At 43.1% G+C, this 114,346-nt stretch overlaps 9 protein-coding genes and 1 pseudogene across 9 annotated transcripts; 5 read left to right on the top strand and 5 right to left on the bottom strand.

Moving 5' to 3' along the window:
- Positions 1 to 3,946: 3,946 nt before the first annotated feature.
- On the top strand, positions 3,947 to 6,038 carry morn4 (MORN repeat containing 4). The gene is made up of 4 exons (XM_068758776.1): positions 3,947 to 4,013; positions 5,488 to 5,602; positions 5,690 to 5,799; positions 5,890 to 6,038. Exons 1-4 carry the CDS (start codon positions 3,947 to 3,949, stop codon positions 6,036 to 6,038), a joined length of 441 nt encoding a protein of 146 aa, XP_068614877.1.
- A 2,685-nt stretch (positions 6,039 to 8,723) lies between these two features.
- On the bottom strand, positions 8,724 to 10,835 carry LOC137915575 (ankyrin repeat domain-containing protein 2-like). The gene is made up of 8 exons (XM_068758775.1): positions 10,751 to 10,835; positions 10,295 to 10,431; positions 10,078 to 10,179; positions 9,897 to 9,995; positions 9,665 to 9,763; positions 9,391 to 9,489; positions 9,208 to 9,306; positions 8,724 to 8,828 (listed from the first exon to the last, which is right to left on the bottom strand). The coding sequence occupies exons 1-8, from the start codon at positions 10,833 to 10,835 to the stop codon at positions 8,724 to 8,726; spliced, it is 825 nt and encodes a 274-aa protein (XP_068614876.1).
- Positions 10,836 to 11,970: 1,135 nt separating this feature from the next.
- On the top strand, positions 11,971 to 13,909 carry LOC137915574 (lactosylceramide alpha-2,3-sialyltransferase-like). The gene is made up of 7 exons (XM_068758774.1): positions 11,971 to 12,119; positions 12,195 to 12,321; positions 12,407 to 12,744; positions 12,835 to 13,021; positions 13,132 to 13,272; positions 13,572 to 13,721; positions 13,817 to 13,909. Exons 1-7 carry the CDS (start codon positions 11,971 to 11,973, stop codon positions 13,907 to 13,909), a joined length of 1,185 nt encoding a protein of 394 aa, XP_068614875.1.
- A 658-nt stretch (positions 13,910 to 14,567) lies between these two features.
- Positions 14,568 to 19,619, bottom strand: LOC137915570 (BLOC-3 complex member HPS1-like). Its single transcript, XM_068758770.1, is given in 17 exon segments — positions 14,568 to 14,730; positions 14,807 to 14,889; positions 14,993 to 15,106; positions 15,320 to 15,464; positions 15,544 to 15,609; positions 15,727 to 15,864; positions 15,960 to 16,036; positions 16,277 to 16,468; positions 16,603 to 16,770; positions 16,829 to 16,868; positions 16,960 to 17,051; positions 17,163 to 17,265; positions 17,374 to 17,534; positions 18,096 to 18,204; positions 18,281 to 18,423; positions 19,276 to 19,410; positions 19,503 to 19,619. Coding segments are annotated over 17 exon segments (2,046 nt in total).
- A 6,037-nt stretch (positions 19,620 to 25,656) lies between these two features.
- Positions 25,657 to 67,200, bottom strand: LOC137915572 (inactive heparanase-2-like). Its single transcript, XM_068758772.1, has 12 exons — positions 66,920 to 67,200; positions 64,383 to 64,537; positions 63,440 to 63,601; positions 41,997 to 42,170; positions 40,365 to 40,536; positions 37,603 to 37,650; positions 34,288 to 34,381; positions 33,128 to 33,234; positions 32,886 to 33,000; positions 29,731 to 29,876; positions 27,715 to 27,861; positions 25,657 to 25,819 (listed from the first exon to the last, which is right to left on the bottom strand). The coding sequence occupies exons 1-12, from the start codon at positions 67,198 to 67,200 to the stop codon at positions 25,657 to 25,659; spliced, it is 1,764 nt and encodes a 587-aa protein (XP_068614873.1).
- Positions 67,201 to 70,924: 3,724 nt separating this feature from the next.
- Positions 70,925 to 79,725, top strand: LOC137915566 (metal transporter CNNM1-like). The gene is made up of 10 exons (XM_068758767.1): positions 70,925 to 72,371; positions 74,521 to 74,664; positions 75,517 to 75,657; positions 75,826 to 75,995; positions 76,119 to 76,218; positions 77,005 to 77,153; positions 77,627 to 77,870; positions 78,829 to 78,933; positions 79,226 to 79,327; positions 79,646 to 79,725. Exons 1-10 carry the CDS (start codon positions 70,931 to 70,933, stop codon positions 79,723 to 79,725), a joined length of 2,676 nt encoding a protein of 891 aa, XP_068614868.1. The 5' UTR covers positions 70,925 to 70,930.
- A 2,916-nt stretch (positions 79,726 to 82,641) lies between these two features.
- On the bottom strand, positions 82,642 to 84,832 carry LOC137915573 (aspartate aminotransferase, cytoplasmic-like). Its single transcript, XM_068758773.1, has 7 exons — positions 84,724 to 84,832; positions 84,339 to 84,520; positions 83,926 to 84,049; positions 83,624 to 83,736; positions 83,427 to 83,531; positions 83,053 to 83,191; positions 82,642 to 82,781 (listed from the first exon to the last, which is right to left on the bottom strand). Exons 1-7 carry the CDS (start codon positions 84,830 to 84,832, stop codon positions 82,642 to 82,644), a joined length of 912 nt encoding a protein of 303 aa, XP_068614874.1.
- Positions 84,833 to 91,230: 6,398 nt separating this feature from the next.
- Positions 91,231 to 93,353, top strand: LOC137915576 (homeobox protein Nkx-2.5-like; annotated as a pseudogene).
- Positions 93,354 to 96,406: 3,053 nt separating this feature from the next.
- Positions 96,407 to 97,666, top strand: LOC137915568 (homeobox protein zampogna-like). The gene is made up of 2 exons (XM_068758768.1): positions 96,407 to 96,668; positions 97,179 to 97,666. The coding sequence occupies exons 1-2, from the start codon at positions 96,407 to 96,409 to the stop codon at positions 97,664 to 97,666; spliced, it is 750 nt and encodes a 249-aa protein (XP_068614869.1).
- Positions 97,667 to 107,114: 9,448 nt separating this feature from the next.
- slc25a28 (solute carrier family 25 member 28) lies at positions 107,115 to 112,046 on the bottom strand. Its single transcript, XM_068758769.1, has 4 exons — positions 111,559 to 112,046; positions 109,904 to 110,132; positions 109,108 to 109,164; positions 107,115 to 108,726 (listed from the first exon to the last, which is right to left on the bottom strand). Exons 1-4 carry the CDS (start codon positions 111,883 to 111,885, stop codon positions 108,176 to 108,178), a joined length of 1,164 nt encoding a protein of 387 aa, XP_068614870.1. The 5' UTR covers positions 111,886 to 112,046; the 3' UTR covers positions 107,115 to 108,175.
- Positions 112,047 to 114,346: the final 2,300 nt, after the last annotated feature.

The following is a 114,346-nucleotide window of genomic DNA, read 5'->3' as shown; positions in this document are numbered from 1 at the left end:
AGATATCATTACTAATGACAGTGTGGACCGAGCCCAAATAACAGCTCATGTTGACTTACCATTCATGAGTGGGGCTTTTGCATACAAGCGCATTACCTTGACTTGACCAGGTGAAACTTGAAACGCCTGCTCACTTCAGCGTGAAGTTTCATTTTACATTACAGCAGGACGACCGGCTTGAAAGCATATCCTACACGGACGGCACTCGGTAGTTTCCCCATTAAGTTACTGTACAAATAAAAATGTCCCATCATAATATGGCAATAAAAAGCTACCCCTACAATTTGGAATCATGTTGGGATGGTAAACAGCTCAATCATGATCAAGAAAGTCTCCTCAGAATCTAACAATAACTGTTACATGTAGCACCTCCTAAATGAATCCACAGAGATTCTGGTGCAAGTCTGTAGTATATTATTTATTATCTCACATTAGTGAATCTTCCATGAGCCCTGTAAATCTAATCATTGTAGATTAACAGATTTGGAATATTAAATGAGAAATTTAACTTTTAACCACAGAGATTCAATAGCAATAAAGCATTGAGACACCGAGTGACTAAAGTCAGCCAGCAGATCAAAGGGTCACAACTCACCTTCTGAGAAAGAGGAATGCGTTTGCCGGTTTCACTGCCATCATTCCAATAATCTCATGTTTTCCTAACCAATAATATAAAAAGGTCAACGTCACACCCAGAACGCAAACCGGAGACAAAGAGCGACTGTACAAAATGTCACAGCAATTCAACAAAGGTGTGTTAAAATGCATTTCACTGAATTACTGAACGCTGCAATAACTTAAAATTAATTAAACTGTATAGCACCACAAAGCATAAACATGAAACTCAGAAGGCAAGAACCAAAATCTCATAAAGCCAAACATATATATATTTATACACAAAGTCAGATTTGATCATCCTTGATTAAAAACGAGACAGAGATGGATTTGATCACAAAAAGTCAGCAAATGATGAATGAAACAAGGCAAGCCAACTAAAACACATATCGTACAGTACACAATTAAAATATATACAGATTACAATATGTATTTGGTGGAACAATATGTAGCTAATATAAAACTAATCCAATATAAATCAGACACTGGAGGAGGTCAGGGAATCAATAATTTAAGTAGGATACATTGGGAAACCATGAAGAGTGAAGACAGGCAGCTACCAGGCTGCTAACAGGCTGCTAACAGGCTGCTAATGGTCCTGGTCAAGCCTTTACTGTAATGCATTTCCTCTGCTAGCTCATACACCGACGTAGCTTTAGGCTACTATCCCAAACACAACAGTTCAGCTTCACCTCCACAGGTAAACAACCGAGCAAGCAACGTGACCCCAAAGTCAGCAGGTTTAATGAAGTTCTTCAAAGGGTCCGGCAACGCAGGGGGGGAGCAAGGGGGGGAGCAAGGGGGGGGGTCTCGGTCACTTCCTCAATGCAGCAAATGCGCTCCCGCAGGATCAGAGAGCAGCGAGTCAGCTAAACGCGGACTGAAAGCATCCACCACGGGCGGCCGTCGCCCTCCCCCCACCCCCAAATACAGTATCATCACACGGTCACGCGCATTTTAGCTACTGGAGCCTTTTTTTTTGTTTGTTTTAGCCGACGCAACGCCGAGACACTCCCTTTAAAAACAACCACGGTGCCCTTTAAACACACCGAACAGTTAGAATTCGGATTGAAGGACACGTTTAGTTTGTTTTTAAACGAAGGAAGTGGCACAAACTCGCGACACTTGATTAAATGCTCAGGCCGAGATGTGTGAGGACAGAAAGTGTCTCGGAGGTGCCCTGTGTCTCCGGTAATCGCTGCTTATTTACGTCAATGTCGGCCACAGAGATACGATTCAGCCCGCTAAGGCGGACCGCGGTGCCCCGGCATCAAACCTACCTACACAGTGAAGCAGCTTGTGTCGCCACGAGTCAAGTTCCTGACGAAAGCCGCGCCTGTCGATTGTGCATTGCTGCCTCTTACACGGACTCGCCATTTTCTATGGCTCTCTCGTCTGGCGGGCACGAGCACGGGAAGAGGAAGCGCTCTGCCTCGTGAACGCGCGCGTCGCTGCGTACAAGCATTACATGAAAACACGGCAGAGTAGCCGAGTGGTCATTTAACCAGTGTTTTGATACCCCAAAAACAAAACTATATATACATATATATAAAGGGCGTATGTGTTGATGTCCGTAGCTGTTTATTTGAAATGAAATGTAGCCGAGGTATTTTACAAATAAAAGGTTAACATAATGTTTAGCTCGGACTGGAATCTCAGGCAGGCATACTGTGTGGTAACTTGTTGAATTAAAAATGTTAAATTGAATTAAAATATTTCTATATTGCATATATATATATTACATATAGTGTCATATGTTGGAGGGAACCACGTGTTATTCTATTCAAAACTGAAATAAGGTTTTAATGAGGGTTATTTGGGTCCATGTTTTGCTCCAGGGATATAAAAGCTTCTAAAATGTAACTGTGTTCAAGGGAGAAACTGTAATCCTTTTTGTTATTATTATTACGTCTCTTGTGTTCATAGTATTATTATTATTTATAATACGAATTATTACTATTATTATGATTTGTTCGCAGTCTATAATTTACCTATAAAACATTATGTGTACTAAACGAGGACCATATAGCCTGCAGGCTATCTCAGAAGCCTGAGCGCCTTCTATAATTAATAGCCCAGCCACATTCTCCACAGCACATCAACTAGAGAACGTTTGAATTGGTGTCAACAGTCATGCCTCCAGCCGGGACCAAATCTCATTTCTAATTTATGTGTGTCACTTTCTTGACGCGTTTGCAATGACGCAATCATGTGCTGGCGGGAAAACAATTATTTACACGTATTGTATAGCATGGAATATGTTGTAATTCCCATGATTCTCTTGTACACAACCACTCTACTTGTTTTGCTTGTTTTTTTTAAATATAAAATAAGGGTTCTTTTTCACCATTTCTTCAATATATTATCTATAATTTATGAACTAAGCATATCCGATTCCTGTGTCGACAGGTAAGGTGCATTATTCGGGGTGTGGGAGATTACGAGGAGCACGTGAACGCGGCACACGCGTCTCTCCCGGCCGGTTGCTCGGTCCTCGGTGCCCTCCGGTGCAGAACACAGCGGTCTCCATCCATGCGGCTTCCGACACGACGAGCGCACCGCACAGGTAAATGCAGCGCTGATATGTGCAGCTGCTTTTCACGCGTCGCGCTGCATCGCTATCGATAACAGGCTTTTACACGCGCATGGAGCATGAGATGAAACGCGCAGCTGATACATCAGCGTCTTCGCAAAGGCCGCCCTGATCGAAACGGCAGCTTTACGGGTAAATATTTACGCTACAATAACGGGCGTGCCGGTTTTCACTGTTTGCCCAACGGCTGCGTGGGTAAGTCCACGTCCCTGCCATTCTGCTGTACTACGCTGTTATTTGTTCTGAAGCCGGAGAGCTGCGAAGCAATGCTCGATTGCGTCTGCAGTCGTGCTGAAATAAAGCTTCAGCTGTTAAACTGCTGAAGCTGCAGCTGCTTTGAACCCCCCCCCCCCCCCCCAACTACTGTTTTCATGCTGTAACTACCGTACTCAAAGTAGTGCAGCTCATGTTTGGAGGTTTGACTCTGCGTCTGATGTTTTATTTTAAGAGTTTGTGTCACAAGGTTCGAATATCGGGTTTCCATCACTAGAGCACGTACACCCTGTAGAGCGTGAGCGTTAGATCGTTACAGAACTCTGTCAAGTGTATAAAGATCAACACCGATAAACAATATGTCATTATTGCCACGGGGTGAAGTCACTAATAATCCTACCCTCCACGGTGACGTCAGAGGTCACGGTCAGTGAAAGGAGTGGACCACTTCTCCTTAGATGTCTGGTTACCATGACGATGTGCTCTTGAGCGCCATTCTTTGTGTGTGTTGATCACAGGGGTGGCATGACTCTGACCAGAGGATCTTTCACCTATGCCCGTGGTGAAGAGTACCACGGCGAGTGGAAAGAAGGCAAGGGGCAGTCACGTTTATGGAGCTTAAATGAAGTTTGTGTTCAACATGTCTCACTCTTAACTCCTTCTCCTGTCTGAGCTGCACATCCAGTCCGTTTTTTCTGTAATGTTTTCCAACATAATTTGTCTGAATGCTGTCCTTTTGGTGATTTATGCATATTTGGTAGTGGAAATAGTGTCTAATCATGTGATGCATGGATCTTTTATAAAATTATTTACTAATGCAATCATCATTTCCGCCCTAGCAAAAGTCACACAAAGTGTATTTCGAGGGTTAAATATGATGTTGTCCAAATATGCCTCTAAACTGTGACCGATAATTCTGTTACTGAGGCCAAAGACGCATCATTTGCATGAAACTGCGCTGCTGAATTAGTCATGTGACATCAGCAAACGTCTAGGAGTGGGTACACATTTAATCCTCAGACCTTCATGAAATATCTTTAGAAAGTCCCGATCACACGTAACAAGCTTACATCATATTATAGTTCCCTCTCTAGGGTTGTTTACGTTCATGACCTCAATCGGCTCGTGTTACAGCCGCTTTAATCTGCCTGAGGGGAAATATTCTGTCAAAATGTTCACCCGTGCAAAGATTTTAAGGATTCTTGCTCTGCTTCAACTCTACCCCCCGCCCCCGCCCCCTCCCCCTTCCCACACACACACACACACACCTGTCAGAGCCGTGCAAGCTCAAGCTATTTAATCAAATCCCAATTAGCTAGCGTTGGCAGTGCATGACGAACAGAGCCAGATTTACGAGCTCTGACTTTGTCTAAATCTGGATTAGACTTTGGACTGCTTGAGAACTCTCAGAGAGTCCTCTGTCATCTGCTGCTGATAAATCAGAACACTTGAGAATGTGAGCGGCCACCCTGCAGCGCTGGGTCTGTGCTGATATTTTAACTGGCGCCTTTCTTCACCTTTCAAATGCAAGTTTACGTACTGTCCAAGTGTGGCAATAGTGGGCAGAAAGCCCCCATTTAGAAGCTGTAGGCAAAAAAAAAACAAGGAAATGTAAGTACGGTACATTCCTTCACTGTTTTCACAGTCGGGAGCCTAAAGTAGAAATTCCTGGTAAAACAAATCTAATGGATTAGAGTGCTTTAATTCCAACCACACAGGAGGCAGATGGGACGCCTGATTCAGCAGCAAAGCTTTAGCCAACAGAAAGGTGGGGGTTGCTTACATCCGAGAGGGCACAAACTCACGTGTGTGTAAATCCAGAGCTGCATCGCGAGTTCAAATGTCACGCTCAGTTGCTCATCTCTTAGATGACTGATGTTCCACAGTCTCCCAAAAAACAGTAATCCATAATAGGCTGATTCGGATGAGGCGTCACAAAGTGTGCATCAGCAGGCGTCACCGAGATCTCCCATCGAGGTCTTCAGCCTTCACAGGATTTCTTGTGTTTCTATTGGCTGCTTGACGTTTGGGCCGTCACTCATTCTGCTGCACGTCTGACTTTCCAGGTCGGAGGCACGGTGTGGGTCAGCTCAAGTTCCGGGATGGAACCTGCTACACCGGCCAGTTTGAGAACGGGCTCTTCCACGGCTCGGGCGTGCTCTTCTTTAAAGACGGATCCAGGTGCGTGCGCCAAACAAAGAAAGCACATTTTGCCCGCCGTCAGTCGCAAGTTGCAAACGTCCCACTGCTCTCTTCTCGCTCAATCAGGTACGAAGGGGAATTTTCTCACGGAAAGTTTCAAGGCACGGGAATGTTCTGCAGATTTGATGGCATGAAGTTTGAAGGAGAATTCAAGGAAGGACGTGTTGAGGGATATGGTGAGTCCTTCCCCAGTGGATCCCGGTCCACCAGTATGCCAGCTTTGTCTCTATTGCTGGTTACAGGGTGTTGTGTCTTTGTGCTGGAAGGGCTGGTGACTTTCCCAGATGGAGCTCATGGCGTCCCGCGAAATGAGGGCCTTTTTCAAAACCATAAGCTGCAGAAGAGAGAGAAGTGTCCAGGAGTGGTGCAGCACGCCCAGGCGTCAGCCTCCAACGCTCGCAGTCTGGCGCTTTGATCATCGCTGAACCCGGAGTCATCGCCAGGGCGACCCAACTTCGCCGAGGAAGGTGTCGGGAATGTCCTGTCCCCCCCCCCAGTCCTCCTGTCCTCATAAACAGTGTCTTAGAGTTCTCGCTAAAATCGTTAGCCTTCACGCAAATGTGGAAGAACTCTTCCCACAATGTTATCGCACATGTTGCTTTATTCCAGCTTTAGGAAGAGAGAAGTCAGGCTTTACCTACTAATGAGCTCAATTCGACTTTGAAAGTGCAGCGATCCAATACAATAGATCGGAATTAAATGTTCCATGTGGAGATTGGGGCTGCCGGCAGCAATATGGAGGAGGGTTTTTATTTTGTGGGTGTCAAGAGACACGCTGCTGGAAAAGAACATCCGTGTGTTCACAAAGACAATGTTCACGAGCTGACAAAAGTCAGCCGCTTCATGAGGAAGGAAACGCTGTCAGCCCCGTTTTTTCAGGCCTTTGAAGAGACACATAGCGAATGTAAATGGACGTTTTCCTTTTTCCAACATCTGTATTCATGTTGGGCCTTAAAGACATTTTGAGAGCAGTTCAAGGGTGCAAATGAAGTGATGCACAGTTCCCTTTTCCTATGCATCACTCATCCTAGGGGGGGAGGGGGGGGACTGGACTCAGAGAGACACGTTCTAACAGACCCCGTCTCCCCAATAAAGGTCAGCGCGGAGCTTCAGCTCAGCTGGATCGTTCTCTCGCGCTCTCTCTTGTGCGACCTGAGACACTCAGATGATTGGACAACCTCAACGCTGATTGGAAATCAGAATGAAATGCAGTGAAATCCCATGTAATTCTAACGTGTGTGTTTTTCTGTGAGGTGTATTGATCAGAGTCATTGATTGCGCTTGGCCTTTCAAATGAATTGGGAGTTCGTTGTTCGATTTGTCAGTTAGAAATGGTGTCTTTGAATTGTCTACGGCAGTGTGGTTAGCAAGTCAGCCAAAGACCATAAGACCGGTATTAAAGGCAAGGGAGCCTGTTCCTTCCAGCCACGCGTTAAAGACAAGTCGATAAGGAAGAATCCACTGGTGAGAGGAAAAGGACCAAAGATGAAAGCGTGAGCTGATGTTGGACTCTTGGACTGATGGCTCTAACTTTGATTACGGCAGTTACTGATTTTCATTGTCGTCATATTCTATAAGGAAGAAGAAAATCGACACTTGATATGGTGAGCCTGTCGCTTGAGTTTTAAAGGGACAGCAGCGTATCTCAGATCACGTAACAGGACTTTTCCCTTTCTGCTACGACGGAGACAATATCTGCTCGAGCCTACGAGCCTATTCCACTTTGCATACGCGAGTGGAATAAATAATCCTACATCTTTTTCCCAGCTGGGAACAAATGGTGCTCGAAACGTCGTGCCTGTCCAGACTGTCACCTTCTCATGGTTACTCTTATGAACTATAATGTGGCTCTTAAAGAAATGATCTGCTCTGTATCTAGATCATTCCTCTGGAATAACTGTCACAGAATGGTTAGTGTGTTTTTTATTAAAGCCTTGAAAATAAAGATGCTTTTCATTTGGCAGCAGGACATATGAGAAGTTCAGTCTTAGATTATGAAGACACATACTCTGATAGAAAAGTGTAACAATGGCAGCTCAAGGAATAACTTGAAACTTTTCATTGATAAACAGGTTAGTCTGGTTTCTTTTAGCCGCCACGCAACAGGAAGCCCCAACCCGCAGTTAACCCCCCCCAGCAACAACCTGCTGCTGCCCGATCGCTCGTTCACATGCAATAGAGGATAATCGAGCCAAACCTGTAACGCATGCACGAGTCCAGATATAAGTGGGGAGTCTGCTTTGTTTCAGATGCATGAACTATATTCCAGTAATACATACTGCATAATGAATGTGTGTAATGTGGCCTTGTACACGCTGTGTGTCTGCGTTTAAGACACATACAGTTACAGGAACTGGCGTGTGTGTGTGTGATAGTGTATCAGAGGAAAACACACCACACCAACACAATCTGCATTTTGCATTCATGTTAATACAGAAATATAACAGCAGTACACATTTATTCAACCAATGTGCTCAAAAAAAATGAGAGTGTTTGTCTATTTAATGAATGCAACTACAATGTCGGTATCCCCATTGTGAATGGCCAACTGCCGTCAGGAACATTTGAGCCACTGATGGCAGAGGGAAAGTATGTCCACTGATCTCCCCTGAATCTCTGACTGTAACTAGGGCATGCCAGCCATCGCTGCCGTGCCCAGCTGACCCGCCGCACGCAACGCTACTGTTTGCTCCTGTCCGTCACCCTGATAACAAGGACATCTGGACGCACGCTCAAATGCAGCTTCTCTACGACAATGTCCGGCAATATTATTCAACTTCCAAGGTCACTGCAAACCTGATATGAAGCATCTGTGAGAGATTATCGAGCTCTTAGCAAAAATACACTAAAGTTTGGTAGAAGAGTCGACAAATTGCACAGAACTTTCCTTATTGGTATATTATTATTTTCTCTTAGAGATAAACAGAACATTTTGAAGCTGACGTTTTGAACTTCTGTAAAGAGCAGCCTCTGTCAAACATGTGACGTTCACTGCCCGACAGTGCATTCAGAACCTGAGACCGATAGTCGCGTGACTTTATGAAGCGTAAACTGTGCGAGGAGATAAGAGCACAGTTTCAACTCTATTTGTTCCTCTCCCTCAAGGCGTGTCCACAGCCACCTCCTTCAGCTTCTCCAGCCTCTTTAGGGTCTCCATGATACCCACCTGCCATTGTTTTACCTGCTGCACTGCTGTCACTCCTTCCTGCAACACAGTTCATTAGTTATCGCGGGGCTGTAAGCATCCAGTCATGCGCCACAATTTGCTAGCTTCTAACATGCAATCTTATTTCCTGTCTTGGTGGCAGATGGAAACATTTGTGACACTTGTCTCATGCCTGTGCAGGGCACCAGAGGCTAGCCGGTGTTAGCATAAAGACTTCAAACAAAAGGCTCTGTCCAGACATAACCAAATCTGATTAACAGCGCTTCAGAAGTTCAATAATTTTCTTGTTAAGTTATGTTGATTTATCTATAATCCATAAAAACAATAAATAATCTAAATTAGAATGTGTTAATTGCTGTCAGCTTCCACTCCATAGAGCATAAATAAAACAACCCGCCTAACAAATCAAAGAACTCACGTGATTTTCTATTTCAGTGTCAGCCCCCGCAACTATGAGAAGCTTCAATATCCTGTATCGGTTAAGGCGCACGGCATCGTGCAAGGCAGTGTCTCCTTCCTGCAAATGGGGAAGCATGTCAACCACAAAACCCGACAATAAATGAAGTGCAGAGGAGGAAACTAGCGCTGCGCTGCTGCCCACCCTGTCTCTGGAGTTGATTTTAGCGCCATAGGAAAGCAGGTACTCCACGATGGCAGCGTGTCCCGTTCTTGTGGCCACATGCAGAGGGGTGCTGTGCAACTGCAATGTGCATAGGCATAGTAGTTATAGTACAGTGTGCAGTGTTTTGCATGTAAATCCGCACCCATATGCATGGCCAGTGCAAGGAGGGACGACTGCAGATCTATCTGAAGTGTATTCCAAAATACACGGTTGCCCTGCAACAAATCTAGACACGAGTCAAAGGTACGTTCACCTTATCTCTGACATTCAGGTCAGCCCCCAGGCTCTTCAGGGCTTTGACGACTCCCAGGCGTCCCCCTCTGCAGGCCCAGTGTATGGCCCTGGAGCCCAGCTGAAACGCAATGGCAGGGACGGGGTCCTATTAATAGTGTTGGCTTCAGGCCAGCACAGCGTTCGTGTGTAAAGACAATCTCACTCAATCTCAGCCTCATCTTTCCAAGCAAAGAAAAGAGCCCACGTCTTACTTGATCTTCAAAGTTGATATCGGCTCCTTTATCCAAAAGCATCCTGACAACCGCGGCGTGTCCTTCCAGAGCGGCGAGGTGAAGCGGCGTCCTCTTCAGCTGAAAGGTTCACAGGAATCTCAAGCAGGAGCTGTGAATTTAGATGTTCTTTTTCTTTTAATGCCACGCAGGGGCTGCAGACCTCATCATAGACATTTGGGTTCCCACCATCAGCCAGATATTTGTCGATTACATTCAGTTTGCCTTGACTGGCGGCTTTGATGAACTCTGCAGCGTTCTCAGGCTGAATCCATCCTCATTGAAAGGCATACATAAAAAACACAGAGCACAGGAGGGGGGGGGGGGGGGTTAGCTTCTTGTGCACATGAAGATGTGATTTGTGGAAAAATGTTGCTCACCACATTTTCCACGGACGCCTTGGGCGAGAGCGCGTTGTTGATCTTTTCTTCTTTGCGCATCTCGTCGATATTCTCTCCTCCACCGACATCCCGAATGTCATAGAGCGGATCAGAGGACGTCCTCCTCACTCTCTCCTCTTCCTGAGAGGTGGAAGAAGCACCAATGCAGACGAGAGGAGGATCACAAAACGCTCATATCATATCACATCATCACGAAAAGTGTTATCCTGACCCGACTTCAGCACGTTTCATTTGAATTGTTTCATGAAGTGCAACCACACGCGGCCCATTCTCATGTCGCGTTGGATTCCCCTGTTACAAAGATTACAGTCCACTGTGGAGGGGAAACAACTCCCCGGTGGAGACTTTCTAGTGATTCACATTCCAGGAGATGTACTCGATTCAAGATACAGCGATGATGTAAATAGAAAACCACTCTGCACACATTTCATTCACCCACCTGAGCTTCCTTTGGTATTCCTGTCTTATGGTCCATCAAACAGGCTGTCCACGGCACCAACTCTCCCATCTCAGGTAGCATCAAGGGCACAGAGGAAACAGCCTATGGAATAACATTGAGCTGCTAAAGCGATTGAGCAATAACTAAATGATCCATCTCATGAAGATGGTTGGCAGATATCTATCTAAGCCACTCTTTGCTGCAGTGCTGTTAGCGCAGCGGCTTCCTGGCTGGACTGCTGCCTTCATGTTGGGACAAACATGTGTGTGTGTTCAATTTAGTGTACTTGCCAACCCTGCATACCGGTACTCTCTGCCCTGCACATGCAGAAACACACACACACACCCACACACGCACACACACACACACACACACACACACACACACACACACACACACACACACACACACACACACAGATTGAGGATGCATTCATTCAAAAAGCGGCTGGCTTAGCTCACCGCTGCTGCAGCGCAGCATGCCTCTCTTTCACCAGAGTGCAACCCCTCGTAAACACGTGGTTTTCAGAGGGCTTATATTATTTATAAAGGTTTTATTACTGTCAGGCGATACCTTGTGAAAACGTGTCTCATAGCTCACGAACAATCAGTCGCTATCCACTACTTTCCTGCTGACATAAACCATTTTATAGAAATCAGGCAGTGGCAGTGGACACAGAAATGCAAACCAATAAGAGTCATCTGTGTTTCCTTCAGCTCCCTGAGTGGGTTCTGTGGAAACTTTCCCTTTGGGGCAGAAATATCCATGCAAATTCTTCCTGGTAAACAGCTTATAGAGCGCGCACACACACACACACACACACACATCTACTTTCAGAGAATGGTGAAGTACTAACTAGATTAATAATTAACCCATGTTATTGAGGGAAGTGACAGAGTTCAGTGGAGGAGGAAGAAGCAGCAGCCATTTTCGTGGCACAACTTTGTGTTCATGGATCGGAGGTGAACAAACGGAAACTACCACGCTCCTACCAGGCCGGCTGTGAGTTCTGTTCTGTTCTGTTACTGATTTGGGCTCCTCTTGATGCTTTAATGAGTACGAGGCCGTTTTAAGGAGAGTCTTTATTGACTTATTTGTTGGTTAGTTCTGTAAATACGTTTATTTTGACGGTAGAGAGAAGCAGTATTTACATTCAAGCCACAGATTAGTGACAGTTGTGAGCTGTGTGTGTGTTTCAGGTGACAGAACAGTTACCATGGTGACGATGAGTCCCTTGAGCGTGCAGGATCCAGACAATGGCTCGCCACTGCTGCCTGAGGCCGTGGAGGCAGCGACGCCCATGCCCGTGTTTCACAGATACTCGCCCGTCACTAAGGCTGACCGCAGGGACTTCTTCCTCAGCAGGTACACCTCTGTGGACGCGTGTCATTTCTCCTCTTAGTTCCAGCTCCACACCGGGTTGTTGTCTCTGCTGTGCAGGAGCGAGAACCTCACCTTGAGCCTGGTGCTGCTCATCGGATGCTACTCGGCTATTCTGATTCCTGCATATTTACCTGCGGACGGGGCGGCAGCCTTCAGTGATGACCACCACCAGCCCAAAGATCTGGTACGGATACTTATCTCAGCAATCATTTTTTGAAGAATGATTTTGTTTACCAAGCTTGTTGTCCGTGTTTGCACCGTCTTTTCAGGCCTTATTAAATCGGTCCGCTTCATTACTGTCAGGCCCCTGTCGGCCTCGCTGGTGTCTGAACCACCTCAAGCCTCTGGCCTGTTCTGCAGGCCTCCTAGACATCCCGGTGTTTGTGCAGCGGGACAGGGTTGTGGCCTGGGACTTGTCCCCTCCTCTGGGGCTCCAGGGCAGTGAAGCGCATCTGGCCCAAGCTCTCGCCAATCTACCTCAGCGCGGCCTGCCTCCATCGTTCAAAGGAGAAGGTAGCTGCAGGCGATGCGTGGTGGTCGGCAACGGTGGCGTCCTTCACGGGAGCCATCTCGGCTCTCACATAGATCGGCACGACATCATCATCAGGTACGTTTGTCAAGGACAGACGGAGAAACGTGACTGCATCAACAAATCAAGATCCGTTTTAATCGAAAGCGTTTCCACCTCTATTCCCAGGATGAATAACGCACCGGTGCCGGGCTTTGAGAGAGATGCCGGTTCCCACACCACAATCCGCTTGATGTATCCAGAGGGAGCGCCTCATTCTGCAGGAGAGTATAAAAGAACAGCCATGGTTGCATTAGTGGTATTTAAGAGCCTGGACCTGGACTGGCTCACTTCTATTGTCACCAAACAGCGTCTGGTAAGACGACATCGCGGGAACCTCCGTAAACAGAAAGTGTCTCAGCAGCACAAGCGGTATCTCTGCTATCACACCATCACGCTCACGCTCACCCAACGTGCTCTTATTAGAGCTTCTGGTCCAAACTGTGGTTCTGGAGGGAGGTGGTGGATGAAATCCCTCTGAGCCCAGAGACCTTCCGGATCCTGCACCCAGAGATTATCCACAAGACGGGACAAGTCCTTCAGAAATACACTCAAAAGCCGGGAAGCGTGAGTTCCCGTCTGTGTAAAAACCTTTGTGTTGTTGTTTCTTTGTATCCTTTGATCCCATTATGCATTCATACAGAAAAGCAGAAATCCTCTAACAATGGCATGCCTGGGCGGACTAACCTGTCCTGAACAACGTATCCTAATAATCCCTGGCTAAGGCATGTTCTGACTCAGCAGTAGGGCGAGGAATGAAGAGCGCCATCATGCTCAAATGAATCTTTCTCTGCTACTTAAAAGGGATTTTTGGGGCAGGAGAGTTACTCTCATGCTGGTTAAAAGCGTTCTCTCTTTTCAAACAGATGGTGCCAACCCTCGGCGCCAGTGCAGTGGTGATGGCCTTGCAGCTGTGCGACCAGGTGAGCCTGGCAGGGTTCGGGTACGACCTGCAGCACCCAGAGGCCAGGCTCCACTACTATGAGACCATTCCTATGGGTGCTATGAACGCTCAAGTAAATTCAGATTGACTTATCAGACAATGGCACAGATTCCTAACAGATTTCCAGCCAGCGTGCCCGTGTTTATCTTTTGTTGCCACCTGACCCAGGTGGTGCATGACGTCAGCGCCGAGAAACGCTTCCTGAGGGACCTGGTGGCTGCAGGAGCTGTGACGGACCTCACGGGAGCTCTGAGTCAGTAGGACGGATGCTGAAACACTCCAGAAATAACCGCGTCCTGCCGGAGGAATCATCACCTCCAAAACGCTCGGACTCCAGGGACGACCGACCAGAGATCAAACTTTGAAAGGCAGATATTCTCACCCACTGACTCGTCTGAATTCAGGGAATTTGTTAGCTCACCAGCTGTAACTTGAGACTGCTGTTCGGCGATTGGACGGGTGATCCAAGCCGTATTTGAGTTTGTTTACAAAAGAGAATAAATGTCATCTCCAAAATGTTTAATTCATACGGTGATTGCTGTTGCGTGGTTTATTCACACAGGTTACAACACCAGTCTTAGTAAAAAGCCTCCATGAAAATCTATTAGTTTCCAAAAGCTAAAAATAATAATTACGCAGTATTAGTACAAGGAAACAGACGACAAATGAGTATTCAAAACAATATCAAAAGTTATAATAGTGCATAAGTACACAGGGGTGCTGCTTTGTGCTAATCAGAAACATAAATACGTGCTTGTAATAAATATGTTGAGCCGCTCTACGGTAGGAAAACTTTATATACTGCAAGGAAACATGAAGCTCAGGCCACAGTTCCGTTCTTGACAAATTTATATTGCTATATAAATAAAGTTTATATTATTGTCACGTTGGCGACTTCAGCTTCGGTTTGTGGGTCCGGCTACAGCAGTGGGTTGCGTGACGGCTCCCACAGCTTGCTGGCCAGCTGCCTGCAGTGCTGCAGGATGAGCTCAGTGGGGACGACCCCCAGGTGGACGGTCAGCAGCTCGTAGCAGTTCACCGCCTCACCCTGGTGGGTCTTGCTGTAGTACCGCAGCAGCTTCCTGGTGGGCGGGTTCATAGCTTAGCACTGGTTGTGCTCTCTCTGTCTAGCAGTTTAGTCAGGCGCACTTTGTTTACCTGTAGTAGTCCCAGGCAAGCATCCCGATGGGCGCGGAGTCATCAGGTAGGACGGGGATGTCTCCTGCCTCCAGCTTGAAGCCCTTATTGTTATAAGATGGACACATTATAGGCTGTAAGAGACAGATTTCTCATCCTCACTTTATTTATTTTTATCAATAGCTACTGAAAAAGGAAGTGATTTACCGTTTCATTCTCAAACCACAGGAAGTAGCAGAAGTAGAAGTCCCCGTCCCGTAATGTGACTGTGGAATAGCCCTTCCGGAGGTAACGCCGTGTTGTGCCCACCAGCTTCCACACCTTAAGAATAGATTAGCAAAGTGGAATTCATTTCAGACAAACAGAAGCAGGAGGATTCTAAAGGAACAGAGAAAGCATTTTCTCATCGCTACTTTTATCTTTTTTAATCTGGACTTTCTTTATCTGTGCGTTTCCGCCACGCTCTTCATCAGCAATCTACGGTAACACTACTGTTATCAGCTTCAAGTAAAGAATAAAGACTTCATGTCTGACCTTGCGTTTAATGAACTGAGCCACTGGCCCGTTTCCCAGCTCAGGCGTGGCGCGCTCCTTGATGCTAAGCGAAGGTGCGATCACTTGACCGGTGGATCGGTCCACGCAGATGAAATGGATGAGACCAGGGAAATCCTCCAGGTAGGTGAGAGTCAGTGGGTTAAGGCCACACATCAATGCAGAGTACCTACGAACCTTTATACAGTTACAGCATGACAGGATATGACACCATGGTGATGTTCCTCTTGCTTTTCACCAACAGGAAATCCTTCCAGTCCATCAGTTTCTCTCTGACGGTGACAGGAAAGCGTCGAAACAAAAGGCCACAAGACAGAGAGAGAGAAAGAAAACACAAACTATAAGCGGTCAAATATACACAAATCAATGTTCAGCCGGCTGATACGTACCGCAGCATCGACTGGGCTCGCTCCTGCAGACCCGGCGAGAGACGCTGAGCAAAATCAGCTGATCCAGGGTCGATCAGAAAACACCGTTTGTATATTCTACACAGCTGGGTCTTCATATTCTTGCACCATGGGATGAGGCTGGAAAAAAAAAACAGGAGTATCAGACTCACAGGATCAGCCAACAGACACGCGATGATGCTGCTTGTGCCAGTAGGGGGCGCCAGAAGACTTACTCTCTGTTGAACCCAGTTCTACCTTTGGCGAAAGCTCGGTTCTTGAACTCTGTCCAGACATTTTGTAACTGCAACGACTGGATAGAAAATGATCAATAAAAGCCCCCCCCCCAACTAGCACATATTTTGTTTTAAACAACCTAATTTTTGCTGGTCCTGAATTGTTTATGCGCTAAACTATAAACCATTTCATTGTTTGCGACCGACACTGTAAGAACAAAGAAGGCTTGAAGGAAGGGTGAAAGTTCGGTTTTAGTGTGGGCTGTGATTGGATAAAGATTTATAACCGCCATGTTTTTACAAGGGGTTTCTACAACAGTTTAAGAGCAAAGCTGCACCTCGCTGGGCCCCAGGGCTTTAACGAACTTGTCCAGTCTGTGGCGGATGTTGTGTATCGGCTGGCCTCTGGTCGGAGCGGAACCTTCCTGGCCTTCATTTAAACGCTTCTCCAGCTTGGCAAATGCCTCCAAAAACGTATACACCGATGTGGCCACAGCACTGGTGGGAATCTAATCAGCGTGGACACGACAAAAAGAAGACGTCTGAGATCCATGAAGCTGTAGTTAAATAATAAATGTTTCAGGCGTGTCCTTCCCTGCTGGTTATTACTGAAGGAGAGAAACGTTTTCACAAATTCACAAACCTTAGTCAGCAGAACGAGCGTGATGCCGGGCCACAGTGGCAGACAGTACATGGAGTGAGGCATCATGGGATACAGCCCCTCTTTCAGCGACACCTCCAAGAACACCCTTTTAGGGGTTGAAGGATCCGGCGGAAGAACCTCAAGAGTCTGCAGGCTGTCCTCTGCCATCTGAGGGAATGATTCGTTTTGATCCGGTTGATCACCGAGAGAGAGAATTCAGACTCACCTGGACGTCCGGCTCCACAAACCCAAACTCAGGAGAGCGTCTTCCCACCGGCTCGTCTGGGGACGCACACAGAACCGGCTCATTTCCCACTCCTGCCTTGTGATGAACAACACAGGGCTTCACCAATGAACTTCCTGCGCAACCCACCCGAGCTTCCCGAGTCTCTGCCCGTTGGGGAGGGCTCTGGGGTGTAGAAACTTTCAGGAGCAGAACCCGATGTGCTCTCGATATCCTTCAGAGCCGATCACACGCGGACGCACGGAAAACAAGTCAGTAATCTCCAGAAACGAGGCCACCAGAGGTTTCCGGCTGGCGCAGCGTCAGTGCCATCTACCTCAGGGTCTGGGCCGTCTTGGTCCATGTCGCTGGGATACATACTCTGCGCCATGATGATGAGGGCCAGGAGGTCTGAGGTGGTGAGCATGCTTGCATTGCGGCTACGAGGGGGGGGGGCAACGAGGGTAAACCTTCATTTAATACAACCGGCTCGGAAGTCCCGCAAGAGACACAATTCGTGGGACGAATGAGACGGAGTTCGGCTGTACCTCGAGTAGAAGGCAAGCAGTTTGGTGTGAACGAGGACGAAGGCGTGCAGCACCTCCTCTCCCGCTCTCTCGGCGCTGTTGTTGAGGTACTGGACTAAACGGCGCTCCAGAAACTCGATGCACTGCTCACACAGCGTGGGGTGGATCAGCCTCTCCACGGCCTGAAAGAGCGGAGAGTCCTTTCTACGCCCACCGCCGGTTCAAACCTAGCGCGCACACTCGCTTTTCACGAAAGATCGTAACTTGAAAAAGAGGAATAACAATGTCTATCTGAAAGGGGATGATTCCTACAGCGGGAATTTAGGAATGCAAACCAAGTTGCAGACAGTTTCCCCACCAAGATCAATGCCTGAGAAATGAATGAAAATACTTCCTTTTGGACAAATTCACTTCCACAATATTTCCCCTTTCAAAAAGAAAACAGTCGGCAGCACAACTAGGGAGGAAATGAAGGATATTAACATGTGCGAAATGATTTTTATGTAGATCACGCAAAAACATTTTGGTTCCCTCAAATCATCACAATCAGGCGGATCAAACGATTCGTGACAGGAAAGCAGACGGAAGAAAACATCTCCTGATTCTCGCTGCCGTCTTCTAGGAAATGTTCTCACAGTCGACTGACAAAGACACGAAAAAGAAGCCACTGACGAAACAATGACGACTTGTGTCGTCATAACAACGGTAGGCCAATAAGAGGAGGACGTAGCAGCGCTCTGCACCTCCACCAAGAAGCTCTGGTCGTTCTCCTGGAGGTGGCCGTAGGTCTCCAGCAGGGCCTGCAGCTGTTTCCACAGCCTGGTTCTCTGCAGCCGGTTCTGAGGACGCAGCCTGGAGACAAGCAGCAAAGGGTCAACAGGCCGCCGCCGCCACCGCCTCACCACCGGCCGGCGCCGCGGTGATTTACTCTTTTCTGAGGAGGTGACTGCTGAGAGTGACCATGCCAAACAGGACTTCAAGCATCTTCTTCATCACATAGATCTTCCTCCTCAGCTCATCCTCTTCCTCGTCACCGTCTCCGTTCACGGCGATGTAGAGACATTCATCGAACTGCGGAGGACGTAAAGTTACCTCGGTTACCATTCGAACCGGACCGTCTGAGAATACTAGAAAAGCACTCGGAGAGAGCGCAGACCTCGTTCCCCTCCTAACTGGATTTACACCGTCCACATGGTGATCTGGATCAGCACCAAACGGTTCTAGATTGTTCTTTGTATCTTTACACAACAACCGTGGAAAGTAAAAGTGAATCTGAGTTGATTTTAACTGATTTTTGAATCCGTAATTGAAGCTTTTCAATGTTAACATTTAATATTTGACACCGACTCCATTCTGGATCTGATCTGGATGAACTTCGGTGGTAAGATAGACACCCCCCCCCCACCACCACCACCACCCTACATGACTGTGCTGAACTCCATAAACATCGGTCAATAATCACCCGAGATATCGAGGAACAAATCTTGAAGCTCCATTGACTGCAATGTTACTGAAGATATTAAACTCATCCAGAATCCAGGATCTCTTCTAGATCACCACCAAGATTTAATCATTCCCTGATCATTTCGTCCAGATCTGTACAGAACAGAACGTCTTAAGGTGCCGAATGCTGCTCTGAATGGGCCCGTCGTCAGTGATCAGCACTGCGTCATGTGCCGCAGCGGGACAAAGGACGGCTTGATTCGCTCCACGAGACAAACACGACGCCTCCGCCTAAGAGCGCTCAGCATGGCGCTCACGGCGCTGCTGCCGTTGCTAAACCCAAGAATGCAGAAACCTGGATGGAATTTCCGAACATGATCCAAGAGGATTCAGAGCAAATGGAAATCCTCCTCATATTTCAGATCAGACCTTTGGTGCTCATTGATTTGCGCGGTGGCGAGGACCGATGTCAGGCTCTACCTGCTGCAGCACGTAGATGTGCTTGTTTTCCGTGGTGAACGACGTGTAGCTGTCCTCCAGCCTGTCCACCATGGTGCTGCAGGAGATGATGATGGGGGCGAACAGGGTGCTGATGCTGTCCTCAAAGGACGGAGGCTGAAAATGAGAAGGAGCTACCGGTAATGAAGAGTCGTCCTGGCGGATGCCAGTTTAAAAAAAAGGCCCGTTTTCTCTTCCTCCTTCCTTACCCCCAGGCCCTCCTCGTGCGACGCCCCGTACTTCTCCTGGAGAGCGTGCTGGAACTCGTGGTCGGTCCAGTGGAAGAGCAGCTCGGCGCTCTCGCTGGCTATCAGCAGACACTTCATCTGGACCGTGGGCTCACCGGCACGATCTCGCCGCACGCATCCTGCCGGGAAAGGTTTCAATGCAGAACCCATCAAGGGTACGTTCACGAGGTCGGGACGACACAGGCCCAGATTACCAGATCGATCGCACACAATTCAAAAGGTGTGAGCGTCCATCTATAAATTATATAGATGTTATAATATTAAGGGATGGAATGGAAAAGGAATTCACAAAGTATTAAAAACTTGGTTTGATGCAAATAAATAAATTCTTAATTTAAATAAACCCAAATGCATGATTTTTTTTTACAAGCCGTGCCGTCGATGTGGAAATGAATTATTATTGCTCGGAGTAATTATTCATAAAAAGTCAAGTTGGAAGACACAAGTAAATCACATTAAAAGATAAAATGTCCAAATCCTTGTGTATTATTTCTCAAGCGAACGACTTCTTAAATCAATCTGCTTTATAATTCACTAGTTCTGCCCTTATTGTGTCGAGGTATGGGGCAATACTTATAAAACTAATACTAATGTAATTTACAGCATTCAGAAAAGAGCAATGTGAACGATGAATAAAGTGTCCTATCAGGAACAGCATCAGCTTTATTAAGTTAAAAGCTCTAAAGTTTAAAGACTTGGTCCATTTTTAAACAGCACAATTTACGTTCAAAATTAAAAATAACCAGTTTCCTGTTAATATTCAGAGTTCGTTTAAGATGCGGGAAGCTGCTTATCATTTTAGAGGAAGTGATGAGTTTAAAAAGCCTCATGCCGGAATAGATTTGAAGCTACTGTCATCCACAGGGTGTAAAAGTCCACGAGGAGGAGGATTACTGCTGCAGCTGAAAATGGCAGGACGTACACGCACACGCACACGCACACGCACACATACTATAAAAATACCGATCATTTAAATTAACGAACGCTGCAGCTTTACCCGTAAGCGTGCAGGTAAACACTGCGGTGCGCGTGCACAACCCCTCTGGCCCCACTCCCACCATCACGCGCGCGCACAACCCCTCTGGTCCCACTCCCACCATCACGCGCGTGCACGACCCCTCTGGCCTCACTCCCACCATCACGCGCGTGCACAAGCCGTCTAGTCCCACTCTCCCACCATCACGCGCGTGCACAACCCCTCTGGCCTCACTCCCACCGTCACAGACAGGCGGAAAACGCGATCGCAACGCTTCCTCAATAGCGCCATTCAGCTGCTAACCGGAGTGCGGTTCTCTTTGAAGTTCCCGCGGACGATGTTTTGATATCGATTACTTTTACAGGATAAATGCGCGGTCAGACATGACACTTTACCCGCTAACCGCACCGTCACGTAAAACACGTCACGAGCCTCTGCGTGTATTTTTACGCTGATTCGCCACGGACGAAAACTTTTGGCCGTAGAAGCTGTTCTGATACAACACGCGCACCCGCGCGCGCGCGCGCTTCAGATAAACAACGTAAACAAGTGCATCCAAACAGCAAACACGCACTCACGGTGTTCCCCCGCCCGCGGACGGAGACCACAGCATCCTGTTGTCGGCTTTCGTCTTCATCTCACAGACTCAAGTCGGCCAGCTTCCGTCCGCGCGACGGGTCACGTGACAAGCAGCGGCGCGTCAAGAGCGGCGACTTGAAGCTGATCTGGAAACAGACGCAGCCATCGGGATGCAGCGGGGCGCGTCTTGCAAGGCTGGTCCTGGATCAGTGCCCGCGGTAAAGGGGCTGGTGCCGCCGAGGTTCGGTGGTCCTGGAGCCACATGACGGGGAGGCTGTGCTGCGGTCAATAGTTCGGTACGGAATACGGCCTGCTCCGCCTTGTAGAGCAAATCTTTAAGAAAATAGGCCCGATACTGGAATCTGTGAGAAAACGCTATCGACAAAAGGAAATGAAAAATGAATCATCTCAATTTGTTTGGTTTATTTACAAGATGCATTTATCAGGTGTTTGCAATAAACAGATCATATAAAAACAGTTAAATAGCTCAATATTATATATTTTTTCATCCAACTTTAATTATTTCACAATTTTAATTAGTCCATTTCTCCTGGACAAAAGCCTGCAGTTCTGTAAATAGACCTCAGTTTACAGCTGGAACCTTCCTCAAAGCCGATCACAGATATTCTCTGGGTGACTGTGAACGCCTCTCCAGAATGCAAAATGACTTCTGAGACCAGGCCTGGGTGGACTTTGAGGTCTGTTTGGGATCATTGTCCTTTTCGGGAATGTCTAATGATACCCAGGGAGCTTCTGCTTGGGAAGTTTTCTTCAAGGTTTTCCTAATACTTATTGCTTCGTTTCATCTCTCCACAGAACACCGTTCCAAAACCTCTGTGGCTTATCAAGATAATTCTCAGCGTACTGAAGTCAGCCTGTTCTGTACTTTTTTAGTCGAGACTGTTGTATGTCTTGGAGTTCAGGCATTGAACCCTGATGAGTGTTGAGGCCTGGACAGAAAAAAATTGTGCAGCTTTTGTGAGGGTTGCCATTTGGTGCATTGAAAAATGCTGACACAGCAGTAGAAATTCTGTGTTGAAAGTGAGAGAAAGGGTGACTTTTTTGCATTGAGCTGTTCTTATTTGACGTGGTTAAATAGTTAAGTCGTATATTTTTATAATAGCAATTTAGCTTCCACAAAGTGTAAATATCACAGATTCATAATTAACTCTTAGCCTGCATTATGCGATGTATATCCACAAACTTGATAAACAGCAGGCTGCTGGACCAGGAATGCTTCGATGGTTACAACAAACGTGTGCTGCACCGTAACATTCTACACAGACTGTATACTTGGCTTCTGAGCAGGGCAAAGAACCACATAGTAACATAAATATTTATGTTTTATTAACCTTGCTTGGGTTAAAAATGCAAAGAGATCTACTTTGTGGGTTGCAAGGTTTAATCGAGTCCATCAGTTTCTGGGGATCCAGCATTCATGGAAGTTTTATTCAAGTTGACTAATGTATATACAGAGTAAACATCATGAAGTCCTCAGTGTATAGTAACAGGGTCAAAGGGGGCCTTGCATGTCTCAAAATGGATCACGGAGTGTAAACAGTATTCGGCAGGCCTGGGTAACAGTAACCTCCGCTAAGGAGGCACTGTCACGCAGAAGTGGTCAGACACGGCACAACACGTTCGATTTTGTAAGAGAAAGTGACACTCACCATTTGCTATGAAAAGTAAAAGGGTTAGATGAAGGAATATTTGCCCGAAAAAACAAATGTATCTAGATGCCAGGCTGAGCGGCAGGAAGCTCATTAAGCTCTCAGTGATCCATTTCACTTTGTTATATGGTTAATTAAACTCTTAAGGGTCAGAATTAATTACTGAACTAACATACTTTTGATTTCAATAAAATCTGGATTCTGTTTTACCCTGGCAGACAGGTACTTGTTGTTTATCAACCGTACAGGTGATCAGTTTCAACTATCATTGATGTCTGTTCTCGCACGCTACTCTCCCAGGTTTGCACCATGCTTTAAAAACAAAAAAAACAAAGCCCGTCTGCACAAGAAGCTAAATGTGAATATAACTGCAGCCTTCGTAGCATATTGCTAATGTTTTCCTCCTCACAACAAGCTAAGCCAGTCTGGTTCGAACTCTTTGAATTGAGCCGCATGTGCAACAAGACTCAAGCATTTCTGCCACTTAGATAAAAATCAAAGGCCATTTTCCACAAATGGAACTTAAAACAAAAATATAATTAAAGGTATATGCTTTGGATCATGTCTCTGAAAGGCCGCCAGTATTCATGAGTCACTATCATCAAACTTTAATGCAGTTCAAGCTTGCCTTGCTTTTTATAGAAATCAGCCCAGGGCAGGTTCTGGAAGGAAGTGAATGTCAAGTTATTTTATTTTTTTAAGGGCAGGCCCTTCATCTCCCTTTGACATGATCCTACCAAGCAGATCTCAGTTGTCTGTGCATCAGCAGAAAACAAGCCTGGCCTGCCCGGGTTTAGCCCATCTGGGCCAAAGCTGGGGTCTAGAGGTCTCGCCCACCCCGGCGTCATGTTTCCCATCAGCAGCTGCTTTGTGCTCTGAGAAGACAGCAATCTTCCACAACAAAACTTTGTCCAGCTGCTTCCACATCTGGGGCCAGTGAGCGTAAAAGTGCTGTCAAGGTGCCCTTGAGCAAGGCACCGAACCCCAGACTTTGCTCCCTGGGTACTGTTATGCGGCTTGTCTCTCTCTCCCTTAACTTAGGTGTGAATTGTATGTTGAGTGAAAAAAGCATTTTCCCGCCTGCGACTAATAATAAAGGGATTGGCTCCAGCGACACCCGTGACCTGCAAGGTGGGAAAGCAGCTGCAGATGAGACGATTATCTCATCTACAAGAAAACGGATGCAACTGCAATAGTTTGGCATCTTTTATTGATGGTTTTGGAGTATCCGTGCTCGTCGTTGTTCTCCTGTATAAATCATATCCTCATCCCCTTGTTCCGTTTTTCTTCTCATCGTGTAGATCCTCTTTTATATTTCGAGAACTGATGTGGAGTCAGTTAATTCACATGATGAGGTGCAAAAAGAGCACAGTCCAAAATGCTCTCATTTCTAGTTTATTTTAAATCAGTTTAATACTGATGAAAACCTAAAACCTTTGCATCAGTGCAGATTGTGGCCTGAAGGATTCTTCAACCGCTTAGATATTTCATGGTGTTTATTATAAATGTAAACATTTCTTAACACAAAAAAATATATCAGCACACTTTACATATTACAATAATGCTCTCCAAAGGAAATATGAACATCTCTACATGAATTATAAACATTCAGAGGACAAATATTCGTTAATTTAATTTGCTCAGACACTGAACCTACTTTGCGCTGACTGGATTAAGTCTTGATTATGAGATACAACTAAATTAAGGATGCAAAAATGTCTGTGCCCCATTCTTAAAATAATTGTTGAGTTTTTGAGTTAGTAAAGGTAAATTCATTTTTAATAATACAAGTAAAAAAAAAGCAAAGTATTTAATCGTATAAATTAGGTGTATATTTTGGTAAACACTCACTCTTTTTTATGTACAATACAATGCATATATGACAGTAAATCTGTACATAATTATGTAAAATATATAATATATATTTAGTATAAAATCCCAGCAGCATAACAGGATTATAAAATGTGAGATCACACTGAAGATAATGAGATACTTTAAGTTTAAACACAGTTTCACAGAGTTAGTGATTTTAAATCAAAGAGCTTGTTTTTCACTGTGAAACAGAAACACGGTGGAAACTTTACGCCGCGTTTAAACTGAACGAGGCCGTTGAAAAGACAACGATTATGTGACGATACACAAAATATACAGAAACAGAATTTCATAGATACCGAGTTTCCCTTTAAGTCGCTTGATACCGCAAGGGAGGAAACTGAAACAGACTGGACATCAGTAGCTTTGTAAAAAAAAACAAAAAAACACACATGCATACACAGTCCAGATATTACCTTGTACACACCGTATTGTTTGCTTGGTGAAAAAAAATGAAATTGGCGTTGACTTGTATGTGATTCAGAAACCATGAGCCCCCAAAATTTTCAATTTTACCTTTGTTGTGTGTTGGTAAAAGAGCAGAAAAAATACTTTAAGGAAAAGATAATTATCTTGACGACCACAGAGATTACAATCTCTCAGTCTGACAATCACAGACAAAAAAAATAACAATAAAAAATAGCTTTGTATCTTGATGTTACACAACATAACAGGAAAACAATCACTGTCCGAACAAGTCTTGTAGCATATACAGAATTCCTGATAAAAACATATGAAAAGGGTCCAGTGCAGCCATTTCTAAGCGTCTTAGGCGATTGTGTCTTTGTTAGACCGGAGGACAGAACACAGAAAGGGTTGGCTTTGTTTGAAATTTTGTACAGCGATTTAAATACTACCATTGAAAGAGGCGTTTTTTAAACCAGAGGCCTTAACGCCCAGTGTCCGCCCTGCAGGAGAGAAAGTAAATCCTGATCTAGCTTTCCAATGTCCCTGTATTTTACAAAGAAGGGGTGTAAAAAGATGAGCCTTCCTCTGTCCCAGAGACACAGGGCCAGCGTTATCTTCGGCAGGCGTAGGCGTTAATGTTTTTGATGACGTAGAAGCCTATAGTCATGGGAGGCATTGCTATCGTCCGCCCAGCCCTCAACGTCTTAGGCTTCAATTCAGGAAGTGTCTCGTTGTCCAACATGAGCAGCTTCTCCCCGTTGAGCTGGACGTGCCTGCAAAGAGAAGAACCACAGGAAGGAAGCTCAGACCGCAGCACCAAACCGGTGGCTATGGAAAACCATGCAACAGGAAGCTGCAAAGCTGGACGGCTTCATGCACCTCGTGCTTTTAAGTCTACTTCTGTCAGTTGTACACTTGGGGGCGCTGTTCTTACAAAATTGTGGCTTCATCTAGTTTTCTCTGGAGCTAAAGGCACAGTATACTACTGTATAATCGCATTACAATTAAATGTCAAATGTACAGAAAGTGAAATTGAGAAAGTCTGTCGATCTAAAGATGAAGGATAAATGATGCCTTTACTTGTAAAACATGCAACATGTTTTGCATTTGTGCTTAACTTGCACAGAAACAGAAAAAGATTACCTCATGTGTGTCTGCCATTTTTAGTTTTATTCTGTGACTCTTATTCTTTGTCCATTTTCTTTTAACATTTAGCACTACTAGTTTTACCATAACAAACCACTCAAGTTTTGTTCGAGTAAACATGATGTAACGCTAATGAGCACCTTATTGGTCAAACATGAAGATTATTATCCCCAAAAGAATGCAAAAATAATACATATCCTTTAAAATAAATCCGGACTGTATCATGAAATTCCTACATTAGAGTCAGCTGTAGCATGACTTTCACATTTCTCCCATTCAAAAGCGCATTGTTTCTATGCAGCACATTATCTAAGCTTACGAACTTAAAGTAGTCGTCATAGCGACATAATAAATCATGCTCTAAGGAGAAGCTGCCCCTCATGCATCTTTAACACACAACATTTCTTCTTTGAAGTGCTGCTCTTATTAGTTGTTTTATTGCTAAATTGTAAGTTTACAATAATATAGAGACTAAGGCAGTGGTCTGGATATTTTTACATGAAGCTTCAATAAAACCTATAATTAAATTATGCTCAATAAGGACAAGTTATAAATCAGACAAACTGCCTAAACTTTTCCTTCAGCATGCAAAGACTTCAATTTGAAAGCCATGCCAACCCTAAATAGCCCACTACTCACACAATTTTATAGACATCTGGTGTTGCTACATTCTTCATAAAAAGTCCCTCTGCGCTGCCGGTGGTAAAGAAAAGCACTTAAGGCCTGAAAAAGGCCCATCGTTAGCTCACTTTGCTATTAAACTCCTTGCAATCCTGTTCTAACACCTAAAACATCCTCCATCATTATGCCGTTATTGAAGGATCAATGGCCGAGCTTCAATTAAGGCTGAACGTTTCTATCGTTTAACACACACACACACGCACACACACACACACACAGTCCTGGGTCAATAGGTTGATATTCCAGGATTTCAGGCTTAAGTCTGAAATTCAGACATAACAGAGAGGGAAGGAAGAAGAGCGGGACTGCCACCCTCCAGCGCTCATTTCTAGAGCCACTTTAAGGCAGTAGGAAGTAATCAATTTGATGGGATATGAATACAAAAGAAAAATGAACAGACAAAAGCTTCATCTTCAGTAAAGCAGTCAAACAAACACAGGAAGTCATCATTACGGCATGAGCTCGCCATAATGCTGCCTCAGATTTCAGATATTTATTAGCTTTTACTTGTCAGAATCTTCTTTCTGTGTGTTGCAGTAAGCAACAATTTAGAAACCAATAAACGTGCTTGTGTGTTTTTATTCACACATCATAATGACGCAGCAGGAATTAAATAGCTCGAGTAAAAAATAAAAACCCTTAAAAGGACAGCGTCGTACATTGTACACAAAATTCTCGTTATCCATTTGCATGACCTCAGCACCTTTGAGACTTTTGCAAAATTGACTCGTGTTGAAAACGACTTCAACTTTTGATTACCATAGAAAACAATTGTGCAGTGCCACTGTGTGTGTGTGTGTGTGTGTGTGTGAGCGAAAGCCAGTGACAGACGGGTACTAACTTGGCTCCGAGGCCGTCGGCGCCGTAGGGCTGCAGCAGGTACTGGTGGACAGTGTTGTTGCGCAGCGTCCCCGCCAGCTTGATCTTCTTTCGCGACCGATGCAGGTTTATGATGTAGATGGTTATGGATCCTCTCACATAATTATGACTGTCACCAAAGATAAAATGATGAAGAGCATGACCAAACGTTCCTTTGCATGAACAAGAGACAATTATGGAAGGCTCCTCTCCACATCTGTTCATAGAGATTTATTATATTTTACGTTGCGGAGCTGAATAATATTGGGTATAATTAAAGATGACTACAAAGAGAAGAGCATCTTTAATATGTTTTTTTTTTTTTATCACATACAATAAACAGAATCAAACCACAACTCATTGATCAAAAGTGGATGAAAGGACTGACATAAAAACAATGAAGTAAGGTAAAACCTTCTCAGGAAGGGAATTCCAGAACAAAGAAAGTTGTTTGCCGTCATAGACTATCGTCTATATTTGGAATCAATCATTGTAAAGCCTATAAGGCTATCTAATGGTGTGATTGGATGGAAACACTTCTTTAGTTGCTTTCAAAACAGTGTCTGAATCCTTCTCCTGAGAGCAAAGTGCTGGGGACTCCATTTGTTAGGGGATACTGGCTGGAGGTGACTAACCGGATGAGGCAGATGAGATAAACATGATAAAATCTAAGGGCCCAGAGGTGAAGACAAAGACAACAGCGCTGTAGTGAATACCACGCGTCTGCCTCAGTGCTCAGGCTCAGGCTCACCTCAGACAACTTGTGTCTTTGAGGCTCTTTTGGTTTGAGCTTTAATTTGATCTTTGATCGCATCTATACAGGGTGAACCGTTTATTTCAGCAACCTGTCGTAACTTTAATATTCACTAAGTGAAATAAAACAGAGTCCTGTTGAACGGAACCTTCTGGCTCTGCGTTTTAACTCTTGGGAAGCCGGGTGATGGATCTGATGCGAGACTGAAGGAGAGATAATAGCCTTTCAGGCCCTTTTCAAATGGTAAGGGTTTGAGATTTAAGATTCAAACCAGCGGCATAAACATGTGTTGATGCTTTTTGAGCATGGCTGGAAAAGAAATGTGATGGAAACCATTACAAGGAGTAAAAAGGGCAGTGAAAGTCAAATATGTAATTGCCATATACTTTTCAAATCACTGGCTGCCTGAGTGCACTCACAACCTCTGCTGTTTTACACAGAGCAGTCACATTACTTCGGCTGCATGTCTATGTAAGGCTCACTGTGTAAAACTAGCTGCAAGACGGATCAAATTCAAGATGGACTGCTTCACTGTCTGATCGTCTGCTGAATGGAGCTGAGCAGCGTCTCTTTACAATACAGGTGGCGGGAGCAAAGTGAAGCTTATATATTTGTGCGGCTCTATGGAAATCCCAGCTTGCAGCTCCGCGATCTTTCTAAGCGATGCTCCACTTGTAAACGGGCCCCTCTAAGGCCCGTAAGTCTAGCCTGCTGCTGACAGCCACGGGCTTGGGTTAAATGATAACCTTGAAACGGCCATCACATCTCCTCCTGTCACAGACTGCCTTATTGTCCCTCCCCGTCCAGCCCCCCCCCCCCCCCTCCAGCCAGTCCTAGATGGGAAAAGGGCCTTGCACACCTTTCAACGGCTCTTTGGCAGCAGGGGGGGACAGAGCCCACACACCTGATAAGTGATACCCGTTAGATTTTATAGGCTCTGCGCTGTGAATGAGCCGGAGTCTGGCGTCTCCTTATTTATGGGATGTTAAATGGGAAGGTAAGGGATTTTGCTCTTCTCTAAGAAACGCTGAGCCACAGGTGATTGCGAGAGGACAGAGGGAGGAGAAGAAGCTAAAAACCACAGCGATCTGTTTCAATCTATCTGCAATCCCATTCCAAAGCAAGTTCGGGCACCACTAGGGGGCTAATAGGATGGTGTCATCTGTCAGTTTCAATTGAAAAGAATCACCACATAAATATACAAAGTGTACAGGCTAATCCAAGGCCTTCCAGATGTATACATACTTGTAGTTGCTGGTGCAGTGGGCGTAGATCCGTAGCTTGTCTCGTATGACTCGTCCAGGTTGCGGCTTTCTTTGTAGTCCAGCCACTCTCACAGCTAAAACCCTCGGACCAACCAAGCGTTTGAAGACCAGGGAGAACCAGTATTCCTGTGGGGGGGGGGGGGGGGGGGCAACACCAGATTTGCACTTTTATGACATTACGGATCATTTTATCACAAAAAATTTTAAGATGGAATTCACTTGGTTGTTGTTGTAAGATAAAGAAAAAAGAAAAAAAGAAAGAAGAGAAAGTACATTTCAAAAGGAGCATCTGAGAAAGAAGCACCAGCAGGGAAGTAGCTTAGAAGTATTGCCAACTCCACCGTTTCAAACGTAAGGATACATCCATCATTACAAGAGGTCATATAGAAATGCTAAATATTGATTTTGCATAGTCAGCAATGAAATTGGAAGTTGATTTCAGTAAGATATTAAAAATATGAGCATGAGGAAGGTGTCAGCTCATCTAGTTCAAGTCCAAATATGTCAGCACTGCATTGAACAAACGCTGATCCTTTTGCACCTGGCAGGTATAAATATGATGTTTCTGAACATTTGAAATCCCCCATCTTGAATAGTTGTTTTCTGTTATCACCACACCGTGTCTCACTGGATAGTTACGCAGACGCAACACCTCTCTGAGAGACCCAGAGAAACATGTGTTCCTCAGGAAGTTCCCATGCAATCCTGCATATGGCAACATTTAAGGGCTTCTTTTTTCCATTCAGCCTTTAACTTAATTTGCCGCCAAGGCATCGAAGAAGCAAAGCACACTACGGAACTGTTGTAGCGTTGGCCACGGGCAGAGGGATGGGTGGATGAACGTATGGCCACAACTCTGATCTATGATCGTTAATACATTCAACACAGAACAGCAATCGGGTCTGGAGTTTTATTAGTGCAAGATGGCTGGAGCAGTGCTACACTCACGCTTCAGGACACATGACTAATATTCTTCGGATGGTACCAGCTCACATTACGTCTTTGGCAACGCTGATATCTAATTGCTCGGTCTGGCGCCCTGCCCTCCTCACACGCTCCCTCTTTAGATGGACAAACAGAAATACACACGGCTGGCGTCTCTACCATGAACACTTTGTAAACCACCAATTCACAGTGGTGAACAAGAGCAAAGCTACTCTATTCATGAGGACGTGAAAGAAATATCAGACACGTGCATCTCAGTCCAGGTTGGTGTACTACTATCAAGTAGCCGGGTAATGTATAGCTCCCAGAAGCTTTCCTGGATACGAGCTAATAAATAGCAGCAATAAGTACTTAAGGACAATCAATAACTGAGTTATTAATGCATAGCCTGAGAATGCCTGCCCACGGTGAAAGTTAAAGGGGGTTCTATTACCGTTAAAAATGATCAAATAAATGTGAAGAATTTTTTAAAAAGTACGTTAAAAATCGCTGCTTATACGAAGGTGAATGTAGCTCAGCTAATACCAAGATATTGGAGAATGTCATGCAACTCTTCACTTAACTTAGATGCACAGTTCACCACTACACAACAACGGAATCGCAATTATCATTAAGAAGAACAATTATCCAAATCTAAACCAAGAAATGCAAAGGAAGACATGCAGGCACAAGGAAACCAGTTGCACATAAAAGACTGGCGGTCGTACACCAGGGTCCAATCAAAGCTGAGCTGCACAGTTGCGGGAATAAGAGCACAATAACAGGGAGTGTAACAATTAACCTTCAGTATTTACCTAATAGAACAAATGAGAGCCAGACTGCCTGGATGAGACCCAGTTAACCCCCGAAGAAAGATCAAAGTATGAGTTTATACTATTTCTCTGCATCTAGCAGCAGGAAGTTCATCATTTCAACGTCTTTAATTTAACTTGATTTATGATGTAAAAATCTTCAGCAAGCTCTAATTGGGCATCCCATAAAATGATAAAATGATAACAGCTGTAAAAAAAGAAAAGAAAAGAAAAAGAAAATAGAAGTAAACTCAGGAAAGATTCATCGCCCCGCTTTCTATATGATTAGAAAAATGCTTCAGCTGGAAGGAGACAATATGAGTGGAGGGTAACCAATAAGAGATGATAACTGGAAAAGAACAAGGAAAGCAGAGGTGCATAGAAATGTGAAGCAAAAGAGAGAAGCCAGGTCATAAATTTCCCATCCAGATGAGTTGGCCCTGCAGGAAATCCACTCAGTAGTCAGGCCGGTGCAGCATTTGAATAGAGCCAATGTTAAAAGCATGGATTGTAACAGGAAACCGCATTTCTAGAAGAGTGATGGAGAAGGGGAGAAAAACGGAGCCACTTTGATTGTTTCATATCATAGCTGAAAGGAAAGCAGAGGAAAGAACAGGGACAAAACTTACAAACGAGTCAGTGGAAAACCTTTCACATTTCGATGAAATAAGTAATCCCTTTAGCCCAATAACGCCGGGTGTCAAAGGAGCATTCAGAAGTTTTAGATTCTAGCATTTCTTATGATCAAAGCAAGAATAAAATAATATTGAAAAATACCAAAAAACTGATTAATGGCTGATTTCATCACTTTTCACCATCACTATTTAAAAAATGTAGTGTGTGTGTATAAGACCATTTCATAAATAACAAAATGGAACATCACAAGTGCAACGTGAAGCGCGATACAGAAACAACCTCTATAATAATAATGAGGGTTAGGAAGACTGCTATAATCCCGGACCTTCCATTAATATGATCAAACCCTAGAGGATCATGGGATTGGACAGTTCCATCTCAAGTGTTGTAGGCTGTTTTACTAACATCTCTGTGCATCAGCATCTCGGATTGCAAATCTCTCAGTGGCTGCCTGTCCCATACAGAGAAGCACACAGTTACGATGGGGGGGTTGAGGGAAGCAGGGACACAGTCCTGCGCTACTGACAAAAGGATAAGGTTACATGGCATTTCGCCCCAGCGTCTAACCACTCATCACCGCTAAACGCCTTTCATCTCACCTAATAGCTCCCACGGGAAAAGAGCGAGAGGTGCCATCGAAGCATCGAGTCCACAGCAGACTGCTTCAGTCAAATCTTGTTATTAAGATGAAGACAGGAGGGCTGCGTGTGAACCAATAGGGTTAGGGTTATAATGCTTGCTCAACTGAAATGGAGAGACTTACAGGTAAAGGGTTAAAGTTCTGGTCCACCAGGCGCGAGTAGCCGTAGTCAAAGAATGAGTGACGCAGGACCACGTCGATCCCCTGCACAGCAGCCGTACCCAGCGTGTTCATCCACCTGGATCAGCAAGAGAGAGCCAATGGGAATAAATACAGACATCGTTTGTCTTGCAGATTGGTTCTGGTTCATTATCATTAAACGTAGCTACAGTAAACATAGACCCGGTAATGTTGAAAGCACTCACAGAAAGCCAGCAGCGTACGTATTAGAGAGATCACTGATGCCTCCGGACCACGCCGGTACCAGCCCACTCAGCCACACCTTCTTACCAGGTGTATGTGTGTTCACAATCTGCAATGAACGATGGGAATGCACGAATATCAAAGAAAATCCACAATAAAATCAGCCTCGTCAAAGCTCGATTTGGAAATCACTTTGAGGTTTCATTAAGTATGTGTGGCCTCATTTACCATGTCTTATGGGAATGCAGACATTTTTTTTTTTAAAGCAATACAAGATCTAACAACTGAAGTATTTAAACTTAAGTTGATTTACACCCACATGAAACCTCATTGCGACAAGGCAAGGTTACTGGATGTCCCATGTCCGACAAAAGGATTGTCATAATATTATATTTCCACATTTGAATGGAACTTTGTGACAAGGTCTATCTTTTGACAAATAAGGGATCTTCCTCTAATCACTCATCCAACTTGGACTACATAGACAAAAGAGATTTGTGCGTAACTAGGAAAGATTATTTATTTATTTAGAAAACAAAAACAAAAAAAAAGATTATTGATTTATTTATTTGTATTCCTTGATTGTATTTGTTTATACACTGATGTGTTTTTCCCTCAGATATCTCTTCTTTGTTTGCTCTGATTGTGATTTTAACTGAAAGTAAAACAGCTAAATGAACTCACGTTAACGCTGCTGAATACAGATGGCAACAGAACATGCCTACATATGCAAATAAGTAAAAGCAGAACAACTGATGTCACTGATTTTCGCCAGTAGATTTAATTAAATGTTTTATGTTTTGCTTCATGGACTTGCTTTGGCACCGTTCGTCCTTCAGTCAGAATTTCTCACACATCAGTCAATGTGTGATCAGATTACCTCACGGTCGATGCAACCATTTCAACCAGAGGATTCACTCATGTGTTTTTCAGATGTGGGTTATTTGGGTTACAAAATGTAATTACATAAAGAAATGAGTCCAGATATGACCTCTGAAAAATACACCAGATTTACCGGTACATTTTGCAGATGTAACAACTTCCTGCAGATATAAAGTTAAGTTAAGCACCAAGTTCATGCATGTGCAAAGTATACCGTGCATAAAGCAAATATAAAATGCCGTTTCAATGTCATGATTCCGAAGGAAACATATTTACTTACCGTGGTAACTTTGGTGATTTGTTCTGTCAGTGTGTCCAGCAGACGACTTTTTAGAAAGTCCTCCACTTTTTTCACTCTGCCATCCATGTAGTAACTGAAATGTAAAGAATATTAAGACAGAAGAATACGGAAATGCTGGGAGAAGAACACCCTGCACACATTTTACATTGTGAGAAACAATATGATTCCTATTACAGCACAGATTGGGAAAAAAAGCAACTGAAATATGAAACTTTATTGTTAATCTGCTGTTTGATCACATTCAAACTGGGAACAGAAGAAAAATCAGATTTACAGATATAGCATGTAGTTACCTCCTCCATGGAGGTAATGTTTATGACGGCGTTTTTCTCTCAGCAGGATTACGGAAAAAACTTAAGCAGTGTGCTACTGATGACAACTATTGGCCAACTTCATGCGTAAGATAATAATTAATTTATGTTATTATCTAACTGAAAAGGCCTGATAGTAATAAAACCCGGGAGTGTTTAGTCCATCTGCAACTAATTCCTAAAGGGGGGGTAAGTTCAAAAAAAGCTAATGCTTCATCCTACTCCTTTTCGGACATGTTTTGTTCGTATTATTATTGTTGTTTTGACTTTGTTATTGTTGGATTGACTATTATCGTTGTTTTCGGTTTGTTTGTTTTCTATTTGTCTTTTAATTTGCATGTTCGAAATAAAGCATTCAAATCAAAAATCAAATAAAGCAGTTTTATAGATTTCTCGATTTAGTTTTGGGGTCAATACTTTTTTGCATATGGTATTAACTGTAGGTAGCATGTTGTCTTATCAAATAAAATGATCATTTAAAACTTGGATTTTTTTGTTTGCAAGGTACCATTTTCATGATAAATGTTATGTGATGATCCAACCAAATTCCCCCGACTCAAAAAAAGAAAGAAAAAAAAGCTAAAACATATTTTGTGCCAAATTCCAATTTTTATTTCCTTTCTAGAACTGATGAACAGTTCAATAAAGGACATGCAAAGTCATTCCAGGCATTAAAGTTCATTTGAGTAGCCAGTCAGCAGTACATTTCTTCAGCAATGGATCAATACATTTAACTGGCGACAGTGCCGAGGAATAAAACTCCACTGTTAGACATTGACAAGAAGATATAATCATCAACAACTGCAGCAGTAAAATAAAAAAATTAAAAGCTGACCTCAATTGAACTTGTTTTGGAAAAGTCAGTGGGAAATGACTGATGACAATAAAACTGCTGAGAACTGAGAGCTGAACTTAGTTGCTGAAGATGTGATGCAATCTGTTAGAAAAGTCCAAAGCTCCTTGCCTCAAACTGTAAACAATGTAATGATTGAGTCATAGCTTTACAGATATTATTTGGTTATCCGGTCATTTTCTCAAGGAGCTTTATAATATTTCTTGAGTCTATGGAAAATTGCTGTTCATATATGGAAACATAAATAAAAAAGACAGCTATTGTATTTATAGCTGAAACTGCAGATGAGTGCTACCACGTTTGAAAACATTAGGTAATAAAGCATGATTAACCTTCACTCAAATTCCACAAAGAAAATAATATATAGATATAATCAATATGAAGAAAACTGCTCAAGAATTTTGTTCCACACTGAGGGTTTATATAAGACTTGGCAACCAAAACAGAACCCAGACGCTTTCCTTTATCCATCCATGGTACTGCTACTCTGACCAGATATACAACTATGTGAATATTTTCAGCGCCCCTCCATATAAAATGGAAAATGTTCCAGAACTCTAACACTCACAAATCTATGGAACATATCAGGACACTATTTGAGGCCAAATGAGACAGCCACAGTTTGAAGGAGAGACGAGAGAGTGTCAGAAAGAGAAAACATACTCGAATGAAAGTAGGATTTTGACATTATCTGGGTATAATTACAGCTGCACTGATTATCAGAGTATATCACAAAGCGTAAAACGAAGAACCAACTGGACTTGTTCAAGTTTGATTGAAGACGTTTCACCTCTCATCCAAGAAGTGTTATAGCGTAGCATTAGATAAAAGACAAAAAGCATCATTTCCAATCTAATCATATTCAATTTACCGGCCAAATGTTAGTGAAGGGAATTAGTGGTTGGTGGATTTGCTTCACACAAGCACCCCCCCCTAGCAACAACAGTAGTCTATTGAATGGTAAATGGGCCATCAAACCTCTGTTGTCTTTGTGTGTGTGTGTGTGTGAGCTATCATCGTAACTTCATCTTGGACAAATCCAATGTGATATTTGGCAACGATTAATCGATGGACAGCCGATCTTTGGCTTTTATTTACAGATGAATAACATATGGAGCATGTATGTATGGAGCTCCGGTGATGTACAGATCAGGTTAAATTTGCTCTGGTGTTTTGAGAGACTGTGGCTGGTCTCCAGCTGCTCACTGGGACATGTCTGTTTTCAGCAGTTTTCCATGTAAAATTTAAGTGGGAAAGCATCACAACACAGTCAGATCAAGGCATCCTCTGAGTGAGTCACCCTCTGGAAAAGATGTCAGCCAAATGACTTGTATGCTTGTGCTTAACTACACTTTAGCTTTTAAAACCATTTTATTTTCAGATCATGTAATACAAATACGTGACTATTTAGAAATGAATGACCTGCAGTGAATTATCAATCCACTGTCCCACGGTTGAGCCAGCTGGAGAAGTAAAATCTGTGTCATAGACGTGTTAATGAGTGGTCTCCACCTTAATGAGTTTGGCTTGTTTTGTAGAGGTCAGAGTTTCTGTCACGCAGCCTGGTTAGACTGGAATTTGGATCTCTAGTGTAGAATAAGCTAATTGACAAAGGGAATGAGGCAGACCATATGGTTTGGTTTTAACAGTGTGGGTGGTGTTTTTCTAAACCTTACCAGCAGACCTGCCTCCTTCCGTTTCTTCTAATTTCTCCTAATTAGACCTGACCCTCACCTTTATGACCACTCACTCACTCACAGGGTTTGTCTGCGCTTACAGTGGCTGTGCCGTCTTGTACACACTTGACATACGTGCATAAAGCTCAAACCACTGATGTGTCTGTATGCGTTCCTACAGGATGAGTAATAGACAAGCGGCAGGTGTTACTAGTTTAACAGACAAACAATCTCTGCCTTGTTTCCCTGCTCTTCGGTTCCACAACAAACATATTTCTCTTCATAATGCAGGAGTCTTTGTGATCTCTCAGAATAATGATAGCTGCCTGCTACATATACAAATTGTAGTGATAATGGTATAAAAGCAGCACAGGCTGTGCTGCTGGGTTTAGAAGACTGGTTGAATGTTTTTCTAAGGACAAAATAAAATAGAAAAAAAGGTTAAAATACCTACTGTTGCCACGTAACTGCATCTAAGACAGAGCCAGCATTCTTCATGAACCTGAAAGTGAGGAAAAAGTGAGTTAGTTTCACAGTTCGGGCCGATCATTTTTATGATTACATTTTTGTTTTTGTTTACTTTATTCACCAACTTAACTTTGAATTTGGAAATGTTGCTGTAACCTATAAGGCAGACTGGAAGACAGGATGCAATACAAGGTCGCGGGAGTTGCTGGAGCCTATCCCAGCTTGCTATGGGCCGGATTGCGGGGGGAACACCTCAGACATGTCGCCAGTGCATCATGGGACCACACTGACAGACAACCATTCACGCACACACTATGGACAATTTGGAGTAACCAATTTACCTAAATTGCGTGGGTGGGAGGATACCGGAGAACGCCCACGCGGACAGAGGGAGAACATACAAACCCATAAATAGGATTTGAACCACTGTGCCGCTACAAAATGCTCATTTTATTTGATAAGACAACATTCTACCTATAGTTAATCCCTTATGCGAAAAGGTATTGCTCCCAAAACTAAATCGATAAATCTATCAAACTGCTTTATGAATGAGTTCAGGGGTTTGGTTACTATAACCCTTTTCAGTTAAATCATGACATAAATAAGTCATTTTCTGAAGCATGAAGTTTGCCAATAGGTGTAATCAGGAGCACATCATGCGAAAATCAAAAGACATTTGATTGGTTTTGCTTTCTAGTTTCTCTAATGGCAGATATGGCTTTAATTTCTCGCAGAAAAATGCATAGAACATTACATTTTTTTAAAGAAAAAGCTTTGGTTGGTGTGTGCAATTTCACATACAGTATACAGATCCAAATAAAAATCCAGAACAATCAAATTGAATTATGTTACCATGGGGATATTCTGCCTACTGAGCCGATGATGCGTTGATGAGTTTGATTTGAGAGTAGTCCAGACTGAATTTAGAGGTCTGCTGTGGACTCAGTGCCATTCTAGTACTGTATGTAGTTTGTTTGCTCCAAATCTTGATACACTTCTTCCAGCTACTTAAATTTACGCTTAAAAAATAATAAAAAACAAAGCCAAGACAAAAACATAGAAAAATCTGTGCACTGTGTCCAATTCTTTTTTTTTTCTTCTTTTTTTTTTCAGTACTCCCGTTCTGGCTTCTATCAACTTGCAATGCTTTGGTTGTGCGTGTGAGGCACAATAATAAATATACTCTGTTCAAAACAGTTTTAACAGTTTTAGAATTTTAGCAGCTTTAAGTGTGACTCCACAATGTCTTTTAGGTAACGTGGTAAATCTGTAAACTAAAAAGGGCGAAAAACAAAAAGGTTTAAAAGTGTAACGCCCTGCAGTACTTATCCTGCATGCAGAGTTTAGATTGTTTACAAAAAATACTAACTCCAAATATCTCACACAGATATGAGAAATGATGTTTACTGAATGAACCTTTTAACGGACTCACTCTGTACATAAACTCAACATAGCTCCTCCTGCCTGTCTTCCTCCTCCTCCCGTTTGCATCTCTGTGTGTGTTTTCCGACTCTACCTGATCCAAATCGCTCCATATTTGGGTGTAGCGGCTTGTCAGACATGCCCAGATGTGTGTCTCTAAACTTTCACCGCTCTGGCTTGTTTAGTCTGTCCAGCTCAGATATTTGGACAGTTGAGTAGCCCAGTGGTCCAGTTCATCTTGTTTCCTGAGAGCAGCAGAGTAGTTGGGCTGTCAAACACTAGAGCCCCCCCCGTAACACTGTCAAACACACAAGAATCACCCTGTCGTTAAATGTGTCACCCGTGACCCATGGATACTCCAGTCTCTCTCCTCTTTATCTTCTCACTCGTCCTCCTCTTTCTCAACTCATCTTCCACATCCTCCCTTTCGTCTGAGCCCACAGCTCATCAATCAGTTTGAAGGGCACACACACACGCACACACACAATTTACTGATGAGTAACTTAGAGATTTGAGATAAACAGCAGTTCCTAATGGTTTCACTGATCTAAGTAGCTCAAGAAGAAGACCCGTAACAAATTACTCATTCTCCTCGTCTTCCAGCTCCTTGTCTATAACGTGTGCTGGACATTCGGACATTAAACTGTTCCTGTGCCCATATCTGTACTTACGCTGAAAGTTTAGCACACAGAAGTGTTTTTGTTTGTGTCATAAAGTCACACTATTCTGGATCATACAGCACTGACAGAGCTGTGAAGATCCAATGATTTGATATTGTGTTGATTCTCATTCTGTTTTTCAACCGTTTGCATCCATTTTAGTCAAATTTGTATCTAATTTCTACAGAAAGAAAAACTCAAACATTTTGGGTGAACATTATCCGGCTTCATTCAAACTAGAGTCCTCACCCTGAACTTCAGGGCAGAAGAGTTCCCGATGCAACAGGGAGAGGGATATTTGTTCACCTTTAGGTGTTTTAATGATTTCCTTAGGCTGCGGTTCACACAAGGCTGTGATACACGCCACTAAAGCCAAACTGTAGCTGATGGACTTGGCTAAAATGTACAGGTGGGATGTGGTGCCATCACATTATCAATCACATGACATACTATGTAAACTGACAAGGTATTACGAGAACTGCAACCCCGAAACCTGCAAAGTGGAAACACCGCTGCACACACAGTGTGAATGTGTGCGTCTTAAACAGTTAAAGTGTCTAACAGCATCTCTGGAGATGGAAACTTTCCACTCCCTTCCTCCAATTCTCTAACAGGATAGCCTAAGAAGGAGAGGAATGCCCAATCGGTGTTTTACTTGCCGACTCACCCATCCAGCAGCAGGATTGCGTTCTTTCGGGGTCGTCCTGCATTAGGTCCGTAGAGGTGAGCGCGGTGGTAGAAGCGCACAGACTGCAGCAATGTCCGCAACTTGGCATAGTCTTGAGCTAACTGGGTGCTGTTGAGTGCACGGCCCACCATGCTGCGGTAGGCATTAGGCTCTAGGAAGAGGAGATACAGTACATTGAGCAGGCTAGGTAGAGATTAGAGAGGCAACAGTGGTGCGTTATCGGATGATATTATTGAGGTTGTAGCCTGATCTTGCTCTCTGAGAGAATATCCAACAGCCAGTAGAAATATATATATATATATATATATATAATTGGGCAATTTAGAGTAATACAGACAGAAGAGTGGTCCAAAACACACAGGGTGGCCTTGCAGAATCAGTAGAGATAGACTGAGGGAAAACAAAAAATAAATCGCAGGAGATCTGATGTCACATGAAAGAGGTTCAAATGTTTAGTTTAGATTACTATTAATGATAAGTGGTATAAAGTTCTCTCACTGTTTCCTCCAGAGGGGGCTGCTGCTGCTAAAACCCTGAATGTTCCTGGTGATCAGAGCTGGTGGATTCTGTAATGTTACCATAAACGCTGAATGTCATAGGGAGGGGGATACCCTTGGGATTGTTTGCTCAGTGTTTAGGCTCATCTCATCCATGATGCTACACACGCCTTCATGCCAAAGGACTCATTTTAAAGCGGAGGAACCTGACTGGACAGGAGCCGGGGCTTTTTACGTTTATTTCATGAGGTCAGATATTGGGAAAAGTATTAATCACACCAACACGAGTGAGGATATTTTGGCGAGAGGTTCTAAAAAAGTTTCAGTTAAGTGCCTTGCCTTTATATTATACATTCAGTGTTTAGTTCAACCTTTAAAATAAAACTTTCTGTAAGTCTGTTTGGTATGTGCAAGTAGCTGTTTTTGCTGCATTGCTGCAAACGACAATAAAATACTATTTTCAAAATTTAAAAGTGTCCGCACTGCATCGGCAATTTCAATTGCTATATACCGTATGTATATTTGCAACTGATGGGATTTTCATGGTACTTTTAAACTTGATCTGGAATAAAAGTTTCTATTATAAGCTTTATTGCAGATGAAAACAAATTAAAATATGAATTTATGTGTACCGGGAAAACACAGGGCTCTGTGTGTGCACAGCAGCTCTCCTGGAGCACAGATGGCCGGGATAGCATGAGGACTAGCAGTTGCTTTCATCCCTGAATGAACCCTAGCCTTAACCCTTAAACTGCTTCACCATAAGAAACCTCTCACAGATGACACGTCTACATCTCTATTAAGTAGTCAGTCATTCATTCCTGGCTTCAGGAACAGAGAGCTACCATTTCATCAGTTTAAGAACTAATTAGGTGAGAAGGTTGGGTTTTGTGCAATGCTGGAAATTGTTAAGAGATCAGGTAAGTGAAATAATATACATATAATTTATAATTAATAGTAACGTGAAGGGAGAAAGGCCATCAAGTTAAGGAGGGATATCTTAGAACTGTTAATCAATAGTGTCCATGTCAGGGCTGCGTAAAATCAAACAGCCTTTTTTTTTTTTACAACATCAAGTCATTTAGTAAAGATTGTGATATGTAGCTGTTCTGACCATTGCCAAGCTCCCAGGAAATGTTGTACTTCTTGCCAGCGCCGTACTTCAGGAGGCTTAGGGTGGAGGAGGTGTTCCAGGAGTTGTCTGGGTTTCTGTGCAGTGCGTTGAGCCCCAGGATCAGGTGCAGACCAGCACAGTCGGCAAAGTTGTACAATTTGTCTAAAGACCTGGCTGGGAGAAACCCACAAAGCAGTTGTAACTTTGATTCTTCCTATGCACCTGAAATCAATAAACCAAATGAGCCCGATGAGCTCATGTGGTACTTCATGCCCAAGTTCATGTACTGTTTTTGTTTAATGTACTGCACAATATAGGGTACAGTATATGGTATTATAAAATAGTCTAGAGTGGAAAAGTCATCAAATGAAACCCAATGTATTTGAAGAAAAGACCTCCTTTTAATAAGACACCGAAAAGAACTTCAAAAGTACATTAATGTAGATATGACCATGAATGAACTCTGACCTTTACTTTCTAGGTTCAAGAGGAAACAGATGAAGACAATCCGAGGGTCTGGCTCCGTCCTCGCACCGGCAGAGCTTACCACCAGATTATCACAGAGGGAACGCGTGAGGCTATTCTTCTGTTTTGAATTTCACGCTATTACAAGCGTGTGAAAGGTGTGAGGTTCCTTCATGTTAGAATTTTTAATAAATGCATGTGACTTTAAATGTGGCTTTAAATCAGAGTCAGGCTACATTTAAACGCCGCTTACAAAGGAACGCTTCAGCTAAAGTGTGTTTTTTTTGCTAGTGTTCATTCGCTGTAAGCCTTTCTTTCTAATAGTGGTTAGGCATAATCCACAGAGCAAACAGACAGAACAGAAATATTGCTTGTTGCAGCTGGCATTAATTCACCTTCCAACAAAATTGGTGCGGCAAAAGCCGGAGACAAAGGAATGCTAGAATTAACAATGCTTTTATTAAGCAAGGTTCAATTCTGGAGTGTATTTGTCCTAATTAAACTGTCTGCTCCACATCTCATTATTACCTATCATTAATATTATTATGATAACCCACTCTCTCTGTGGTTAAAGCAGTGAAGTGTCTGTTTTCAGGAGTAGAGTTGAGGGCAACAGGACAAAGAAAGTAGCGCCAGATGTGGCTGTCAGAAAGAGTGATTCCAGGCCTTTCCTCACCTGAGATCTGAACAGCAGGCAGCCAGTCTTTCCCCAAGACACAGCTTGCACATGCATCATAAAAGGCATCGTGAGATGTAACAATCTGTTAAATATATGGCTTCTCTGCAGGTAGGTAAAGAGTAATGTCTACAATAAAGTAAGTGTCTATGTGTGTAAGACCACAATGCATCCGTCCCCAATGATCTAAGCCATTGTGTCGGTCTGTCTGGTGAAGAAGGAGCTGAGCCAAAAGTCAATCTACGTTCCTACTTTCACCTCAGGTAATGATGAGTCATGAAAAAACAAGATCCCGGATACAAGCGTTCAAAATGAGTTTCCGCCGCAGCTGGCTGGGCGCACCCTTAGAGACAGGTTGGGAGGAACTCGGAGTCGAGCCGCTGCTCCTCCACATCGAGAGGAGTCAGTTGTGGTGGCTGGGGCATCTATTGGCCACCTCCCTGGGGAGGTGTTACGTGCATGTCCCACTGGGAGGAGGCCTCGGGGAGGACCCAGGATTTGCTGGAGAGACTATGTCTCTCGGCTGGTCTGGGAACGCCTCGGGATCCAGCTGGAAGAGCTGGAGGAGGTGGCTGATTTTTGGGTTATTGGATTTTTAGACGAGGCTCTGAGAATTAATCATTTATTTCTACTTTTTTAAATCCAAAAATGATTAAGTAAATGGAATAAATACAGGCGGCACAGTGGCACAGTGGTTAGCGCTGTCGCCTCATAGCAAGAAGGCACCAGGTTCAAAATCCTATCCTTTCCTGCCAACCACAACATGCAATTTAGGTGAATTGGTTAATCCAAATGATCTGTAGTGTGTGTGTGAATAGCTGTCTGCCTCTGTGTGACCCTGTGATGTGCTGCCAACGCGTCCGACGTGTACCCCGCCTCTCGCCCATGGCAAGCTGGGATAGGCTCCAGCAACTCCTTTGACACACAGAGCGGAAAACCGGCTGTAGAGGAGAGGATTGTCTGATCTATATGAAAATGGAAGGATGGATTAAATCAATTCAATGATAACAGCATAGAAATGAAGATAATCAATAGTTTCAGCCCTAGCAATTGATCTGAATGATGTATTATTTACGTATCAAGTGTAGTAGAGTAGATATGCTAACCAACCATGAGTAGCTTATTCCCAAGGAAAGGTCTGGTCTCTGATTGAGTGCTAATCCTTCGTTAGCTTGCCGGCGAGAAGTTACTAGTAGCCTGATGGGTAAATTTATCGTTACTAGCTAATCTAGTCAAGTTCTCTTTTATCACCTAACAAGAAGAGAGCGCCATGTGCCTTTTGCCAACAGAAAAGGATGCTTGGTAAATTCATGCTGTTGGTGTTAGGAAATCTGTAGCTCAAACATGAAAGAACTCCTACACAGCCTCGAGGAAAACCCTGCAGCCAAGAATCTGTGCTCTCCCTCAGAGGAAAGTAATGACATTACCAAGACACCATCAATCTGTGTGCACAAGCACACACAAATATATGATCACATCTGCGTTATGATGTGCGTTATGATGAAAAGAAGAAATGGAACAAAAAGTATGGCAATCCATGGTGGAATAAATTAAATGGATTAAAAGCAGCGCATATGGGAAACTAACTCTGGGATCAATACAAATGATTTAACGATTCACAAATAAAGACAGTCAATCAACCGAGGCAACATAAAATGGACTTTACTTCTGTTAAATGAATCAAATGAATGCAACAATAAATAATGTCCTTTAGTCGACATTAATATTTAGTTTGAAGCGGCACTTTAAATTGCATTGTAATTTAAAACAGCACCAAATGTAATTTAAAATTCTCAAACACAATGAAGGTCTGTGAATGAGGTCAGACGTAGAGCCTAGTGTACTCACTCGGCTGCAAACGTCTCTTTTATCTTACAAACAGTCCAGTCAGAAACATGCGGAACAAACCCAGAAATGTTTCCGTGTGCATTGGTGTGTGAGTATGTGCCTATGCGTGTGCGTGTGTGTGTTGGTCTGCCTATGCTGTGTTTGTGTGTAGCGGAAAGAGTTGGGTCTGGATATTGTCAGGCTGTCTATCTGCTGGAAAAGCCAGTTCTGTGTAGCAGAAAGGCCGTCAGCATCGGTCAAAGCTATGCCTCACTACTGTGGCTCTGCACTTCAAACACCGAGGTACACACAAACGTATGAGCACTGGTGATACGCACTCACACGGTGTTAACTGGCTCATAGCGCTCACCTTAGTGACACGCTGACTGAAGTTTACAGTGAAATATCACCTTTCTCCTTCTAACATCTGTGAGTTAGAGTGTGCTGATAAGGTGTATTTAATTTTAATGTTTCCTAACACACCTTTAATTGTGATATATTTTGCTTCAACCATTACTTTGGTGATATATTACACATGTACCCACTGAGTAGTTGGCCATGGCAGTAAACCACCCAGTGAAACTATTAGGAGCTTCTCAAACAAGGTAGGTCCCTGCGTCTTCTGATCTTCAGCATGCACCCTATACCAAAATGCTGATTTAGCCTTACACACTATGCATTACACAACAGGCAGTTTTCCTTTAAATGTTTTTATGTAGTGAAATGAAAGTACTGCCAGTAAACAGTATGTCCAATTCATTAAAAATGTTGTAACGATTCTATATAAACAAAAGCAATTGTGGTAATCAGCAACACCGCTGTGATTTCATGTACAGTAGATCCATTATCCGCTTTGCCATCCGGCTCATGTGTGACGCCTTTCACATAAAACATAAACAACAGGCTCAACCTCAAAATCTTATACAACAACTAGAAAAGCACTCGGAGAGCGCAAACCTCCGCCAAGCAGCTCATCATTGGATTTACACCAGTGCCGTGCGGCGAGGTTTGTGGCTGGTCAGAGTCAGATTTATAAAGTTTCTCATATCTCATACCAGCTTTCTTTACACACACACATACTTGACATGCGTGTTTAGCCAAGCAAGAATGTGAAGTTCTTAGCAGCTGAGAGAGGGAGCCTATTTGCTCTGAACTTTGTGTTCTTAATTTGCCATTGCAATTTGCACTTTGAGAGGAAAAAGTATGAGCTTGGCAAAAACTATTTTCACTCTCTGGTTTCATTCAATGCTGAAGACTCAGCCACAGCAAATATCAATTTGGATGTTTAGTTCCATCAAGGTTAGCCAGCAACAGGCAAGCAAACACACACACACACACACACACACACACACACGCACATACAAGCATGGGGCCACACACCCACATACACACAGATGTGCACATACAAGCAAACACACAGTACAAGCACTGAGACTTGAGCTCTGGCATGCTATGAAAGCTAATTCAATACCAAATGCTCGAGACATACAGCCAGCGGAGAAGGTTTAGAGAAATTAATTCAGAGCATTTTTTTTTTCTATATTTAACGATGCATATACTGAACTTCAGCTTCCAGGGTCTTAGAAAATACATTTTTAGGCATCCACATTCCACACAGTTGGTTACAGACAAACAGCATTACCAACATTTCTACATATTCAGAAAATCCCAAAGGCATCACAATTATTGTTAGCTCATCCGACATGGCTCCACTTCTATCTCCATCAGTTCCAGTGATTCATCCAGCAACTCTCTTCCTTGTGTTTCCCATTGGAACATTTCCTCCACTAATCAGTTCCTCTGCAGTTGCAGAAAAAGACTGAAACAAGGTTATCTCAAGACTTCCATTTAAGCTTTACGTGTAAGTCAAAAGCTATTAAATGTAGTGGATTTCTATGTTTGCATGATGTAGCTGACGTTAACTTGACACTGCTTGTTAGGACTGCGTAGAGGGGGAAATATGGTTCCAATATAATGTGAGTCTGTGCTACTCCACCAACATGTTGCACGGAACCCAACGCCGCATGTTTACACACTTACACAGCTCCACATGGACTCCACTTTCCTTCAGGGTGACTCTCACAAAACCATCCAAGTCAAACGACTTTTGTAGTTGGGAAGAATTCAAGATATGCGGCGGGCACCTGTTTTCAATTCAGTTTGTAGAGGTGAACCAATGTGCGAGTGCACGCTTGTATTTATGGCAACAAAAGTGTGAGAGTGAGATTACCTCAACTTTTTTAATTTGCTGTGACGAGAGTTGTGCAATGGCGTTCCCCTGTGTACCCAGTGGAAGGACATGCAGACCAAGTCCACAGAACTGGGGAGTAAGACGAGCGGTACAGTATGTTAACATATACTGGTATCTATGTAAAGTGAACTGGGGGGTATTTGCTCGAGCGTGGGCTGTAGTAGACAACAAATCAAAGTCTGAGAAGGCGACAAAATAACAGCAACTTCCTTTCGTTGGCATTGGACCATGCAAACCACTTGTTAGAGAAACAGGGTGTGAAGGGAATGCTTATTGGATTTAAGTGGCTTTCACATCTGTTTGGCAACAGCTGCTGTCTGTCCCTAATGGGAATGAGGTACTAATAACCTCACTGGGTTTAGCTTGTTAAAAAAAAACAAGGTGTGTGGAAGTATTCGTTTCCCAGGAGAGAAACATTGCCATGTCCCATGTCCTTGTTTGCCTCGTAGAGGCTGCTGTGACCCATGTGAGCAGACACAACCAAAGAAAAGGGAATTTTCTCTTACCACGAGCCAAAGCCTTTAATGAATCATATGCATCACATAAATTATTCAGGCTGTTGAGTAAATCATGACCCTAACTGGATGCTCAACTCTGTCAAAGTCCAACAAATCATTTTTAATGTGATTTTGAAAGTTACTTTTAATAGCATCAACACAAATATTGAAATCGACTTTAGCATTCCAGCCTCTGTGTGGGTCGGTCCAGGATCTATGTTTCACTGGCAACTGGGCGAAATGTGGCAACAACTTTTTATCTGAATTTGAGGCAACAAACGTAAAGCTGCAACAAAACAATAATTTGCAGAAATGTACATATTTCATGTTACCAATGGTTCCAATGGTGGTCTAAAGAGATTGCTCCACCCACTGGCATTTATAATCACCTCTCCAAATGTTTCTTTTAATCCCTAAACTATAGAACAGGGGTCCCCAAACGTTTTCCTGTGAGGGCTGTGTAATGTAAACTAGGTTATTGTTTGAAGAATGAAGCTCTTCTTGTGCTCTGCCACCTGCCAATTGTCAAACAATAAATAAATGATGTCCAGCTACATACAGAGAAATTATCTGTCAATATTCATAGGCATGCAACGACATGCAGATATGTGTATCCATTTACAGCTATTTATGAGAGAAAGGTCTGTAACGCTGTAGTTTTCTAAACATGGGAGTTAGAAAGCATTTCTGTGTTTACAGCATCTCTTTGAACTCATACAATCTACTGTGACAGACTTTAGTAGTAGAGTAGAGTCGTTAAAGTTAGGGGCATGGGAGCCACGCCCACGCCTGACATTTTTACTGCCACAGATTAGTAAAACTCACAGCTCTAGAGAGGACGTTGTAAAGCTATCTGGTTATTTATCTCAACTCACACCTTTGTTGATGGTGTGAAGGAGCTCGGATTGCTCTGCAGAGAAACAAGAGTCCTGCAGCCAGATCAAGCCAGACTACCCCAGGGACTCACTGCTCTTGAGCCATCAAAAGCCTTTGACTTTGAGCTCTGTGTGCAGTCCTTTCCAGAAAACACCTGCTTCAGCTGCAAACACAGTATAATGTGCAGTACACTATAAAACTGATCATTTTCAAAAATCATAAGAACTGGCAAACCAAGGGCAAACATAATGTTTATTTGGGGGTCTTTCGGGCATCTGCTACATCTTTGATTACAGGCCAAGTGATGGATGAAGGTTATGAATACCAGATCCCAAGCAAAGCAAACACAGGGGTATCCCAGACTCCCTTTCACTGCTAGGATAATCACTGTAATCATCTTCCACTCTCAATCTATAGCCACACACATTACTTACGCTTCAGCTGAACTAGATGTTCTGGGATCAGCCAAACGACCATAGACAGATCAATCATTTACAGAGTTACCGCCTTGCTTACAGCCGATTAATGATATGGGCTGATTATAAAATTATTATAGGAATTTAACTTTGTAGTATACTGGCCACACAAACTACACATCAAGCTATGTTTTATTGTACATAATATATATATATAATGAATAAACCAAATAAGTGAATGAGTGATAGAATAACATTTTGTTTCATGCAGACAGATGCAAATCTTTGTCAGCCACTTTAGTCGAAGGAAACTTCCGGTGCATACCATTAACTCATTGAGTGCCAGCCATTTTCAACTCAGCTATAGGCTCAGCTATATGCCACAGTTTTCACTCATTTTCCAAGCCCCACATGATATCCTTTACTATGACTATGCAAACGCCGAACCTACCAAATGAAAGATTAAAGTCTCTTCTTTCATCAGAAAAAAAGCGTGTTCCTATCATTTCTCGTTTCGGAGTTATTGGCCGTTGAAGAGAGCCAGATTTCAATGTCAGGGTTGGCAGTGAATGTTTGGGTTTCAAAAAAATGTCTTTAGACGTGAATGGCACTCAAAGAGTTAATATGTAGACGTCAAAGTTGTTATTAGAAAAAGAAACAAGAGACAATCAGAGATTGCAGACCCTCGCCTCCAATAGACTATTCGATCTTGTGAGACAGTTCTCGCAATGTTAAAGAATCCTTTAAAAAATTCTAGAATCTGGATCCAGATCCGGATCAACGCCATTCTCGGCGAGGACCAAGCCACGGACAGAACCTTGCTTGTGTAAAAATTTCAAGTCGATTGGGTAACTAGTTTTTGAGTTATGCGCATGGACAGACAAACATACAAACAGACCCAATTGCAATACCCTCGCCTCCCCTTCGGCGAGGGTAAAGAGTGGAAAAATTCCTCTCAGTTCCTGCTGACCAGTGTACAAAGAAAGCTGCAGGGGGTACCTGTCTCTGACAGGCAGACAGCCTATCTTCCATAACTCTTGGCTTAAGTCCCACATGAACAGCAAAGAGCAATGCATTATGATGAAACTGGGACTTGTCTTCGTGCTGGGATGGATTTTCCTGCCAGATGTTTATGGAGAAAGGCACTCTTTCCAAACATTCACCCTTAACAAATATCTCCCAAAGTCTCAAAACTGTCTCATCATCAGTCAACTCTGAGTTTTCCATCCATCCAGAATCTGAAGCTGCGTTGTAGGAATCTGGGCGTAGTTTTAGATTTGAAAACAGTGTTTCCACACTATGACAGTTTTTAAAATAAATACATGTTAATTCACACCGCTTAGGTAAAAGCCTAAAAAAATTATAATGATTTGTCAAACTGTTACCACACGCTCACACATCTGAATAAGTATTTATTTGTGTTATTGATTTGACTACTTAGATTATATTGAGTATGACAATCTAAATAAACTGAGTAATGAAACAAAAAAGCATTAAGAAAAAAAGTATATCTCAAAATGTCTGTGTAATCAAGTTTGTTGTAGAAAACAAGAATATAATTATATACAGTTAATACTATATGTGTATCGGTCTGTTTAGAGAAAGTGGTTCACATATATGACAAAAAGGTGAATAATTAATTATTCTGCATCAAATAAACCAAAATATTATTTATGAAGGTTACATTAATTATGGTATACAGTATAGCAATTATGTTTTTTTCATCACTTCTAAATAAATATAAAAACCTTATTTTATGATTTTATAACATTTTAAACACAGCATTTTTCTTTGTTATGTTTTAATTCACTTTTTCTTCTCAACTTATATCCAATGTGTAACTTCTAAAATGTACTAAAATAAAAACACGTGTTTTTTAAAGACCTGTGGATGACTTACAACTGAAAGCTACTTCTATCTATATTTATCAAACATTGATTTATGGTTTAAATTATGTTGAAGGTGTGAAAGACGCCGATGTATCGGTGAATGTAAGAGTGGCTCTGTTCCCGTGCCTCTTGTGAACCTTCAGTGGAAGATTTTGAAGGTTGAGAATAGGAGCACTGACATCGAGCCAGGCTATTAGAGTTGTGAGAGGGGGTATCAGACCCCGGGTTTCCTACTCTGCCAGGTGAAGGACCAGGCCAAGTCGAGCCAGCCAAACATCTGCTCCTGCTTAGAGGTGTTGGCTTCTTTCATTCACAGTAGAGCTCCAAAACCTCAGGGAAATGTTCATATGGCCTCTTCTTCTTCAGCGACTGCGAGGAACCTTGTACACTCCCTAAGGGGGTGGAAGTCTGAGGAAAACACCATGGAAAATTCTATTCTTTTCTGTACTTCTCTCTCCTGAGTCCTGACTGAAGCAAATTTCATTACATGCTTATGAACTCATAAAATTCCTTTAATAACACAGTGCTGCGTCTCGCTGGGCTGAGTTTCTTCACATTCGAATAGCCTTAGAGTAAATGGGCTTGGAGGGCAACCAGCTAGAGAAGATGGAGTTCCTCAATTCAGGAGGACCAAACTAGCCCGGTCCATTTCTCTCTTAATTTATTCCATCAATATACTTTTTCCAATCATTTTATTTTTACAACACATAAACAGCAATGGTGAAGACAAATACTTTAAATGTGTTGAATTTCTGAAGTGATAAACACCCATAAAATAATTTATATATTTGCTTTGTCTTCATGTTTCCAATAAAATATCTAAATAAAAAGCGTAACTGGATATTTGAGACAACCAAAACAGAAACAAAGACAGACTTTTGGTGAATGAGAAAGAAAACAATTTAGTCACACATCTAGCATTGGACTTCCATTATACCTCTAATGAGTCATTAAACTTTTCTTAGGTGGCTGATCTTTGCATGTAGCCAAACCGCTAAACAGCCAAGCCTAAACTGGCTACCATGTGTGTCTAACCAAGTTTGTGTTACAAACAAACAAATATCCAGAAATGTGGGGTCTGTCTCAGACTTATTAAAACTTCTGTCTTTATGTCTACATTTTATTTCCCCCGACTGAAAACAAGAGCAAAACAAAAACACTTATGCATAAGTAGTGCAGAGATAATGTCCGTCTCCTGTCTTTCTCTTGAATAACTATCACGCTAATAATGATCATGACATGACAATCATCATACTAAGCTTTTAGCTGCAATGACGCAGTGTGGAAAATGTGCTGCCATAGCAGATATTTGCACTTTCAAATGTGTTATTTGGCAGTTGTTAATTTTGTATATTCATTATGTTGCATGGCAGGATAATAACTGACATGAATACATTTCACAAACAGGTAACTTTTTATAATGAACAATGCATGCTTATCATGGTGCAGATGGATTTTCTGAGCTCTCCAGATGTCATCTTACACATTGAAGAACTAGGAAATGTTCTTCACATATTCCTCTAAGCGCATACATGTTTTCCTTTCATGTGAGGGCCAGAGGTCAGTCACAGCCAGGAGTTATGTCTCTAGACCAGGTTTAAGTCTTAGCGATTCTGCAAGGTGGGACATGTTTTCTCAATTATTGTCTTGTTCTTTGTAAAATTTAAGAGAAGCACGAGAAAGTTTTCAAATCTAATGTAAATGCATCAGAGAATTAATTTTATCTAATGAAAATGAATACACACACAAATGTGTTGATACCATAAATAATGTGAAACATGGTCTCATTTACATCTAAATGTGTAAATGGAAACCAGAAACTGATCCTTTCCAAGTTAGGATGTGTTCAGAATCAGAATCAGAATCAGAAGGTGTTTATTACCCTCGCCGAAGGGGTGGCGAGGGTAATGCAATTGGGTCTGTTTGTCTGTCTGTCTGTCTATCCACGCGCATAACGCAAAAACTAGTAACCCAATCAACTTGAAATTTTTACACAAGCAAGGTTCTGTCTGTGGCTCGGTCCTCCCCGAGAATGCCGTTGATCCGGATCTGGATCCAGATTCTAGATTTTTTTTAAGGATTCTTTAACATTGCGAGATAGGGCACTTGGAGGCGAGGGTCTGCAATCTCTGATTGTTCAGCTTGTTGCCATTGTCAATAAACACCTTCTGATTCCGATTCGGGTTAGGGTTCATAGTAAAAAGTAAAAACATAAAAAGTAAAACAAGGATATTGTCTCGACTTGCTTTTTTGGAAAGAGCTGTGAGATAACATTTCCTGAGTTTTGGCCCTATTAAGAATAAACTGACAGATCTGGTTCATCTTGGTTTGTTTATTAAGATGTGGTTCTTTTTACCTTTTCCTTCCATCCACCTCCCTTTCACTGTTTCTTTTTCAACACGTGTTCCCTCTTTCTCTTGTTTTCCCATTTTGATGGCTGAGAGCTGGGCTGAGAAGCTCCAACACAGCAGGAAACTTTGGAGTGATAAATAGCCCCTGACAAGGTCCGACAGTCCAACCAACCATATGCTCTGAGTGAAGGAAAAAACTTTTTTAAGAGAATTCACAAGTGGCCGGAAAACCTTTTCGAAAGTTCACAGTTATATGCTGTATGCTGACGAACTGAGTTTCAATCCGCTGCTGGATTATGGCCACTGGTTGCCATTCCTTCAATCAAGTAGGGAACTTCGCACAAGCAAAATTATGAAACTAGAAAAGCACTCGGAGAGCGCACACCTTCACCAAGCAGCTCATTCCCCTCGTAATTGGATTTACACCACAAGCATGGGGATCCGGAGCATCTTCATATGTGGAGAACATTTCCTAGTTCTGAAATGTGTAAGATCGAATTAGAAGAGCTCTGAAAATCCATCTGTCCATTTGTTAAAAATCAAACCACTGTCAGAAGAAAACGTAAAAACGATATTCAGCAGCACCAAACCCATTACTAGTCAAGAGAAGTTCTCAACCCATTGTATCTGCTGCACAACCTGAGCATCTTCAAATAATTCAAGCAGCTCATTTTGCTCCTAACTGGATTTACATGGTGATCTGGCTCATCACCAAAAGGTTCTAAAATGTTCTTGGTTCCTTTTATACACCAAGCATTAAAAGTAAAAATGAATCAGAGTTGCTTTTGAACTGATTTTTGAATCCCTAAATTGAGTTTTCAAATGTCAAAATTGAATATTTTTTCCTGACCTCATTCTGGATCAGATCCAGAAGACATTTTGCGTGATAGTGCATATCGGACCCCTTTCTGGCCGTGATTTTTGGTGAGTGAATTTAATTCCAATTTTACAAGACATGTTCAAAATGTGCTGAGCTCCTATGATCCTTAATGAGGATGACACAAGTACAGAGTATTCTCTCACAAGGAAAGGAACTGCTTGAACACACACTGGCATGTGGAAAAACCACAAACATTCGCGTGGCACTAATGAGTGCATTAAATCTCAGACTGTGTTCACAGAAGAAACATTAGCTTAATATTCTTAGATACTAGGGTCAAAGCATCGCTCTAGACTTTGTCTAGCTCTTCAACCCCTTCCTAGCCCCTCCATTCAATGCAAACTTCATCCACAACGAATACACATGGACCAAAACACACACGCATGAACACAGAGACATACAAGAGGTGATCTCATAAAAAGCAGATGACAGCCTTAGACTCAAATTTGGCAGATAAAATGTGTCTCGCTTGTAATGAGAGAGGTATGTTTCCTCTCTGGTTAACAATGTCATCTGGACTCATACACAGCTCGCTCGCACGCACACACACACACGCACACACACACACACACACACACACGAGTTGTCAGCATTTCTAAAAGGGTCCAACCCATTCATACCAACCTGGTTCAGAACACTCATGAGTGCAGTGCCATGGACTGAAATTTGACACAAACCGTATGTGTTCCAGAGTTATTGTGAAAAACATGGAGGCTTGCTTGTCATGCCAAACAATCACAGGAGGGTAACAGCTGCTTTCAGACATTTCCCTTGTGTCATGCTGATAAAACAACATTTGTCTGCAGGTTGCTGGCACCTTCTGCCTGGCATATTTTAAGCACATGGAATTATATGTTACGTTCATCCGTTATTTAAACACTTGGTATCCTTTTGAAGAAAAATAAGACACTTTTAGATCTGTAGGGAAAGGGTGAGGAAATAAGAAGACGAGCAGGAGCTTGTCATTCTGAGTGTACATCATGGGCAATGCCTGCAGACTGACAGGTAAGACTACAAAAACACATTCAACGCATTATGAGAAATACATTTCCAACAAATATTGGGAAGCCATTGTCACATAAAAAATTAAAAAAAATCAATTCAGCCATCCATTGATGCTAGGAAAGGGGTGTCAAGTATGGATGGATGGTCTGTTGCAATGAATGCATAGCTGAGCTGATGAAGGTATAGTCACACACAGCAATGCACATTTTAAAACATGCAAACATTCCAGTGCTGTTTGTTCAGTGTATACTGATATGCTGTCTATTCAGCATATCAGTAGACACTCCTGCTGAATAACAGCACATTGGCTGTCTTGCTACTGAAGTAAACTGATGTGTAGCAAAAGCCACATGTGATAAGACGGCTAATTGATGTGCGTTGAGTTTTAGCTGATGACTTCTCTGTATTTCTTGGAGAAAACTACTTTCAGGCAAGTATTGTCTATTTACACAATTATATATTTGCTAAACATTTATAATTAAATGGGGTTTAATTTAGAAAGATCTCAACAGTCAGACAGATTCCGAGTAACTAAGTACAGATTCATGTACACTTTCATAAATATTAGAATGCATTTTGAGATTATTTGCCCCATTAAAAATCTGATTACACTCATCCTTAATGAGAAACAGTTGCACAACTCTCCAAACAGTCAGTCAGTCATTTTCCCAACTGCTTTTATCCGACTCTCCATTCACATTTGCTAATAGAAGACAAGCATGCAGAGAGACCTCTGCATCAACCCTCCAACAGATTTAGGGCCTGATCTGGATAATCTCCATAATGTAATCACATCTATGATATACTAGGGACCATGTTTGGTGAACATTTCAGGCAAATATGTCGATTATTAATCACATAATCCATCTGACAACCTCACAAACAAGCTAAAACAATCCCTTTTTATATTCTGGACAAAGGAAATAAAGACAGAAACACAATAATGGCCCAATACTCTTTGATGTGTGCATGCAAATGAGTCGGGTGGATCTAATCATACAAGTTTTTGAAAAATGATTCAAGACCTTGTCAAGCCCTTAATTTGAATTTGAAAAAAAAGTGTGTTAAAAAGATGCACATGGTGGCAGAGGGGACAAATGCATCAAATGAAATTGTTGAAAACCACATCAGTAGGACAAAGCGGTTTAGTTGCAGAGATAGTTTTTTTTTTAAATAACACAAAAACAAATTAGCAATCATTCACACAGCTGGATATCAGCAGATGAATGTCCAAATGTATTCTTATTATTAATCTTATTCCATTTTGTGTAACTGATGGTTTTGTTCTGTGTAGCTGCCAACCATGTGTTGCTCTGATCACCAGATTCAGATAGTCTTTACTCTTTAGTGTTTCATGCAAAAACTATAAGTAGGGATTTCAAATATTTATTTTCACAGCACTTCCTGGTCTACTTTAGATCAAACTGAGCATAGTTCAAATCTAATTACATGGATTCCTTTAGGGTAGTATCCATTGCCATAAGCATATACCCTTCTCTTACATGGAGTGTCATGCTTCCAATTTGTTTTGCAGTTGAAAGTTGAAACACAGAGCTGTCACCCTCAGTAGGTTTCTGTTACTGAAGATGTGTAAAAGGTCAAATACATTTGCTTGATTTATTTCTCAATTACAAAAGCAAAGACAAATTTAAAAAGTGTCAAAACAGAAAAACAACATAAGATTTAAATATAAAATTCTGCCGCTGGTGTAATTCAATTGAAAATATGACAAATGACACTATGAAATAGTGAGGATAATAGAAATGGATTCATTGCTAAGCAAGTGTATTGCATCTATTTCTGTTTAGCAAACAAAACTTGTTTATCGACATTAACGGGCGGTACTTAAACCGGACAAGTGTGACACAAGACTAATTTAACTACGGTATAGACATTTAGTTTCACACGTACTCTGTGGATTGTAGTTTTACGTGGATAACACAAACAGTAAGAGTACGTTATCCGCTACAGACGGTTCGGATGAGCACTCAGACCTGTTACAGGCTGGCTATGGAGTTCAGTAACTTTCTTCCTTAAACATTTCAACGCTACCTTTAAAACGTTAAACGTTTTATGAAAAATAACTCTTAAGATAAAAGATATACATTTTACTTCACCTAATGCATTGAGTAGCTCATAGCTTAAAAACATTCAGGATCACTGCACGTATTTGATAAAGCTTCAAAGTGAATCGTATAAAAAACATGGATACACCCGCTTGAAAATATTCATACTTATGACTCAGTTGTGGACAGTAAACACAGCAGGGTGCAAGTTGCAGACTGCAAACAGCTGGACCATTCATAAAGAGTTTTAAAAAAAAAATCCACAAAAACTGATCGTATCCAAAGATTTAATTCTGGAGATCAACAAATCTGCACTGAGGTATTTCTTACATGGGGACACTCTAGCAAATCAGCAGTGAGCTGGAGCGGATACCAAAAACTGAACATGTGTGTACTGAGGGAATTTTCAACAGAGATCAACGGGCTTTTGGGAAACAATTCTACTTCACTCATGCAACATTAAAAATGGATAAAGAGTGGTTTGAGTCATATAGCAGAACTAATAATAAGAAAAGAGCAAGTTTCGCCCTGAACACAAGAAAATATGTTTTGATTTTAAAATGAGTAAAAACAGAAAGCTATAACTATAGAGGCACTCTGACTATAGACATATGTGCCAGTTTGTTTTGAAGAAAACATTTTCAAGGAATTCACAGATGTTCAGTAAATTCCCCCCCTTTTTTTGCCTGCTCCTCGTGTTTTGTCTTTCCAGATTTTCTCCCTTCCTTGTATGTCCCGTTTAATGACTCACTGTTCTCTTCAGTCAAGGACATAGATTACAACTCACTTTTCTCCATTAGATTAAAAGGAAAATAGTTCTGCACATTCAAATTCCAATACAATAACTAGACTGAAGCAACTGTAAAATATGGAAACACTCTTTAGTTGCAAATGTAAGCACACCTGTTGCAGTTCTTGCTAAACAGATGCTCTGCCAAAAAAACATTATCCATCCTAAGGCTAACGGGATGCTATAAGCAGGGCGTCTAAACAATCAAAGTATTACTTTTCAGACTGAAATTCTAATCCGGTTTGATATTTTCAGCCATGTTTAGTAATAATGTTTCCTACATTAGAATGTTTTAAATCCCAAACCTTTATTATGCATTTAATATTTACATCATCCAACAATTTTGAAACGCAGAGAAATCTTTGCATTTTATTTAGGTGCCAGAGACATGAGAAAAAAACGCAACTAAACAAACCACAGAATGTTTTTTTTTACATTTTTATTTGCAGTATTCGTTGTTTTAAAAGAGACATGACAACTCACGTGATCACGCTTTGATCATTGATTGGTTTTTGTCGAGCCCTATAATTGGCTGCTCGTGACTAGTGCTAGTGAAGGCCTAAGACTAGATTAAAGTCCCAGCCACCTGCATTCAAGTCAGAAGCGATGTACATTCATCTACTGTGAGCTTTTGTGGTTAAACATTAATTCATGGAAATTTGCCAACAAAACCTGAGAGGAAATCTAGACCGTGTCACCACTACGTCACCTGAAAGTAAATGGCCTTGCTCGTTGCATCAGCGTGTTTGTTATGAATGGAGGTTTTTTTTTTTTTTCCTCACACTTGCAAACGTTTTATTTCTTCTCAGGTTTCCTTTAAATGGAGCCTTGCACCGCTCCATGAGCTGTGGCCACAGCTCTGCGTCGGTTCAAAGAGAACAGCACGGGTATTAGTGTCTGGTGTACGCTCTGCAATGTTTATTTAAGTCTATCATCTGATTAGGCACTGTAAATATTTCTGTTACTTGATACTCCACACGTGAGATCAGACTAAGAAAGAGAGACAGACTAGAGCCCATCATGTCAGGTCTCATGCCTGACCATGAACCCAACTTTTGACGCAGCTACATTGAAATTATTACATTTATTTCAAGGGAACTAAATATACACATATCCCAAACAATGCTAATAATTATGCTAATGCCAATGCTGATGCTAATAATAATGTCTGATAGAACCATGACACCAATTCCCCTCGATAGTATTCGTGAACGAAAAGCATGGTTTATAACATTTATAACATGCCCAGATCCTGAACCTGGTAAAGTCAATCCCATGTGTGTTTTTGTCTCCGTGAACCTATAGCCTAGGATCCAGACCCGGGCACTCCTGGAATTCCACGCTTTCCACGAGGAGGAAGTCCGTCATCCTTCTAGCGAGGACGCTAAAGAAGATATTTCCCTCCACACTAAGAAGTGAGATGGATCGGAACTGCTCCAGCTTGGTGGAATTCTCCTCTTTAGGAATCCAGACTCCCTCCACTTGTCTCCCCTGATCCGAAGTGGTCGCTCTGTTCCAAATTACTCGCAGCAGCTTCCCAGAGGATTCTGAGGAGGTTGGAGCAGAGCTTGTACTTATTGTAAGGTACTTGGACCTGGAGCAGAGCTCGCTCTGGCTGCTGTTACCACCTCCTGGACTTCCTTCCAGGTGGGTTCTGAGGTGTTGAACTCCACTAGAGGTGATGGTCCGTCCAGGAGGTCTCTCTGTGGTCCTAGCTCTTGCTCCCTGTTTGGATCGTGGAGGGTGTTGTAGTGGACAAAGTCATATGAAAACCTTTTATTTTAGATTCATTTTTGCAAGTTAAAACTGTACAAATGATATGTTTAGTACTGTTATTTGTTCATGTGTAATAGTGTCTGAGTACTAACTATGAATCAGTGGTGTGAAATGCTAAACTGCATGTTTCTACCTTTTTTTCCCCTTTAATTTTGAGGTAATAATAGATTAAATCAAAGATAAAGAAGCATCGCAACTACCAGGACATGCGGTAATTGTGATAGTTGTTGTGTAATAACCACAAATATGGGTAAAAAAAGAAAAATCCTAGTTAGCTTGTTTCTATTAAATTTCATGGTGAAATTAGATTAAGCCAAATGTCAAAAGATGAAAAGATTGCCTGGAAACACTAGCGGCAGATTCCGAGTAATAAACATTAATCAGGTCGACTGTTTCCATTTATTTTCTTATTAGCTTCAACTAAACACACTTGATACTGTGGCACAACTGACTTTGTAGATTCAGTGCAGAATGAACCAGTCTAATGCAGGACTCCCCCTGTGTGACTACTGAAAGGAAGTGAATGTGAGTATTATCTGAAAACAAAGGGACTGTTTGGGACATAAGACATGATGAATATCAGATTCATGATTTCATGATAGCCAGTTTTGACTTAAAAGGAAATTCCACTTCCAATTCCATTAAAGGTATTACTCAGATAGTAGTGTATACACTTGCCAAAACTACCCTTAATACCTTATTATTATCAGATTATCATTACTTCACTTGCTGCTATCTTTAAATGCCTTTCATATTGGGCTCTTGCTATATTAAAGTCTATATTTACCAAAATATAAAAATAAAAAGTTTTTTTTTATAAACCTGTTATCAGAGGGGATATACTGACTCAACTAAATACAAAATTTGATGTATGTGATTTATCCTTTAGCAGGTATCAATGAGGACACAATGATGGAGCTTTTCTGTTTAGTACACTAATTTTGAAAACGCAACTATCACCGAACAGACCAATGTCTTTTGCTCCCATTTATTGAATCGTGTATCCTCATTAGCTCTCTGTAATGTTTCCCATCTGTTGAAAATCAAAGGAAGCACAAACATCAATAGCAAACAAGTTTAGTATTTGCTGTGTCACACGCAGCTGCATTCCTTATAACTGAAAACATGCAACACTTTCTTTCCCATCCATCATCTGGATATTTTCTTCCTGTCACTGCTTGCAAGTATTGAATGGTTGGCTTTAGACACAGGATAGGAATTTGAAAACTGAGTTGTGTTTATCCTTTGAGCCTTAAACACGGATCTTTGAGGTCACAGGTTGAACAGATCGACTGCCTCGTTCTGTGCGGTGTAAAATAAACATAGGACTTTCACACAGAGTTACAATATACGCAGATAAACTTACAGTAAACATGAGAGAGAAGGTGAGGAAGCGGTGTGAAGTCCTGGAGATGGGGTGATGGAGACAGAGGAATAGAAGAGAGACCTGAAGATGGAAGGCTAGACTGCTGCAGCGAGACGTGAGATCATCCTGACTGTGACCTTGTCTGAGCTTTTGGGTTATTTTCTTGACTTTATTCCCTCGCTGGGTGTCGTGCACGTGCATGCAAGTGGTCCCGTTATTGATAGCGCTAACAAGCAAAGGTCAAAGGTCAGACACCAGTGAGTGGAAAAGGATGGAGCAAGATTGTAAAAGGCCCTTTAAACACCATCTGCATTCAAACACACACATGCACAGTGAACCTTGAACCCGGGCTGATTGTTACCATGTTTAAACACATCCATCCCGGACTGCTGCGACTCTCCACTAAAGTCATGAGAGATCTTTGCAGAATCGAGTTTACACAGCATGCTTGAAGTTCAGCAGAGTGTAATGATGAGAGCATAATGTCAACATGTTCACACTTTCTGGAATTCTATAATCGTCATGAGAGCTTAAGAGCTTAATTCCTTGCATGTTAACTTGCATCCACAGGCAACAACAGTAGAAGACATCATTAAATTATTATTAGTAAATTATTTTAAGGTCAACAAAATATGTTCTACTAGGTTTCATTCTCCTTCCACAGCAATTAAAAGTATAACAACGATGGCAACGGCACAAAATCGACACCTCTCTCCGTCTCTCAACTCTATTTCTACTCCTTAATGAGAACCATCACATAACGGCTCAGATTAATAATTAAAAAAAAAAGGCATATGCTCTGAATCATTCTTTAAAATTGTAAAACAAATCTGAGTTTTACTGCATCATTTTTAAACTATATTTCATCATTCCCCCCAAACTATAAAACCTACAGGTGTGATGCAGAAGCTACAATTGAATGGCCACATATTATAATTTTCTGTACTTATGTGACCATTATCTCATAAAGCAAAACACTATTTCTCTATCCAGCTATGCTTCTACGTGTATAAATCTAATCTCCACAGGAAATGGTTCACGAAAAATAAATGTATGTAAAAACATCTGGGGAAAAAACTCAAAATGTATTCACAGATGTACAATTAATGATTGGGTTCTACAATTATACTTTATAAATTATGATCTAAACGTGTGAACAGATCCATCACAAACACACACAGGTCAAAATTATTTTTGAAAATGCATAGTTGATAAGCGTTATTTTTATCAGCCTCTATTACCCGTATGCCAAAACACAGACGGCCGTTCTGTCCCAGGGACGGAGACCTTCCAAAAACATGGAAAATAAAATGCATTCACAAACACATTTGTGAATAACTAAATATTTTTTACAAACATATGTTCAGATAGCCCTGCAGTGAACTGACGGGTTGTGCAGGGTCTCGCCCCGCCTCTCGCCCCTGCTGGGACAGACTCCAGCACGACCCGCGACCCAGTTACGGATAAAGTACTTAAAGAAAATGGATGTATGGATGGTCAGATATTTGATCGCTCAGTGGATCTACAGCCGTTGTGTACATCAGTGTATCTGAACTTTAAACTACGGTACTTTTACTCCCGCATGGCACAAATGTTTCATATTATTTTTGATTTGTTTTAAGGCCAGTTACCAAGTCCACAATGATTTTTTTTTTCCTAAGGGCTTATTGTTTGGAAAGACTCACTTTCTGGGTGGTTCTCTATTTTAAAATAAACACCCTGCCCACCCAAAATGCTGCCCACCCACCATCTTGTAGAAGCGGAACAGAATAGGAAGTATGTGTGTCTCTGTAGAAACGTTCAACAGAGCAGTAAACATGTGGAATAGCATTTTTGTTGTCATTTTTGTTTTAATGCTGATGAGTTATATTTCATCTTCTGTACTGTTATATAACTTCTTTTATTCTTTTAGATTCTAAGTTTAGTCTTCTTGCATCAAAGTATTTTATATATTACCTTAAAAAGCCACATTAATTTTAATTTGGACTTCACAGCTGTTTAAAACCACACAAGGAAGGCGACCTGATCCTCCCTGACGAGGATTCCGTGATTTACAGACAACTCCCAAAACTGTAGCAGGAGAGACAAATCCCTAATTTACTCTCTTCTCATGAAGTTCCTCATTTCAAGTCATTCACAGAAAACAAATGCTTTGAACCTTGTTTATGCGTATAGGTGAGCTCGCACATATACATGTGTGTGTGAGACAGGTCCTACGGGTTCAGACTACGCTACGTGAGTAGGAACAATATGTTTCTTACGCTATAAACACTCGCCAAAGGAGAGCTGTTTTTGTGCGTGTGATCTCCTACCTGTTATTGTAATGTTGCTGTAGATGTTGGACAGCTGCTCTTTCAGCAGGACGAGCTGCGTAGCGGCCGCCTTCTCCCGCTGCAGCTCGAGCATGATGTCAGGATGGCTGGCCAGTTTGCATCCCTTCTGTTTGTCCAGCGCAATGTCACTGCGTACGATATCTGCAAACCGGCAAAGACGGATGAAATGAATGCTGCCTCTTGTGGACTTAAAATCAAACTTGGATTACTATTATTATTTATTAGAACCTGTTAGTTTGCTTTGTTTTAAAATGTGATTTGAAAGTAAAGCACAAATGCATGTATAAAAAAAAACAAGTGAATACTAATTGCAACAGATATATTTTGTTCATGTATGTTATTGAAAACTAACACAACATATATCCAAACAAATAAAACGGCAAACATAGTTAAAGTAAATAATAGTTAAAGAAAATGCTTTGAGGCTGAGGGGCAGCAAAAACAGAGTCATTGTGGGTTCCTTATCAATGCAGGCTCAGCAGGTTGTTGTGAGCGCCTCATTCCAACCATTTTCACCTTCCCAGGATGCTTTGCAGTTTATAGTTCAATGAACCGTACTTTCCAGTAAATATTCACATTCCTTTCAAGCGCTGTAGTATTTTTCCCCGCTTCTCCCTGCTAGCAAATGACATTGTCACTGTACAGCATAGCCAGCAGAATCCTGTTAAGATTTCACTTTAAATTCACATCAAACTTTTACAGTATAAGACCGAAGACAGATTTAGCTCAGAAACTGCCAACTTGCTGCAGCCTAGCCGTGTAGAAAAAAAAAATAAACAACGTAGCTTATGTGGGTAAAAAAACATAAATAAATAAAAAATGTAAACAACAAAAACACTTTGTTCTTCTCACAAATAGGAAAGACAGACAAAAAAAAGTCGCATTTATGCAAGCAGAGGTAGAAATAGTCAGGTCAAATCACCGTCTTCGTAGTTTTTCAGATAGTAGTCTGGCCCGGGGCCTCTGAACTTAGCCAGGTTCTTCTGGTTGTTGAACTGCAGGAAGTCGGTCCGCTTCCCGCCAAAACGCAGAAAGGCAGGCGACAGGCCGCGCGCCAGGGTCACGAGCCGCCTGGAGCTGAGGGCACACCGGAAATAATAAGGTTCACAACTCTGCACTGGAAAAACGCACTGATTCAGGTTTAGGCCTCGGTTCAAACTTGTTAGTTTGATAAAGAATAAAATAACAAATACATAAATTCACACTGTGAAAGCAGCAGCAGGTAAAACAGAGGCTTATAAAGGGTCATATGTGAATTGTTAACACTAATTTAAATTTGAAGGCTATTTGTCATTATTTAGTGAAGTCACTATTTGGTGGAATACCAAAAAAAAAAAAACATGCACCTTGCTTTATCTTACTTACTTTTACAACTTGTAGTGGATCTCTGATATATTTATATAAAGAGAATATGATGCTATAAAACACTTCAGAAACTTTTGACCTTCACTATAAGATGGGGCAGCTGGTAGAATTCAGTGGAACAGTCACTAGCTGCTTCTGTGAAGCACCTCTCAGCTTATTTGAACAATTTGCTTTTCACATTTATACTACTTTGGCACACTCCATGGATTTGCCAAAAAATTCTGTTTTGGCCTCTGTCCTGTTCCCCTTTAACATAGACTCTTTTTTTTTTTTTTTTTACCCCTTTTATTCTTCCCTCTCTGCATGATCAATCTTTCCTCCACGTTTTCAATCAATTTACAATGTTTATTAAAGATATTAATATTCGCTTTTAACAGAAAAAATCTTCCCCGAACTCACTGCATCATGTATTTTCACAGAGACTAAAATGCCTATAATGTCTGTAAAAATGTATGGGGGGGGGGGGCGCACATGAGCAAAATAGCTCATGATTTATGGCACCTGGGGCCAAGATGTCAGTTTCACCTCTGAAAAGTCTAATTTTAACTGATAATTGAGACTCTTACACAAAACCAAACATCCATTTCCTGGTCGATCGTCTTGTCTACAGTAGTTTTTCCGCATTGCGGGTCACGGGAGTTGCTGCCGATCCCAGCATGCAGGAGGGGAACACTTTATAATAACTGAACTTTGGAAATATTCTGACTTTAAATCAAACTATACCGGACAGCGCTTTCTGGTGTTAAACCATAACAGTATCATCTGCAGTGGTCTTATTAAAAAAAAAAAAAAACATTTTCAGGTGTCTGACCCCCTTAAAGTGTCCTTAACTGTAGTGCATGATAAATTATTTTATGAATGATCATTATTATAAACCATAATGTCTTATTAAAAGAGTTTCTTACTCTATAGTTTAGATTAGAGTAGTATAGTTAAACTATGATGCATAAAAACTATGAATAAAGCTTTCTAAGGCATTTAAAATATTTAATTTCAAGTCCAAGTAAAATTGATGTTCATGCAAACGAATGTTAATAAATGATAAAAGTTAATTTACTTTAATCCGCTTGTTTATTTCAGCCTATACGTGGCACTTAATTTAAAATGTCGCAACAAAGTGGCGGTCGGTAGCCAACAGTAGGCTTCTGCTTACGTTACTTTATAAAGTAACGCAGTTTATAGATTGCTCAGGCGTTAATGGAGTTGTACTTGATGAGAGATAAATACTTGCAATATTTCATGCAATTGGGGAAAACATCGCGCATGAACGGCCAACCGAGAACAAACACTGATTGTGTGAAAGAGAAAAAATGTGATGGGGAACGGTAATTGAATAACCGGCTCTCCCGCATTTAAGGTAAAATAATAAAAACGGGTTGTACAGTTTTATTATTATGAGAGTATAACTGGGGAAAGACGCACTTAAAGAAAATCATAAATGGTCATAAAATGGTTGTTGGAAATATTTTCCATTATGAAACTTGTATGTGATGATGTAGTGTGTTCAGCTGCACAATATGCATCACCTTAATCAAAGGTTATTCTTTTAAATCATGATTGTGTTTGTCTGCCTATAGATAGTGAATAAAAAAGTTTTGGAATTCCGTAATTCAATAAGCATTACTGACGGTAAAATCAAGCGCCTGTGACGCAGCGTATTATCACAGTGTGTCGAAAGGTTTTAGAAAATAAATGAATTCTGTTAAGTAATGAGTGGCATTAAATCCAAATGAAATTCATTTTTAGGGGAACATTTTGAAAACTAGATTTAATAACCATTGAAATGTACGTTTTGTAAATTTATAAATATATAAATGTACAATCTACAAATATATGGATGTATATATAACGCCATGCCCACAATGGTTTGAACCAACGGTCCAGTCTCAATGAATGTCAAATGTTACTGAATAATCTGATTATTCTTGATTAAAACTTGTCCTTTTTTGTGTGCAGCATTGTGTGTGTTGCGGGGTGTTGTCACTCTGTGCCCTGAGTGGACACGTAACGCGCTGCTACACTATTCAGACAACATGGCTGCGTGCGTAAAGACAGAAGAACATTAAACATGCTGGAGCAATAACGGGCAAGTACCTCAGAAAGTCGAGCCAACCGTCTTTGATTATCGACGGATCCAGCTGCAGTGAAAGGAAGTTGTCGTTGAGGACTCTTGTTGCACTGCGTGCGTTGACATCCAAGAGAATGAGCGTCCTCTCCATGAAGCCCGGACGCGTCCCACCGGTTGCATATTTTTGGTGTGCAGTGGAGGAAGAAGGCGAGGAGGAGGTAGAGAGCACCGACTGCACCACCAGAGAAGCCAAATATGTCAGGCGCAGAAAGGACCGTGGGTAAACGCAAGGTGAGGATTGGGGCATCTTCTTTGCTTTTGAAGAACAGAATGGTCACCGCGCGCGTAATGAAGCTGAAGACTGAGAAAAGGGAAAAAACAATCAATAAACTGTTCGAAGTTCGATGGTCGTTCTTTACTTCAGCCTCATCGATCGGGATCTGTCTTCTTGTCCACTTTTCTCGCCCCCTCCTCTGCCCCCCGCCCTTCTGTGCATTTTCGGAGCTGGTCACAAGAGCGCATGCACGCCCGAACCAACCTTCCCGGTTGTGAGATAATATCTGGAGGAGGAGGAGGAGATGAGGCAGCAACGCCCCTCCAAGGTTCTCCGAGGTAGGAGTGCAAACTCGGAATCACAGTTGTTATGTGGACTCATTTGGCCAAAAGTGGTTCATAATTAAGAGACGAAGACGAACGTTACATGCAGCATAATTGTCTGTCGGATTAACAATGATGATGAAAAGTCTAACAAAATGAGCAAGTTCCGATGCTGCCTCAAATTTTGTGAGAATGAGAATTTCATATCTGGAATTATTCCTTCCAATAATTTGTTTTAATGTAAAAACAATGCATGCAACACTCTCATTTGCGCTCAGCGAAGTTTTCTGCAGTATACTCTTCACTTCAGTCAATCCCGCAGATTTAAACTGTAAGCCCTGTAGAATAACCCCCCCCATCCCTCAGTGATGAACTAAAGTGGAATTAAATCTGCATCCTTTATCCAGACCCGCAACAAAATATAAGGAGTCTATTCCATTCCTCCCACCCGCAGTGTCAAAGAAATGTGTTCAGTAGTTTTGACATAATCGTGTTAACACACATGTGTGTGATGCATTTAAATGCTACAAGCAAAAGTGTGACCATGCAGTATAATGGAGATGAGGTTACACGCAAGCCTTTCAAATTTACCGGCACAGTCATTCTGATGGCACAAACCCAAATGCGCTCAGCTTTAATCCTCCTCGCTCGACCAATTGGTGAATTTAACGTTTCAACAGGAAATTATTTTCTGCCCGACAGTGGAAGAATCAAGAACCTGCACATGCAGTTCAAGAGAACAAACGATGGCCTTCAGCTAAACAAGAAAGTACGAGCTTGTCAACAGGTTATTTCCCGTTTGTAGAGGCTTCACTTTGTTTTGCCAAACCACTGATCTATTACACATTTAGATAGGACAACAGTCTGGGCCCCTTTTTCAAAAACATGCAAAGGCAATTTGGGATTTAAGTTCCTATAAGCATGGGACTCACCTAAACTCTTTGTGACTTTTCTCTCCAGATGTTCTTGGTGGAATGCTGAGCAAAGTGTGCAGGGTTTCTCTAGAACGCAGTTTCATCAGGCGGCCAGTGTAGCGAGAAGTTACTGTTTAAGGTCACTGCTGTCTCACAGATGAGCAAAGAACGACACGAGAATAAAATGTTCCAAAGTAAGTTTAATCTTTTCCTTCCGACCTAATACGCACGAGCACGTGAAACCGCAAAATTACCCGAGGTGTTAACGTTTGAGGTTTTACGCACGAAAGTTCCCATTAAAGGCATTAAAAGAACCCACATGCTGCAAGTTCAGAACGACGCATCTGCAAAGACGATCCTAATTAATTCTTGAACTGACCCTGAAAAGTCAGTTTGTGTTTACGCATGAGCGCCTGATGCGTTTTTTTGGGGTCACATGCAGAGATGAAACCGACGTTGCCAACCGCAGATCTTATTTCAGAGGTCCAACCCAGATTCTAATGCTTCATGTTGTCATCGTGGCTGAGACGGAACTCCTAGTTAACATGTGGCTTCAATAGAGCCACAGTATTTATGTCCAATGGAAAAGTCTGCTTAACGTGTATTTACTTATAGTCGAGGAGCTTTTCTTCTTCTTTAATTAGCCTTTAAATATCAAACCGTGCTTTGAGACATCTGCTGTGCTATTTATAGTATTGGGGATGTTTTTGTAAGAGAAATGAAACGAAACTTTATCCTATATTCGGAAACATCAATATAATTGAATAATATTCGGACATTCCTGTTTGTTGGGATGATTTCTATATTATACAACATTCCTTGTATTCCAACATTTAGAGTTTTAGTGGAGGAAATATTGAATTAAAAAAACGTTTTCATGTTATTTGAAGCTCTAATCTGAATTAAAAAATCAACATTAGAACAGATCCTCACATTTGGTTAACAATCAGAATATTTATATTGAATTGCATGAAATATAATATCTCTGGTTTTAAACCCCATAACTTTCTTTTTAGATTTAAACCGAAAATATTTAATTCAAACGAAAACAATTATACGAACGAAAATCTGTATGAAACACGTTTAGTTGAAAAATTATTCAGTTATCAACACCGATAAACGGAACACGATTGCGTTCAGGATAAACGGGATAAGCTTTCAGCATTAAAGGACACATCTTCACTGTTGATCCCGTTTTTGTTCTACTTTTTTGTCTGGATTATTTAACAGTTTTTTCAGGAAAATATTATTGCCATGAGTTTACCAAATAAAAAGAAAGCACTGTGTTTATTTCTAAGTTCATTTTGTAAATGTATTCAGATATTTGTTGGACGTCCATTCGGCTGCACGAATGCTGTTCAGCAGTTAAAGAAGATGCTGCATAAATGCTTCATGTGAGCTGCGAGTGAATTATAGCAGAACATTTTAGTGTTAAAGGAATATATAGCAACTAATATTTAAAATAAAAAAATCCAATACTACAAACACACAAGAGGATTTACAACGTTTGACCGTCTACACGTGTTAAAATCGGATACATTCATAAACACAAATGAACAGCTAAATCCTTGCCTGTTCTCTGAAATCAGATCGCTCTGTTATTGTGTTCAGTCTTTGTTTCCTACCTTGTAACTGGTCATCCAGTCAATCCATGTCTAAAAAGCACAAGTCAAAAGCAGCGAATTGTGCGGTAATATTAACCCAAACAGCCATAATGATAAGAGTCCTCACCGGACTGCACGCATGGTCGTAATAGTGATTTACAGAATTGGAATGTCATCTTATCAACAGTGCATTATTGTTTTTATAAATTAACATTTCTATATGGTTGTCCAATTTAGACTTTAGACTAGATTCCGAGATATAAAAGATTACAAGTTGTATATATTTATAAAGCTGCAGGAATATTTTTCTTCTTAAACAGGTAAAGAGATTACAGCAACCAGTAAAGCCTGTTGATCCCCGGCGGTGACCAAGAAATAAATGCACGCATGAACACGCGTCGTGGATGAAGTCTGAGTCACTGAGACTTCAGTCCACTCAGCGACACTGAAACCAGTGACAGTACTGCCATCTAGTGGAGAACCGATACAGCAGAAAACGCAGAGAGGTCAAATATTGAAATGTTTTTCCACCCAAATATTGTTCGTTTCCTTGAACCTTGACAATAAATGATCTACAACACGATGCGTGTGGTCAGACTCTAAATAATCTCCGTTGCGCTTCCTGTCTAATATTTAGTCTATTAATGATTTTCTATAGATGTCGGTGGGGTCTGTGTGTATTTTGCGCCCCGTGTCACATTAATCATTCATGATTGGGCATTCCCCCGCATTCTATTTTTAGAATGTTGCAGAAAGCAAATAAGACAGGCCTACGTCATTGTTGTCATGAGTACTTAAGGTTTCTGCTCTCTCTCTCTCTCTCTCTCTCTCCCCATCTTCTTCCTCATGGATATGGTCCATCAATCTCGTCGCATCACGTGACCCAAATTCTCCCACGTCTTTCGGCGGTTCATTCAGCACGATGGCTGCGGATGCTGCGGATGCTCCCCGCTGCATCCTGCATCCGCGCCGGTTCCCTCTCCTCCTCCTCCTCGCCGCCGCCCTCTCCTCTCTGCCGACCCCGACGACGGCAGCGCTGCTCGGCGTCCGACCAGAGGACACCCAGAGCGGCGACCTGTCCGTGCAGGACGGGATTCTGAGAGCGACCGAGGGGACTCGCTTCGTCCTGAGGGTTTATTACCCCGCATCGCGATCGATGGACAGCGTGAACGTCAGCGGCAGACCCGGCGGCGCGCCTGCCGCTCCGTGGATCGCGTTTCTGGAGGAACCAGGCGGGGAGAGCCGGGACGGGGAAAAGCGGCTTCAGTCCGGCGGCAATTCGTGCGAAGAGGAGAGTGCCCGCAGTTCCGACGTGGAGCTGCTGGGTTCTTACAGATCCACCTCCAGTCAGAATTCAGTTTTGATGGAACTATTCGCCAAAGATCTCCGCAGAGGCGAGGCGATGAAATATTACTCCATGTGCGTCTTCGATGGCGTGAAGTGGGAGCATTTCAGCACCAGAGACTTCTGGCTGGCGGTGGTGGAGAGACCTCCAGGGGCGGACGTTTGGCTCCAGGCGGGCGTGTCGGTGCTCTTGCTGGGGCTGTCTGCGCTCTGCAGCGGCTTGAACATCAGCATGCTGGCGCTGGACCCCGTGGAGCTGCGCGTCCTGCAAAACAGCGGCACGGAAAAGGAGCAGAAATACGCGCGAAAAATCGAGTCAGTGCGTAAACATGGAAACTACATACTATGTACTGTGGTGCTGGGCAACGTGCTCACAAATACATGTTTCGTTGTGTGGATGTGTCAGATTTTAGGAATGACTGCCCTGTCCACCGCCTCGTGTGCCATGGGGATATTCTTTATTGGCGAAATTTTACCTCACTCTGTAGCGTCCCGGCACAGCCTCGCAATCGCCTCCAAGACCCTCTGTGCGACCCGTCTGCTGATGCTAGTGTTTTTTCCCATCGCCTACCCGGTCTCCAAGATCCTGGACATCCTGCTTCGCCAAGAGATCAGCAACTTCTACACCAGAGAGAAGCTCGTGGCCATGCTGCGCGTCACGGACCCCTACCACGACTTGGTCAAAGAGGAGCTCAATATCATCCAAGGAGCCCTGGAGTTGAGGACCAAGACCGTGGAGGACGTGCTGACCCCGCTGTCAGACTGCTACATGCTGTCCTCAGACGCCACGCTGGACTTTTGTACCATGTCAGACGTGATGCAGAGCGGGTTCACCCGGATCCCGGTCTACGAGAATGAGCGAGCCAGCATCGTGGACATCCTGTTTGTCAAAGACTTGGCTTTCGTGGATCCAGACGATTGCACCCCTCTGAAAACAATCACTCAGTTTTACAAGCGTCCAATGCACTGCGTGTTCAACGACACCAAGCTGGATGTGATGCTGGAGGAATTTAAGAGAGGTAACATGTAACTTAAGTATACAGCTACCAAATGAAAAACGAGCGTGGAATGTTTGTGGCGCCATATGTGTGTCCGGGCAGTCTGGAGGGTTGCCTCCTACAGCAGCTAAATGTGTTTCAGTGTATGCATCAAGCTTTTGCCTCACAGTGGGTGCACCAGTAAAGCCCCAGGATCCCCAGACCCGCCAGACACATGTGGAAACTGATATAGTGTCACAGTTAGTGGTGCAGCCAGAGGTTAAAGGCCATGCATGGACCCAAATGGGGTTATTTTTAATAATCTATGTACTAAAACTCACTTTCAAAATGGAACTTTTTCCACCTCCTTGCTTGTTCTACTTGTATATATCAATTAATATCTGCAATTCAATGTCCTGTTAACAAACAGAATTTGCAGAAGTGGAGACATCTGGCTTCACTGGAGGAGCAGAAGGTCCAGATCTGTGCCTGTTCCCATAATATGTGATATTTATCCAGGTGGAGGTTCAGGTGAAGTTCGCTTTTGGATAGTTTCCGTTCACTTAATTGTCAGCCCGTGGTGCCTTTTAAGCTCTTGCTCTCTGTAAGGTCATCGCCACGCAAAGCCTGCAGAGCAGCCATGAAAAATTCAGCTGCAACCTTTCCCTGCTCTTTCGCCTCCTTCCGACTTTGCTCTCATGGATTAAGAGCTCCTGCTGTTCAGGAAGCCTGTCTGGAAGCTGTCAGCGTCTCTCGCTGAGATGGATGAGGGGCTGGGGTGAGGTGTCACCAGTAATGTCAGAAGTGAAATTGAGACTGCAGATATTGGAAAAATGAGCCAAAAAGAAACATCTTTGACATTTCATGAAGTTACGCTTTGATGACAGAAAGATCTAAAGAGCTAAATAAACCATGATGTAAAATTTTAATTTATTAGGATGCTATTGGGTTGTTTTTACATGAAAGATGTTGAAGAAATTGTTCGTCCTATACATGTGGGCAGTAGAAGAAGAAAAAAAAATCATAAAGTAATGTACAAGTACAAAAACAAAATCATTACGAATAGAATTCGATTTTTTTTTGTTACTTTAAACACACGAAACAATGCACAAAATAACCATCACAGTTTCTATAATCTAATCTGTTAAAAGTCTGCCTTCTATAGTACTAACTGTAACGTTTGCAGAAAAAGCACACGCACACATAATGCACAATCATATGCAGAGATATTATTCATGACCCACAACAGCACATACTGGACTGGAGGAGCCTTGAAACGAGTGGAGCGGAACGATTTGCTAAAGGGACTTCTATGATAGGCCTGGTCTCGCTTCAGGCGTGCACGTCCATGTGTGTGAGTCCACTAAGTCTGTGTCGCATGCTGCCAGAGAATTATATAACATACGAATGATGTAATGCGGTGCCCAAAAAGCATCGGCGGCCGATGGCCGAATCCACCTCCGACTCACCTGAGTTCTTCAGACAAGCCGACCTGAGCGCTGAGTGCGACCTGCGAAGGCGGCGGTGGCGGCCCGTCAGTCAATCAGGATTTCTTTCTTGTTGCAGTGGATTAAAACATTTTATCTCTTTGACCCCCCCCCCCCCCCCCCCCCCCCCCCACACACACACACACACACACACACACACATACTAAATCGGCCCATCTGATTTTTTTTTTTAATGAGGCTGGAGACTATTTATACGTTCCGGTTCTCAAATCTTTGTTCTGGTGACATCACAAATTAGATAACCTATTTTTGACATGGTGCTGTAGTGACCTGTGTCATTGTGTCTGGCAGGCGTTTACGTCTAACCAAACGTTGTCAGTGGGGGCTTCTGGGTCTGCTCGTGTGAAAAGTGTGTGTGTGTGTGTGTGTGTGTGTGTAGGTGTGTGTGTGTGTGTGTGTGTTCACAGCAGCATGTGCGGTTTCGTTGGCAGATGTAGACATCCTGAGACTAATCTCAGTGTGTACTAAGGGTCAAGTCTTCTAACCTGTCAAAGCGACTCCAGACCCCCCCCCCCCAACATCCACAGTTGGCGCTTGAATGCTGATTTTCTTCTTGACTGCACAGATCCAGTTGGAGGCTGTTGACTCATGGTATTTTTAGCCCGTGCTGTTCTCTCTCCGCCCTTTGCGTGAACACTTTATAACATCAGCCCGCTACCCTTGCTCTTTTCTGGTGAATGCAGGCAAGTCTCACCTGGCTGTGGTGCAGAGGGTGAACAGCGAGGGGGAGGGAGACCCATTCTATGAAGTGATGGGCATCGTCACCTTGGAGGATGTCATAGAGGAGATCATCAAGTCTGAGATTGTGGATGAGACAGACCTGTATAGTACGTACGCTATAGAATCACACTAATAATGACTGTCTGTATGACTGACTCTATGAATGCATGCAGCTGTCGTCTCTGATGGAGTTTGTGCAGCTCCGTGGTCCCCAGCATCGCTGGACAGTACTCGATCCAACATATATTTAAGGGTGTAATAAGTCACATTTAATTGCACATGGTATTTCCCTCTCTTCTACCCTTATTTCCCATTAAACTATTGATCCGACCTTTCTCCAGCTGCTCACAGCTCCCTGCTGCTGTGTCATTACATAATGTGAAATAAATGGCCCTCTTATAATCAACATAATCTGCTCATCGTGACTTGGCAGGAAAGGCATTTCATGTCAATGCTAATCTTTTTGCTAACCAAATTCTACTTATTTGCATGCCAATGTTAGGGCAAAAATATTTTTTTCTTTTAATCACAGAACTGAACATAAAAGTTTGGTACAATTTCAATTACACGTGTGATATAATCTGTGTCGAGGATGCGTACGTGTGGGTGTATTAGAGTGCCTTATTGTCTGTGTATGCACATCCACACCAACATAGAGGTGCATTTGCAGCACATAAATCCATGTATTAATCAGTGTCTTTTTCACACAGCACTGGATTATCTCTTGACACCTGCAGCTGCAGATAAATGTGCTACAGGAAATGATATCTGTGATTCTGTAATAATTGCATGCATCTCATTAAGCTACAGCACATCAATTAATGAATGTAGTGCATGAAGTCTAAAACATTTTCACATGTGAAACAATGAGTCTGTCAAAAGGTAACACCTTATCAAAGAATATTCTAATGTGAAATCTGCCCTGTCCAAGACATTTTTTAATCTGCGTGTATTCGTAGCGGATAATCGAAATAAGAGGCGAGTATCCAACCATGAGAGGAAGCTGCAGGATTTCTCCATCTTCAAACTGGCAGAAAACGAGCTGAAGGTGAAGATCTCGCCTCAGCTGCTGCTCGCAACGCACCGCTTCTTGGCCACAGGTATCGCCGTAGTAGTGTGTAGTACTGTGTAGTACTGTGCGTAGGTCGTCTGTGGGTGGACGCAGTGAACCTTCACATAAACCTAGTTTAAAACGCAGGGACGATGGTGTCCTTTCACTGACTCACCTCGCTGTGTTGTCTGGGTGTCTATATTCATCTATCCCACAGAGGTGGAGCCCTTCAGACCTTGTCACCTGTCGGAGAAGATCTTACTGCGTGTCATCAAGCATCCCAGCGTCGTGCAGGAACTCAAGTTCAATCCAAGGAGGAAGCTATCTCCTCAACACTACCTCTTCCAGAGGAACAAGCCCGTTGACTACTTTGTCCTCATCCTGCAGGTAAAACACAAACCCTGCTCAGATATACACAAGTGAATAATTAGAATGAAGATCATTGAAGCCGAGAAATAACGCTCGATTTATCTGCATATTTCTAATGCATGTAAATGGCTGACATTGCAGGGGCGGGTGGAGGTGGAGATAGGACGAGAGGCTCTCCGCTTTGAAAACGGTGCATTTTCCTATTATGGCACGCCAGCCCTCATCCCACCCCTGCCCATTAGTAAGTAGACGCACACATGAAGCCATGCTGTTTGATTTTTTTAGGGTGATAATGAGGAGTTCAGTGTTGAATATCCTCAATTTACCGCAGTGCTTGTTGTGAACCTGCTGAAACAGGTGTCTTTAAAGTGTCAGCCTGCAGCAGCAGCAGCCGTGGGAAGACAGTAATTAAAAAAGAAGTGATTTCAGAGAATTTCCCAGTGGAAGGACTCGACCTTGGCAGGATTAGATGAAATCCGGCTAAGACTGCAGAGCAAGCAGAAACCCCCTCTCTCTATCTCTCTCTCCCTCACACACACACACACACACACTCTTTCTCTCTCTTATTTTTCTTGTGGTTGTTGTTTGTGCGTCTTTCATATATGATTTATTTATTAGCTTAGGTGCTGAATGCAATCAGAAAACATTTCTTGAGACACTACTGGGTTTAGACTTTTTTTTTTTTTTTTTTACGTTTCCTAATCAAGTGCAGAAGCAATAACATTTTGACAGGTGCCTCTAAGTCAAGCTGCAATATAATAAAATACAAATCCCTTAGCATTAATGAAGCGCTTAATGTGTTATTAGAAGGGAGTTGTGGGATTGATTTACTTTTAATGTAGACATTCAGTTCGGATGTGCTCAATAGCTAAATTAAGTTTGGAGGTTTTCATAGGAGACAAACATTTGGTTACATGGTCTTTTCATATTTTCTGATATTTGACCCCATATGATAACATATCTATGTTTACATGTACGATATATAAACAACTAAAAGCATGTTTCTTTTTTCTCGTATGCGGTCCAGGTCAGAGGTACAGTTCCCGGGGCAGCGGTCTGAACCAATCAGATTTACTCCTGAGTGGAGGCAGCGTGGGCCAGCTCGCCGCTGGAGGAGGAGCGCTCTACTTACCCGACTACTCAGTCCGGCAGCTCACAGATCTGCAGATCATCAAGGTTACAAAGTGAAATACCTACACACAGCACAGATATATATGGGGGGGGGGGGGCATTATTATAAACTAAACATCATTTCCTACCCACTGAAAAAAAAAAAAAAAGATTCCTCCATTTAAAATAATAATTTTAATTAAATTTTCTCTGAGGCAATGTTTGCTATTTCCTAATCCCTGATTCTGACGGAACGCAGGCTTCCTGCCTGCCGCTCTCCTCGCCGTGCACTTACACACTTCCTGTAATCACTGGGATAATTGAGCTCAATTTCAACCATAACTATTTTGGAGTTAATTGTCGAATGCAGTGTTTTACTTCACCTCTCCTTCACCTTCTCTGCATTCCATCTGTCTCCCCATCTATGTGTGTTTTAGGCATGAAGGCAGCTCTTTACACACGCACGCACATGCACACGCACACACACACACACACACGCACAACACTCATGGTAACGCTTTCTTCCCACGCCCACACAGATCACCAGGAGCCACTACCAGAACGCCATAACAGCCACCAGGATGGACATTTCCCCTCAAACACCTGATCCAGTGGATCCCGACTCAAAGGGGAGGCCTCCAGTCCCAGAGGCCCGATCGCACAGCATCGCCCTCCCCCTCACCCACGCACACACCCGGCTGGGGTTAGCACGCCTCGCTCACCTCCATCCACACGGCGTCCTTCGCAACACCTCCCAGCTCAATGAAAGAAACCGCATTGTTCGTAAGTATGCGCTATGTTATGTATGATCGCCGTGACAGCGCAGTTTCATTACCTGGATGGTCAGACGGTGGCATCTCTTCTCCAGCCCCTCTAAAATACATCTGTTTCTTTACCCTCATCCTTAAGCTTCGCTCAGAGACGTGAATACTCTGCACTCTGTTATTTAGATTTTGTTCTGATACTGACGATGATTCTGCTCTTGCACTGGTTGATATCGCAACAAATCCATTCAATGAAGATGTTCAGTGGACCAGGAGCGAGTTCTTTTGAGGGGGAAGAAAGAGGAGTTTCAAAGGAACAAACATTGTTTGAGTGCTCAGCAGGCAAAGAGCCCAAAGCCTGTCTGACAGCAGCCCATTCTCAAATGGGACTGCCTTATCTCTCCCTCCTGTCTTCCTCCTCCTCCTCCTCCTCCTCATCTGTCTATAGATGATGAATTGGACACTGGCTAATCAGTGGCAACTTATAAATTCATGATGATCTGGAGGTCCAATGGCAATGAATTCTTTATATATTTTTTAAAACATAGAATTCACTATAAGTATTATTTTTGATTTGTAAAGACTAAAAACACACACAATGCGACTCACTCATAAAACTGGTGCAAATATGACATCAGCCAATCTGTACTGGTTTCCAGGCTTAAAGGATTTCCTCCCACACCAGCTGTCTTGTGCCGCGTGTAACGTGCCAAAAAAAAAAATCCCCACACAGATGCGTCCGTCGGTCTGGTTATACGTCACGTCACACAGATTGCACCAACAAAATCACCTCTTCTGGCTGTAGCTCATCTTCACATGGAGTTTAAGCAGCACACTTTGAGTCATTCATTTATTCATCACCATTTTATTTTTAATTGGACCTTAAAATGCACTAACCAATAACAAAATGCTGTCCTTACAGGCAGGAGCTGCCGTCATCCAGCTTCGGACTGATTGGTCATATTCTTTCTCCACAGGCAGCAAATCTGATGGACAGAGGAGTCCCAGTGATACAGTGTTCCTCCGCATGGATGAAATTCCCTACATCCACGAGGACCGACCAGAGAATTATGGCGAGGAAGGTTAGCGTTGCTTCATGCATCCCGAAAGCTGCCTCAGGAATACTGGATCGTTCATTTCTTATCGCTCAGTTATGGAAAACTGCATGGAAATCATTTCAAGAAAGAATTCTGATGAGAAAGGTTATATTTGAACCAGTGCTGTGTGGTTTAAGAAAGCATGTTTCTCTTTTATTAAAGAGGACAGTCTAGTAACGTAATTTACATCTTTGTTATTTACATATCGCTGCAGGCTAAGGGATTCATTCGGCCCTCCTACTCCCCTCCCCGTCGTCTTTTATACTTCCTCCTCCAGATGCGCCTGCAGAGTCTCAGCCGTCCACCTCTCCCTTCATCAGCTCCGTGTCTCTGTCCGGCTCCGAGGAGAACATCGGGAAGAAGCTGCTGCGTAAACTGAGTGAGTTAGTCATTTGTCATAAACACCGATGCGACAGCACAACCACACATCGTTGTCAGACGTGAGCAAACTCTTCCGTGAGACATAGAAACGGGCGCCGGGCGTATCTTAGCAACCGGTGCTGTGTTTGGTCCCACGCGGCAACCTACTCTTTGCTGCAGAGCGCATTCTCCAGATGCAGCTGTCCCTGCTGGCTCAGAGAACGCAGGGAGCAACAGCTGTGCCACTCAGTAGGGCGGATGCTATTTCAGCGTGAGATGAGTCAGTGGACGTTTGATGCAAAGGTAACTACTATTAACTTACCTCCTTGCGTTCTAGGCAACAAGAGGAGAAAAAAGTCTCAAGACGGAGAAAAGAGCCCGGAGGAAGGTTCAGAGCAGCTGCCAGTGACGAGCTAGCACAGCGACACTGAGGAAGAGCGGGCGACACACACACAGCTTCTTCCCCTTTGCCTGCTTTGTCTCAACCACACAACTACCCCTTCATAGTCCCTCCACGCCCAGACTGACTGACCCACTCGTGTATTGTCGTCACCACTTATACTCAGGTCCCCACTGGAACACGTCGCCCCACCTTTGCCTGACATCCCACTTCTAAAGTGGGGACAGCTATGGAAAAAAATGTTTTGATTGACATAATTTATCCAGCCATACGAGGATTTCTGCAGGATTTTGTGACGAACGTTCCTCGTGGTACTTGGTTTTTTTTTTCATAGTAGAGCGAACCATCATTCTGAAAGAGCAGCTCACCCTAAAGTAAAAGAAACATTCATTTTGTTCCTGTTCTGCAGTGCTGTTCATCCCCTCGTATCATTTTGAGTTGTAGATCGCAGCTGTAGAGATGCGTGCGTATCTCAAATATAGATGGGACTTCACTGATGATGGGGCTAAAAGCATCCAGAATAATATTCCAGACCTGTTCCCATAGCATAATACAAAAGCATGCATTTGTCCATGGACTGCTGGCTAGCTAGCAAAGCATGCTAAATGTATAGTTCATGTTCCACCAAGCAAGAGCATCGCTTCACGAGTAGAAGCACAACCCACCTCTCTTGATTATTTTGCTGTTGGGAGGTTCCACTATATATTTTTTTGCAAAGCGGCAGGAAGTTCCATTATGTTTGAGAGAAGGCAGAAATCTCTGCAGCCGATTTCTCCAGAACCCTCAACCTGAAACCAAAAAAAACCAGTAGGAGGGAAATACGCATCTTTGATTGGAGGGTGAACTATTAACATTTAGTTAGGGCATTCAAGCAGGGGCTTTGAACAATGAACAATGTTGTTGGATTATATCTGAGCCAAAACCATCCGACACATTTGCTGTCAGCTCAGGCCTCCAGAGCACAAAAAGCACAATTGTTGTGAAAGAAGCCATGAATTATTTCGCCACTTGAATGGCTACTTATTGCACACACCGACCACCCAGCAAGTCCAACACAAAGATGCTTGCGCAAGAGACAAATATCATAATTTCACAAGTGATTTTTCTTTTTTTACCAAAAGTGATTTGAAGAAGGCACCATAAAAGTCACCTCACACAACCAAACACAGTAAATACTACCTGGATTACCCATAGTTTAATTTTATTTCCCTTAAAAAAAAAAACACTAGCCTGATATTTGATTACATTTAGTATAACAAGTAGAAGCAAACATTCCATTGCATCAATATCAGCCTCTTTTCTATGTACAGTCCATCGCTCAGTGTCTGTCACTTTAGCCGGATACACCGATTAAAAATAAGCTAGGGGTTTTGAGCGATTCGGGATTCAAGCTGATATTTTATGCACTCTTGAGGAAGATTATTTCCTACATGCATGTTAGTTTATGCTGCCTTTCCTGCAGAACCGTCCTCTGTAGAGAGCCTCGTGTTTCCATGTGCATGCTTAGGCAGAGGGATGCATGAGTAGGATCATACTGCTTTATCGTAAACGTCTCTTGCAGAGGTGCGGACTGGACCTGCACTGGAATTTAAAGGGACTGTAGATTTTCAAACAAACCAGCAGCCTGAGTTACTTTTAACTGCTAAAGTTGAGGAACAATGAATATGAATAGGAAAGGAACAAGGTGGCTACAGAAATGACCTGCAGTCATCGTCCACTAGAGATGGAGGTGGAGGCTGCAGAACGCTGCGCACTGATGGAACACTTTAAGCCATTTCTCTGGAAATCAAATGGTGCAACAATAAATCCGATTCACCACCTGGCTGCAGTCCAGGCTGGACTCGGCTGGCGTGTTTTGTGACAGAAACGCCGAACAAGATGTGTGAGAGGAAAGCAATACGACGCACGCCGACCTCAAGCCTCCACCGGCAGTTTGTTTGGGATTTAAAAGGCAAAGTTACATTTTGTAATTTGATGATTACAAAAGTTATTTAAAGATATTATCAGACAAGCAAGATGTTCTGCACGAGAGATAATTAATAAATTTATCAATCTGTTATTTGTCTACCGTTTTGTTTTTACTATTTATATTGGCTGAGATTAAGCTATTACATTCTATTCATCTGGTTCTTCACTTCATTCTATTTGTAAAGGCATCATGAATCATGAAATATCAACATATTGAACAATGAACATTGTGATGTTTAGAGATCTTTATTAGTGTGCTTGGGTCATTCTAAAACATTGCTGTAACACCTCAGTGATCCAATAGTAAACTGGCTGATCGATGCGGTCTCAATGCAACGTTCATCAAATAGATACACAATCCTCACAACTTTGAGCATGTGTTGGAACGGCTCAGTTCCATTTGTGCAGATCAAAGGTTTCGTCATGTGTAGAAGACGGAAGACGGGATCAATAACACAAGTAAAAATATCTTGGTCTTCATCTTCATTTAGCATCAAGGGTGATTCCGTCATGATGTAGTTGGTGAACATGTTGCTGTTTTTAGGTTGATAATGACTCAAACCCACCTTATTAGTGAGTTTTTCATAATATGGGACCTTTAAATACTGGAGCCAGCGCTGCTGAGGTATTTATAGCATTCACCCATAAACCAATCCTCTCAAAGTTCCTTCAGGAAGTAAACGGTTATTGTAAAGTATGTCATGTCAGAACAAATATTGGTACAAGTACCAGACCACCATGACGAAAAGAGACAAACTATGAACATCATTAGTTACGGATGGGGTTTCCGCTCATCTTTGTGGCTAGCCCTATAGCTTAGAACCAGACACTGAAATCGGAGGGGGGAACAGGGTCAGCACGCCAAGTGCACGTTTAGAGGGACTCCTTCATTGTGATTGCTCCCGGAATTCCACAAGCTGCTTCCCCCAGGAGGAATCACAGAGGATCATGGGTAGCGTAGTCATCTAGTGGAAATTTGTGACGGCCTCGTAGATGGACTCAGCCACGTAATCGATGTTCTTGGAGGTCAGGCCGCACATGTTGATGCGACCATTGGCCAGTAAATAGATGCATTTCTCCTTCACCATGTATTCCACTTGTTTGGCTGAAGGAAATGCAGAAGTGACCTTTTTTTTTCTACATGTTATCACTGTGATCAAATCTAGATTGTGAGAGAAACAAAACCTGTGGTATTCGGAGCTACTGAAAGTAAATGCAGGATTGATTTAATTTTTATTGTCATTCTGACCATTGCCTTAAGTTTATTCGCATTTTTTCATTATACATTTTCCCCTGCGATGTTCAGCATAATTGCAGCCACTGGCGTTGTTAAATATAGCGCTTCCTCTTTCTGTGCATCCGTTTTTTGTACTCACGGGTGAGGCCTGTGAAGCTGAACATGCCGCGCTGCTCCGTGATGTGGTTCCAGGTCCCCGGTGTTCCCAGAGCTTGGAGCTTAGCGCTCAGCTGAGCCCTCATCAGCATCACCCTGTCAGCCATCGTCTTCACGTTGCCCTTCCTGGAGCCAAAGACAGTGAAAGAGTAACTCCAGATTATTCACATGCACCAGGAAAGCATTTCCAGCCGTTTTTTTGTCAGAGTATTTTTGCACTTTCCATTCAGCGAAGAGCTCCGGTGAGTTCAGAGTGGTGGCGACAATGTGTGTCGCAATGGATAAATCAAAAACGCAACTACGTACAAGGCCCAATGTGTCGGCTTGCATTGGTGCGAATGCGTCTGCGCTACATACCATCATTATTGCAGCGATTTCCCTCCATTGCTCCTGTGTGGGATCTGTGCCCGTTGGATTATGGGCACATGCATGCAGAATAAAGATGGAGCGCTCTGGACAGCTCTGTGGGAAGACAAAGAGACAAACAAGCAGAGTTCACGCCTGACGGAAAATCACTGATGACATGAGCATATCCGTCCGTCATATCTGCTAACCTCCAAGTCACCGAGGAAACCACCCAGATCAAGGCCCCGCCTCTCTGCGTCCCAGTACTTGTAAGGCCGGATATCCTCAAAGCCAGCGTGAATGAAAAGGCCGCTGTGATTTGCTGGAACAGTAAATGTTTTAGCGCTTCGAGTTCAGATTTCAGCTAGATAAAAAGGAACTGATAAGAATCCAGATCACTGAAATACTGAAGTCAACAGTTACACAATAGTACTGTCTGGACGATAGTACAGGGATGAGAAGCAAAAGTTCATTTACGCTGTTTACTGTGTGTGTGTGTGTGTGTGTGTACCCCAGGTTGGTGCAGACACATAGACCGGTGTTTTAGTGTTGTTCTTTCCATTGTGGAAACGGCGGAGAAACTCTGCACCCATTTTCAAAGCACCTGTACCACCTAGGCACTGCACGGCCCCCACCTGGCGGTCCCAGAGAAGTCAGTGACCGCATGAACGCAGGATACACCAGAAGTGATGGAAACATTCGGAAGATTGCCCCGGCTTAATGAGGTATTTAATGTCAACTAATACAACAGCAAACAAGTAAGTCCTCAAACCCGTTCTCTCTGCGATCCGGAGCAAATAAAACTGTGCAAAGTTCTGCGTCTCCAATGTTTTAACCCCCTCGACTTCGCCTCCCGTGGCGATTGGGTTCATTTGAACTCTTACACGCCACAATAGGCACATCACCGTCTACTACTACACACACCCTGTTCTCCTGGATGGCAGGGCTGTCGTCTCCCAGGGCGATCTTGGAGGCTGACGATCTGAACTCAGGCAGGCCCAGGACGGGCAGGTACTCGTGGTTTAGCTCGTCATCTTGCACCATGATCTTTTCCACCTTTTTTACCACTGGAAGAATCCATGGCTGGCATTCCTCTGTACGGTACGCTGCAAGGGACGAGGTGAGAGGAGCAGGCATGCTAAACCAGGCGGAAATTTAACGGGATACAACAAAAACATCTGGAACGTTAAACCCACACACAGTGATCCCTGGCCTCCTGATAATCTCCTCCAGCACATTTACCAAATCGTGTAAACACTCAGTAAAACTTGATTCGTTTCCTAATCCCGACTCGCAAAAACAAACTTACCTCCCACGCTGAGGTTCACCTTTTTGGGAGATGTGTCGTTGATAAAATCTTCATTTAGTTGGAAGACAGCGATAGGCTCTGCGTGGGGGACCTCGCAAAACACAGACATCATGGCTCGAGTACGAGACACGCGTGAGGCTTACACGCTCCAGTTTCACAGTCTGACACCTTCAACAGGTGTCTGTTTGGGGAGTGGGAGATTTACCAATCCCGAGCCAAGGTGACACCGGCATGACCCGCCCTCCTCGGGCTATGATTGGCCCTTTGATGAACACAATTCCTGAGCTGCAGTACAAAATAGAGCCACGAGGTGGCGCCACGGCCACGCTAAAGCTTTCAACAGGCGCACTGACAGGAACCTGGTATGCCCTCTATTAATAGATGGGGGGGGGGGGGGGGGGGCATGGAGTATCAGATTAAGTAACAAGATGTGGCCCTAACAAGAAGATCTGTTTGAGACAGCAAGGTGGAACATTTTATTGTAAATGTCACCTTGAGTCCAAACTCTACAGACTCGCATTCTACTGCATACAATATAAGTAGAAGGCTTTCCGTCTGTCCTTGGCAGAGCTGTGGTATAAACACACCATCTCCTCTATGCTCTCCCCACAGCTGTCTCTGAAAGCTGAAGTGGTTGATAAACGAGGGCCATCAGCCTGCCCCCCCCCCCCCCTCCCTCAGCAAGCGTTTCAGCCTGACTGGGGCCCTATTACGTCTATCTATGTCCAGTATTATACTGTAAGTGTTTTCTGTATGAGAACTCCAAGTTAAAGCTGTACTAATACATGTTTTTATGCTAATACTGGGTCAAATGACTGCATTGCAATGACAGAGAAATACATTAAGCATCATTCCGTTCTGTAGATCCCTGCAGCTGTACGTTGTGTTATAGCATGTTTCAGCTCATCATCACCAGGAGAACAGAAAACTTCAAACGGATACCACTTCTGCAGACTTTTACATTTTATTTTTATAGAATATAGATCTTGTGGTGCACCGTTTTTATTTTATTTTATTTTTTATGGTAAAAGACAATTAAATATAAATTATGCTTGCAGTGGATACAAAATTTATTCATTTTTAATAAGCTAATGAGAGGCTGTGGCTTTTTATGTTGATGAATAATAATGGGGGTCAGCTTCATGAATTAAAGAAGCTTCAGCAAACAAGTGTAGTTTTAAATTGTTGTATACCCAAAAACGTTATTTCTGATCATATCAACCGGGCTCTATAAACTTATAATTATGTATACATTACAAGTGGAGCAGATATCTTAATACCATTTATCACAATGAATGCTGCAGGTTCTATTTTACCCTCCAGATTTTCACTTTCTTAATAGGAACTGGAACTGGAAACACCCCCTCCCCCCCACTCATCTCCTTCCTTCACTTTGACAGGAGATGTTTTCATTCTTTCCAACCAGGTGAGGGTGTCTCTTACGTTAGTTATCAACTGTCAGCTCTGCAATTATGGGATTTGAGCTCTGAGATTAAGGCTCAGGGGGCCCCGGCCAGGGTTCGGTTTGTCGGCCCCGGAGAGGCCCCCGGGACAACGGTCTTGGGCTGTGATGTGAGTTGAGTCAGAGAAAGGCGTGACAGGAGTAGCCTCTGGCGAGCGTGTCACTTCCAAATCAATGAGTTAGTCAGCCAAACAATCAAAAGGCCCTCTTTGTGCTTTCTTGACTTGGATTTGTCGAAACATTTATTTTGGCACGTATCCGTGTAAAGCAAATACAACCAAAAAAAAATAACAATGGTGGTGCCAACTATAGCTTGTATTAACTAGTGTTTTCTTTTGCATGCAGGTTAACATTGTTGCCACAGTAACACAAAGGTGCACATTCAGACACAAGTCACATTCCAGCTGTGGCAACACAAACAGGAGCGTGTGCACACACACACACACACACACACACACACCGTGGCACATTCCACGGGGGGCGTTGCTCGCACGTTGCGATGGCCCCTGCGTCTCTGGGTCAGAGCGCTGTGGTGAGTGACCAACTTCTTAGCTTCCCGCCTTGTTTGTTTTCCAGAGACAGTGTCATCAATTCTCTAACAAGAGACTAGACACAGCAACAACACAGAGAACAGGACCTCCCTGTGAAGTCCAGCGACTGATGGAGCGTGCACGCAACAACACACACATCAGTGCTATGTGTGTGTGTGTGTGTGTGTGTGTGTGTGGGGGCTCCATTTAATATCATAACTTGAAATAGTTTTTGTGTGTGTGTGTGTGTGAATCCAAACGTTTGCTCTCTCCTTATGGCACACCTGACAAAAGGCAGGCTTAAGACATGAGAACCTGCGTGAACAACAATTCTTCTGCGGGTGACAGAAGCAGCTCAACGTGTTCCTCAACAAAATCCAAATGACACCATGATGATACGATAAATAGTCTGCAGGATGCTGAATTCCCCACGCCTCCCCTCCCTTGAGCTGTGACGACATTGAATGTCACATTCTCAACGGATTTGTTTCCGCAGCTGAAAGGAACGCAAGGGAGAAAAAGTATCAAACTTCTTCCCTCCGTTGCCCAAGAGAGATTCGGACAAAAAATCTCTCGCACAAACTTCAGGAATTATACGACATGAACACATTTTTTTTCCAATTCTTTCCTTGCATATGATTCTGAGGCTGATACGTTCATATGTCTGCAATAATACAGATTCATTCAGTTAGCCGCTTAGCTTAGAGCAAAAGCTGGTAACCTAGCAACACAACATGTTTGCACCTGATTGTATTTGTGTATTATACTGATTTTACAGAACATACATCTTCTGATCCAACCCCACCCCTCCCCACATATTAATTAATATTTAATTATAGCCAGCATACTTTTTTATCTTAGGAGTGAAGTACTTTGAAAAAAAGAGCAATGAACATGTTCTTTCTTGCTCAAGACAGTTTAACTGAACATAACACTTCTGAACTATGATTTGACTTTGATCCTTATTTTTGAGAGCATCTGTAAATGCGTTTATCGCTCGATATAGCCTTTACTCTATAAGTCTGGGTGGGACCTCAAACACGAGGTCCGCAGCGTTACTCTGAATTGATTGATGTTGTCTTTTTGGCCAGCTCCGGCTCTGTAGACTCAAGGTTTACACAAAAATGCACGCAAAGAAACAAAGACAGGAAGTGGAAACCCAAGTCTGAATTTATACCGACTGCTTACTTTTTTGTCCGTCGATTATAGAAGGACCGGAACTGCCACAAAATTATAAGAGTTGAGAAACCTGATGATCGGCTGACGCCGGTGACGATGTTGATAAAAAAAAAAATCATCCACATAAGGAGATCTTGAATCATGGAATCTGAAAATGTTATATTCCAATGAACTCAGTGGACGTCCCAATGTCCCTTAAACAACCCGTCACTTTGATGCAGATACCACCGTGGCTGCTGGAGCGACAGAAGCGTTTTCTCTCAAGGATGTTTACCTCTCAAAGCAATGATGCACGCATAGTTTTATTTCTCAGCAACTTTCCCAAGCGAGCTGCAGCCTGAGCGAGTTCTTGAACCCCCCCCCCCCCTCCCTTCCGTGCCCGTAACAAGATGAACTTGATTTAACCTTTGATATTTGTAATATTTTTTAACCCGCTGCGGGGATTGTTTAAGGCTCAGCATCCTACTGCTGTGCCTTTATCTGCACGGCCCCTGCAGCGGGGGGGAGGATAAGCATATTTAGATTGCGTGTTTCCTCCCATCTACATTCCCAACACCGTAGATCACGGACATTACAGCGCTTACATCCCCTGTTAGCACTCATATATACAAACACGCACCTGCTGGGGCAAGGCCGTCTGGTAGAGAATTACAGCAGGCTAATTTATGAGTCCCAAGAGAGGGCAAAGGGTAAGGGACCCAGACTGGCCTGACCTCACTTCCTCCATTCAAACTCTCCAAGTTGGGCCCTTGAAGCACGGACCAGGATTTTGGTTCTCAGCCCCATCGCCGTCCTGCAGTCTTCCAAACAAGCTACGTGATTTGTAACAAGCTCTGAGGGAGTTGAAACAGGCGAGGAAGCTTTTAGCATAGCTTTCAATTTTTTGTTTTTTTGTTTTGCGTCAAATATTTGGGACTTTTGGAGATTGAAATCCGTCCTTCGGTCTTGCATCTGCCCCCCCCCCCATTTCCTCCAGTGAGAAGGCGCTGTCATCCGTCACTCTGGGGCACAATAGCAACTCTTGGACCCTACGCTACTGACACCATCACACGGGCTGCTGATAAGACGCACCTTCCTGCATCCCCCCGGAGAGTTGAACCATTATGAGACACAACAGCCCTTTGGTCCTCTGCCATTCTGACAGATGGCCGTGGAATGAAGGAAAGAGCATTGTGAGCTACATGAGGCCAAATACACACTGAGAGCTTGATTCAAGGCCTCAAGGGGGAAATGAACCCACTTTTTAGTCACGTTTAGTGCACACACACACACACACTTTTACACACTTTACTTGCAGCGGATGAGACTAAACTCTGATCTGATTAATGCAGTCTCAAGGGGACTTTCAGCCCTACTTCTCTGAGCGGACTGATACCCGGATGCGTCCGTGAACCTGCCACCCTGCGGAGGAGTAGGCGCTGCTTCAACAGGTTAGTCTGCTCTGCCAGTGAAACGGAGAGGAGAGGGCGAACAAGAAGTAACACGCTCTGCGCTGCCTTGGCAACAAGCCCACCAACTCCAAGAAGAAGTTAAAGCAAGAGGCCTGGCTGACCTCTGCACAGGTGGACAGTGAAGTTTTAGCGTTCTCCCAGCGTGCAGGATTCAGAACTCTGCTGCCCTGGCCTGACCTTGCGCGGCTTAACGCGGTGAAGATGATGTATCGTAGAACCGCTGCAGCACCTACAGCTCCTTGACTCCCTCTCTCTGGGGGGGACTGGGTTTTGTTACAGACAGGAAACAGACTCTTCCGGTCCTTAAACACGCGTCTTTTGCTTGGACGCTTTTCGGTCGTCGGTGGCACGCGAGGCTCACGGGTGATGGTCAGTGAAGCGTGGGCGTGGGCGCACGTGTTTACCGCCGAAATGTTGATTAAGACTTTCAGATTCATCCAGCCAGGACAGAATTATCTGAAAATAATAAACAGTGTTATTACAGTGTTATAACAATAGATATAGTGATTTAAGCATTGTGTTCCCTCATTTGTATTTACTATAGTTTTTATTATAATACGTTTTGCGCGTAAAACACAATAATAATAATAATTAGACATCATATTTGTTTATGCTTCAATTAATTTGTAGTTGAATCACCAAAAAAAGTAAACAAGATCTCTTCATATACTCCATGTCTTACAACCATAAATTCCACCCACTCCCGTAAAATCGTCCCGTGAAACGTAACCGGCAGCCACCCAAAGTCTGCATTAAACTCGTGCGTGTTTTCTCTGCACACCGACATCCATTATAAGTCGCTCTTTACTCTGCCTAAATGGCCCATCTGAGAGACAGAGATCTCTGGAAGAGCGCAAGACGCGGCGCTAATGTAAACAGCGCCTTGTTGATGGCGAGCGGATGAGATTGCGTCGGCGTGGCCCTTCTTTTCTTTCCACGCAGTTGAGCAGCAAATGGGCCTTCAGACTCTGGCGCCTGTCCTGGGCCGCAGATAGGGGGACCGGGAGAGGGTGTCCCGTTTCAGCACGTTAGAAGACAAGTAAGAAACTAAGGATTCACACAATGTGAATAAAATAATTTAAAAGGAAAACTGTCAATTGTCATTAACATAATTATTATTATTACTAATAAAAAAAATACATAAAAGCGTTATTAGATATTTACGTTGCTTATTGTTCATTTGACATGAAACTGAATGTGTGTGTGTGTGTGTGTTTTCTTCTTCATCACAGGCTATATTTTCATAAACGCTGGACAAATAAATATGAAAGCAGTTCATATATTCTCCAAGCCTCCTTTGGTTGCCATGTTTTATCTCATTTCCCACAGACCTGGTATCTTATCCATGGATTGCCGAGACAGGAAACGGGAGATATGCCTAATCTTAAACCCGCCGTAGTGATGATGGGGGGGGGGGGGGGGGGGAATAATAAATGTTGTTCCGGTTGCTGGATGAAATCGAATATACCGCTTAAGGTGTTGCTCCAATTAAATGGCTTTGCTGCGTAAAAATTATTCTTTATCAAAATTACAACTATTTTACTTTTGCCTAATAATGAACAAGATTAAAAAAAATAACTTAAAACTGCCATAAACTGGCTGAGGGCAGTTATTGTTGATATCACTTCATAAATTGGGCGTCGATGAGATACACTTATGAGAGAAAGAGAGAGAGAGAGAGAGAGAGAGAGAGAGAGAGAGAGAGAGAGGTTGACTCCATCACTCCCTCCCCCGCTTTAGACGTCACAGAAAGGGAGAGGACAGCATCTTGGCCGACCCAAATCCTTCTCTTGATAATGCTTTCAGCCAACCAAGCAGGATCGATCTCTCTCTCTCTCTCTCCTCTCCGTGCACGCCAGCCAAACGAAGGGGGTGCCACAGCTGAATGAACGCGCTGAGCGCGCCTCGTCGGTCTCCATGTAAAGCAAGCAGCTCAAGATTACGCACGGGGAATCTTTTTTACGCGCTACCCGGGGACGAATCGGTCCACTTTGCGCCTTGCTGATATATTTGTGGGTTTACAATGCTTCCCAGCCCGCTCATAACTTCTTCCACCACGCCCTTTTCTGTGAAGGATATTCTCAGATTAGAGTTGCAGCAACAATCTCAGCAGCAGCTCCAGTTGATCTCCTGCAGCCTCGATCTCTCTGGCGCGCTCGCACCGTCCGGAGCTTATTCGCCGCCCTCCTGTATGTTAGCCGGCAGGGATAGTCCGAGTCCCATCAGCTCCGGCGCGTCGGAGACCGGGGAGAGGATGTCGTACCTGAGCGCGATGACGGCGCAGGACAGACCACCGGAGTCCGATCTACCGGCCGAGATGTTTGGCCATTCGGCGCAGAACCATTCAGCAGAACTCCGACTGGAGGCGGAGCAAGACGACCTGCAGGACAGCAGTGAGTATAAATATATATACAAATATGTTCAACCGGGTCTATTTGTTCCGGTTTGAATATAATGACGAAGATCACAAAGCAGAATCTGTACTGTGTAAAACATCTGAATAGATTTAAAGACATCTAAACTGGTATTAAAATATATTTCTGATGAAATAATTACCGTGAATGATTCATTTATAAATGACAATTAAACCTTCATTAATGAGGACGTTCCACTGGAATGAACTTCTCCAATTATTTACGCCTTTAATTGCTCGTTTTTACCCCGTGATTGGATTATTAATTGTTGCCGTCACTATATCGCAATAATCTCGGATGATGAACGCACACGAAAATAAAATAATATTTCTACATATTCAGTCAATGTTAGCTGCAGACTCCTGCACGTTCATGCGGGTTGTCTGCCCCTTTTTTTAATGCATTTTGAACTGTGCGTAAATACAAAATAAAAATGACATGAGCAACGTAACAGATTTTACATGACGGACTAAATTCACGTGCATTAATTATGAGAATTTAACGGAAATAATAAGAAAATTCGTGTTCGCATTCGAGTTTATTATACAAAAAAATGTCAACAATTGCTTAAATCGTTTGAAATTCAAGATAAAGTGACCACGAATCAATATATCTTCCTCGTTTTGCTCGTTAAACAGTTCTTTGAAGAAAATTCTCGTTAGCAAAGAATTAAATACTTCACAATATTTGCTAATGTAAATGTCACTTCATTTTGAAATAATTGCATGTTTTGTCAATAGCTAATTTTTTTTTTTTTTTAAGTCCATGGCGGGGGAAGCAAAAGGGATTTTACTACAGCTCATTTATACTATGTGGAAAATCGTTTTAGCGCAAGACTTCGTTTGAAATTTAATTAGAAAGCAAATCAATATTAATGTTCATAAAATATACTTATACGTAACGACCAAATCTTGTTTTAGTTGTCCTGCCTGTAAGTTAAATCTCCTCCTCCTCCTCCTCAGAGAGCTGCGGCGTGTTGCGCGCTGACTGTGAGGACCCCGACCCGGAGAAAGCAGCCACCAAGCAGCAGAGGACCAGGAGGAAACCCCGCGTCCTCTTCTCCCAGGCGCAGGTGTTCGAGCTGGAACGCCGCTTCAAGCAGCAGCGCTACCTGTCCGCCCCGGAGAGAGAGCACCTGGCGAGCTCCCTAAAGCTCACCTCCACGCAAGTCAAGATCTGGTTCCAGAACAGGAGGTACAAATGCAAGAGGCAGCGGCAAGACAAAAGTCTGGAGATGGCGGGCCATCACCAGCACCACCCGCCACCGCCACCACCCAGGAGGGTGGCGGTGCCGGTGCTGGTCCGGGACGGGAGGCCGTGTCTAACGGGATCTCAGAACTATAACGCTGCTTACGCAGTCGGGTCTCCAAATCCGTACAGCTACAACGGCTATCCGGCCTACAGCTACAACAACGCGATGTACACAAACACGTACTCCTGCACGTACTCGAGTTTACCTGCGCTGCCGCCGAGCAACACCGCCGCCAATGCTTTGATGAACATGAACTTAGGAAACCTTGGCACCAGTCAGGCGCACCAAGGACCAGTGGTCACACCTTGCCAAGGAGCTCTGCAGGGCATCCGTGCGTGGTAGCGGAGTTTACGCACAGCTATAGAGGAGAGACTTGTGCCTGAATGGAGGAGCGTGTCATCATCCTGGAACTATAGGGGACAGGCCGACGATGAAAGCCGCCGAAACGGCGCTGTTTACTTTGATTGATGAAAGTTATAGTCGAAGACGGCGCGCGTCACGTGGATCAAAATGGATATTGTGCGACAAAAATAAAGATAAACTTCGCCGACATTTAACCTGCAACAATAAAATGACAATATCCGGCTAAATAAAACGACGCGGTAAAACATTTAGATTTGTTTCTTTCAACAGTCTGATTTGTTTGAACGCGTTTTGCCTGATTGATCCGTTTTTATGATATGAAAATAATCACTGATGTTAAAATGAAAAGGTTTTACAAACTGAGTGACACGAGAGACTGCGTTCTCCTTTCAATATGCGTGTGTGTGCGTGTGTGCGTGCGTGTGTGTGTGGCTTGTTGGTTTATTAAAACACTCTGAAACTACAGTAAACAAATGTAATCGATTTATACCTCAGTGTTATTTTATTTTATTCCCTGCAGTGATTTGAAACACGTCTTATCTAATTTCAACCACGTGGATTTTGGGCAGGAACCTCTAATAAACTGATGTCCAGTTTATCTGCTTGTAGTTTCTCATCGTCTCAAACCATTTCTCACGCAGAGTAAATCTTTTTTTTTTTCTTCTTCCTGCTTTGTGGTGGACTTTGGTCTGAGACAAGAACCAGAAACAGGGAGAATTTAGAGGCGAGCTAATGTCCGGCCATGGATTCAGGGATGGACATAAACCAGACGAGCAGCATCCTCCGGGCAGAGCAGATAAACTCAAAGAGCTTTCGATGATAAATATTTCTCTCTCAATGCGGGACCTTAAAATATATGATCTGAAAATGGGAAAAAAAGGTACAGCATGCTTCTATAATCCAAATATCACGACTATACTACTACTATATAATAATAATATAAAAGACATCCTCACATGCGCGCATGCGTGCACGCAGACCCCTGATTGAGGATGGATTTAAAACACATTCACCTCCAAGGCATCGAAGGCGCAGACACCGTTAATGGAGAAGACTGGCAACGTAAACAGAGTGTTTGTCTCCTCTGATGGCTCCAGCGGCCACTTCCCCTGGCTACCAGGACATACCTGGTGTCAGCTCTAAGTGCTGCAGCCACTAGTGTAAATAGAACTGGCGACAGGACGGCGTTGCCTGAGGACGCGGCCTGGACGCTGCTGCTCTGACGGAGCGCTGCGATCGTTATCGTGAGCTTCCAAAGATAGCTGCTCCGCGGCTCGTCGCAGCGCTGGCGTGGACTTTCCCAAAGTTTTCCCAAAGTTTTCCCAATGGAAACCACTCAGGGAGCGCTCAGGAGAACCATCGCTCGAGTATAAAGAACACGTGTCCAGAAGAGATGGAGTAGGTGCCAATTGCCAAATTAAAGGCATCCGGTGGTTTCATGATACCAAAATAGCCCAGACGGTTTTTTTATTTTGGATGCCATTATAATAAAATAGAAAACAAATATATTTATATTTTACTCAACAGAGATAAAAAATAATACGTTGTCTTTTATGGACATTGCGCATGTCCTTCTGATCGTAGAACCGAGACAACATTGTGGTGTTGCGTTATTTAAATAACACTGACTTATTAAAGTGCTTAAATTCTGCTGGAGTTTCACGCCTAAAATAAAGGAAAATCCTTTGACACATCAGGTAATCAATAAACCTGAGTGTTTTTTTTTGTTAAGTATTTAAGAAATGTAAAATTATTACTTTTTTTTTACTTTATATTGACGATCAAATTCAAAATTAAATCGTATTTATACTCTGGCAAGTCTATAATTGATACGTCTCGAAAGATCTTTTACATTTTTTTTGTCGAACACAAAGTTAAATTCAGGGACAAAATCAACACTCCAGTGAACGAGAAGAGAATTCAGTGACTAAAATACCGGCTCTTATACCGGATTCCGAATTTGCTGTCAGTCATCACCAAGAACAATTTATTCTCAAATGGGATCTTCCTTTTCGCGTTTTGACTCGTGGTGATGACATGTCGCTGTCTGGACTCCTCTGATGGTGTCAGAGCTTCGACGTCTCCCACCGGGAGCTGCGATCTGTGGCTGTCTGGAAGATTTCTCTGTTTAGTCAGAGGAAGAAAACAAAACAACACAGAGGAGGCAGATCACGGCATCTGTCATCGCGACTTATCAATAGAGGACAGGCCTGCGCGTGCAGGAGTGTGCGCGCCCGCGTGTGTGTGTGGGGAGGGGGGCGCTCACCGCTGTCCTTTCTTTTAAACTTTGGGAACAATGCACCATTACCACGCGGCGGCGCTACTCACTTGCTTGAGCAATGCAGAAAAAAAAAACAATAACTCAGTAAAATTGTGCTCAGACTTTCAAACCCGCCTAAATCTCTATTAGAAAATATATAAGAAAAATGCATCACCGTAATCCAACAGTATAAAGAATCACATGTTTAATGCTGTTCAGAATAAACAGTGGCTTGAACTACTCTAATTAAATGTTTTGGAAATGGAGCTGCGTTTTACGCACAAGATTTTCTATAGGTTGACACATAATGTCTCAAGTGTTCTAGCATAATTTACATCTACCCGCTAATTTGTTTGAGATATAATTGAAATGTTCAAGAAGATGGAAATACTGCTAATCTCCAAATAAAAAAGGGTTTAAAATATGTGGAGTTGATATTACGACGGAACGTCCGCGCTTAAAAAAAGGCTTTTATAGACTCAGTGTCATTAGTCTTTAATCAAAGGGCACCTTACAGGAGAGGAGCAGCGTGACGCTGGGCGGTGCGAGGGAGGGACCAGCACTGACAACAACCCATGAAGTGGAGCTGAGAATATTACCAAAGACTTTACAGTTCCAGATGCAGACAGTCCGACGCAGTTCACCACAATTTAATTACCATAGAGATCGAATCAGTGAGGACTTCTGCTCTCGAGATTCCGATCTCTTTCTTGATGCCTCCAAATCAATCACACGCCGGAGTCGGGAGACGATCCACGCGCGTATTCTAATCATGACGTTGCATTTTTCGTCCTTCTCTATCAATGACATCCTCACCAGACGCGACACTCAAGGAATCCACGGTGCCAGGAGGACCGAGGGGCTCCGTGCGACGAACAGCAGCATCCATCCACGACTTGGCGGGACTCGACTCACCGACCGGTCTCTTGAAGAAGAGGAAAAGAACCGTCTTTACGCGGGGAGACTTCCAGCCGATCTCAGCCTGAGCGTGAGAAACGTCCGATCTGAGCTGATCACAGCCGAGGAGAGAGAAGGTGAGCAGTTTAATCCCGAACAACAAGAGTCAATTCACACTGCGCTAAACAAATGCGCACTAGTTTAGATTATCCTTTTGTACACAATTGCACCTTTTCGGTGCACATGACGGATAACACACGTAAAAGAAACAGAACGATGCATCGGAAACAGAATTCATTTGTCAATTTTCTTTTTTTAAAAAGGCTCATAACAGCAAAATCACGTGCGTTCATTTATGATTCCTTTAATGAATCCAGAGATTTTCTGGAAACTATTTGGTGAATTTGTGTTAATTACATTAAACGTTATCAATAGGCGTAACTCGAATGTCATGAAAGTGGCACATAATAAATCAGTAATCCTGATGGATTCTGGCTTTGTGCGGGAAACAAAACGAGAAAAGCAAAAATTGTATCCGTTTTGCAAAACGTTCACTTGCATTTAATCAGGAATGCTTTGACTTTCTGAGTAATCAGGATACAAGATGAAAACATTCTTTAAATTAATCTCTTTTCCTGGCTCTGCAGACCCGCAACGGGACGAGCAAGAGAAGAAGGAGGCGAGTGAGGAGGAGGAGGAGGAGGATGGATATAATCACGCCGAGGAGACGATCAGTTGTTCAACTGATGAGCAGCGCTTCACTTCCAATCCAAAGAAACGCTCCAGAGCGGCCTTCTCTCACGCACAGGTCTGCGAGCTGGAGCGCCGCTTCATCCAGCAGCGGTACCTGTCAGGACCTGAACGGGCCGATCTGGCGGAGGCGCTGAAACTCACAGAGACCCAGGTGAAAATCTGGTTCCAGAACCGGAGATATAAATCCAAACGGCGTCAGATGACGAGCGAGCTGGTTGCACGCAGCCCACCCGAAAAAGTAGAAGTGCTGGTGAGGGACAGTCAACGGCAGCGCCATCAGACCGGTGACGCGCAGCTCCAGGCCTACCAGTACTATCCCTATCTGCACCGCTGCTGCCAGGCATGGAGCATGAACAACGGGCATTATGGAGAGATGCTCTGACTCTGAGGTCCCCTCAAAGAGAGAAAACACGACGTCAATCAGTGTCTTGAATTAAGGCGCTGCCAGCGTGTCTGCGAGGAAACTCGATGGAGGACAGTTGGATATACCTGTATCAAAGTTTCCTTTTCATTTGATATAGGTAATAAAAAAAAGAATCAAATATTTAAGTCTTTGCCAGTAAAGACTGTGACATAATGTAATGTGATCGCAGAGCTTCGATTGATCATTTATTCGTGATCAAAGTGACAGCAATATGCGATTTAAAAAAAAAGCTTTTGACTTGTTTAATTTGTATTCTACCAGCCGGCTTCATCCATCAACCAGTAATTTATTTTCTAATTAATGCACAAACTGAATAAAGAAATGCAACGGGATGGCAGATTAATAACAGCAGCAGCAACAACAACAACCATTAATAATAATTAACAATAATAATTAACAATAATAATTAACAATAATAATTAATAATAATAATAATAATGATAATAATAATGATACTAATACTAATACTAATAATAATGATAATAATACTAATAATAAATACCAGTTATTTTTATTTGTTTAACAACAGGGGGAAATAGCTGTTTTGGGTGTTACAATAAAAAAAAAACGCCAAAATGTCACAGTTTAAAGGATAAAAAGGTTTTTATACTGAACATCATTTAAATGGTATTCTAAATTTAAGTGCCCTATAAAAAATATGTATGTTTTGGAATTCATTGCATAATTAACTTTAATATCTTAATTTTACACATGCAGTTCAAACATTATTGTTGAAATAACACTGAACACACCCTTCAGAGAAATTTCACCATATTCCAAGTGATATATTATGAATTGTTCATTTTGTTTTTTTTTCTCAAATATTAGTAAAATCTGAATTTAAAAGTGTAAATATAGAAATGGATAAATCAGGCTGTGCGTTTTTAGGTGACGGTCCCTGACAGGTTTCAGCATGAGCCCATATGATCTATCTGTGGCTTTTATTCCCTCATCATTGACTGCCAAGAGCAGCCCATTTTAAGCAACGAGACAGAACAGAAAGGAATCCTGATTTTATGCAGCCCCAATGAGACACAATGGCTTGTCTTGATGTGCTAGACGCATTAAGACACCTTGACAGCTTTAGTAGGTATTTACTTTCTTTATGAGACGTCTTTATTGAACATGAAACTCAACATAACACCAGGTTTATGGGTCCAACAGATAAAGAAGCAGCTCGGCGGGGCACAAACAGCATGAAAATACAAGCTACTCTATGCTTTTTAAGACAGTGTTTATGCGGAAGCACAAGGAACATCAATTTAATTCCAAATAAAGAAACACAGACAGTTTTATGATAACAAAACTGACAATTGTTGTGTGTTTTACATTTGTGCAAAAGAGTCGTGCAGGTCTGTTGCTGCACGAGTCAGAGGCGGTCAATAGACCGTGGAGATGTTCCACCATCCTGCAAAAGGCATCGCACATGAATCACGCCTCACTCAAAAGGCTTCGCTGTAACCCTCATCCCGCACATCATGGACACACTCCATGGAAAAATAAAAGCATCACTCCTGAATGTTTTGACACAGAGATAAAAGGCGTGGCCAGAGATGTAGAAATAAACGCATTTATGAAACATGTTCAGCGACACACACAGCGAGAGTGAACAGAGGAGAGAGAGGCGCCGTTCTTACTGCGTTAAACAGGAGGGATATGTGAAGTCAAATTGCTGTGGCTTCAGCTTCACCTTTTTGCTTTGGCACAGAGGATTACCTTGTGCCACACTCCGCCGCCCAACCTCATTTATCTCTCATATCACAACAACACTTCAAGCTATTCTAAGTGTTTGAGAGTAAAGAATAACACGTCGCCTTCAGGCTGTCTGCCTGCAAGCCGCCAGCGCACCATTCATTTATCTCTGCCCACATGCACACTCAGATGGATAAAACTATACGCAACAGTGAAGGCCACGGTGTTGGGTTGTTGACCCGAGGTATGTCAGATTGTGTGTGTGTGTGTGGGTGCTCTGATTATTGCCATTGTGCTAGTGAATAGCTCCTTCAGTTGTTGCTGCTAAGCACAACCAGATCAGATCTACCTGCAACCAGTCTCTGCGATGCCACGCTGATGTCAATTCCTGAAATGTCCAGTGGAAAAGCTGAACACAGGAGGAGTTTACTTGTAATTCTTTATATAAGTATTTCTGTAACTTCAACCTTTTCTGCCTCTTTTGCTTTCTCTTCCGAAACGTACGCTTTCTTTAAAAGCGGCCTGACCCTCTGATATGTTTCTTGCATGTTCTTGCCAGACAGCTGCCGTGCCTTCTCAGACATTGTGTATCGGGCCGTGGAGCAGAGCTGCTGGTGTAGAAATATGTGAATCTGGAGTATGTAAACATTAGGAGGCATGCTGTAGTGTATTAGCATGCCTTCCTTCCAATAGCCTCATAAAGCAGAGAGACTAGAGAGAGCCAGGCAGGCAGGAGAAGGTAATTCCCTGTTTGTCTTGTGTGGCTGCAGAGTTTTCAGCTGTGAGGAATGCGTTGAGAGGTGGGGTCGAGGAGAACGACCGCCCTCTCCCATTCTACGCTTGGATGCACGTTTAAGATGATCTATTGATGGAGAACTCTCACAGGCCTGCTTGGCTGAAACTACGCCTGGATTTCTGACGTGTGTGTGTGTGTGTTTTTTTGTTTTGTTCCATCAATCCTTTCCTCACGGGCTTTGTTAGTTTAAACAACAGCGTCTTCACGTAACTGCACGACAGGACGGCACGTTGGAGCTGAAACCGCCAGCAGAACCAGATTTAGAATTCAGACGAGAGCAGGACAGGGAGAGGCTCTCAACACGGTCCATGTACAGACAGCTGCTGATCTTGCAATCACAACCAATACCAACAGCGAGCTAATGCTTTGTTTGTGGGAAATCCCTGGATTGGTGGTGTGTGTAGGTGTGTGTGTGTGTGTGCTGTTAATGCGTTGGCCCTCAGCACTCGTAGGGCAGGACTCAGGAAGGAGCGGGGTCACGGTTAATACTTCTGTTTAAAGACAGATCTGCTTCCCTTTGACCAGGCCTATCTCTCTCTCTCTCTCTCTCTCGCTGTCACACACACACACACACATGCACACACACACACACACACACCCCCACACACACACTATGAATAATCCCAGCCAGAGGACTCTTCAGGTTTGTTCCAGACACTATTAGCAGATAGCATCAGTGGATGTAGGAATGTAAACATTTACAGTAAAGCCATAAGACATGACCCCCCCCCCCCCCCCCCCCCATCACACTGCATCAGCACTCAGATGTCCCTCGGGCTTCAGAAGAGATTGGACCTTTGTGAACTGATTCTGCGTGATCCGCCCGCCGCGTTGTTCTTCTGAGCGATGAAGCTACCGGTTATTCCTGTAACACGTCAGGATGGGAAACGTGGGACACAATGCAAGCATCTCTTGATGGATCTGACATCTAAGACGTTTTGGGCTGATCACAGAGCAGCTATCGCAGCCCTGTTGTCGTGGATTCTGTATGTACAGGAGCAGAAGAATGGCGAGACCCCCTAGGAATAATAACATGCTCATTATAAGAAAGCAACACTGCACACATGTTGTGTGTCGTGTGTTGTACGTGGTGTGTGTGTGTGTGTGTGTGCGTGCGTGCCCATTAGGCGAGGAGGCAACTATAAGGCGAAGCACAAAAGTAAAGCTCACAGAGGGACTGGAACATTTTACAATCACACCATATATCCAGTATTGCAGTTCTTCTCTACATACTTTTACACACTTTGCAGTGTTTCTGAAACAATTCCTATAAATGCTGATTTCTTTAGCACACAGGAAATCAGTCCATCAGTTGTTGAGGACGTGCCGGTGTCCATAGATGAGCTGCTGCGTTTTCCGTCCTCATGTCTCCCACACACCGGCGCAGACAGACACACACTCCTCCAGAGGCAGCCGGAGGAATCCAAATGTTTTAATTAGCCCCGATAAGCAGAGACAAGGGGAGCATTGAGCAGCTCCGACACACAGACGTCTCCTATCAGCGGGCTGATAAAGGAACTACTCAGTCCCACTTTCGGCCTCTCAAACGTCCCTCCTCCGTCTCCTCTTCCCGTCTCTGTCCCGCTTTGCCAAAGAGAGAATCCAAAGTGTCTTAAACCTCTCCGAGGCCTGACTGTTGTTCATCCTCTCACCTGCTTGCAGTTTGACTTCGATCTGGCTCGGCTGTGTGTTTTTTGTGTGTGTGCTTGTTACTAGGGGTATTGCCCTCCCCATGGTACACTCCACCTCGCCACATTTTTAGCATCTGCTTCATCTGCTCCTCAGACCACATCACTAACTGAACAGGAAGAAGAACATATTTCACCAGGCTACAGGGTTAGGGTGCAGACAAGACCCCCAATGGCCCACATGACCCCCCCATACACACATACTTCTGTGAAATATAAAGTGGACAGACACTCCCTGAAGCTGTCTGTCTGGGGAAAACAGCATTGGACACGTACTAGCACTTAGCACTTATTACATGGAGAAAAGGCAGAAAGAGTTCCAGATGAGACATGAAAACAAGAAACGTCAACACGAATGATGGTTTCAGTATAAATTGGCGTTGATGAAACCTGCCATTTACAAGTGCGTGATGATAACTGTCTGGTGTGAATTCCTGAGTGAGTGAACGACGGGGTCGCTGGTCTCGTCAGATCAGTTTTGTGCCGAGCTGGAAGGAGTAGCAGTTAAGCTCATTTGACAGCAGCGGAACAGCTTTCTTTTCCAGCTCAAGTTCAAAGGGCAGGAGGAATGTTTCTTCCTCGGCGACCCTGACTGCACCTGTGTTGCTGCGGAACCCACAACTGTGCATGTGAGAGATCTCGCCTGTCCCATTGACATACTTCAGTTGGTCTCAGGCTGTGTGTGTGTGTGTGTGTGTGTGAATTGCAAGTGAGTCTTTGTTCTTGGACACGTGCTTGGGTGTGTGTGTGTGTGTGTGTGTGTGTGTGCGTCTGAAGGGTGTGTCAGGAGATTGTATGACCTCCTTCACCTTTGGGAGGAATTTGTCACAACATTAAGACAGAAGGAAGGAGAGAAGAGAGAAAGTGTTGGACACCTGCAATCTTCCATAACAATGGCGTAGTTCATCAAACCCTTCCAAGGTTACACTCCCAAAGGCCCAAGTGAGTGTGAGTGTGAGTGTGTGAGTGTGTGTGTGTGTGTGTGTCCTCAAGGGTGTACGGGCCTTGCTTTGAACATGAGAGTTATTGGAGTTGCTTCAATTAGAGTCAAAGGCAGATGAAATTTTCACTTTTAACAGAATCACCCCCCCCTCCACAAAAGCACCGTAGTTATTAGTTACGTTTTTATTTTTTTTCTTCCATCCTTACCCTTTGGCGGTCTGCTCACATCACAATATCAGTTTCTCTGCTACTGGAGCTTTCCTCCTCCTCCTCCTCCTCCTCCTCCTCCTCCTCCTCCTCCCTCTGCCTACTTTTCTGGCATTTTAGGATAAACACTTGGATTTATTGCAGAGCTTTCAATTCAATGCAAATTTTGCATTTAATGGGGCAGGAAGCAAAGCAAGATCCTGTGTTAAAGCACACTCACAGTGCAGCCACATCACGTCACGCCATAATCATGTCACATTACCTTACAGACAGCCATGTGATGATGATGATGATGAATATATTTATTAGATAGAATGTTAGAGCAGTACAAGTAGTCAAACAGTAGCATGTATTACAGTACAAGTACAGTGAAACACCCTGTCTCAGAGGAGCAGTTCAAAAAAGCCCTTGCGGTCTCGTTTCTGTCGAGGGTGTGAATGAGTGAGGGGGGCGTGTTGCAGTGAGGAAGTGACATCACTGCATGCTCTTTAAGCTCCAAATGTCTCAGCTGCCCTTCATGCATGTCACTGTTGCCACTTCTAGTCCCACCACCTCCACCTCAGCAGGTTCCAGGCGAGGGAGTCAAGATGTTTGCTCTTCACTCCCCAATATACACAAATATGTGGGGAGTGAAGAGGTCAGAGTCGAGATGCCAGACTTAACTACGCTCTTCCACTGCAGTAAACATGAAATAATTATGGGCTGTCTGGCTTAATGAAAACAGCCGCTTCCGCCTCTGCTTCAGCTCTGACCCCGCAGTGTGCTCCCGTGCGTGTATACGTATTTGTGTATTACTTGTCGTCTTGTAACCTTAGCGGCGATTGTGGGAGGAAAGTTTCCCCTCCCCGACTCATTCTCTCAGGCGATGACGTGAACGGTTCATCCAAAGTTTCCGCAGCACAGCACTGTGGGAGAAACCCAATCCATAACTGGGACAGTAATATGATCGTCGCTCTGTGATTTTGATAGATTGATGCTTATCCCCAAGTCACATTTTGCTGTGCTTCATAGTTCAGTCTGAGCCAAGTCACTTTGAACAGTCAAGAAATGGATCTTAGTCTCATTTGAAAGCATAGTCTTTCAGACAAGTTTGCTATAAAGTAATTTTGATATAGTCCTATTTGCACTATAGTTAACCCAAGACTTGATGGTAAAAAGAAAATCATTCCTTTAAAACTAGTAATTAATACAGCAACCTCAGAAATATAATTTGTCTATTTTTTTCCCTCTGCCCCAGCAGACGATCTATTTTCTTACATGCCCTATCACTCTCGCATTTTTACCTTTATCTTGTGCCCTGACTTGTGGAAGATCTGCAAGTCAGGGCACTTCTCTTTCAGTATTTGAAATCTAAAACATTTTTTTTTTATCTGAATAAGATTTGTGTTTCATCTAATTCTGTCACGGCTCAGCGCTGGAGCCGCTCTGCTGCTTTGGACTCCAGTGTGTCCTTATCGTCCCCTCCCAAACACTCTGTATCTTCCCCAGAGTGGGGGAGGCTGCAGCCCAAGGGATTATTAGAGCAACAGCTCCTTCGTCCAGCAGCAACCTCAGGAGCGTGCGATCACAACTGTGTACATCCCTGTGAGCTACACGATGAGCCCGCGATCACACCTCATCCATTAGCTGCTTGCTGGGACGGGACATTGCACTCCATCCTCTCTGACTCTGAAATGCATGTTGAGCGGTGCAGTCATGATGCGGTTTAATATACGGAGAGAGATCTGACGAGAGAAGCAACACAACGGTCCTTATTATGTGAAAATTAAGTGAAAGTGAAATGACTGCGCTTCAAGAGGCCCTCAGGCACTCATTCCTAACCAAACCTCAAACGTGTGTGTGTGTGTTTGTACAATGCAGGTGCCTGCTGTAAGGGGCTTTGACTGGAGGCTTGAGTTTCCAAAACATAGACTAGACTTACAGCAACACACAAGGGCGTGTATGAATGTGTGTGTGCAGCAGCTTCATCAACTCATATAGATATATTCCACCAGACAGAGATACATGTAGTGTGTGTATGTCCAAATAGAGTTAGAGACAATCGCCTTAACCTAGTGATACAATCAGATTAAGGACCCAACAGTTATCTCCTCACCTCCTTCGTGCCCGTGTATCTTATTCTATGGCACATTTGTAAAGTATATAATAGTTATGGTGTAACTGCAGATCATTACGCTCCAGCAGAATAGTACTCAGTGTAATTAGAATGGAAGACCTCTGTTAAGAAACATGAAGCAGCAGCTCATGTTTGACGCTAGAGTGAATCATCAAAAGACAAATCCAGATATTTGTCCAGTTCGTCTTTACTCTCTATGTGTGATGAGAACAGCAGAAGAGCCTGATGTAGTAAACACAAGATATAAATGCATACTAGTTAATGAAAAACGGATAAAAGGACAGATTATATGTACACACTATATTTGGATTTTTTAGGCAATCCAAAAACATCGGGTATGGATGTAAGCCTTAAATACTGCTGATCACTCATTCTAGTGTGTGTGTGTGTGTGTGGTTTAGTGTGCAATAAATTGTATTTCTCTATATATTTACACTCATGTATACATGTAATGGATTTACTATTACCTTATCCATGCACAAATACATGTGCAAAGTAATAGTAAATACACGACTTACTGTGACCTGCAGCAGCACAAGAACTGTTATTACTAATAACAACATTGAGGACAATAACGTGGCACATTTATTTGTTTTTTTTATGATCCTTGGAAATAATGGCAACTCCTGAATCATCTTGGCAAGGAGAAGCTCTTTAGTCTGAGCAGCAAAAAGCAAAGACAGCCTAAACACACTATTGGAACTATAACCGTGTTATTACATGTATAATGCAGGTTAGCATTTATACTGAGGGAACAGGATTATTTTCACAATGACTGATCAATACTTGACATCTGGTACAGTCAGAAGGAGATCCAATACACACACATTGTCCTAACATATGGAGGACAGTACATCAAGCAGAGCATCCTACCAACAAGGACAAGAGGTTTGGGTTCCCACAGGCCAAAAAACGTTACAGCTGGGCTCCACGGCTCCACGGCTCCACGGAACAGGGCTCCAAGACCCCCGCGTCTTATCTCGATGTGTTTATCTGCACCGGAGACTGAAGTCTCTTCTCCTGTTGGGTCAGCAGTAAAGAAACTGCTAGAGATCAACGCACAAAGGTAAACCCGGAGAAAGAACTTTGCGACTCAAATGCTAAATAAATCCAGGAAAATGTGTGGGTTGTTTTAACAAGGTCTAATTGTCAATATGCATTATTATTATTATTATTATTAAGGATGCAGCAAACCTAATATGCAACGGAAGAATACGTTTGCTTCCAACGGCAGCAAATAAGAGAAGAGAGGTCTCCACACACACACACACACACACACTCTTTATTCAGCTCTTGCACAGAGTGATAATTTGTGGCAAATACCCAGACTAAATTGTTTACTCCTCTCAGCCTGCTGAGCTCTAGTGGAGGCATGTTCCGTCACTCTCTCCCACACAGACTGGAGGCACAGAGATGCCCAGTGTGGACCGAGGTCTGTATTCTACCACAGTGTGTGTGTGTGTGTGTGTGCCATTTCAACCCATAGCATTCCAGCTGTATAGTAAACGCCGTCAGGCGACCTCTGGTGACATTCATCCACATCGACTCCGTGGGCAAGCTGTAGCTGCATGGCTGGACAGCAGTACAGCGAAGAGCGACGCAGTACACGCGTACATCGAGACAGTGTGTGTGTGTGGGGGGGGGGGGGGGGGGGGTGAGGTCATTTTTCCACCAAGGCCACACCCTCGGTGGATACTGAGTGTTATTTGTATATATTTTTACATTTGTTGCTGACTATATCTGCGTTTTGTGAACATAGATTCTGCTGAAGCACCAAGCCTCACTGCTTGTATGTAGACCACGTGCACTTAAGTTAGTGTTTTCAGTCATCAGGGTCAAAGTTGAACTCTGCACCTGTGTTTAAGACAAAACAACACTACCTGCCTCAAAGTAAAAAATACCTCAACGGGCACATTGGGATTCTCCGTGTGGTTCAGATGGTGGAGCAAAGAAAACGGCTTTCCAAACATTAAATCCTTTTATTTCACTTCACCAATTCCAACAAAGTAAATGCTTTTGCCCATTAAATCTTTTATACGTCTTCTTCAAAGTACCTTCTGCTGACACAGCATTTAGAAACGGTTCGAGGAGAGCCCCTATCATCCGATCAGCAGGTGGGTGGAATCCTGCTGCTCTGTTTTTATTCAACACGGCCAATTCAGTGTTGGAAACAATCAGACATCAATCAATAGCAATGACAGCTTCCATTTCTGTGTACTGAGAGTTGGTACAGAAACAGATCCTGCAGCATCAGCACCTCCTTGATATGCTAAAATAAATTCTTCTTTTGGGCTTGACTATTGATAACCTTTGGTGTTGAACATTATCAATCCTCGGTAAAAAAAAAAAAAAAGAAAATAAAGAAGAAACCTGACAGTGACAGCTGATGCACAGAGACGTCATCTCATTGGTGCCCTGGCCTGCTCTAACACATTCATGGCATTGATGGTGAATGTTTGGATTACAGGGGTGCTGATTTAACATGTGGTCAAAAACAAAAAGGGGACTTCATAATATATCAACTATAAAATTCCATTTATGGACTCTCTATCAAAAAATAAATATATGCATTGAGAACAATTGTTTTCTCCGGTCAATTTGCATCTAATCCTTTACATTTTTCATGTCAAAACTATGTTCCATCAGAGTAATTAACGCCTGTGTTGCTGGGATGTAAATATAAATGTAAAATTTATGTGGGCAAAAATCAAACCGAAATGCTGCGACAGGACAGTCTCTGAAGCCGTCTCCTAGTTAACAGAGTGACAGTAGCGCCCCCTGCTGACTACACCCTCCAAATCAAAACTTGGACAGTCACATTTATTGGCAAACTCGACAACCAAAGCAGTCAGTAGGCTTAAAATGACATGGCGAGCTACTTCTAGATTACGTAGATTCACTATCTTTGCCTGCTACGTCTGATGGGGCTGGGGCAACTGAGGGGTACGTTAGTTAGACTCTATGTGCGTATTGAACGTCTTCCTCTCGCAGGAGGGGAGAGCTACATTAGAGGAACTCATCTGTAGCTAAACCTCCGTGCGCGCCGTTCTTCTCTTGCTGTGCTGGTGCTTGGTGAGTCCGCACTTGAAGAACTCGTAGACTGACCAGCTGATGGCCGTGGAGGGCATCTGGTAGATGACCCTCGCCTGGACTCCCCTGAAGAAGCCCCGCAGGCCGCCCAGCCTGTACACCGTCCGAAAGGCGTGGGCCAGGCCCGAGGTGTGTCTGTGGGCTCCTTGGCCTTTGCCAGAGGAAAGGGAACCGCCGGTCAGAGGCTCCTGGGTGTTGAGCAGGGTCTTGCAGACGTCCAGAGGCGTGGTGGCGGCAGCTGCGATGGCCCCGGCCAAGGCCCCAGACACCATGTGGGATGAAGGGTTGTATTGTCTGTGGGGGTTGAGGAGCTCTTGCAGGTACTCGTAGGTCATGAAGTGGAGCGCCTGGAAGGGTATGTTCATGGTGAGCTGGGTGGTGTAGCTGCGGTAGAACGCAGCAAGTCCCTCTTTCCGACAGACGGCGTGTACGCAGTCCAACACCCCACGGTAGGGCGAGTTGTACATCTGCAAGCGCTGCTTCACAACTTAGCCCGACGTGGATGGGGTGTGATGAAGGAGATACATTCCAAACATGTCCAGGGATGCCAGTGGCAAAGTTAGGAAGGAAAAATAAAAAAAGACATTGGTTAGACGTTGCTGATACTAAACCGTCCTGCAAACACATTTAGTCAGAACCTAGTCATGTTAGCAGCGCTGGCTCAGACAGCTGCTTCCTCTCCAACAGCTGCACCACGACCTTCCACCGGCTTATCCTAGCAGCTGCTAAAGTCAGTCCGTGCAAGGCTAAGGTCCACATGGGAGGACGGTCGTACCACATGAAGCACCTGCCCGAAAGGTCTACTTTGCAAACACGTTTCTGGAGATGCTCTTCCGCTTGTTTTGCAAGACCAAATGTCAGCCCTTACCTTCGGCGGGGTTCATGACCGCATCGTGAAGCAGCGTGGCCACACACCCGGCGGTTCCTGCAAACAAACGAGGAAAATAGAAGACACTGCAGCAAAGAGGCATAAACGGGGGGGAAAAAGAAAAGGCATTTAACTTTTTGGATTTCACAGTCTTAATCCTAAAAAACCTACAGACGTCCTGCTGAATACGGAACACGTCATAAGAGAACTGGGGAATATTCTGAAAATTACATGAGCTTTAACGAGAGATTAAATCCAGTCCAATCAAAGAGACCGAGCCCGAACAAAGAGCGACACCTGGTGGACAAAGCAGTTCACTGCTCTCTTCTAGGAAACTAAACCAAACCCAAGGGGCTTGAACAGACGGGACCGAAAGAGGAGAGAGCGGGTAGGATGGGAGAAAGAGGACTTACCAGGCCTCCCACTAAACTGGAAAACAAGGAGGAGACAGAGTGAGGAGAACAAGGAATAAGGAAATGCTTGACATTCAGAGTTTGCACATTTCATCTCCGTTTCGTGTTGTCATTTTTCTGACCCTGGTATTTCCTTATAATGTTCAATAGTAACTACAAAACACCACTTAGATGGACCACCAGGCATTTCAGGACTGCTCAGATCGCATCCCCACTACATCCAGAGGAGGCTGAATCACACGTAGGCCACACTCTTGGTTGGTATTAGAGTTGAAGCTGGATCAGCCTACGTTATGAGCTCAAAGTTAAAACATCCATGCATGATCTGCACACGTACAAGATACGTCACTGTTTAAGTGTGTAGGTGCATGTTTTCTTGGTACCATTAGCCAAATGGCTGTTAGCCCCTGGGTGAATGGCATCACTTAGAGTCTTTTTGAGTTTTTCATAGCAGGCAAAATAGAGCGCGTGTGCAGGCCCTGCCCCTACGGCCGTCGCATTCAGCCCTCTCATTGGTCGCCAGGCTCCCTCTGTGGCTACGATTCGGCAGAGAGCATCCATCACATTCCTGTAGCGGGCTGCAGGGTCAGGCTGGAGACTCTGCATCCGTGTCTGGTCGAGAGGAGAAAGTGGGGTGCACGGTTCAAGTCAACAATACACTCTATTCCAGGCCAACAAGGCTTTACGTTTGTTCTACGGCCAATGAATTTGATTTAAAAATAGAATGGAATGCATCAGGTCTGGTAAATGCAGCAAAAGGTCTTTCACACTCACACACACACACACACACACACTGAATAAGGGAAATGAGGTGTTTGTGCACATGCATAATTGAATGGACGGAAGTATGGAGTTACACGCTCCAAGGTCACAAGAGGACATAAGCTGACTTCCTGTAAGCCTCTTTTCCCACCGTCCCTGAAGCACACCTGCCCCTCTTCCTTTCCACGTGCACACAGAGATAAATGGCAGATCATATAAACAGCATTTCAAACGACAAGTGCACGAGATCAGTGCTCCAAGTCAACCGCTGTTAGCATTTGTACTTGAACAGGGTCAGATTAAGTTTCCAGCCCAGTGTGTGCACGCGGGCCATAAACCACCTCATACCAGTCCACAGCGCGGCGACGGACCGACGGCCCGAACGTGAGCCGTTTAAGGGGAGCAAGTATACGATTCAAGTATACACTTCATGTCTGGTGTGAAATCCCAATGCCTGGCTCTCTGGCACAACGGAGGAAAGCTATTATCGTTCATTTCACAAATGCATGTGCTGCTATTGTGCGTTTTCACCTGTCTGTGACCACGATGCGTTTATCTCCGGCATGTTTGCACCTGTAGAGGCCAAATGACCTTTGTGCTTAATACAAACACCGGTTCTTCTCTTCGGTCAAAGAGTAGCTCAGTTAAATATATGTTGTTATAAATATCCTGTATTAAAGCTTACAAATGCAGCACATCTTTAACAAAAATACAAGTTTAGGGAAAGTTAAGGGAGCATAAATGTACACTACATTTTATTCAAACCCCTCTAAAGGTGCGAGAGACATTGTGACACCCCAGGTGTAAATACATTTCTCTATTTTTTTCACCATTATGCCGTCACACGAGTTACTTAAAACTACTTTCACCTCTTGTTCGTGTAATTTTGACGTTTACGCAACGTTTTGCGTTTGGAATAAAGGTTTCCCCTTTCGGTTTAAACTAAAATGCAAGTTGCATAATTCCGTTTCGTTGCATCAACACCAAGCGGCTAGAAGGGAGGACCGGTATTGTGGCGTGATGCTGATTGGTCGTACTGAAGCTAGATATGGTAAGCTATTAAAGCTAATAAATTAGCTTGTAGGAAACGGGACGCTAATTTAGCCAACTGACCTTGTCGCACATTCGGCAGCGTCTGTGTTAGCCGAGCAGCTAATAGGCTATGCTAGGCTATGCTAACAAACATGGTGGCTCCTAGAGCTAACAGTACACACACACACAAACAGAGAACATGCTAGGTAGTGCGGGTAGCTGGTTAGCCACTGAGCTACGCTACCTTGACGCAGTCGATGGGGAACATGAGGCAGTGCTCCATGATGCCCGCCACGGCTCCGGCCACCATGTGGGTGCCGGTGGAGGCTCCCTGCGGCAAACCCTCGTAGTCTGGTTCAGAGTCCTCCGCTCGTGCATCTTCAACGCTGCAGATAAAGTCGACGGTCTGTAGCTCAGTTTCCCCTCCGATCCGAGGCGTCAGGGTCCCCACGATACTTTCCGAAACTCCCCAGAACCTTCCGCCCAACCACCGAACTTCTGCCCCCGCGGACGCACCAGCAACACCGGGATCATTGCCTGTAGTCTCAGCTGTCATCCGACGTCTGCTCATAAATCCGCTGCCATGAAGAAAAAACAAAACAAAAACACGGGTAATGTCTGAGGTGCACCGACTCCCACCGTAAAGTTTCACGTTCCCCTGGGGGGGGTCCACGGATTCCTGCCAACAACGCTATTCCCTCCCCACCGCTATATTCCCCCAGTCATACCCACTCAAGGCCATGGCGGACAAGTACACGACACGGGACTGAGCCCCGCCGCAAAAGGCCACAATAAGGAAGTGATATCTGATTGGCTACTGAAGCCACCGTCCTTCTCACCTTATTGGAGGATTGATATGCCACTCATGACGGAGGCGGAAGTCTTTTGTAAGAGCGTCTGTGAAAGCTATCAAAAGACAAATAGGATACTGCTGGTCATTCTGAAAGGCAATGGCTGAAATGAAAGCGAAAGCGTTGTGTCGATAGTGTCCTTTCAAGTTATTCGTATCCCAGAGCCAAGCCTTTAAACTTTGTTAGGTCCACATAACAGGGCCTAACAAAGTTAACTGATTAATGTGAACACGGTCAGCCAAAGATGCGTTCACAGCCTAATAAGATAAGACAAGATCAAATCAGATATTTTCTTTATTCATCACAAACTGGGACATTTTGAATAATAATGTAAATTGACACCTGTGATTGCCACGATTGCATAATAAATATTATGTGCAGAATAACTTCCTTCAAAGTAGTTTATCGAGATATACAATTTAATTGCGTCCTTTATTTCCTTTTTACATCTTAAAATGTACATTTGGTAAATAGATTTTAAACATTTTAAACCAAATTTCAGCTAATAACCATAATACCAAATTTAAAAAAAGAATGTAAAGATCTTATTTGTGCAATGATTGATTGTTAATGATATATTCATTGTTTCAATGTCATGATTCATTTTTCTTTCAGTCTTCATTTCTATATTGATGTTAATTTTCCCCATATATGGTTACACTGTTGTTTCATGGGTGAAATAGACCTACTATAGATCTACAAGTTATAATGGGGGGGGGCAAGAAGATATAAACAAAAAAAAAAAATTCTGCACTGTATGAACATTTATGAGTTGCAATGGGAAAATATACAGTTAACTTGAAATAATGTTTTATAATGAAATATAAGCTACTTTAATGCTAAGTGTAATGCTTAGGGCTTTCAGAAAAATGTCTCTAGGACTTCCATCTTCACCAAACAGCCTTTGCCTGGAGAAAAAGAAGCACATTTTTCCAGAATATAGGTAATTGCGTTTTGGTGCGGCACTATAACATAATTGAATTCACTCCTTTATTGTCTGAGAGAGCCTTCAAGGGCTGCAGTGTTGAATTTCTGCCGACCAAGGGGAATGAAGTGTTAATTTCTGCTTACAAGAACAAAATGTCCTGCTTCTGATCTAGTTAAGGTTGATTGATTTATGTCAACAGACACTTCTTAAAGGAAAACCAAGCAGACATCATATCAGGATAATCTTTCTTTCCTGAAACTAATGCTACTCTAATACACCAGGGGAGCGGTACGCTCGGTCCAGCTGGATCACTATTGCACATCATTTCATTTCCTCTGCCAAGAGAGTGCACATATATTATCTGCAGGAATTATTTTACACTGTCTAAGCAAAACATAGTCAAAATCTGCTTTATACAGGCAAGATGAGAAGATAACTTGGTTAGATTCTGCTGTGTTTTATTGTTTTTGAAACAATCAACACCCTCCCATTCTTCAATCTAGACCACCTCCCTTTGGCTTCTACCTGGGCAGCCCGAGGCTCACTGATGATCCATGACCTCTTATCTTATTAATGCATAGTTAAGTGAACCGCAGAGCCGATGTGACATCTTCAACAGCAGTGCTAAGCATCCAGCCCGTCTGAGAGCTCATCTTAAAACTCTTAAAGTGGACCCTTGCCTTGAGATGATTTGTGGACACATCCAAATTAGCTAAAAAAAAAAACCAGGTCTTGAAGTTTTGGATTATTAATCATGCATCACACATTATATGAAAAAAACCCTTCCCTGTGCTCTGTGGTGCATGCCCCCCCCCCCACCCCCCCCCCCCCCCCCCACACACACACACATGTAAACAAGTTGGTCACATTGCATTCTGCAAATATTAATGTTTATATAGACTATGGATAAAAGGGTAAAAAGGGTAAACATCAAAATCATAGTCATTCAGAAATGTATTCAGAAAATCTTTGGCCATTTTTTAATCCTACTGCTGTTAAGATATTATATTATATTATATTATTACACACCGTAAATGGACGCCTACTCTGGAATTAATACATTACTTCATTCTGACCCTAGCCTTGATGATAAATCTTTGAAGAACTGCAACCATGACACAAGGCTGAATTAAATGGTACAACTGCTCCACCAAGTGGACAGACGAAGGACTTCCAGATAGATTTGTCATGCCGAGATTCACTGTGAGTGTCCCAATAAGACTCTCCAGCTGATCCAGAATGCTGCTGCACGT

The sequence above is a fragment of the Brachionichthys hirsutus genome, unplaced genomic scaffold (assembly GCF_040956055.1).
Source record: "Brachionichthys hirsutus isolate HB-005 unplaced genomic scaffold, CSIRO-AGI_Bhir_v1 contig_819, whole genome shotgun sequence".
Taxonomy (NCBI): Eukaryota; Metazoa; Chordata; class Actinopteri; order Lophiiformes; family Brachionichthyidae; genus Brachionichthys; species Brachionichthys hirsutus.
This window is presented reverse-complemented; position numbering and strand designations above follow the sequence as displayed.

Coding starts and splice junctions, on each gene's coding strand:
- morn4 (XM_068758776.1), top strand. CDS start 3,947: ATGACTCTGACCAGAGGATCTTTCACCTATGCCCGTGGTGAAGAGTAC. Junction 4,014..5,487: donor CCACGGCGAGTGGAAAGAAG/GCAAGGGGCAGT, acceptor CTGACTTTCCAG/GTCGGAGGCACGGTGTGGGT. Junction 5,800..5,889: donor AGGACGTGTTGAGGGATATG/GTGAGTCCTTCC, acceptor TTGTGCTGGAAG/GGCTGGTGACTTTCCCAGAT.
- LOC137915575 (XM_068758775.1), bottom strand. CDS start 10,835: ATGCTACCTGAGATGGGAGAGTTGGTGCCGTGGACAGCCTGTTTGATG. Junction 9,996..10,077: donor ACCCAAATGTCTATGATGAG/GTCTGCAGCCCC, acceptor TGAACCTTTCAG/CTGAAGAGGACGCCGCTTCA. Junction 9,490..9,664: donor ACCTGAATGTCAGAGATAAG/GTGAACGTACCT, acceptor TGCACATTGCAG/TTGCACAGCACCCCTCTGCA.
- LOC137915574 (XM_068758774.1), top strand. CDS start 11,971: ATGGTGACGATGAGTCCCTTGAGCGTGCAGGATCCAGACAATGGCTCG. Junction 12,745..12,834: donor CGGCACGACATCATCATCAG/GTACGTTTGTCA, acceptor CTCTATTCCCAG/GATGAATAACGCACCGGTGC. Junction 13,273..13,571: donor ACACTCAAAAGCCGGGAAGC/GTGAGTTCCCGT, acceptor CTTTTCAAACAG/ATGGTGCCAACCCTCGGCGC.
- LOC137915572 (XM_068758772.1), bottom strand. CDS start 67,200: ATGCCCCAATCCTCACCTTGCGTTTACCCACGGTCCTTTCTGCGCCTG. Junction 34,382..37,602: donor GATGCAGTTACGTGGCAACA/GTAGGTATTTTA, acceptor TTTACATTTCAG/TTACTACATGGATGGCAGAG. Junction 25,820..27,714: donor GCCGACGGCCTCGGAGCCAA/GTTAGTACCCGT, acceptor TTCTCTTTGCAG/GCACGTCCAGCTCAACGGGG.
- LOC137915566 (XM_068758767.1), top strand. CDS start 70,931: ATGGCTGCGGATGCTGCGGATGCTCCCCGCTGCATCCTGCATCCGCGC. Junction 74,665..75,516: donor GGATGAGACAGACCTGTATA/GTACGTACGCTA, acceptor GTGTATTCGTAG/CGGATAATCGAAATAAGAGG. Junction 77,154..77,626: donor CAGATCTGCAGATCATCAAG/GTTACAAAGTGA, acceptor ACGCCCACACAG/ATCACCAGGAGCCACTACCA.
- LOC137915573 (XM_068758773.1), bottom strand. CDS start 84,832: ATGTCTGTGTTTTGCGAGGTCCCCCACGCAGAGCCTATCGCTGTCTTC. Junction 83,737..83,925: donor TGTGTCTGCACCAACCTGGG/GTACACACACAC, acceptor TTACTGTTCCAG/CAAATCACAGCGGCCTTTTC. Junction 83,532..83,623: donor GTTTCCTCGGTGACTTGGAG/GTTAGCAGATAT, acceptor GTCTTCCCACAG/AGCTGTCCAGAGCGCTCCAT.
- LOC137915568 (XM_068758768.1), top strand. CDS start 96,407: ATGACGTTGCATTTTTCGTCCTTCTCTATCAATGACATCCTCACCAGA. Junction 96,669..97,178: donor CACAGCCGAGGAGAGAGAAG/GTGAGCAGTTTA, acceptor CTGGCTCTGCAG/ACCCGCAACGGGACGAGCAA.
- slc25a28 (XM_068758769.1), bottom strand. CDS start 111,885: ATGAGCAGACGTCGGATGACAGCTGAGACTACAGGCAATGATCCCGGT. Junction 109,165..109,903: donor TAACAGCCATTTGGCTAATG/GTACCAAGAAAA, acceptor GTTTGTTTGCAG/GAACCGCCGGGTGTGTGGCC. Junction 108,727..109,107: donor GGTCATGAACCCCGCCGAAG/GTAAGGGCTGAC, acceptor CGTCGGGCTAAG/TTGTGAAGCAGCGCTTGCAG.